Genomic DNA, 116,095 nt, shown 5'->3' with positions numbered 1-116,095 from the left:
GGAGTTTGCGACTGGCGTCATGTCAAACAAGACGGTTCAGACCGCGGCCGCCAACGCAGCCGCTAATGCTGCGACCAATGCTGCTCGCGGGGCCTTCAAGCCTCATCCATAAACGAAACACATTCAGGCCACACACGCTCACACATCTAACCAAACACACACAACAACAAGATGGAGATGCTCACCTCTGCTCCTGCTGCCTCTCAGATTCTACAGAATATATTTACGAATGTTTCCCCTGCACATTTATCTTCTAAAGTGTGAAGTTAAATAACAGACGAGTTACTGGAGTTGTTTATCTTCACCTAAAACCTAACATAAGTGAAGACATTACAAAATTCACCCGATCTGCTTTATGGACAGGCGACTGTCTCAAAGTGGGCTCTGTGTGTGGGGTGATGTCATTATGCACACTTACCCACTTCTCTGCTCTCCTCATCTTTCTGTCCCCTGATCCCAGATCAGGCAGAAGTCACATCTCTTGCATAGTTAGTGATGACCTCCGAACAGCTTCCTGCCTGATGAATTCAGTGTCGACTTAGAGTCTGTTTGCACATAGTTTAGTTTTTGCTTATTCTTATTTTTGGAATATCTGGACGTCAGTGCGATGCAGTGATACATTAATCGCTTTTCTTTCATCCATGTTTTGGACATTTAGGATTTAAAGGTACAGTTTACTTTGTCTTGTATCTGTGCTAAATGTAGCAAGATGATAACATTCTCATTGTGGAAAAATGAATTCATATTGTTGTAATAATTGAACAATCCCCCAGGTTTACATCTCAGTTCTGATCTGTGTGCTCTTTTGCTCGGGCTGATTCAGCAGCTTACGATTATCCAGCATGATAGCAACAAGCGTGCTTGGAACACACTACGCTTTCTTTAACTTCATTGCCTTTTTTCAGGCTTCACATGCTGCTGGTTGGGTGGGGAGTGACTCAAGTCCCAACTTTAACGGCCTGGTGTATTCAAAGTGTGGAAAAATGTAACAAAAACCCATGTTCCCTTTCATTTATGAATGGCATTAACTCATTTCCACACTGTGTGACTCTCTCTTGGTTGTTTTTGTAGCCGTTCTCACTTGTCGGAAAAACTAACGCTGCTATTAACCTCAGAGCCGCTTGATGTTGGGCTCTTGCTGTCCTGTTTCCTGTTCAAAAAGAATCAAAATACAACACGTGGAGAGAACTGAAATGCCTTTTCTCTCAGGAGATTTTGTTTTTTTGGGTTATTATTTTAGACTAACCTGCACATATGTTAAAAAGGAAAAAAAAAACAACAACCTTGAAACTGTGTACATGTACACTACATAGGTTAACAGTGGCTGTCATTTCAACTGGTTTTCCTCTGTCTGTAGGGAATTACTGGCTCCCAAACTAAATACTGAAGGAACAGGGGACTGAACTGGATGCACGCTCAGTGCCATCACCAACACACGTTAATTTATTCACACTAAAGTTGTACAGGCTACTGTCACTGAAGTGAAATATGGATGTTCGTTTGTTTCTTTTCTTTTTTTGTTGTGCCGAAGCACTTCACGTAGTGAACGTGATTGTCTGACGATGTGCATGATAAATGAATGATAACTGCTGTGCAAACATTAAATACTCCCAAAAGTAAATGTTTGAAAGTAAAGGATACTTCCTGAAATAATAAGCTTAAATCTTGGCAGTATTGCTTTTATTTGAAGTGGTTGGGTTTTTTTTTATGTTACATAAAACATTTCTTTTTCTTTTTTTTTTACATCAAAGTTAGTGAAAATCATGTTTTAATTTATTTAAGTTGTTTGCAATTTTTTGTCTGTGTGTGTTTTCTTTTTTGTAATGACATGGTTAACGCGTCAACTAAGCTGCAGAAGGTTTTGCAAACACGTGTGTGTGTGTGTGTGTGTTTTATGAGCGTGAGTGTAAATGATTTGGTATGGAAGAATTAAACTCCCTCAAGTGTTATTTTATGTCCTGAAAAGCTGTGAGAAACTACCAAATGTGCATAGAAATGTTTTTTCCAAATCTTGCTTTGTGATGTGCACCCTTCAGTTTTACCTTAAGTTATTACAATACTCTGCTGCATACACCCACACGATTACCATGTATTTATACTTTTAAAGTCGTTCTACGAAGCCTTGCCACAGTGGGTAGTTTTTTTGATGTATTTGGCGAGCTGGTTCTGCTGTACAGAACTGTGTGTTTTTTGAAGTCTACTGACACAAAACAGTGTTTTCTGGCCTGTGATAGTGTTATTCGACAGAATCAGAAGGGAAAAGGGACACCTGTATATTTTGTAAAGTTTAATCCTCAATATCAATCACGTGTAAAAAAGGAAAAAAAAGTTAATGCACTCCTGTCTGGCTTTTGTCGCATGTGAAATAGTTTCAGTTTTGTATATTTATGGTATTAACATTAAATAAAATTTGAAAGAAGTAATGTTTTGATTTCATTTTAGTGTGATATGATTTTATTAATGCTCACACACCTTGGAGTTTATCTTCTCCTTTTTTTTCCAGATCACATTTATTAGTTAATCATTTTTCCAAAATAATTGGTGTTTTTAGTCCCTCCTCTTTATTGTCCTGTGGTTTATTCCTCAAGCTACTTACAGATGTGAAAAGTTCCTCCTAGGATTTAACAGCCTGAACCCTGTAGAAATGCATTCAGTGAATGTATACTGATACTTGTGTGAATGCTTTAACAAGAAAACAGTTTCATAATCTGACATAAAACTGTCTGTAGTCTTGTAGTAATCATCTTCTGTCACTAGGTGTCCATGTTTTCTCAGAAAATTCTGAGTTGGAGACAAATTGCAGGTAATCCGCTTTCGATTTTTATTTTTGCAGAAGAAACAAAACGTAGACACAAACGATCATATTTTTGCAGTCTAAGCAAATGAAGATGAAAGAAGAAGCCAGAGATCAGGTATTGGAAAACCGAAAGACTTTCCTGTCTCAGAAGAGGCTCCGGCTCCAGCAGATCTTCATGGTGGAAGGACTTATTTTATATTTTCATTGAGCAGCTGGCCAGTTTTAACAGCAACAACTGGTGTGTTACCAACAGTAAGTGCTTCATAAACATGATTTGATTTAAACAATAACTGAACAGAATTGATTTCCCTTGTTAATCTAAAATTTCTCTTTCATACATTTTATTTGTTCATAGTTGATGCCAGCATCAACTGATCCTATGATATTTCTGACAGTCAGCAAGTTTGCTACAATTACCAAAACTGTAATTGTAGCAAATTGTAATCACACTACTAATATTTAAATATGTAATGCCAATATACTTAAAATACATTCTAAGTATATTCTTAATGTAATTCAATCACAAAAATAGTACACTCAAAATACATTAATCAAGCATGTTTTATTACATAAAAAGCAATATACTTAAGTACACCAAATTCAACTTAAGTGGTCCAAAAAAGTACATTGAAGTATGCTTAGTACACTAAGTTGTACTTTAATACAATATAAATACTACTAAAGTACACTAAGCACAAAATGAGTTGTTCCGAAATGTCACACATTAAGTTAACTAATCCTAAGTGAACCTGAAGTATACCCACGATTAGTCTGACTGAAAGATTGCTTAGATATGTTCAAATTTAACATACTTAGTACATTAATTTTTAACCAGGAAGATTAAGTGCAAAATGCAATAAAAGGTGCTATTTGATCCTCCAAAAGTACCAAGACATGAATGAGGCATCAACTCCAAGCAAAGGTGACTGAAAGTTGACCAAAATTATGCATTTATATATCAAAAGTTTAATCAATAGAAGTGAACATTTGGTAAGTGAAGCTTATTCTGCAAAAACTGTCAGTTGCCATTCTGCTAAGAATTCATACATTTGCTTTACAGAGGACGACACGTGTAAAGTAGAGCAAATGAACATATAAAACAAATGTGTTTTATATGTTCCTTACAAAAGTCTTACAAATTATTTGGCCAGCTGTTGTTAAGTATCGTTTTCCTAATAATCTAAAAAAATATTGCCTGGCAAAAGAGACAAAGGATATCAGTTAAACATCCCTGGTTAAGAAAAATAAAGTGAATAGTTTTTTTTAATTGCTAATAATAATCATAATCCTCTTGTGATTTGTCATTTAACGATATGAACATCCATAGTAGTTGCCTTTCGAGTAACACAACCATTCTTTAATTTTCTCCTTTTCCAATCTAGTGGTTTCTTGTAGGTAAGACTTTCTATAAAAATAAAAAAGTATTTTTGTAAAAATGTTCATCCGCTAACTCCTGCACTAGAATACTTTTAAAACTGTAACCTAACAATATAGAAAAATATAAATTTCCCCACTTTCCACAGGTTGTTTTCCCTTTTAACACTCTTTTATCTGGACCATCCAGAATGGAAAACCCCTCAGGGAAGTCCATGTCTTCCTTTTATTCATTTGTACAAGTGTGCACATCCGAAATATTCGACCAAGCAGGTGATTTCCTGTTTTCCCTGGAGTTTCCTTGAGGCTCACAACAGGCAGATAAGGCTTTTCCCCTCCTCGATTTCCTCCTGGACCTTATCGCTGGAAGTGGCGATCTCGGCCTGCGCGGACAGGACAGAGCACAGGAAAGTTCCCAGCGTTCCTCCTATCGCTGTGTAGAACGCCCAGCCAAGGGAGCAACTAGCCGGCCTGAAGGCCGAGGCCTCCGAGCCGCAGAAGGTCGTTACTTTCTCTGACCCCCAGCCTGTGGGATACAGCATCAGCCCCACTATTAGCAGCAGACCTGTGGGGACAAAGCCGGGACCAGGCAGTGAGATGATTGGCTTCGTTCATTGTTTAGATGAATGTCTAGTTGCATCTATTTCATGGCTGGCAAATGTTTGATTTGTGATAACAAAAGGTAAGTTTGATCCCACCTTTCATTGCAAATATTTTATATATTCAGCACAGGCAACTAAACACAAAGAGGTGTGAAGAGATTCTAATATTAGACTTCCCCAATCTGAGAAGTGCAATGCAACTGGATTGTGAAATCAAACGTTACAGCTTGCAGAGTTACAGTCGTGAAACTTCCTGCCAGTTTGATGCACAGAGTGCAACAGTGAGTCAACATGGTCTCTGTTGAAAAGTCACATTTGTGACATTTAATATTTCTGCTTCTTCCGTTTCTCTTTACAATCTTGAAACTTTGCATAGATGAATCCAGAACATATAAATCACTGAAAAGATTAAATGTTGGATATGTTTTTGAGTCTTGTTATTATTGAACAAAAGGTTATTTCACACAAAAGTGATATAGAAATAAATGATTTCATTTTCTATTTAAGCTACAATCAGACCTTTTTATGATCGTTATTATATAGTCACGCTTTATTTTTTAAAAATTACATTTGGAATTTTATACTAAAACAATTCAGCAACTTAAAGTAGCATTTGATAAATACCTGAACTGAATAACATTATAAGTAAACATTACAAAATGAAACCTGGCAGGGATTGTGGCTGTGCTTGTTTCCATGACACAAAAACTATTTTATTATTATTAAGAAATTGAGTTTTTGCTTTGCAGACTCCATTGGGAGTCATAAATCAACTAATTTCAGATTTTTATCAGAAGTCAAAGTTAATAACACTTTTCCTTCTCTTACCTGCAAAAATGATAAATGTGAATTTCTGTGAGTATTATTTCCATCAAAACCAGACTGCCTTTACTCTCATTAAATGAATGCTGTTTTAAAATTAAAGTAAAACAACTGACTACCTGAGCAGACAAGCTGATGAACAAACCCATTAATAGCAATCAGGCTCTCTGTTTTATTCCATAAAGAACAGAACAACAAAAATCAATAATATTCTTTAAAAAATTGCATTTGGAGACTACTACCAGGCAGATGAAACAGATATTATTTTTATTTATCTATTAAAACATAAATATATCTTCATAGAATACTGCAGTTGTGATAATCAATATTATGTAACATGAGCAGGTCAATTTCTTATTTGATTTTAGATTGTGATTTTCACTTTTGTTTTAAAACTTTGCATTAAACTGAAGTATTTTATTTAACCAGCATTTTCCATTTACATCTTACAATACGCTAAATACATCCAGGGCACAGTTTGTAGACAAATAGCTACATTTCCTCCATTTAAAAGAACCAAAACATCTTTACCTCCAATAGCCTGGAGCAGTCCACAGATGTTGAATATGCTCTTCTTCTTGATGCTCTGAAAGCACAGCGTGAAGACGGAGATGCAGGCCACACACCCGAGCACCAGCATCCCGGCTGCCAGAAACAACATGGCGCCCTGCCAGAATTTACTGGCCACTTCTCCGAATGTCCGTGCGTAAATCCCGCAGCTGATCTGGCCCTTGATTCGGTAGCAGCGGCTGTAGAGGCCAAGGGACTCCCGGTCATTCACTTTTGTCTGTGTCACACCGTTTTCAGGCAGAGGGGGTCTCAGAAGCCATTCAGGGCTCATGAAGGCCACCAGCTCCGCAAAGGCCACCACGATGCTGAGCAAGGTCCACAGCATGGAGCGGCATGTTACAATAACATGACACATGGCTTCAGGTCTGAGTCCAAAGTTGAAATAAGGTCTTTAGGTTTCCAAAGAATTCCTCTCCCTCTCCACAGAAAGAGGTTCCTGGTTTAGATCATGCAGATCTTATCCTCTCGGAGCAGATGCCGGTCCCCCCAGTCAGCACTACTTCTCCTTTTCAGTGTTTCCCTCCTCTCTGAAATGAGCTAACACACTGGTCATCCCCAAAAGCAACAAAGGTCGGACACAACTTCCTTTAGTCGGGGCTCTGGAAAATAAAGAAGCAGAGAAACATCGAAAGGTCACTCAGGATTCTCCCTCTCTATGAATCATCAAGTGTTTATTCATTGGTCCCAGGATGTCCGGTTCATCTCTCTGCCACCAGCTCAGACTCATCTTAGTTCAGATTCTGTCAGCCAGCTGTGAGCGTACCATGAGCATCACTCCCAGATGGTTCACAGTCATAATGAATCACACACACATAACTTCTGGAGACTGCAGAGTTTAAACTGTCATAATTTATTCTCAGACCTCTGTGTGCTGGATTTGTGCGAGCAGCTGTCAGCACCGATCAGCGCAGAGCTCTGCTACAACACGTTACATCTGACTGTAACAGAAAAACAGGCCTGATTCATCTTGCAAAGGCAGATCCAACTCAAGTAGAGCCCCGTGTTTAAGTCACACCTAATAAATGCTATAAATGATGAGTTTTAAACATGAGAGCCTTCCTGTGTGACAAGAGCTTGTGTTTATTTACAGATGGTTCGCTGGAACACAGAACGTACTTGTTCTGCTGCTATGATTTAGCTGCTGTGGCCGTACTGCCCTCACCACAGGCATCGTCTTGTGGGAGTCGAATAGTTTCTCTCATTTCACAGATTCATCATGATGACATCAGCATAAAAATATTTATTATCTGGTTTACGAACTGCCTGCTTGTCCTTGCCTAATTTCGCTGGTCGGGAGTCAGGAGACATCTCAGTAAATATCATCTTCTAAAGCTGCAGTTGGTCTGGATTACTAATCCTACATTATTTGTATATTAACTTATGGGCATAATGCATATCACCAAAAAATTTTTAAAGTTTAAGCTAGTTCAAAACCCTTTACTCTCTAAGAATAATATAAAGGTCAGATGAAAGTTTTCCGGCAACAAGAAAACAATCTGGACTTCTGGAACAAAAATCTTTGAACAGATGAATCTAAAACTGAATTATCTGAGCACCAGAACAGAGGACATGTTTGGCATAAACCTAATGTAGCCTTCAAGGAAATTAGCGTCATAGTATGGCTCTCAGAAGCAGGGATTAATTAGCTCAACATCATAGAATCCACCTTGACGTCTGCTGTGTATCAGAAGGAGATTGAGGAAAATGTAAGATCTGAAAGTTGAAGCAGAACTGGACCTTAACATGACAACATGACTCTTTCAAAGAGTCCAAAACTCTCCAAATAGAATGCAATCTTATCATTTAAAGTAGAATAATGTTATTAATGTAATTCTAATTCCTTACTTAATGTCTCATCCTTCTTTGGGTAAATGTTTCAGCAGAGAAACTTTCACCAGAATTTCTAAATCACTCCTTTTGCCTTGACTGAGGGACATAAATAAGGAGTTTGGTTTCAGATGACAACAACACAAGCAAAGTTCCAGTTTAAGATTGCAAATCTCTCAACCACAAGCACTAGGATTGAACAGCACTGCTTTATATTGTTTAATAAGGTTTGAGTCAGAGAATCCACCTCAGAAATGTCACGGCCACAAAATGATAGTGTTATCGCTTGTATGTTGAAAAGGAGACTTGATGATTCGTACAAACACAGGACTCACTAGAAAGCAAAAAAACAAAACAAAATGAGGTCACAATGGCAAAGTCAGACAGCATCTGAGATCAAGGTACGGAGCCTCAGATGTGGTTGCGGTTGCGATTCATATCATCAGTATTCGGTTTTGTCCACAGTTTGTCTTAAACCGAATATCACGGACTTCACGGCGCGTCACGTTTTCTTGATCCCATTCAACTTGTTTTCCCACTCCTAATTAGAGATTATATGAAACCCCAGGCAAAATACACTGTCTAGTGTCTACATATAATTACCCAGCCAGCTTGGCGATAAACAGCGGGAGTACATTTAAGCTAAGACCAGTTATAGCTACAGGATACATAAGAAGCAGCTTTGTCGTCGTACATCTTTTGCCATGACGGAAACATCAGAAATAAACAGGAAGCAACCAAGAAGCATCAGTGTGTCCCCCTTTGAGGACGATTTGACTCTTAAACATTCTTCTAATCTAAACCGTCACTCCTCAAGTCATCTCTACAATCTCTAAGGAGGATTCAACAAGGCATGCAGTTTTAGTCCACTATAAAAAGCTAGAGTGACAGTATAACCGGGCATCCGAGCTGTGTTTATGTGGTTCGGAACAATTTCGGGAGTGCTCCTTACTGTTGCTGTTTATTTTAGGCCTTTGAACACTCTGTGGCTGTTCTAATTCTTGTCCATTTTCCCCTTTACAATACTAGTTTCACACAACAGCAGAAACACAGTCCAGACTGGCAGTGAGCAATCGGTAAACATGCAGACATAGTTTTGTTCATGAACCTGAATTTCAGTGGGATTATGAGTTTACCTTGTGCAGTTTGAGTCTTTAGTTTGCTGCTGATTATAGTTTATTCAAACAGAGCTCAGGGCTCTCTGTTAAGTCTACAGTGCCCACAAATTAGCAGCTCTTTCACTTCAGACTACACGGATGGAGCCATAAAAGACAGTTTTGGAAGGCAATTAGCAGGACCCTTTTGTGTAGACCTCAGCTATTACAGGAAATTGTCTCATTCATATCCCATTGTGGCTCTCATTTAAAGAAAACATTCAAAGGTTAACAAAACCTTTGAGACACCTGAAAGGGCCATGACAAAGAAATATGTGTAAAAGTTTCTTCTGTGTTTTTGGTACAAGGATTGAGAGCAAAACCAGGTAGATTCATCTAAAACCTAAACTCGCTGTCGCACTTTGTTATTTTGTTGGGGTTTTTAAAAAGAGGGACACACTGATGCTTGTTTTTACAGGAAGAAATAAGGGCACCATCCTGTCCTGCATGACTTCAAAACATACATTTGCTGTTACATGTCCAGACGCCTCATTGACCTTTAGAAGAGTATTTTTTTCTTTGTGGCGTGGATTCAAAGTCTGGGATTTCCCTCTGTGCTTACATGATAAAAATTATACAGTGGCTGATGATTTGTTGGCTTAGCATTAACTATGTCATTTTTTTTCATCCCAACAAATCCCAAAGGTGTTGTATTGGAACAAGGTGTTTTTTGCACCTTTGTGTGGTTAGGAAGTGTATATTACTATTTGGAAGACGGACGTAAAACTTACACTGTTCTACGACAGATAAATCTAATGTTTCTTTTTTTTTTCTTCACTTAATGGTCACCTGACTGTTCAGATGAAAGATTTCTGCTCGTTACACAGACCATAAATTAATTATTAGTTTATTTTGAACATGTCCATTATCCTGAGCGTCAGATGCATCGATGCTGGAACCATGTTTATTTAAAGAGAAGAAAATAGTGAGCCAGAGTTACAAAATCCATAAAACCACTTGATGAACTGATCCATTTCAAAGCTTACTTAAAGTTGTGTACAAGATGTTACAGAGTTGTATGAGTAAAGTGCAGCAGTTTGTTAAAGTGTGCAGAAAACGTCAAGACAATGTCAGACAAATGTCAGACAAATGTCAGACAAATGAAAACTTCCCACTTGTTTGCCGGCTGTTGAGCAAACTTCTGGAGAAAGTGCGTAAGCAGCAGTTCACTGGTAAAGATTAGTTTCTCTTTGTGTTTACTGGAACACCAAAGAAGAAGAACTTCACACTACACAGTACATCAGACTCTTGAAGTTATGATCCATTTCAAACACACAGTTATGGTTGCATTCTGTGTCTGTATCCTCAACTGCTTGACCTTTTGTACTGGATGTGCTGTTTGCGTAGTGGATATGTATCACGTCAAACAGTGACAGGCTCTGGCGTCTTTCATGTATTGAATTAAATGATCCTCCGTGACGCTGAGTTTGGCTGATGTTACAGGAGATGGACTTCCAGGTAAAAGCTAGTCAGCGATGAAGCGGTTTTCCATCTGATATGGACCTGCTTCATCCCACACAGTCCTGCTGCCTTCAGACAGCAAGGCTGCCACGCAGAATAACATCCAAGCAGCACAAGACTGAAAACAACTTACAGTTTTCTCAAATGTCTGTTAGCAAACGGAAATAAACAACACACACAGACACAGCTCGATATACCAACAGCCAACCGTGTGGCCAGAAAGTTTGCTGTAAAAATTCCTTCAACTCAACCAAAACATCAGTTTTAGCAAAAGCCTGAGACGAAACAGCACATCTGAAGGCGTTTGTGTCAGTCAGTCGCCTGTTAGCTTGAGGAAGCAGCTGAAGAGTTAATCAGGAGTAATTGGTGTGAGACATCAGAAACCAGGCTGATAGCATGTTTAGGTGCTGAGGTAATGATAGGGGGCCACTTATTATGGATCCGAAAGTGAAGGACAACTTAAAGGCTGGTGGGTATAAAGCACTGCTGAGTCAGACTATTCAACGAAGAAGACATTCATGAGGAGCCGGAGAAAAACAACTCTATTCATGGACAAAAAATGTTTCCAGTTCACTTCGTCCGTTAGGACGCAGCGCCCTGCATCCCCTTGGACTCCTCCGTGCTTTTTCACTTTACAACAACAAACTTCAGTCTATTTATTAGGACCTGATATTATTGAAGTAAGAAAAAGCTTTAATTAAGATTTAAAATAAATCACACACACACACACACACACACACACACCCACACACGCACGCACGCACGCACGCACACACACACACACACACACACACACCCCCACACACACACACATATATATAAATAGAGAGAGAGAGAGCAAGAGTGTCTAGGTTTTGCATATCTACATCTGACTGAGTTGATTCTAGGGAAAACTGGTTTGTTCAGTCATAAAGGTCACTGACCTTTTATTTGTCCCAAAAAAACCCTAATAAAATATTTTGACGTTTGTGGTTGTAACATCACAAAATATCAAGAGTAATGTATTACAATAATAATGTCTTACAATTCCTGTTAAAGGAATTGTACCTTTTTCATCCAGATCTATAGATTTCCCATTTCCATTATATAATCTGAGATTGTGTCCTGTATTTTCCTCTTCAAGCTGCAGGTCCTGAACCAGAAACCTCAAACCAAAGCAATCTGTTCTCTGAGTTGCTGCACTGGATCTGCTCAACTACGGTCTGGTCAAGCATCTGGACCAGCCTTAAGAAAATCCCCTCAAACCAAAACTAACATAAAAAAGCTGTTCCTCCTTCTGCAACTCAAATGACATGTCGGGGGACAGTCAGCAAATCACAAGCCACTAATGAGGGCCTATCTTCATCATCTTTCCAAGAACCATAAAAGCGCCTCATGACATAACGCCAGTAGGACAGGATCAGACAGGACCGAGCATATTCCTCCCTCATGAAGGCATGCAAACAGCTGAGCTCCACGTGAAGTGAGGAAAACTAAAGAAACAGAACTCAATCAGCAGCCACACTTTGGGAACACCTAAACTTCTAGTCAAGATCTGAAGACAGGCTTCATTCCCATGATCTCATCAGGACTGTGTCCTGACAGAGCAGGAACACAACACCCAGAAGAACAGAGAGACTCGAGCCCTGCAGAGTGGACTAGTAGACATTCATCACATCTCTTACAGCTCTGGGAAAAATTAAGAGACCACTTAAAATGATCAGTTTCTCTCATTTTACTCTTTATAGGTATATGTTTGAGAAAAAATAAACATTGTTCTTTTATTCTAGGAAATACTGACAACATGTCTCAGAAGATTCAAGCAAAAATTTAGTATTTATTTGCAGAAAAATAATGAAAATAATGAAAAAGATGTAGTGCTTTCAGACTGCAAAAAATGCTAAGAAAACAAGTTTATGTTAATTTAGAAAGAACAATACTAAAGTTTTAACTCAGGAAGAGTTCAGAAATCAGTATTTGGTGGAATAACCACAAGGTTTTCAACGAGTTCAGTGCAGTGGTTTTTTTCAGAGCTGTATCAAACTCAACAAAATTTTTTTCAAAATACAGAGAAATCACACCCAGAGCTAACAAACGACACACTTAGTCATCTTCCCTCAAGGGAGTACTTACTTTTGGTTTTGATAACTTTGAACCTAAGAACAAATGTAAGGAACAATGCAAAAGCGTCACAGTAAAGCCGGACAATAAACAAAAACTTATTGTTTGTTGGTTGTGCCATACGCAGTGAAATTCAAGAAGAATCTCTTACAAACCATAACGAAAGTGAGTCGCCACTTTTGTTGCTTTTTATAAACATGAAATGAAAGAATTGCAACAGAAGATTTTCTCATGCATGGGCTTCTGCCACATGCTGCTTCTCAGAATGTCAGCCTGCAAATGATGAGCTTATTAAATAATTTTTCAGGGCTCCTGACATTAGATTTATTTTGCATGCCCTGATTAAACTTTGTGAAACAGCTCAGGCTGTGAATAGCCAATAAACATTATTCCCAGACTTCTAACAGGGAGTGAAGTAATCTCAGCTGCTCTGACTCTTACGAATAAAGAGCTGTGCTTGTTTATTGACGCCAAAAAGGACACACGTAAACAACAGAGCAAACTATAATGAGACAAATTTACAAACATAAACTGTGAAAGATCCCATGCATGCTAACCCATCCGACACAAGATTACATCCAAAGGCAAGACTTCCCCAGAGAAAACTGTCAGCCAGCCTCATTTATGTGTTTATTTGTGTGCATGTGCCAGTAAATCCCCGTTCATCTGCTGAGGAGGTCTTGGCCTATTTAAACTCTTTGAGATGTGCAACTGTTCACCCAGGATCCACGCCATCATTTCACATCCCAACCCTTCAGCTCCCACCCAAACTTTGTATCAATCCTACTACTTCTGAAATACCTTTGAAAGTTTTGCAACTTTTTCTAAAAAAAAAAAAAGTTAATACTTTCTGTTTATGCTTTATGAAATAAACTCTGTCATCCAAACACATGCTTGTTAGCAGGCAATGAATCAACTTGATGCAGATGTTTCATCTGCCATAAATCTTGAGCTGAAGCTGCCAGCTGGCAGAAAAATCCCATCACACATCATCGAGAAAAGGAAGAAATGAATTCTGAATTGTTGACCAATGCATTTTTGCAAACTTACCTCCCAATATCTCTTGTTGGTCTTTTGCCAGATTTTATTTTCAGCAATGTCCCCAGGAGGAATTGTGCTGTTCACATTTTAACCAGCCGACAACAGAGACACACGGTTAACATGCATCCTACGCGAGTTGATTAGTCAATTAGATGATGGATTAGATGATGTCACTAATCCAGAATCATTCTATCACAGAATTCAATGCTTGAGATTACACTGACAGTCTAAAATGATTCAGCCAAAAATAACATCATCAACAGAAATTACAATTTAACTCAGAAATACCACTCTTTTCAATGCAATGACATCAGGTGATCTGTAGTATTTTGTCCTGGATTTCTAAAGTCTTTATTGCTTCAAACATGAGATAAGTTGTTGTGTAACATTCTAAACAGATTATCAACCTATTTTTTAGATTAGACACACACAGCATCCCCCAATCCCAGCCAACTCTGTCATGTTGAAGTCATAATGATTGCAGTTTCCTCTTGAAATAGATCCGAGTTGGGTGAACTTTGACCCTCTTTTTTTTATGAGTATTTTCCAGATTGCAAATAAAAATAAAATCACAGTGACTATAATCCGGAGCTGTAGGTAAATTTGGGATGAAGGTTCATGAACATATTTTGAGCAAACTTCCACTGCTCTCACTTTCCAGCCACACACTTCTCAGAAAACAAAGACCTGTTGCTATGACACACGTCTGGAACATCTTTCCCCTACCTATCTTATCTTTAAAGGTGTTTTGACTGCAAAGGGAAAAATGACTACCAAGCAATCAGAGGAGCTTGAAAGACTCTCAAGAGCAAAAAGAGCCACATACTTTAAAATACAAACCTCATTTTTAAGCATATTTCATTTTTGACATTGCTGAGGTCCAGAAGAATATCCTGCTGACATGTTTCTAGAACTCTTATAATGTGTTAATGTCTATCTGAAGTTACTTCTAAACCCAGCTGCAGCACAATAGTTAGAAGTAGTTTCCTTTATTTTGTTGAACTTGTTCTGAGGTGCAGCCGAAGTGACGCACTTATAAGTTCCTGAAGCTCTTTTCTTAAAGTCTTGCTCTTCAATGCAGCTCCAGAACCTTTCAATCATTCTCAAAGTAAAAATTAGGATTAATCAGGATTAATACTTTAATATATTCATATTTTTACATCATTTTTAGAAAGCTTTGCACAGGCTTTCATTGTGTGGACTAGTCAGCTAACAGTTCCGGTTCTGCTCCTGTCAAAACTAATTTGGGAAAAAACTCGACATGTCAGGGCAGTCACTAAAGTAATTAACAACACTGCAACTTAAGACAAGTCCTGGAATCCACCGAGCACTGATGATGTACAGCTGTTAATGTACTTTTAAATATAGTTTAACTATTTGACCACCTCTGTCACTAAATGTGTCATCATTTTGCTCTTGTACAAACACTGCAGAGGTTTCTGGCTTTGTTTAGCTTGTGAAGTAGTACCATTTTCCTTCTCAGCCAGCGCAGAATGCACACAGCATGTTGGGTGGCTGCAGCATAGCTGGACCTCCTCCCTGCACTTCAAGGACATAAGGTTGTGGTTGCAAAGAGAGGGGCTGCTGTGTGGACATTTGCGGAGGACAGATTAAGAAGTAAAAACAGTCCAGTTGTTTTCCTTTGAGCCTACCGGCACGGTGAGGAGGCGTTTGACTGCTTCCACATGTTGTATCTAAAATAAGTGACAGCAGTCATCTGTACACACAGTTGCCTCACTTTTAACCACATTTTATTTCTTCTGCGACAATGCAACGTCATTCTTACTAAGGAAGGATGAAGTGAAGCATAAAGACTTTTGTGAACCTTGTTTCTGGAAATGAAAGCATGATTTGAATGAAGATAAAGTCTGAGATATAAGCTTCAGCTCCAGTTTCATTCATAAAAATCCACAGGATACTTCTGTGAGAGTTGAAATAGTTTCTTGTTGAATTTTTTTCTACTTACATGAATCCAGGACTCATTGGAGGCAAAAAGGAGTGCTAACGGTGTGGTTCTGTTTCCTGGAGGCGGCCCAGCGTTCTCAAACATTCATTCAGTGCCTCTCCTTTCTTCGGGACTGTTCTCTATCCTTCTCATTTTCAAAAAGCGATCCCACAGCTTTCTGACGTCGTTTTGTTACTCCCCTCCTTCCTCCTGTTACCTTCGCCCATCCCCCACCATGTCTGTCAGAGAAAAAGAAGAAGAAAAGTTTCTGTGCAGCTGCACATATATATAAAGGGGTTGGGAAAAAACTAGAACTGCAGAACTGAGGGTAAGATAGGAGTAAATTAAGTAAACTTTGGTTTCAGATCAAGCATGTAATACCAGCAAGAGTTTTGAATGTCTTTATGGGAACTCAACCTCAGAATACTCATAACTGTTTATGAGTATTCTTTTTCTTTGAAAGAGAAAAAAAATGTGCTAGAATTTAACAGAACAATTGTTTTACAATGCTTTCTAAAAAAAAAAATAAAAAAAATTCTAACAAAATTATTCAACATTCTAAAATAATTTCAGCTTGAAATCCTTATAACAGTGCAACATATTTTATTAACATTATATTTATACACTTAAGGGATTCTTATCAAAACTGATTTGTTGTTGGTAATGATGTGATTTAAATGACTTTTTTCAACATCATATGGCCTTTGAGGCTGACAAAATGCATTTATTTTAAGATATGTTGAAAACATCTGAGAGTGCAAGACCACTAGCATTGAAATATATTTCTTCTAGTAATAAGTATTTTTATAGAATTATGGCGACAAATAGTCACAAAAGTTAAATTTGTTTTGAGTATTATTACTTGAAGATTTAATATTATAATGATACTTTTATTGTACTAGTCGACATAAAAATCATAAATGAGGGATTATGACCCATAATCGTCTCCTGCTGGTGTAAAATATTTATTACAGTCACATAACGGCTTCATTTGGTGTCACAAGTGAAGGTCCCAGGTTTGTGTCCTGGCCTGTCGTCCTGCTGCATGGACTTTGCATGTACAAAGTCGGTATAGACAGTGGCTGGATGAAGTCACATAACTACATTTCCTTTAACTACACCATAAGTAGATTAAAGATAATTACTTCAAATGATTTTTTGTCCAAGCAGGTACAAAAGGCTTCCAAGGCAACAAAGAACAAGCGCATGGTTGGAATGTTATCCCCCATGGTAGATTAGCATCAATCCAGCTTTATGAGTTTTGGCAAAGGTGTCCTCTGTTCTTAGACTTCTTCTGCTTTCAATTTACCATTCTGACCAGCGGGATAAATTTCACCCTGCGCACATGCTGTTTTATTTTTGACATAAAAACTTTAGAACCATTTGTTGTTGAGCTTCAAACTCAGTTGTTTTTGATGTACTTTTAAGCCATAAAACACATGTAAGCACTTTCTTCTCCCTCCACTGGGGGGCATTTGATGATTGTGGCACAATGAGTCTTTCTCCAGACACTCATTTGATTCCTCAGTTCATGGGTGAGACAGTGATTGTCAGGAGGTCGAGTCTGAAGAACGGGATCAGTGATAGACATGACATGGTGTGTACAGAAGCTTCAACACCTATGATGCAAAGGACACAGTCTCACACATAGTAAACAAAAATATATACTGCAAGAGCAAAATATTTAGACTTTTAAGATGTAATTAGGAATAAAAAGAAAACAGAAAATATTCAAAATGTTTTTCTGTTAACCGGCATTTATCCGGCTATCTCATCTTTTATGTTCAAATGTTTCTAAAAAAAATAAACTATCACCTAAAGAAGGCTGATCAAATTTTAAAATTTGGGATAAGTAAAGTATCATTTATTTCAAACATCTGTAGCTCATTTCAGTTTAGTTCAGTTCAATTCAGTTCCAGATTAGTCTTTGCTACTCTGAAAAGACAAATGTAATTTTCAGTGCCTTGCTCAGCTTCTCTAAGCTTTCTGTGCGTTTCTCATTTTAATTATAATGCACTATTTCTTTTTTGCTCTCTCCACATTTTGGTTTGTGTTTGTGACTTTGCCACTGACACACAACCACACTGCCATTTGCTGCATTCCTGCCACACACTCTTTTCGTTAAAAAAAATGCCCAGTGGCTGCTCTTCCCAGTCTGTTCACACCAGCTCCCGTTTCCGGTTCCTGTGGGAGTTAATTTAAATACAGACCAACACACCAACCTGATGCATTCTTCCAGCATCAGAACCAACATCTCCCATCACTCAGATAATGCCTCAGTAGTGCGTTGCCTCTGTGGCGCTATGTCATTTAGCCCGCCTCATTTCCAGGACATCGTCTCTCCACACCGTCGCTGTCTCTGAGTGACTTCTTGGTGAGAACACTGTGGGAGGCAGCGCATTCTGTAAATAGTAAAGTGCGGTCATGGCAGCATTCTGCTCTCGAGAGACATGAAGATGCTCTCGGCTGCAGGGCAACTCCATGGGAAATGCAGCTAGAGTTTGTGAGACACCAGGAGAGACAACTGGGTTTGATGGTTAGTGACTGTGGGAGGAAGTCATCCCGATGCTTTTCCTGGAGTGTGAGTTAATGCAATTAGATGTGTGTGTGTGTGTGTGTGGAAATAAGGGCTGCTGTAACTGTTTTTTTATTTGTTTGTTTGTTTTGTTTTGTAGCTTCTCTGAATTGTAATTGTATTATTATAAAGTTTTAGAAAGGTTAAAGCTTCTGTCCAGCTCACAGAAGTGAAAGATTGAGGACTGCTGGGACTCTGCAAGAACAAGCTGGTACAAACAGTGGATGGATGTGTTTTGTCAAGGTCTATAAACAACTTTCTTTTTGCTTTGGCAGCTTTTTCACAAAGTTTCAGACCAGTTTATCAATCTTGTGCAGTTTCAAAAGAATCAGGCTTTGACCTGACACAAGACATGTGTAATGTAATAATCGATGGACAGGTATAATTTATTTTCTTTGTGCATACTCCTGGCACAGGCTTCATTACCAGGAATATGTTTAGGCTTTTCTATCTAAAAATAATGTCTTACATTTTGTTACTTGAATCTAAATGGCTGTAAGAGACAATAATGTGTCATTTTACTAATTTTGTTATTAGCTTTTGAAAAACATCAGAAGCTGACTTCTGATGTTTTTCAGAAGTTAGCTTACCAGATAGTAAGCACTTTCCCCTGGGGTTTAGCTGTAGGTGTGACTGACAATACAGCGGTAAGATTTTCCTGTTCAACAATTGCCGAGGAGTTTCAGAAACGATTTCCGAAACTTGAAAAATGCAAGATGTCGGCTGCTTTAGCACGTCAATAATATTGGTGGGCTTCAGCTTAACTGGGTGTTTAAATCACTCTGATTTGAAGTATATGTGCCTTTGTGAAGGAAAAAAAATCCACTCCTAATTCGTTTGGGAACATTTCCAACCACTTCACAACTCTGCACTGAAATGGGGTCAGAAATAAGGATGCAAAATAAGTATGACATAGAAGAATTTGATCTGAGTCTGACTCATAAAGTCTCTCATCTGAAAACATAAACTTACATTTATAGTTTTGAGGAGTATTTAAACATTCTGACATCTTGTACAACCTCTGCTCTATGACTCAACCTGCAGACATGAAGCATGACTTTAAACACCAGAAACGTTCTCATAACATCATGTTAGGCAGTCGGACGTGAGAGGCATCAGTAATGTCTTACTGCTGTTTGCTTTGCCAAAATATACACAACTTTTGGATGGAAGCAACTTCATGAGTCTTATTTGGAAAACGCACCCATGGTTGCTAACAAACAGAAGAAAAACTCATTCCCAGAAAGAAAAAAAAACATTAAGTCAGCAACACAGATTTTCATAATCATGCTCCAAAAGTTCATAATGTTATTTAAGGTGAACATTTATGCTTCTGATGCTAAAAACTGATTTACCATTTTTGGTTACTTTTAGTCAAAATTGGTCAAACACGAACTAAAACCTCTATTTCCAAGATAGTTTGACTTTGTTTGACTTTGGGGCAACTTTTCTTTTCTCTCAAAGATCCAGCTACAAAATGGATTTAGATTCCTGCATGTAAAATGTTCATCAGACTTGTTTATTTCATTTTGGTTTAAGGAAACAAAGTAGCAAAAATAAGAAATCTGACCAAGTATTTCTTGTCTTGTATCTAGTGCAACTATTTTACCACATTTGAAATAAGACAAAAGAAACTCATAAGTAGATTTTCAGCAAAATACAGGAGCTTGTTTTAAATAAAAAATGTCTTAATACTGATAAAAAACAAAGTATTAATTCCTCTGGTAGATTATTTTACATTTTGTTCCATGTTATCAGTGAGCTTAGTTATCTTTACACCTGGTAGTTTTTCTTTTGATGTTGATTTTAAGCTTTGTGATTTTTGCAAGAGTACAAAATAAAAAAGTATGTGCCACCTTGGAAGACGAGGAAAACTCCTAACAGCAAAAATGAGTCGGTTCTATTTAACCTTTAATTTTCCTGCAGATATTTCTGTATACATTCAAGTGATGACAGGCCATGTCAGTAAAGCCTTTTGCTGAGCCACACAGCTTAATGGTGAAATTAAAGGGAGGGCTTAAAGCATGTTTTGGCAAAACGCAGATTAAGTGTACATTTTACATCAATGGTGTCATTTCGCTATAGAAGGATGAGAAGCTGCACGGTTGCTTTGTTACAATTAAAAGCAACTTTTAGATTGTTTAACTGATGTTAAATATGCAGGTAAAATTAGATATTTAACACACTGTACAAAAAGATATAACATTCTTCCCTCTCAAAGACTGACATTAAGCCAAACTAAAGTTTTTTTTGCTGTAGGTCAGTTTAATAGCCAAAATTGTTTTAATTTAACAAACGCAAATATTTTACAAGCTGTACTTTACAAAAATTTGACATGGCACAACTTCACATTTTCCCCCGACAAACTTTTCAAATTCTAAGATTATCGGCTCGGTTGATAATAGTAACCGATCATCCTGCAGTGTGTGGTGTGTTATGTAGATCGTCGGCAGCACTCAGATCTAAAATCGGACATGCTGAACATGTTGGCGTGTGGGGATTTTACTGACTGGGAGCGAGAACTCGGCCTGTTGAGTGTTGAATGTGGTAGGTAACCAATCAGAAAACGCGGTGATGTAAGCATGGAGTTGAATCCTAAACAGCTGACAAGAGACCAAACAAGAGACCGGTGGACATGGGAGATGATATGTTGAAACTATCATGTGCTCAATAAACATGGATGTTTATTCAGTTAAAACTATGCAGGCTGGCCAACCCCTTATGCATCCTGGAGGGTCAGAGCTCTGGGAGGGGAAAAGGGGGCTCAGGGTTCCCCACATGGGACAGGCCCTGGCCAGACTGTGCAGGCCGGCCAACCCCGTGTGATTTAAAAATCAGACAACCACACTAGGCTATTCTTCAGTCTCTGGGCCAGCGGCCCCTATGTGTCTTTCCCCCGAAAAACGCATTGTTAAAGATTTTTATGGAAGTGTAAAAGCACCGGGGATTCCCCGGAGAACACGCCCAGAGACAGGCCACTGCCTGCAGCCTCAATCTGCTGCAGGATACCGGTATGCTTCCCCCTCCTGGAAGTCCAAATTGTTATTTTATGCCTGGCTTCTGGGAGTTATATCAATGTGATCGTGGCAATATTTGGAGCTGGATGAATGCACTCTCTTGTATGTCTGACTCAGAGAAAAAGGCATTTTTAAACCTTGCTCTAACCCCACACCTGGGAAGTTTGACAGTTAACAATTAACACAGAGACAGACAGGACATACAACCAAGCACACACAGACTCACACCTCGGGAGAGTTTGGAGTGACCAATTTACCTGACAGTCATGTTTTTGGACTGTGAGAGGAAGCCAGTATATCCAGAGAGAACCAATAAATTAGTCTCCATCAAAGCATATTAAAGTTTGGCGGAGAGTTCAGACCTAAATCCAGTTAAGAATCTATGATCAGTCCTGATTATTGATTTTCCCAGATGTACTCCATCCAAATGAATTGGGCATGAACTCCTAGGATTTTAGACAGAAAAAAATTATGAATGTAAATATTTTTGTCTGCTTAAGCAAAACTGCGAGACATACCTCAAATGACTTGTAGGTTCCAGTAAGTAAACCCAGGAGTTTGAATGCAAATACCGCACTAGTTTTCCCCCATGCGGCTCATAGCCTGGTGCGGCTTATATATGTTTGTTTCCAGGGTTTTTTGTTTTTTGGGAATTTTTTTGTAAGTGCAACTCATAGTAAGGTGTGCTCTATAGTCCACACTGCACTTTGAACATTTTCCTTCTTTCTTTTTTAACTATTTATAGTTTTTCTTCCACTTCACAATCATGCAGCACTTTGTCAAGTGATCCAAAATGTGAAAAGGTTCAATAAATGAATTTACTTTTGCATTGTGTGCGAAAAGGAAATGCTTTCTGGAAACATGTATAATTTTTTTTATTATTTTTTACATTTCTTATATTTATAAAGATTTAGCAAAGATATTTCTCTGAAGGCTGGAGTCAGTAATTTTACAATTTGACCTGGACGGCAGTGTTGATCCTCGTCTTTGTATGAAAGTGTATTGTGGGTCCCTCCTGTGTCCAAAGGTGGAATTGCATTTCAATATTTTCCACTTTTAATTTAATGAAAATGCTTTCTAACAACATTGGAGAAATATGACTCAGGTCTGAGTCACTACAGTGACTTCACCCTGTCATGTAGTGTTTTCATTCAGTGTTTGAACCTTATGTGTTTCTATGAGCTCTAACTGTTGTCCATAAATGTTACAATGTCAGTGGATGGAGTTTGAAAACTTGAGCCATGATTGGATCAGAGGATGAGGTGGAGTTTTAGAGAGAGGAGTTGTGCCTCTGGAGACCATGAGTTGGTTGTCACCGCTCTGTAGGACTCCAAACATTTTCATTTTATTTCTTGTACATTTTATTTAATTTCAGTCAAGAACAGAAAAAAATATGCAGGAAATAACTATGTCTAATTATTGGCTTATGTTATAGTTACAGTACCAAGATGTTCAATCATGAATCACACTGTAAAAAGGAGATCAAAGTTTACAATGTAACTTTTTTTTTTACCATTACAGTTATGTTGCCACCCCACCAGAGGAACATGCAATAAGTCCAACTCTGGATCAGTTCATGGGGAGTCAATAGTTAACTAAAATGATTTCCACTGCAACCTGCAAACAAGTTGCAAGTTGGAAGTTGCAACTTGTTTGTTCTCTTTTCGTTCTCTGTTTCGTTCTCTTTTATTCCAGCTTAATGCCACCCAAAGTGTGTTTTTTCCTCCAGCTACCCTCCTTCCCTTCTATCTTTCTTCACATCACAAGTCCTCCACTTGTTACTCAATGTCAGGATTTACTCCCCCAAGTAAATCACCTGTTGCTCTTCTTTTTTTTTTTCTCCCTCTCCTTCAGCCTTTGAACACAGAAATTACACCGATGGCCACAGTTCCAGTCTCAACCTGGAGCAGCTGGTTATAGCAACATGAAGAAAACGTAAGTCAGCACAGGCCAGTGCTGCAACAGCAGGAATAACTCAAAAAGAAATAGGATGTAGAAGACATGCACTCTGTACATACATTTCTGAGAACAGAGTTGAGGATACCCTGTAAAATACAGCTTCTGTACAATTTGTAACATAGGATGAGGGGAAGGAGCTCAGGGGCAGCTACGGGTTAATCAGTCCCATGAGGGGGAGAGAGAAAGCTCCGTCAATCTAAACTTTATCATATGTTGCATAAAGTCACTGGGACGTAATGTGAACATGGTGTCCACATTGTTATACCTGGAGCTGGGGTCTCTTCCACCATGGAGATAAATCTGCACCGAAGTAGCAACCTTTATTTAACCAGCATAAAAACTCCTTGAGATTAAAAATCACTTTTAGTAGAGTGTCCTTGACACATACACATGAACTATTTGTGCTCTTAAATACAATCACTAAGCCAGACAAACAGTCATTCAAAGTGAACTTGCTAAGCCTGGAGTTCGGAGAGTTTCTTTTAATGTTGTCTTTGCGTGTAAAAATACTACACCTTTCTGAAAACACGCCACTCCTTCATGAGTGAATTAATTAACTGGTTTATGGACAGCGCCTTGCAGAGGAGTTTACACATTTTATCATATTTAAGGACCCAAAATTCTAAGTATTTCATCAGGATTTTATGTCAGTCAGAAACAGTACAATTACTTTATGTTTTCAGAAATAGATTCTGAATTCAGCAGTCATCAGAAGAAGTCTGATCACTGCTGCAAATGAGAGTTGCTTTAAACTTTAACCTTACTAAACTTAATCCCTACAACTCTCTCCCTGACATGTCTGCTGTGTTCTTTGGTCACAATGATGTCACTTTTTTGAGAAATTAAAATAAAAGGGAACATAAAAACATTTTACTTTTACTACGCAGTGTGACTTTGTCTGGATTCGTCAAACAAAGTATCAATAAAATTCACTAAAACTTACTGCAAATGACAAAAAGTGGAAAACGGTCTAAAGGTCTGGACTGGACTGCTACATGAACATGCAGCTACAAACAATGGATGCTTACAGAGGTAGATAAAGCTGCACTACTTTAAAATATTTTATTCACATGAAAGTATTTGTCCAAAAAACTTCTCAACGAGAACTTAAATAGTAAATCGGAAAAGAGTAAAGTACTTCAGCAACGATATGCCTGGCTTATTGGATCTTCATGATATCCAAATGGAACTGCAAGTTTACCAGATGGAAAATGACATTGGGACAAAAGTTTGTGTTCAAACAACAAGTCTTGAATGCGTCTGGTGCATTTCATAAAATAGCTTATTCATTCAGTGAAGTTACTTGTCGTGGGCAGAGAAGCAAAAAAATCTAACTAGATCAGAGCAGTGATGCTTCATAATAATATTATTCAAGTAAAAGTAAAAAGCGTGGTGCAGTGAAACGTCTCCTAAACATATGACTGAGTGAATTTAATTTGTACCTCCCACCTCTAAATTAGATGGGTATAAATGCCTAAACACTGTCTATGCAGTGGATTTTAAATTCTACTTTCTTTTTCCATTGAGAAACATCTCCAAACAACAATGGCATATTTATCTCAATATTTTCAAATTAGTCCCGGAATCTGCCCCTACATTGCAAGACATTTCTGTCTTGCTGCACTGGTTCCACACTCCAACAAAAGTTTGCAGAAATTCTGCAATGAACTGCAGTTTAAAAGCAGTTTCCTGAACTTTGACTGTGTTGATAAACACATGAAGAAGGTCTGACTGTAACGTTCCCCCTGAAACTGGATAAACCCAGAACTGCACACACCAAACTGCTCCACCGAAGGTCATCGATCAGCCATATCTCAGTGTGTGTGTGTGTGTGTGTGTGTGTGTGTGTGTGTGTGTGTGTGTGTGTGTGTGTGTGTGTGTGTGTGGGGTGTGTGTGTGTGTGTGTGTGGTGTGTGTGTGTGGTTTGTGAGCTCCGTAAAGCAAATATGACAGGCATGAAATTCAGAGGCAAAAAAATAAGGTGTTAATGGTTAATCTGGAGAGATCCACATGCAGCTGAGGCTTTAAATCTGAAAAAAACCTAATTTGAGATCAGAGGTGCTTCTAGCAACTACAAAAAAGCAGACTATTTTAATATAATCCTCTAAATGTTTTTTATCCATGTGTTTACTTTGACTATAGTTGAAGTTTGCAGTTAAAAGGTTGGCTAATTTCTGCACAAATTAAAATACAAGTTAACAGTCATCACTTAACACCCCATTCAAAAAATGTGTATAGAGACAATGATGATTTTCAACATGCTTGTTTTTTTAAAGATTTTAATTAAAAAAAAAACAAGACAACCAATTCAAACGAAATAATGCAAAGGAATAAAAACAATAATAAACTATTTCTTCTTGGCAAATTGGGAGATGGAGGGGATCTATAATACATAAAAAATAAAATAAAAACACAAGTTTTTTGTTTTTCAGTGTTTTGCAGCACAGTGCACACACATTGCCAAACATTTCCAAAGGACTGCAGCTGAGAAGCAGTGCAACCTTGAAACAACACAGGGTGTACTTTCCCCAGGGAACATAGATGAAAGGAACCTGGTTTAATATTCTTGGGTTTTTTAATAGATTACAAACACATATGCAGGAGATTTTACATTAAGCTACTTTATTCTCTTAGCTTGTGTAAATGAGAATCATTAATACAGCTGGTTGCATAATAAGGATTTTATGTTCTGTTAAGCAGAACCTGGAACATCCTTTTATCCCTTACACATGAACACAGAATAACTTTTTGGGTTTTCGAAGCTCAGCTAGACTCAGTGGAAATCCTAAACAAGCAATACTGACCACTACGCAGGCTCACCTGTCTTTCTATTACTGATCCTTCCTGTGCTGAACTAACACAACCTATACTATCTCCAATGAGCAGTGGGCTTGGCCGCATTGCGTAACATTCAAACAGACATGTACACATTTGACGTAAGCTGAAATCCTCCCATTCATCCCGCTGCTATATAAAAGACGAGACGAGCAGCTTGTGGTACTCACCAGGTCAGCTGACGGGCTCGCTGTTACCAAGTGCTTTGTGCTGCGACTGAAACGGGACGAAGATGGCACCAACCAAGAAGGTAACACACACTCTGCAGAGGTTTTTCCAATGCACTGCATTGGAAATAGGTTAATGTAAAGACACTGCTGGAGGTGGATGTTCTTTCACCTGTGCTGAAGGTGTTTCTGCACCTTTTTTTAAATATTGAACTGTGTCCATGCGTTTAGTTGAAAATCCAGGCTATGTCAGTCCATGCTGATTTCTGGCAAAAAAAAACAAAACAGCCTTATCTTTGTACCTTTGTACCCCAGAGGCAAAGCTGGTTACATTTTTGTGATTGGGCAAAGATAGTTTGATCAATTCTTGACCAATTAATCCAAAGCCTCAATTTCTGTTTTTTCTGTTTTGCAAGAACATATTTTATTATTTTTTTAATTGTGTTTATTTATTTATTTATTTATTTATTTTACTGATATGTAAGAAAGAACCACAACACATTTTTTAAGTGTTAAACTCAGATTAAATAGATCTTTCTTCTCATGTAGGGCATCCTGGAGCGTCTGAATGCCGGAGAGATTGTGATCGGTGATGGAGGTTTTGTGTTTGCTCTGGAGAAACGGGGCTACGTGAAAGCTGGGCCATGGACTCCCGAGGCGACTGTCACTCACCCTGAAGCTGGTAGGACAGTTTTCATCTTACATTTAATTCAATCTCACATTTTCACATTAGGGTGACAGGATATGTTTTTTTTATCAGTGCGACAGCTGCACAGGGAGTTCCTCAGGGCAGGAGCCAACATCATGCAGGCCTTCACATTCTACGCCAGTGATGACAAACTGGAGAACAGGGGTCAGGCACTGAAAATCACTGTAGGTACCCAAAGACTGCACCTCAATGCTTCAAGCAGTAAAGGTGACAATCTGTTGTTTTGTTTGTTTGTTTTTTTCCAGGGAGCACAAATCAACGAGGCTGCTTGTGACCTGGCGAGGGAAGTTGCCAACGAAGGAGATGCACTGGTAGCTGGAGGAGTGTCCCAGACTCCGTCCTACCTGAGCTGCAAGAGCGAGACGGAAGTGAAAGCCATCTTTAAGAAACAGCTGGACGTGTTTGTCAAAAAGAATGTCGACTTCCTGATTGCTGAGGTGAATTCATGTAGCTCTTAACTCGATAACGTCAAATCTTTGATCTCTCCGGCTGTAGAATTAATGTTGTACTGAATACGTTCTATTTATTATTATTATTAAATTTTATTTTAAAACTGTTTGTAAAATGATAAACTGATAAATGCTAATAGATTTTGTCATGTGACTTTATAATTCCAATCTGAATTCAGTACAGATTTGGACTAGAGTTGGTCTTGCGGCCCTCAAATTAAATTTTGAAAGTTTTTTTACAACTTTAGGTTTTTCAAAGGCCCCGTCCACATTCAAAAGAATAAAAAGAGAGAAAAAAACTTGTAAGCACACCATTATTTCTACAAATAATTTGAGATCCAAAACATGCATGTGCCGATGCAAAGTAACTACAGATATGCACCAAAAACAAAAATGGAGCAGGACAGAGAATATGTGTTCATTTTGATTTATTTAAGTTTGAGGATTTGTTTTATGTTTGTGATATAATTTTCAAATAGTTTCACAGTATTTATTGCATACATTTAGCAACAGTATGGACTTTTAAGTTTTCTTTACAAAATCACACTTAAAAAATATTTGCAAAATCAGAAACCTCTGATTTTGACTTTTTTGTGACAGTCAAAATCACAAAAAAGTCAAAGGTATCAATTATGTTGCAGAGTGAACGAGAAAAAAAGAAATTGAACTTAAATTTTGCTTTGTCACACACCTCCATTTTTCATTTTTTTTCTTTTCGTATCAGGCTTCAGATGGCCAAATGTACTTAGTCTGAAAATGTCATTTAATTTTTTGTGTTGTGTTTCTGTGTTGGCAGTACTTTGAGCATGTTGAGGAAGCAGAGTGGGCTGTTCAGGTGCTGAAGACAAGCGGGAAGCCAGTGGCCGCCTCTTTGTGCATCGGACCAGAGGGAGACATGCACGGCATCTCGCCCGCAGAGTGTGCCGTCCGGCTGGTGAAAGCTGGTAGGCCCTGAAGAGTTGCAACATAAAACTTCTCAGATTTCTTCCTTATTTGAAAATACGCGGCTGTAATATTTTTGCTTTGAACTCCGAGGGGCCCAGATTGTGGGAGTCAACTGCCATTTTGACCCCCTGACCTGTGTGAAGACTGTTAAGATGATGAAGGAGGGAGTGGAGAAGGCCGGGCTGAAGGCTCACTACATGGTGCAGCCGCTGGCGTACCATACTCCCGACTGCAACTGTCAGGGATTCATCGATCTGCCTGAATTTCCCTTTGGTAACAACAACCTGCTTCCACATAGAAAAAGAGGAGAAAAAGGTGACTGTTGTAATTTAGCATCTTATGTTTTTCTGTCTGTGTTTTCTTGTTTCTTAGCCCTGGAGCCCAGAATCCTGACCCGCTGGGACATGCACCAATACGCCAGGGAGGCCTACAATGCTGGCATCCGCTACATTGGAGGCTGCTGTGGCTATGAGCCTTATCACATCAGGGCTGTGTCAGAGGAGCTGGCCCCAGAGAGGGGCTTCCTCCCTGCTGCATCAGAGAAACATGGAATGTGGGGTGCTGGTCTGGAGATGCACACCAAACCCTGGGTCAGAGCCAGGTAAAACATCTGCAAACATCAAGAGCTCTGCAATCCACCTCTTTGATGTTTTATTTTGTTGGGGTTTTTTTTGTGACAAACAAAAACAAAAAGTCATTTCTTTTGTGTCCATCTATAACAGGGCCCGACGCGAATACTGGGAAACCATCCGACCTGCATCTGGTCGTCCCAAGTGCCCGTCCTTGTCCACACCGGAGAGCTGGGGAGTGACCAAGGGCCACAGTGACCTGCTGCAGCACAAAGAGGCAACAAGCACCCAGGAAATGAAGCACGTGCTGGAGAAGCAGAAGAAGGCCAAATCTACTGCATGAACATCATGCAGTAAATAAATAGAAATGCATCTGTCTCTTACGTCAACATAACAGTTTTTCACTTTAGTCCAAAAGTTCATAGAAGCACTTGTAACAGCAACGCTCCAGTTGAGGAGTCTTAAAAAGTCAACTCCTGACACAATAAAATCTGAGTTTGTAACAAAATCTGAGACCTCTGGGTCTGTGTTTCAATGAGTGTTCATGGACCAGTGCAACAAATGCAAGTCATTTATTACTTCAAACATATTTCATACATTTACTGATTCAGAAATTGACACAATAACTTTCTAATACAAACTGAATTTATATTACCTTATAAAAACAATTTGTCACACTGCAGCTACAAATCTTAATGGTATTCTAATTAAAGTTTTTGTGAAACGGAGGTTTTGAAGGGGCCAAAAGAACAACTCCTTCAGTGCATTTTTTGCAGCAGCTATAACGTTGAAATTGACAGTGTGAAGTGCACAATTCAGAGACTGAGATCCAGACAAAAGTTAGGGAGCAAAAACAATCTTTAATACGTCTGCAGACGGAGAGCAAGAAATATACTGCATTAGGCACAAATTAGGATCCGCTCTGAGGAACCCAGAGTTGCATAGTTACTTTATTCATCTCTCTCTACTACCGAGGCGGAGACTCAATCTTCGAAGACCAAACAAAAGAAACAAAGGAAAACATACGAAACCTTGTATGCTCATTCACTGTAATGTTTACGGGAGGTGAAAACTAAACACTCTGTCTCCATGCAGGGAAGGCCACGGGAAAAACAGCGAGTTCCCAAATAACTGTCTGGGGAAGTTCAGCAACCCTGGAAACTTACTTCAGTAGACATATCTTGGTTCATTAGTTTGTACACCGTTTCCAGCTGCACAGAAAAACACCTTGACTGTGATTCAAAAAACATTACATTTATATGACACATAAAGGAACATCATTTAATACGAATAAAACCTCTTCACAATTTCACCCTTTTTTTTTTTTTTTTTTTTTTAGGGAGCAAAAAACAATCAAGTGAATGAAATCCATAAATGATAAAATGTCTTGAATGGTAAAATGAAGCAACTGATAAAATGATAAAATGAATTTAATATAAAATGAGTTTAAATTGTAATAATAATGGAGTAATGCAACAAAACAGGTTGAGAAACACAAAACATCAGGTCACCTTCGCCATCAAGTAATGGTTGCAAATATGAACATCATAGGAGTGTTTCAGCAAGTATTTTGACCTCTTGTGACATTAAGCAAAGCAAAAACCTGGAAGCAAAAATTTCACATTAAAGATAACAATCAAAAGAAAGTGTCAATTCACTTGTACTTGGGATAATGAGAAAATCTTGGTCGCTAGAGAAAACAAATTCAACCTCAACATCAGGCGAGTTAGGAGGCCCATGGAACTGGGCCACACTTGTAGTCAACAAAGCATTTGAGACAGAATCAGAAACGGACGACTGCACAGGATTATTATCCAACCGGGCATAAGTATGCACAGTTTTTTGCAAGGGGGTGTTGAGAATATAAGTCTAGTTAGCATAACTATAGAGATAGTTAACCTTTAGACGTATAAAATATTAGATATAGCATGAACATTTAGAGTAGATTCCAAGTTAGGGAAACTTAGATAAAGATCCAAACTAATATAACTGGTGTCTCTCGGAACTTACATAAATTTCTAGGGAGGGTTTTTTTGTTGTACGTTGCCAGTTAGATAAGAGAAACTGGAAACGGTCCAGACCATTAGTCGCATCTTTAACCTGCATCCTATAAATAGAAACTGGTAACAAGAGTGTTACGAGTGCACACAGACCAGCTGAGTTTTTTGGTAACCCATCAAATAATCTGTAATAATCACCACACCAAACATCGCTTCTGGAATTGGAAAATCTGCTGGCACCCGAATTATATTTGAACAATTTTGTGAATAGAGATTTCCTAATTTAAGAGTTCTGGTCATAATAATGCATGTGAAATTAGCTTCTGCTAGTTTTTGAAAACACCGGTTTTCTAAGATCAGTTTTAGTGAGAGGGTAAACACTGTCCCACTGGTTACAATGGGAAGATGGATTAGTTTTAGACATGACATCGAGAAAGAAAGAAGAAAAGAAAGAAGGGCCAGGATTATCCTAAGCACAGGACGTGGTCCCATGCAGACAACACAGATTAGTATTAGATACATTCGCAGCATTTTCAGCCAACAATAACCAATTATTTGTAGAAAATGATATACCTGTCGTTACTCTGAACCAGTCATCAGCCGTGAGTTTGTCTAAAACAGTAATACCTGTGGGAGAATATGGTGAGACAACAGTAACATCCCCCCTCACAAAGAACAAAAAGAAATTGTGGATCCTTTCCTGATGAATGAGTATAGATAAAACCTCCAACAGTTAGATAATATAGGCAAAGATGAGGGTGGTATGATTGAACCTTTCACTGTGTTTACCGTGATGTGTAGTCTTTGCGTCGTTTTACCCATCGTAAAAAGTTTCATATGTTGTCTGGCGTAGGGAGTTGTTCCCCATTTCGGCGTCCAGATGTTTCCCTCATCTGCTACGAGTGCAGACGTGATCCTAGCCTCATTCGTCATGTACCACTTACATTTTTTGTAGTTCTGTCCGTTACCTGATCCAGTATTGGTGTTCAAGGCTGACCAGGGAATCATGAGGCCAACTGAAGAATCAAAGGGCACACACACCTGAAGGCCCCCTTTTGAAGCCTGCTTTTGTCCACACAATTGTATCTCACGGTTGGTAGAGCGTCTGCTCCTGTTGAGTTCTGCTGGGCCTACTGGAACTGCATGCATGTGATCAGCATAGTATGGCATCCTTAATCCACGTCGGTGTTCTGTGACGCTGCCTCGGCCCATCCATGTTCTTAATGCTGCCTCAGCTAGGCGTGGTCCAACCTACTGAGTGAGCTGTGTTGGCAACTCTATTTTTTCAGAGGTGCTTGGTGGAGCCTCGTTCTCTGGGCTCTGGACTGGTCCCGCAGGATGTGACGATGGAACCCGCAGGATGTGAACTTCTTACAGTGGTTGGTGTGAACCCAGGTCGACCCCTCCGCGACCTTAAGAGTGGTGTGTGTCGTCAAAAGCACTTGAAACGGTTCCAGCCAGCTGTGGGAACGCCGGTTCTTCCTCCTGAAATTTTTAGTAAACAAAAAATCTCCAGGCTGGACATTATGTAATGGTTTGCTCGCTGGCCCAAGTCATCCTCCTTGGGCCTGTCGTCTTTAATCGATCTGTTAGAGAAATTCAGTAGTTAATCATGTTGTCATTACATGTTATTAAAACAATTCCAGGTTTCATCAGCGGTCCCATTCCGGTGTTTGAGAAATCCTGCAAATAAGATTGTGTTTTTATCTTCTTCGCATGCGCATATTAGTTCAATGTTTATTAAACACAGAACATGTAGACAAACATTACATGTAAACAAACATTCACTCCAACATGAAACAGACACAAACAAACGTTGGACGCCATCAGAAGTCAGTCAGTCCGTTTTGCATTACAGTCAAATACTTACAGTCAGTGCTCATTTTATGTACATATTTTCTTAAATTGAAATGGCCAAATTTACATGAAGCTTCAAATAGAAAAAAGTACTTTTAACAACATATATCAATGTTTAAATTCAACTCTAATGTACAGGATCCCGTTTTAAAATTCAGCTTTGTGTACACATACAGAAGAGATCTCAATATAATTTAGAATTGCAGTACCTAATTTATCCTGTTTCTGCTGAAGCGCTTCATTAATTAAAAAAAACTGTTTTGTTAGAACTGACAGTTCCTGGACAACGAAAGGTATTTTAATCTGTCTAAGTTCAAATTTATCACAGCTGTATGTTATAGGAATTACCTCTGGTCAATTGAAATGTAACCAAAATATAATATGGTATACCAACGCGTATATAATGCAGCCTATCTGACAGTAGATAGGTGGTCAAAATTAGTGCGACATCGTAGGAAGCGTACAAAATCAGATTAGAATACCACGATGTCTGGAGATGCCATAACAGCCCTTTCTGCACTTGCCACTGCGCGCAAACTTTGTAGCAATGCGGCTGCTACAGAATCTAATTTGGAAAATAGGTGACCAATTTCAATTTATCACCATGTTTTTGGAGCAAAACAAAAAACCCTCTTCTCATCTAACCATCTCTATAAAACATTCAGGAAAGATCGGGAAAAATCCCAGAGTTTGAGGTGTCTGCAGGTGTTTTTTCAGCGCTTTGAATGACGTCAAACCAACTTCAATTCACATTTTACTTCAATCCTATGTAAAATGTGTGAGCTCATTAATAATCCAAATCCCTTGTCATGACATACTTCTCTCAGAGGTTTCTCAATCTCAGCATAACCCGGTATGAAATGCCTACAATAGCCACAGAGTCCTAAAAAGGACATCAGTTGTTTCTTCGTTTGAGGGAGAGGTATGTTCACAATCGCTTCAATGCGGTTGCTGGAGATAGCTCTGCCTTCGGAGGAAATCACATGACCCAGAAGAGACACAGAAGGCTGCACAAACTGCAATTTGCTTCTTTTAACTTTATGACCATTTTGTGCTAGGAAATGAAGTAATTTCATGCTTTCAGAAACACAGATTTTGATTGGGAGCCGCCAATAATAAATCATCAACATACTGCAAAAGAGCTGTCTGTGGTGCGAGTGTCAAATGTGAAAGATTGTCATTTAATGCTTGGTGAAAAATGGTTGGACTCTCACAGTAGCCCTGACAAAGTCTTGTGAATGTGTAAAGTTTATCATTAAACTGAAAAGTGAACCAGAACTGGCTTTCTGGGTGAATTGGAACACTGAAAAAAGCATTTGCTAAATCAATGACTGTGAAAAACATGCTGCCTGTTGGAATTTGTGATAAAATAGTGTATGGATTTGGAACAATAGCTGCTCTGGCAATGACAGACCTGTTAACTTCTCTAAGATCTTGAACAAACCTCCACTCAACAGGTTGATCAGGAGCACTGAGTTTCTTCACAGCTTCTGGTTTGAAAGGGTATTGTTTTTGATTGGGATAGTAAGAATTTGATTTGGGCATTATGTGAAATTAGTTTTTCATTTTTTATTATTATTTTTTTATTATTAAGCCCACATCATATTTGTAAGAAGCAAATCATGGGGATGGCAAAAATAAATACTTTCTGAGTGACATATACAATCAGTTGTTTCATATGTTGCTTTTGCTAGAGGGCCAAAAGTTTTCCACCCGTCTCCTGGATGTTTTGCTAAAGAGACATAAGGAAATAAATTTTAAAAAAATCAGTCAGTGTGAAGAAGCTCAGTTGCTCAGGTGACAATCAGCAAAAAAAAAAAAAAAAAGCAGGTCTCAGCGGACCAGCATATTTGAGTTGCATGCAGCAAAGATGGGCGTGTCAGAAGGGAGGAGTCACCCAGCTCATCAGCTGGATCTATCTACATCACAGTGGAAGTGGGAGGGACTCTTTCACTAGCCATTTGCAAAATGGCCTCAGATTGTCGGTCTGTAATCAACCATTTAAAAATGTAGAGCAGACTTGGTGTTTTGAACAAATTAAATCAGTTGGAGTTTGTTTTGGACACGGAGCCCCGTGTCTGAACATTCAATAGACAGAAATAGTGAGCATGGGAAGGACTTTGTGTATTTCAGTTGTATATTTTACATATGTGTTGTGTGTGTTGGTACTTGCGATTTGCTGAACCAGAGGTTGCTCCAACGGCACCAGGTCTAGTTAGCTGGAATACCCTCCACGATGTCCTGTAAATCCACCTCTTAAAGGAAAAACTTGACCCATCTGGGGAAGCCTCTATGGTTGACATCAAATCTTCCTCCTCGGGTTCTGTGCAACCTCCTGGTTGTTTCTGAATTGTCTCTGGAAGCAGTCTCTGGCCCAATGTCCTTGTTGTCCATGGATTAAACAAACATCAGGCAGTGTGTTGCTTTGTGACTGCCCATACTGTCCTTACTGTGGCTGTGGATGTTCAGAGCAGCCTGATGAAGCATGGTGAGTTGGCAGAATTGTGTAGTTGGGTCTCTTCAACCTCACGGTCCATACATGGGACACTGAAGATCAGTCGAAGCACCTGGTGAAGGCTTAGGCTGGTGTTGTAGAGTTTCTTGCTGTTTCTTTCTCATCCAGGTGTTCTCAGCAACTGCAGTAAAAACAGTCTTTTCTTCTTCCCTCTCCAGGGGAGGCATAGTGTCTTCCTCCTCAGTCTTCGGGCCGTAGGGATAATGGTCATCAATGTCCAAAAAAAAAGTCTTTCCTCAGTGAGGCTGATGGTTGGTAAGGAGGAAGAGCTGGATAGCGTCTAGCGATGCCAGGTGGACCTGTTGGTGCCGCTGGAAGCAAGCTCATCGCAGCAGGTTTACATGTTAGGAAGAGAGAAAAACAATCATTAGCTTTCTCATTTTTCTGCTCTTGTTTGTTTTGTGATTCCTGTTTCCAAACTCTAAGTGTGTCCGTGTGTGCATACATTATTTGTAAATGGTCAAGTGAGATTTTTTTTTTTGTTTCTTTTTTTTTTTTTTTTGTTTCAGCAGCTGTTGTTTCTGTAGCACTAATTTTTCTTCCAATTCCATCAAATGCTCGGGTTCAAATGACCCATGTTTAGGAAATCCAAATTTAAGATGCCATTGTGGCAAATACTGAACACATGATTCCCCATGTTTTCTAATCATCTCTTCTACAATCGGCCCAAGAGGAACATAATTACTAAATCCATCACTAGGCTCTTTAGAAGAAAAGTCCCATTCTCTAATTTTACAAACCTCTTACAATTTAAAACGTTTATTTGAAACGTTGACTTCAATTCTCAGTCTAATTTGATAGACCTACAACTCAGTCTAATTTGATAGACCTACAACTCAGTCTAAATTAATAGACCTACAAACTCAGTCTAAATTAATAGACCTACAGAAATCAGTCTAAATTAATAGACCTAGGGGAACTCAGTCTGAATCGACAGACCTACAGGACTCGGTCTAAAATTGACAGACCTACAACTCAGTCTAAATAAATAGACCTACAAACCTTAAGATGTTTTGCAGCCCCTCTCAGCTCTGTTTTTATCCTGTCGTGGCTGATCCAACCCGGTGGAGCACCAGAAGAGTCCTCTTTTTCTCAGACAGACCTGCCAGCGGTTTGGAGGAAAACCAGTTTGAAGGTTTGGTGATCAGCCCTCTCCTGAGGTCCACCGACTTGGATGAACCAGCGAAGGTTCCCGGCCAATGCACCAAATTGTGAAGTGCACAATTCAGAGACTGAGATCCAGACAAAAGTTAGGGAGCAAAAACAATCTTTAATACGTCTGCAGACGGAGAGCAAGAAATATACTGCATTAGGCACAAATTAGGATCCGCTCTGAGGAACCCAGAGTTGCATAGTTACTTTATTCATCTCTCTCTACTACCGAGGCGGAGACTCAATCTTCGAAGACCAAACAAAAGAAACAAAGGAAAACATACGAAACCTTGTACGCTCATTCACTGTAATGTTTACGGGAGGTGAAAACTAAACACTCTGTCTCCATGCAGGGAAGGCCACGGGAAAAACAGCGAGTTCCCAAATAACTGTCTGGGGAAGTTCAGCAACCCTGGAAACTTACTTCAGTAGACATATCTTGGTTCATTAGTTTGTACACCGTTTCCAGCTGCACAGAAAAACACCTTGACTGTGATTCAAAAAACATTACATTTATATGACACATAAAGGAACATCATTTAATATGAATAAAACCTCTTCACAACAGAAAGTCATTAAATATCCCAATTCTTTTGCTATAACATTCAAATTGAAAATTTAGAATGAACCATGATGTAAAACACTTTCAGCAAAGGAAAATGTATCACTAAACATTACACTAAACACACCGTCCACGTGATAAAACATGACAGTGGCAGCTTTATGCTGTGGGAAATGACCTGCAGAGCAGTGATCTTTTCAGCTGAATCCTGAAAAGATCACCTTTCAACAGCACCAAGAACAAACAGCTGGAGTTACAAGAGAATAGTTTGACTCAATACATAATGGGTCAAAGTCCAGATTTAAATCTATAACTTCCTCCATCAAATATACATCATTCTTATAAGATTTGTATTTTGATCACAATGTACTGCTTTGCTTATCACATTAAACCCCAATATAAAACGTTATTTGTGACTGAAATAGGACAAACTGTATGTCAAAAAAAAAAAAAAAAAATCAAACAAACAGAAAACCACAAGTCAGCAGAGAAGTGCACAGAAAACATGGAGAACCAGAATTAATCAGGCTCTAACTAGATGCAAAAACGCATTGACAATGCTCTCATTCAGTTAAAAAGGGGAGGCATTGAGTTAGTTTGTCTTTTACCAAAAAATATGTTATTTCTGCATCTGGAATGATAAACTGCATGCCAAATTAAGATACTTTCTACAAAATGTTGAACTGTTACATTTTCTTCAGTTGGGATACAGGACAGGAATCTGATCAACAATGTACAATTTCATAAAACTTTTCAAACGTTGAAATTCTTAAAGAGAGAGAGAGAGAGAGAGAGAGAGAGAGCGATAGAGCTGGCGCACTAAACGAATGATTCAGTGATGCATCTTGTCCTATAAAGGATCTCTGATATGGTCCTTACTACTGATAGGATAGATCCTGGTCATATGACAACGTCATCTTTCCTCCAAAGGTAGGTTGAAATTAAAGATAGCTTTCTCGTACAGTGAGCTTGTCTTAACGTTTAACATAATAAACAGACTCAGTATTCTTTTTTTTTTTGTAAATCTTAGTGGCCTTACTGAAGCTTGTCCTGTTTCACCTCATTCTGGATGACGGTAGTCTGGGATATTCCTCCATAATTTGAAGGCTGCATTATTATGGGGTGGCTATTTGACCAGGCAGGACAGCCCCTGGCAACAACGGCTATCTAAACGGTACAAATGTAGCGAACGTTTATTTAAGGTATCTGGTTAAAATGTGATCATTTCTGACAAGCAGCCGTCCCGCATCATTGCCTCCTTAATCTTCATATATTCTTTGCTTTGAATAAATGATAGACGACTCGTTTTATTCAAAAAGTACGTTTTTCGGCAATAACAACAGTGCCCTCTTGTGGTGGGCTTTTGTTGCTACAGGAGACGTTTTTCATCCGGAAGTAAACCTTGAGGTCATCATGGGGAGCAAAGTCAGCTCCAAAATGGCAGCTCCCTCCGCTAGAGCAATTCAGGTAAAGTTGCTGAAGAAATTTGAATCGTTCTACCCCTCGTTTGTTTGTTGGCATTTTATTATATAGTTAAAGTACAAAAATGAATTCGGGATGTTTTTGACTCATTTTAGTGAGGGCTGTTGGCTGAAATGCCTCTCGTACCCTTGTTGATGTCCTTGTTAAACCGAACAACAAGCAGTCGTGTCCTGTGTTTTGCTCTGCTGCAACAAAATGTTTCTAGTAGTTAAAATGTGTTTCAGGTCACTTGACTATTTTCTTAGCAAAAACATCTGCAAAACCTAAAAAACTGATTCTATTTGCTTTATTTGATTCAAGACAACCAAGATAATTAGGCTCTCGTTACTGTCTGTGTTTTTAAAGTGTATATTGATTAACTTGAAGTGGTTGCAGGTTTATAGTACAGTAAGTAGACTATTTTTCTCACAAAACTGGGGACTGCCTGGTGTGGAAGGCACACTGTCTTACATTTTAACAAATGTTCCCTTGAGAAAATCTTAACGCATATTACTGACTGGAATGATTGATTCCTTATGGAATGACTCCTTATCTGTGTTTTTCTGTTTTTGGACAATTGTATTAGACATTTAATATTCCAAACTTCAGCATAATATCAATTACAGATGTATCCATCAAGCTTTTTCTGGCTTATTTTGTTTGCTGTCGTAGTTATTGCTTTTTCGCAGTGCCATAACACACATGAATGGGGAAAAAGGGATGAAATTTATCATTATTTTAGCTTTTAAAACCAATTCATTTAATGATATACTTCGTTTGAATTTATGCATCAAAAACAGCTAGCAAAACGGAAGAAATATCTTTATTTAAATTTTTAGCCCTGCCTTCTTTTAGCTTGGTACTAAAAGAAGCCATCAAAATGCTGTACCTTTTTTATGTTTTTTTTTTAAGAAATAAATGATTAGGGTTGTTATGTGTGTTTTTGCTTAGGCTATTCGGCCACATGCTCCTTTGATCAAGTTCCCAAACAGACAGGATATACCAAGGCCCAATGGTAAGTCTGTTTATAAAAAAATGTGTGAGGTTTAAACAGAATCAACCAACAAAGTATGTGCCAAAAGCTTATGTCTTTACTGATTAAAAACAGATCTGATTTATTTGAGTAGAATGAGTTTTTGTCAGATGCTGGAGAAAACACTTTTACTTTCCTGCAGCTGTTAAAATTAAGGATAGTTTTGCATGACGTTTTCTATTTATGCAGATAAAGAGAGAATGTGAAAGGATATGAAAATTCATGTGACAACAAAAACAGATTTCTATTTGTGGCTTTCTTTGAAAAAGTTTCAGCATAGGAGCAGATGCAAACAAAATCCAGCACTGCAGAAGATGCTCACCAACACCAGATGTCATACGTACTTTAAGAACAGATTTGTAACACTAAGGAGTCATTTTGGCTGTGAAGTTCAGACAAATGAAGAAGGTCTAGTTGTGTCAAAATTACATAGAACCAGCTCTAAAGTTGTTGGGAAGAGGCTTCCTTTCCTTCAGGTCACCTGTCCTTGACTTCAGACGCTAAACTATTATCTCGAGCAAAATCTACAGTAAAATGTTTAGTTCTTTGTTTAACCGCACCTTCTCTGATAAAAGGCTGATCCAGTTGTCACAATCTTGACCTTCGGCACACTCAACTTAAAAAAAACAAAACAAAACAGACATAACTCCAGATACACTTGTATTTGGTTCTGATGAAATATTTCCTGATAATTCTACATGCTCAGTATTATGCAAGCTCAGTATAGTCATTTACTGTAGCATTAAATGAAATGATGATTTGCTGCTGTACTCTGAGTGTCTTTCATCATTGTTTGTTTTAGCCCAAGAGGCATTGAAACTGCTCGGTCTTAACGTTCCACAACACAATGCCCCCAGTTCAGCCTCAACGTCGCCCAGACCTCAAACACCTTTGACTCCCACCCTGGGAACGCCGGACTCACTGGCCTCTGTTCAGCAGCTGCCCGCCAGGTACCGCAGGAGACCGTTATCTCTGGATGAAATGGAATACATCCAGGTGAGAGGTGCAACCTAACCTTAGAAGTATGGCCAATTATTTTTATTACTTAATTGGTTTAATAATTTTATTTGTGTGCTTTTAGACCAGAAGTAGAAAAGCTTTTCTTTAAGTTTGTACATTCATAGATATCACGTGAATGTTATTGTGTCCAAGGAGGTAATGCAGCACACTCCCAGTAGATGGGGTTACCAGCTGGGGAAATGCGCACACACCTCCAAATTTCACACAGACTGGTTGCAGTGAGCAGAAATCAGTCTCTCCTGCATCATCTCATGCTAACAAGTGGATGAAATATTGTTGGTGGTTCATCCTCGAGTGGTCAGTGGAGGTGCAGAAACCTCTCATTCATTGGAAAATACAGTATGAGGAAATAAACTAGTGACAATGTAATAGCTTTGAGCTAGCATGGCCAAAAATGAGAGGTAAAAATTGTGTTGAGTACTTGGACCATAAGTCTTCCTGCTTACTCTAGCTTCCAACCATAGTCCAAAAACATTCACACTATAATGCCAAAAGTATATATCCATTCTATCAAACTATTTAATTCAGTTTGAATTAAAAATTTCATACCCCTCTGGTGCTTTCTTGGCCAGAGGTGCTTCTACAAACATTTGGGAAAGACTGGATCGCTCTCTGGAGCTCAGTGACTTCCTACCATGGTGGGATCCTTCCTGTGAAATAATTTCTTCTCTGCTAAATATTCCACAACCAAAAGTTATTAAAGTTATTATTAGTTATTATGGAAGCAATGGAGAAAAAAATGGCAGTTCTGCAGCAAAAAGTCAGGGTGTTAAAAACTTTAGTGTGGCGTCAGTGTGCACAGAGTGTCCTAGGATGTAATTACAGTCCATGTGTGTGTAAAAGCAAATACCATAGTACACTTGGTAATTCAGTGTATGTTTAATTATTTAGCACATTTAAATTTGACAGTATGTGTGCTTGGATGTTTGTGTTGGCCCTGCAGTGAAGTCTGGTACCCTGTCCTCAGCTCCCCTGCAGCCCTGCACTGCAAAAACACAAAATCTTACCAAGCATTTTTGGTAACAGCAAGATATTGGAGGTTGTCTTAAGTAAATAATGCCTTAATGTTGATTTTTTTTAAAAGTACTAGTTCTACAGGTGAATTATTTCACTTATAACACATTTTTCCATGTTGTACAGGAATTGATATGCCAGTGGAACAAGCACCTTTTTATGAATATTAAGGAATTATGGGCTTTAAAAAGCTCCTCTATCTTTCTGAACAGTTAATTGTCTTATTTTAGGTGTACTAAGAAACTAGATCAAAAATACTTGGTGTGACTGTTTTTGAGGTGTGAGAAAGACTATGTGCTTAACGAAACGATTGGATATTAGGTGCCGTTTTTCTTCTTTTTAAACACTGAATTGTAATTTCTCTTTGCCTCAGCGCGGTGGACCAGAGTGATCCGAAACGATTCATTCTCTGCAGCCAAAGGAAGATGAATCCTTCTTCTCCTCATCAGCACAACCCTCATGCTGTGAGATTCAGAAGATATGACATAAATGCTGTTGCAATGTACATAATGTTTATTTTAAATAATTGCAATGTACGTTGAGTTCACACTGAAGGATGGTTTCATGGTAATGCACAAAAAAAGCCATAATTTTTCTTTCCTTCAATAAAATTCAACCATGACAGCAGTGGAGACAGCTTGGTTTTAAATGATCATTTAAATTTGATGGAGTTACACATGAACTGTAACTATCCTCAAATGCAAGTCAACAAAATATAATGACGTCTGGTTTTATTTTAAAGCAGGGAAAATGTCAAAAAAGTGGTTATTAAAATTCTTGAAACTGTTTTGTTGTGAGCGACTGGATTAAATTGATTATAATGATTTGGTTTATGAAATTTTTTTTTTTCAACAACAAGGGCATCCGAGAAATATTCGAAGCATTAGTTGAAAAAAGAGGCAACTGCTGTGGATCAGATTAACAATGTTTAATTTGCTCCTCAGATATTTTATTGTTGATACCATTGCTGGCATGCTTTAAATGGTAAAAACATTCACAACACTAATATTCCCATGTCAGTGCTTAACACTGGCCACCGTTAATGTTCTCCAAAATAGAGTCAGTCCATTGTTGTTCATTACCCAGATAAATGTTGGCACAATGAAGTACAGACATGACAGGTGAGAAGACACTCCGCCTACAGTCTCCACTTTATGTTCTGCCAGAGCTGCAAGTTTCACCTCGAAGTGTCACTCAGCCACAGATCAGAGGAAATTATTCTGCATTCACGAAACAATACCAGCTCCTAAACACATGAATTAAGACTAATTCATGGTTTTACAAAAATAACTTTGAATGTTCAAAACCCTAATATCAAATACTACCAATGGACTCGATTAACAAAATGCAGTATATCCATTAAACACAGCAACAATGAAACATTCAGTCACAAATGACCACAACACTAGAAGAAACACTGAGGAATGCACAGGTTAATATTTTCAGATATTCGTCCGAGATGTGCGTTGCTTTTGATACAAGCAGCGCTTTTTTCCCCCCTTCCCCTTCCTCCCATGAACTGGAACATTTTTGTGCAAACGTGAGACTCAACACTGCACTCGTAATGTCGCAAAAGCGATCTGTGCTGCCGACGAACTCGTTCGTCAATCGTTCTGCTCTTCTATTTCTTCAAAAGCTGGGAGGAAGTCGGCGATGGTGTCCACCACGTAGTCAGGCACGTAGCTGTGGTTGGTGGTCAGGTCACTGCTTCTGTATTCCTGGGCCTCCTCGATCTGAGACACGCCGGTGAGGGTGAGCATGGTGTCCAGGCCGCAGTTGGACCCGAACAGCATATCGGTCTCCAATCGGTCCCCGACCATCAGGCACTGGGCGGGATCCACGCCGCTGAACTGGCTGGAGATGCACTCGAACATGAAGCGGCTCGGCTTGCCGATCACAGTCGCTTTACGGCCCGACGCCACTTCCAGGGCGGCAGTGAGGGAACCAGAACCTACAGAGAGCAAAACATCAAGAACAGAAAGAGGCTCTAAGTGTTATGACATAGACTTACATCATATCACTGATGTTAAATGTGTCTTATGCATTTGTATTTACATTGATGCATCAAAAAAACTGCAAGAAATTCACATATAAAGTCAAGTAATTCATAAAGTTAATCTGTGTAATTTAAATAGTAAATGCCAGATACAATTGGACTTTTGACTCACAACCAAAACACTGATAGTAAATTAACACTGCATGTCAACTGGAACGCACTATTCCTGAGGTGGCAGCATCATGCTGCATCTGAGATTTATGGCTATCATTGGGTAAAAAAATGTAAGCCTGTCACATTAAGCAATAAATCAATTGCATGATAAATTAAAATGAGTGCCATAATTTCCATTTGGACAGCAGTCATTAAAGAGGGGTTTGGACTAATTTTTGTAAATACTGGGCAATCCTGGGAGCAAAACTTTTAAAAGCTATGAAAGACTTTAGGTTGGGACAGGCACTCACTGAGAGTATCTGTAATCAGAACTGTGACGATAATAATAATAAGGGAGGAACTGGGTTCCTTCCTAAGAAAGGAATTCAAATAATTCACCTTCCAGCAGCATACAGATGAATCTCAATGGAAAGGTGAAGATTGAAGCATCTGCATGGGAAGGGATGTCCAGAACTAAAACTAAAGGAGAATTTGTACTAAGACTTGAAAATGACGGTCAAAGGTCATTCTCTTGACCCTAAATATTCAACACAGGTGATCTTTGATGCTGCGAGAACAGTTAATAACTCAATAGAATCATTAGCTAGCCTGATTGTTTCCAGAGCAAAGGTGAGTTCCAATGATGCTCATCTGAGATTATGTAGTCAGTTCAAGTTCTATTCACACATTCATATTCTCTTCTGCATTGAAACAGAAACATCATCTTCACAAGGATGTGAGAAAATGAGACTTCAGAAAAACAATGAGCAGAGAACAGCAACAATAACATTTGTAGTATTTCAAACAAAAGGTGGAATGAATGAAAGACTCACACACAACTCCAAAGCTTTAGGTTTGATCAGAGATAAGATATTATATTAAACTGTCCGCCTGAACGAGCTGATTGTAACTGGGTCAAGCTTCATCATCATCATCATCATACCTGGCAGGATCCGTCCACCTGACAGTGGGTGCCACGGGTCGTTGTCGGTGGCCAGGAACAGACACTCAGGGTCCCTCAGGTAGCACGAAGCTTTGGCGAGTTTGAGAAAAGTCAGTTTGTCGTCGTGTCCCACCAGAACCGCTTTCACGTCCGGAGCCAGGGCGCAGTTGTAGATGGTGGCGTCCGGGTCGTCCGCCTCCTCCACGCAGGGGATCCCCGCCTCCAGCAGCTCCCTGCGGAGCCCCTCGCAGCCGATGACGAACACCTGGCCGCGGACCTTCACCACGTCCCTCAGGTAGAGGGCCGAGCAGTAGGAGGAGCTGAAGATCTGCTCCAGCATCACGTCGGTGAAGCCCAGGCGCGTGAACTTGTTCACGTAATTCTCCCGCGGCCTGGTGCTGTTGTTGGTGACGAACACCACGTTTTTCCCGCGGCGGATCAGCGCGTTCACCACCTTGGCGGCTCCCGTGATCGCATTCTCTCCGTGCCAGATGACCCCGTCGCAGTCGAAGAGGAAGAAGTCCTTCGCTTCGAGCAGAACCCTGATCTGCGCACCGCGAATTTTCTGGCAGCCTTTGAAGCCAAAGGCGCCTGCCATTCCGGCGGTTTCCTCCGTCTCTTCCGTCTTTCACCGGCTAGTGGGGCCCCATGCCAGAGGCTGCGACATAACGGGACGGAGAACGGCGAGCTTAAACCGGACAAGACGACAAATCAGCGTCAGGAAATCACATTGCGGAGACCTTGATGCTGTTGCACAAACCCGACAGAGGAGCTACATAAACATTGACGTCCAGCCACGCTCGCTTGTCCAGATCGACCAATCAAAACGCAGCGCCGCAGCCAATCACAGTTGAATGTGTCAGAAGGCCAAATCCTTGGAAAGTTAAATGGCTTCATATGAAGGATGTGAAAAATAAATAATGACAATAAATAACAAGTAGACATTTAAAAATGTAATATGCTCTTCAAACTTCACATATTAAATCTTACTTACGTTCCGACAGTAAGATGTGACATAAAGTAAAACATTAATTTGCGTTAAAGGTACAGTGACAATAATGATACATTTTAGACAGGTGAATAAAAACGTTATTTCTATTGTTATTTCTAACAATAGAAATAAAAATGAATGAAAGAAATACTACTTAAACTAAAAGCAACATTCCTAACTAGCATTATTTTCCCTATTTTATTCCTCACTGTTTTGTTTTTAGTGAATATTATTGATACAGGACAGCAGATGCATAACAATATGAGCTGAAAAGTTCAAGCAGCTCTTCTTAGGTATACAATTAATGATTGAACTAGTTAGTATATTAATGAGACACGAACTTGTATTTTTATTTGGCCACTAGATGGGGTTGTAACATTTTGTTTTTTTCCATAAATATTAATATCCCACAGAATATATAAATAAATAAAACACTTAAGTTTTATAAAAGTCAAAAACCGAAGAAATCTGTAAGGGATCACATAATTTTACATAGCTATGTTTTCACCAGCACAGAGCGGAGTTGCTGCTTTTGCAGGCATGTAAATGTAATGAAGCCATAAAGGCAATGACAAAAAAAAAAGATGAAAATAGAAGCAAAAATAAGCCGTTAAAATTATAGTGAATGTTTAAACAGGCGCACAGTGACTTGCTGATGTTTTATATCTGACACATAAAAGCATTATGTGAAATAAGTGTTAGAAAATAAGGTGAAACATTAAATCTCAAGCATGCAGTTTTCTTCTCAGTTGATTTAAACATAGAACTGCAGCAGTTCTGTGTTTAAAAAAGTTTAGAAGACTTTTTCAAATAGACACAAAATGCAGTCAAAAAGTTGACAAACATTCTTTACAACCTTCTTAAAAAACACAAAGTCCTTCTCCTTGGGAATCAACCATGAACAAATAGGTAAATGTCATACAAACCAATAAGGAGTTCTGCAGAATGAACCCTGATAGGAGTTTAATGTGCGTTGGCCGTCTGTAGTCAGTGAAGCTTGACATGCAGGTTATCCTGGACAATGCTCTCATTGTAAGCACAAATGATGCTGCTTGTGTTAAGCAGGCCATTAGAAAAGCAAGTCACTCAGAAAAACTGCAGGAGTGCGTTGAGAAAAGGCAAGTTAAGGAGGTCGTTCCTGCCATCACTGAGGTGATTGTTGTTTCAAACATAATGTAATCCCCAATTTCAGTTCAGTTTAAACCACTTCAGTCAGTGCAGGTATGGTTTCACTTTCTATTTATTTAACAACAAAGAAAACATTAAACAAAAACGGTTTAAATTCCTTTTCATCCTGGTGGGACAGTAGAATTCGGAATATTCTGAAGGAAAGACAGTTAACATATTAGTATTGGTATTATTGGTTGAAATAACAATTTGCAAATAAGGTGGGGGCAAGATAAATACATATAATGCTGAATTATGCAACTAAATGTTGGGTAAGATGTCTAGGAATAAAAAGATAAATGAACATACTTAAAAATGGGTAAAAACTTACAATGAGCTGGAAGTTTGTTGAAGTCTCCATCAGCATTTGGGTGTATGGATGCTTAGAAATAACAGAGAATGGGACTGATTCATTGCACGCGTATCCCAGCTCAATGTACACACTCTCAAGATTCTGAACAGACAGCAGAGACAAAAAGATTAATTAGCAGGTCAGGAAACTTCAGTAATAAAAATAAAGACAAACAATTCCTAGTGACCATTTTTGCATTGAAAACTTTACAAAATGGACCATAAGAGGCTCCAAACTAATCAGTATCTTCTCAATGTGTCTGATTCTAACCAAAAATCCAAACCTATTGGGTGAACATTTTATTGGATAAGGAAATAGAATTGGAGAATCCCTGAAATTTAACCTTTTATTTCTGCTTTTCCCACACAGAATTCAAGAAATTGTTGTTGAAGCCAGCCTGTAGAGACTCAGTGATATCATGCTGCAGGGCAATGCGTTTTTATGTTTTAGATTGATGACAAACCTACTAAAACAGCCTGGCACAAAAGACCTGCCTGCTTCATTAAAAATTCATTCTCTCTCCGTTGTCACCTTCTAAATTAGGACTAGGCTAAATCCTTTACATATTAATTTGATAACCACAATATTTATATTTAGTCATTAAATCTAATATGGTGTTATGTGTGTGAGCTTTGGTTAAATGAAGCTTAAATATAACGAGATGCTAAACAAGGTCTATTGTTGCTCTCTGGGTAATTCGTCATTATTATAGATTTAACAGAATGTAACATGAATTGTGATCAAAATTCACACTATAGTGGAACACATTTTCTTCCAAACCTAAATATTAGTAATTTGCTGAACTGAAATTCCTAAATACCTGTCTGTGTTGTTCGTAAGTCATGCTCCCTTGAGGAAGGGTAATGCCCCACATCTTGGTGAGTTTGTGGCAGATGACGCTAAGCAGAGCAGAAATGGGAACTTCCTCGTCCTTAAAAAAACTGCAAGATGAAAACAGAACATCCTCCTCTTTGTAGTCTTCAGTGAACTTGAAGGATGTGGGCTCCGTGGTTTCTTCCGTGCCAGGTAGAGACTGTATTGAAAAATCCTTTATGTCAATTTAAGAAATGAGCGTGGCTTATATAAAATAATCTAACAAATACAGAAATATAGCACAACATCTGGGTTTGATTTGACTCACTTTGCTTTTTATATACTCACATTTACGAGAAGGCTCAGTAATGGCTGCTGGAGATGTTTCCCCAACACTACACTAAGTGCTCTTATAAAACCCTGTTTGGGGATTGGGTTGGCTGCAAAGTACTGCAGCATGGACACATAATCCAGCAGAGGAGGAGAGGAGGAATGGTCTGCAAACAAGTGGAAAAAGAACTACAACAGAAACAAATTGATACAAGTATCAATTAATAATTATTTCAGTGTTTTGCAGGTGTGTTGATTTGAAATGTAAGACAAAACAAAAGTTCCACCATCTTTTGAAATCACCAACAGTGGAATGTAAAAACTGCAAAGGTTTAATTACTTAGACTTCTTTGCAAATGTATCCATACCCTTAGAACATTTTCACATTCTCATAGATACTGGATGGAGAACGCCTGTGAAAAATCTCAGTATCTACTCATAATGATACTGCCACCACCATGGCCACATTTCTACTATAGATTATGTTTGGCTAAAAGGTTTTCTTCCAGTTTCATTCGACCTGTTTTCTGTGTCCTCTGACATGGTGTGTGATAAACAGTAAAGAGCTAATTGTTTGGCTTTTATTCAACAAACATTTGGAAACATTTACCAATCTTTTACAAATGAAGTGAGATCACACACAGGTGAAATATATCTACCAATTGAGTAACTTCTGAGGGAAATCAGCTATACTGGATTTTTTGTGACACACTTTTGATAATGTAATTTTAAATTAGAACCACTCATTATGTTTTTTCCCTTTCACAATGATGGCTTGGTCTGTCACGTAAAATTCAACTGAAAAAACATTCAAGTTTATGGTGTGGACAAATCAAATTTCTTTTTGGATTAGAAGTAAAGAAGTTAAACTCTAGCCTGTTACCTTCTGCAGGTTTGCTGAACGGTCATAGGGGAGAGGCTCTAAAGGATCCTCAGGAACTTTCTGGACACTCTGACCAGAAAACCACAACTCTACCTGTTCAGAAGAAAAAAGAAAAGCTGATCAACCAATCCATGAAACTAATTTCTGTGACAGCTTCTATTTACACATTATAGGTTTATTTTTCTCACAAACAAACAGAACGGGGTTGGACATGTTATAAGTCATGCACACCCACCCACACAAATAGTTCAAATTAATGTGAAATCTGGGTTCAGGATAGATGCTAACCTTTAGGTACTGTTCCTCGTTTATAAATCCGGTGTCTTTAGAATCTGCTTCCTTAAATTGTTTCAACAAATACAGCAGCTGTGACAGAGAGGGAAGCGGCCACGGGAGAGTAGCGCTGAGCATAAAGCGTCGCCAGTCTACCAGCTCATATTCATCAGTTAGCAAAGAATTAATCTCTAACAGCTGAAAGCAAAAGACAGGACATGGCATTTACTGCTCATTCAAAATAAAATTTCCGCTGTATTCACTGCTACACCTGAAAAAAATAAAACATTACAAATGAACAGATATCAGAAGCAGAGAATTCAAGGAGAAAGACCACCTCTCCTCTGGTCACTGAGAGCCTCAAACCTGCTGAATACCTGAATTTCAATCATATCTGTCCAGGCCTCGGGCACAATGCTCCTGCCTGTGCTGTTAGAGACCAAATCTTGGAAAAAGTAAAAGAAGTCAGAACTGGACATAAAGCCTAAAAGACAGAAAGGGAAAAACAATTATGGGTTGATGAGTGGGAAGAATAATAAACTTAGTAACAGTCCAATTAGTCTCTGGTGTACACATGAACCTGATGGAGCTATGTTGATCAGATGATTGAAGAGTGATTCCAACTGAGCAACCGTCAGTATGGACCGATTTGATTTCTCCACGGAAGGGGGACGCGGTGGGAGAACCACACCCGAAACCAACAGACAATCTCCATTCAAATAGAACTCACGGTCTTCCTAAAGTACAGAACAAAAAAACTGGTCTCAGTTTTTTATAATAAAAGCACACGAGTAGACTAAAAAGACTCAATGAAAGGCTCTACAAACCATCACCAGCTCGTACTGCAGCTTACTCGAAGCCTCTATGTGGTAGCGAACCACTTCTCCAAGTTGATCGATACTGGAAACAGAAAAATTAAAACATTCTGTACGCAATACATGTTTAAAATACTTTGTCGCATTTAAGACCCCTAAATATTTTCACATTTTATCACAACCATAATATGCATTGCACTTTAATGGGATTTTATGAAATAGACAAGCACAAAGTAGTGAATAGTGGTGTGCATTCATGCTCACTCAGAATTGCAGCAGGTCTTTTGAGTATATTTCTACCTGCTGCTCTGAAGAGGTTGAGCATTACATCTTTTGCTCATCTTCCATTGATAGTTAAGGCTGAGTCAGACTGAATGGAGACCATCTCTGAATATCAATTTTCAAATCAAGCCATATACCACACTTTAGTGTATTTAGGTCAGGACTCTGAGTGGACCATATCTGAGTCAGGTTTTATCTATATCTACAGCGCCCCCACATGGACAAAATAATAAAAAAAAGTATGGTTTTGAAAATGGTCAACAAACAATACGGTTTCTATTAAAATAAATGGATTTAACCAAAATTATTTTCTACATTTCCATAAATTAATGACAGACATTTGCTAAGTATTGTGGGGCATTATGAGTTACATCAAACAGCTAAAAAACACTATAGTTTCTCCAACAAGTCAAATACAGAAGTTCAAACTCCCTTTACACTAAGAATACAAATATGTTTCAGTACAACCAAAAATATTCAAATCCGGTTTATGCTACTCACTATAATCTACTATGCTATTAAAGTTTGTGGTAGTAGTGTAACAAAATAGGGAGAATTTCTAGAGGTATGAATGCATTTGTAAACCACACGATGTAAAGGGCTGCTGTACATACACAAATATGGTCAAACCACATCAAACCATAAGGTGAACTGATGTTTAAATATTCATACCACTTCATTTCGGACAGATAGCATGATTCAAACTGCTTCTCCAGTTTGCCAAAAGTCTCATGCACTATGCTTTCCAGGTTGTTGAGCATTGTCAGGCCACAATCTTTGACCAGCTCAAGACGAATCTTTATTGAATTTTCTACAAAAGACACAGAAACAGGACAAATACCCAATAAAGTACTAAATACAATGTTATCTCTGTGCATAAAAGTAACTACATACAGGAACAAACATTAAAACAACCCACTGCATGATCATATAAATACTTGACTACATGTTAGTGGGGCAGATGGTGTCGTTGTACATACCCTCATGACTCACAGCAGCTGCAAATTCTTTACATATTTTCTCTCTAAGTTCTTGTTCTTGAGTTTTTTCTGGAGGTTTTGGGGTTGGAATCTCCACTACTGGTGGAGGTAATGCTGTGGAAAGTAAAAGATTATAAAGGAGGGCGGATTTAAAAAAGGAAATTAAACAATTACAGTACATATACTTTCTAAAGGTTGTTAAGTATCATGCCTGCTTGCTTTTTTTGCTTTTCCTTTTTAGAACTTTTTGGACTTGTCTTCTTTGTTACGATCTCTTTTTCTTCTACAATCTCTTCTGGCACTTCTGCCTCTTTCAGCTGGGATTCTATTGACACCTACACAATTTGAAAGACCAGCAAGAGTCATTACAGCAAAAAGGTAGGTAGTATAATGGGTAGAGAACATTTAAAATACTCTTCAAGCTAACAAAAAATAACATTACCAAATCCTTGATAGTTTGAATTGCTTGAAGAGCCTCTTCGTAGTCACTTATAAGTTTCCCCTTAAATAACTAGAAGAAACAACAAAAAGAATCAGTATCTGCTGTGCTTATTGATCAGAATAAAGTATAACACTAAAAGTGACATTTACATTGTCTAATATCTTAGAGGAAGACTTCGTGGACTCAGGGGGTCTAACAAAAGTAGAGAACAATCAGGTGTACATAATGTGTTATCACAATATATATGTTAAAGTGTATAGCATCAACAGGCTTTTCAGAGGACAACTGATGTACTTCTACTTACAGTTTTTTATCACTTGTCTGGTCCTTCACAATACTGCTCAATGGCTCCGTACTAACAAAACACATTTTTAAGTAATTTTCATTAGCCTGTAGTAACGTTCCATCACATTTATTAATTTATGCTCATTTCAATAAGTAATCAATGTAGTACAAAAGTATTTATATTCTTTAAACGTTTTTTAGACTGTGTTGTGACAGCTTCATTATTCAATGCATTTTAATTACATTTTATGGGGCAGTTCAGGAAAAAACACATATAATAATGAGGTGGATGAAAAATCGTTTTTCTTTGAACAGAGAGTGTCTGTGAAAAGCAATTTTGGTCTCACCACAGATTTTTGATAACATTTAGGTGTAGGGATATGTGATATTGAATTAAAATCATATTTATTGTGATGGATGGCAGTAACAATATATATCATGATATTTTTGGTATAAAACTTACAATTGACATGAAAACAATTTCAAGAAATTAAACAATCACATTTTTGTGATTTTTGCCTTTAAATACATTCTACCCAGAACTCCTGAGTTTAAGCCTCACTTCATGTAAATATAAATATATATTTATGTTCTGTTTTATGCTGCCTCCTATTATTGCCAGGTCTCCCTTAAAATAAGATTCTTAATCTAAATGACAATGACTACCAAGCTAAATCAAGGTTAAATAAATAAGATATATCTCTATGGAGAAACACAATAACTTTAATATAAAGGATGTCTGTGTCAAATTCTGCTTTTTCTTCCAGCGCAGTGACTGGAACTTGGAAGTTGTAAGCATTGCTGCTACTAAAGCTAATAAATGCTTTTGTGAGGTACTGTATATTTAAGGTTCTTACATAACTTGATCACTGTCCTGATTTTCAGTTCCAGTTTCTTTCATCAGTCTGATTCTGAAATCTTTGGGAGATGTCCTAAGCGGTATTTGTTTCTGCATGCCCCAGTAGTAGACCGCCAAGGTATAGAGAGTTTCACGGAAACGGTTCATTTCTGTCTGTAGGACACAACCAAGGAAATGCTGGGATTTCAAAATTTCTGTAACATCAAACCATAAACAGTTGCATATAGTTAGCAAGTTACCTGTATTATCATAGAGTAGTGGTTGATGAGCAACCCTGATTGCTCCTCCACCCATCCATCATACATGAAGGCCGCCCTCTCCTGCTCGTCTTCTTCTTTACGCTTGTCGGTAATGTCCCACAGGCGTTCCTGCAGCTCCTGAATATACATCGGATCCACTCAGGGTTTTTTTTATTCCTTTTTAAATGACGGGCACATAATCTGTTTGCTCCTTTTGCATCAGAGTACAGCATATTCTAATGTAGTCTTACATCCAGCCTCAGATGAAGCTCTGCTTTGGTCTCCTCATCTTCTCTCATGTCATCTGGTACGCTGTTGAACACCTTCTGCCACTGAGAAACTAACTCCTGCTTCAAGTCAGGGCAAGTCAAAAAGTGGTTGTATCTTTCTCTGAAAAAGTGTCAGTTTTACAATAAAATTAGAAAGATTTACATTAACTGCAAAATACTATAGAGAAAAACTATAAACACTTCTAAACCCCTTTTCTGAGCACCCACATTAGAACAAATAACATTTATGCCTATTCTGACATGAAACAACCAGGAGAACATGTGCAAAACAAAATCTAGAAACAAAAAAATTGATCATGATGAATTGATTATTGTAAAAATTATCACCCAATTTAACAATCAATTAGTTGTTAACTAATGTATAGTCTTGAAAAAGGGTCATTTGCTGAAAGAATTTACTCAGCGCAGTACATAAGCCAAAACTGTAGTGAAATATATAGGTATGCATTTAAGATTATAGAAGGAAACATTTTTGTCTGTAAATCCATTCTACCCAAAACTACTGAACTGGTGGTTTTAGCTTCACATGGTTCAAATTATTCAATTATCCAATTCAAAATCTCCTTTTGCTCGAGCGCCTTTTGCTGTCCAATGATTGATTGGTTAATCAAAAATTATTAAGCATATTAGCCCTACACTGTATAGATGTTAGTCAAGCAGAAAGGCCTGAGATTTTTACATGTTGATGTTAGAAGTGTTTTTTATCTGCATCCTTTGCTCCCAATGATCAAATTTGCATCTATTAATGTATTTTTAATAATGGCTTTGAAGAGAAATGCAGAATGTGTCATTTTGTTATCCCAATAATCAATTGATCATGAGAATAATCAACAGATTAATTAATAGCTAAAATAATCATAAGTTGCATTTCTAAAAAGAATCAAATATGCTATAAACTGTTGGTGGCTGAATGTGGATCTGAATATGTTTGGTTTAACTGAACAATCAATTCTTGTTAGCTTGTAAACTGGAAAATTTCACACAAAGGGCAGTTGGTGCTTCAATTTGAAACATAGAAACCAAAAGACTGAACATGATACCTGATATTGAAAAGGTGGCGATCAATAAGAGTGAGCTGTAAACGCAGCTGCTGCATTATATGCCTTATGCTGTTTACATAAGACTGACAGACATCTTTCCAGTGTGAACACAGGTATTCAGGTACTTGCTGGAGAAAGATAATAAGGGGAAAATATGAACTAATCAACAGCAGAGAAGGAGGATAGTAATAGCAAAATAAGGAAAAGATGAATATCAGTTATCTCTGACAGATAGGAGACTAGAAGTCTAGCAAAGAAATCAATAAAATACACTTTTGTGGCTGTAACAAGACAAAACGTCTATAAAGAGCTTTGCAAGGTACTATAAATGTTACAAGGTGGCTAAAATGAATACATTTTTGTAATATATGCAAGAGTTACAACTAAATGTTGGAGATAATAAACAAATAAAGCATGTCAATAAAAACAATATATCTTACTGGAGCCAGAGCTTCGTTTACGTAGAGCGGATTTGTTGCGAATGATCCTGGTGGTTGGATATTGTCATTGAGTGGGTCAACAGACCCAGTGGACGTTACCACAGTGTCAGAAAATCCTTTTTATCACACAAAAATGTACAAGTTAACTTTAAAACAAGGTATGATTCAAAAGCAGCTGATCAAATCATGTCTTAATGAATGTTTGTAGATCAAGAGTACAATCTGACTTGTGTCTTTTGCCTTCTTGAGGCTGGAGGCGGGCCTTATAGAAGTCCTTTTTTCCTGAGGTTTGGAGCCCTCCGACAACACTTCTTCAGCAAGAAGATCAACGGCAACTAATTAGGGAATTAATTGCAACGACTTAGTTAGTGTTGTATTTATGCTCAGTAAAAATGTTTGACAAATATAAATTCACTTTAAAATAACTGCAGCTGATCAAATGTCTTAAATATTTTTATATCAAGAGTAAAATCTCATTTGAATCTCTTCCCCTCTTTCTATCCATATTCACACAAAAATCTAAACTAAATAAATCTCTGTGGAGTTCCTAGAGGTTCCACTTGGGGTCCTCTCCTCAACATAATTTTATCTTTTGAAATTTTGCAGAATAATCATGTAGAGCATCATAATTATGCTGATGAAACACAACTATATTTATGCCTATTGCCAGGAGACTTTAGTCAGGTGCGTGTACTTCATAAATGCATTAAACAAATTAACATTTGGATGAGTCTAAATTTTCTTCAGAAAAGGCATAGGTTGAAAATTAATGCCCATCTCCTTTCAATTGGTTTAACATGTTCAACAGGACTCTGAAAAATTAATAATTAATGCTTTTGTTTTTAGCAGACTTGATTATTATAATGTTATTTTGCTCGGACTTCCAAAAAAATCAATAACATCAAGAGTCCCCCTTGATCCTATTGAACAAGCTTCTTCAGAAGCTGAAGAGTCTTCACAGCGAGAGTCTCCTCTAATACAGAGTCCAACATCTTAGTCCGGTCTTTACATCGGTTTTCTGTTGCTCAAAGAATAGAGTTCAAAATTTCACTGATGGTTTACAAAGGACGTTATGGTAAAAGCCTGGACTACATCTCTGGTCTGTTCATTGCTATTAGGGGTGCACCAATTGCAGTTTTCTGGCTGATCACCTGACCTGCCGATTCTGATTTTGGCCGATACCAATTGGTTTGTTTCATGGTAAATTGTAGCAAAAAAGCTGCTGAGTTGGCAACAGCGGGATGATTATTCTTAAGTGTGAATGCGCAGACATGATCAGCCGGCGAATCATATCCTCTATTGCTCACAGCAAAGCGATAGAGGAATGTGATTTTTAGATCTTTGTTGAGATCAGTGGTTAATATCAGCTTCCTATTTACGCATTGATGACCGATCTTCAAAACATAAGGAAATCGGGGCCGATTTATTGGTGCATCTCTAATTGCTATGAACCATCAAAACTTCTGAACTAAACCTAATAACTATTCCATGAGTTCCAACAAAGCATCCTGAAGCAGCTTTTAGTTATTATGCACTTATTATGCACAAGGCACTTAACCCCAAATTGCCTACCAATCTGCGTATTGGTGTATGAATGTGTGTGCGAATGGGTGAATGTGACTCTTATGCATTTGAGTGGTCAAAATGACTGGAAAAGCGCTATATAAGTTCAGTCCATTTACTAAAAATCAAATCTAGAATAAACTTCCTGTTCAATGAAGGAATGCTCACATGTTGTTTTTTTTTAAACTAGTTTTAAAATATATCCTATTCGCTCATGCCTACTCTTAACCCAATTTTCTTACTTTATCTTTTTGATTTGATGTGTTGTACTAGATTTTTGATTTTATATTAGCATTTTGAATTCCTTTTGGCTGACAGGTCCTATATATAAATAAAGCTGACTTGCCTTGCTTTGCCTTAACGATGGAGCTGGACCTCCTCCTTGGTATGTAATCTAACATACCATCTTCACCATGAAGCCCAGCAACTAATAAAGGAGTCAATTGCAAGATTTGAGTAAACATTGTATTCCTGCATAATAGAACATGTTGACAAACACAAATGAACTTTAAAATAACTGCATGAGGTGATCAAATCATGTCTTAAGAGTGAAATCTCACCGGAGTCTCTTCCCCTCCTACCGGCTTTAGAACCCCTTCTTGTTTCCACACCTTTTGGGATTTCCTCTTCGACAGGAATTTCTGAGGGAATTAATTGCAAGATTTCAGTAAATACTATATGTGTGGCTCACTAAAACATGTTGACAGATTCATATACAAAAGTCTCTGTTCTTAAGCAGTGGAAATTTTAGTATTTGAAAGCAAGGAGGTTTCTTTGAATTAAAGTATTTTAATCATTTAATTATTTGGAATAATTGACAAATTACCTGACTAGTTGAGCTAAACATCAACACTAAAATGGTAAAATAAATAAATAAATCACCTTCATATTGCTCTCTCAGAACCTCACACAGGGCAGACTCCACTTTGATATAAAGTTCCCCCTCTTCTACATCAGCGGCGACTTTAACCAAAATGTTTTGCTTTTCACCATACCACTTTTCTAGCTTTGGCCAGGTTTCCCGAAAAGCGGCAAGCCTTCCAGAAAAAAATCAAGAGTCATGCAGGAGAAGAATTCGATCCAGCAGTATCACGTTGTGCTACGTGTGTGTAATGCTGCACTACCTGTGTATAATGTGTGGAGAACACCTGGTGGTATCTGCTGGTTGGGAGGGTGTTACGGCAACAGCAGTATCAGCAGCATAAGCAACATCAACAGCAAAAGAAGCATCAGCAGCATCAGCATCTGTAGATACTTTGCCATAAAAATGACCACATGAGCACCAAAAAATATTGACCTTGTTCTTTTTCATAACACAGAGCAAAAAGTCCCAATCGCATCATCATACCTTTATCTTTGGTTGCCCTTTTAACCACAGACTCATCAGGTATATCCAGTAGCACAGCCAAGTCCATCACAGGAGGAATAGATATTGGTGGTTTGAGCTGCTCTGGATTAGGAACAAGTTCAAATGTGTTGAGTTCGGGGCCATGTTCTTCTTCCACAAACCCACCCAAAGCTTTCTCCAGCAATTGAGCTTGAGTGATGTTACTTGGAAAGCCATCCAGGATCCAACCTGAGTGAGCTGGAACCTGACTAATGGGAGGAAATCAGCTATTTTAGAGTTTGTTGTTAACCTGCGTCAATAGAAACCAACCATTTAGTTCAATACAACAAATGACCAATTGATAAAATATGGTACAATAAAATCATTTTCAAGTATAAAGCTCAAAATGCTTTATATCGGAGCCACTTTCATCCATATATATGCAGATTGGGAAGTGCCTGGCCCGGAGGCACATGTAACAAGAGAAAGCTGGAACTGAAAAGCTGTCAATTGCATGACAACTACCCACTCAAACACAGTCAACCTACTGAGGACAGCTGGCCTGCCTAAACCATGCAATAGTATGTCATAGTTCATGTAACATCATTATTACCTGATTGCTTCAACTAAACTATCCACTATCAGCTCATTTGGAATGGCATTTCCTTTCCTCAGCTCCCTTTCTACTGACGCTGCAATGGAGGCCATCTGCATAAACACATAACAGAAACACATCACACATAACAGAAAGTTACATCTATTTCATTACAAACAGACGTTAGGTCTGGAATAATTATGCATAAAATGTATTCATTTGAATATTAGGTTTCTCAGAGTCTCTTTGTTATGTTACTAGTTGAAAAATTCTGTTACTAGGAATACAAAATTAAGCCAGTGTATTAAAATTTCATTATGAGCACTTTGAACACTCACTTTGTTACTACAATCTTTTTTTTCTTCTGGTTTGCTTTCTGAGAAAGAAAGAAGGAAGTAAGGAATGAAAGAAAGAAACAAAGAAAGAAGCAGATGTTAGGTCTGTTTCAAAATAAAGGTAAATAAGCAGCTTCAATAAAAATAATATAAATTTTACTTGGTCTCAGGGAAAAGCATTTTTAAACATCTTTAACTTTTTTACTTGAAGGAGAGCAGGCATAGGACAGAGTAAAAATGAACTTCCTTCCACTTCAAAATTATGCTCTACTTTATAGTGGCCTATCACATAAATGCCAATGAGATGCATTAAAATTTGAATTTGTAGCATGCCAAAATTGTGAAACTGTCCCAGGGGTGTGAACAGTTTTCCAAGAAACCGTACAGAAAAAAACAGCTTCAATAAACCACCTGGCTGAACCTGTGTGGGGGATTTAGGAAGCTGCTCGCTCTCCTTCTCTTCCGGCTGATCTGTAGCCTATATTGTTGGTTAAAAAGAAAAAAAAATCTACTTTAAACTTTGAACTAAGATCAACAACTAAGATAAATGGTAAATCAGTTTACAAGGTTACAAAGCCTTGAGACAGAAGTTCCAGCACTATAATTTACCTTCTCTGCTTCTCTAACAGACCTCAGCGCCTCTTCAATCAGTGTTTCAGGCGACAACACAGTGACGCCATGTGCTGGGTAGGAAACATTAACTTTATTTAATTTATGTCAACTCTTTTAGCAAAGTAGAAATTACAGGGGCTAAACACTTTTAATGTGTGAACTTTAAAAGGTACACATTTTTAATAAAATTTTATACCTTCAGCAAACTTGGCCAGAGATGTGGTCTTGCCTGCAGTAGCCTTGCCCATGACGCATGCCTTGATACGAAAATCTTTTTTCTTTAAAGATTTTAAACCTTCAGCAATCTTGGCCAGGCATTTGCTCTTGCACTGGCAAACCTTGTCCTGGATGCAGGACTTAATAGAAAATAGAGGAACGGCCGTGGCCGGTTCCCCAACAGTTGGATGAGCAATATTTTTAATTCGATGGATAGCATATGCGAGAATGTCGTTGGTGCTCGGTGGTAACTTTATTTCTTCTTTATCCTTTGACCACGTCCACACACCAACCATATTCTTAAAAATAAGACAGAATTTTTAAAATAGCTCTCTTTTATTAAAAAACAAAAAGCCATGTGTTACCTTCGGCAAAGCACTCTGACTGAATTTATAAGCAGTGAAGTAAAGTTTCATACTCACAGTGTATTCATCATAATCCAGGTTGTTGAGTACCTCCTCTTTCTTAAGCTCTGGGGGGCTTAATGCTGCCAAGAATGCAATCTCTGGCTCAATTTCTTTTTGTGACTCGTAGAAGGGAACACCCCGAATGAACAGTTCCTTCCACTCTTTATACTTCTTCTCTGGAACAAGACTGAAAATGACAGCATGAAAAATGTCAAGAAGCAAATTGTATCCACATTTTGACCACAGATCTGAAAAATGGCTTCAGGGTCATAAAGCACTGAACAATATTGAAACATAATTTAAGTGTTGTTTCATAAACAAATTTATTTGTTAAACAGTTTAAAAATATTTTTAATTATATGTTAACACAAAGTACCTTGCAGCAGGTAACGTGAGCTGGCCACTACGAGACTCTCATACAATAATCAGCTACTATATGACTTACATCAAAACTCAAAACACAAATTATAAAATGATCAAATTTCCCTTATTACAAAACAGATGAACTACTTAACTGCTGATAAAATAACACAACATAATTATCATTGCTGTCATAATCATGTTAGCTCTGAATATTGTTTTTAATATACATTTGGATCCAAATACAAAATACACCTACTACATTTAGTAGCAGTTTTTGGCCTGACAAGCTTATTGCACAGAATATTATTGCATTTTGCTGTTCCAGAAGTATTTCCAAAAACCTGAATTAGACTTTTTTGTAAACGGGGAATAAGGTGAGTAAGCTTTTTTCGGCCTGCTGACCAATAGTGTACAGCAACAGATGCATTACTCTAACAGACTATTGTTAATTTTCGAAACATGTTGTATTTTATGAAATGAACAAACACCACAATAATATCATGGTTTGACTGACAGCCTGATCCACCAGGATATGTCTGTATGTTCAAAATTCACAATAGTGACTCTCCTGTTGCCAGCTCAACAACAAAAAAATTGGTATTGGCCAAAATCGGAATCTGCAAGTTAGGTTTTTTTAAAGATCGATGACCTCCGGTCAGCCAGAAAGCTGCAATTATTACACCCTGCTTTGTTTCTTGCATATTTTTAAAAGCAAGTATGTTACGTACTTCTCTGTGATTTGGCGATATTCTCCAACTGTGGTTGCCATGTCCACTATCTGTCCCAAAGTGTCTGAGCAGAGGCCATAGTGTTTTACGTGTCTTTCGTGAGCACGCTCTGCAGCTACCATCTTGCAAAATTCAATCTCCTTTTCGATCTCTTCTGCTCGAGCCAATCTGGCATGCTCAGCCAGAACCTGCAACAGGACCAGACAGAAGCAAGGATTTAGTAGAGACAACATGGCAAAATCTTTATGTTGCTGTTATTAAGGCAATAATAAATTCTTACTTAAATATTGAAATCTGTCAATGCCTTTCTTTACTTTAATAATTATTACTTTCCCACACACGTAAAGATATCTGTTTAACAAATTATTTTGTTCATAACACCAAACAACACAACCACACATTAACTCAAAGCAACCAAAACCATACATTTCCTTGAAATCCCCACTGCAAAAACACAAAATCTCACTTATATTTTGTTGGGTTTTGAGTGCAAATATCTTTGTACACTTGAAAAAATGAAGCTAACTTACAAATCCCTTTCTTCTGAGCAAGATACAAACCTTGTTTAAAGCTAATAACTTGCTAACGTTATCGACAAAGTACTTGTTCCACTGGCAGATTATTTCACTTATAGTGACACATTTTTCTCATGTAATAAGGGAAATAATCTATCAGTGAAACTACAGTACTTTTTAATCTATGGTCAAGAAGTATTTACTCCATATATCTTGATCAAAACTTACTTTTAAGTTAGCTTTGTCTTTTTTTAAAGTGCATACAAATATTTGCTCTAGAAAACATAGAAAAGTACTTGGTAAGATTTTGTTTTTGCAATGATCACCCATAGAATGATTGAATATGCTTCTCACCGCCTCCTTGTCCAGAGCTTCTTTAAAATCCTTTTCTCTCTGACGCTTGTACTGCTGCTCTCTGAACAGGCGATTCTCCAAAATCACTTCTTTCTGCCTCCGTATCTGCATCAGTTGTTCAGCCAAACGCTGCTCCTGCTGCGTCTGACGAGTCAGACGACGCACCATTTGTTCTTCAAGCTGCGCCTCCTGAAACAGAGGTTTAAAATCATAGTACAGCACAATGTGATTGAGGATATTCGTGAATATGCAAAATTCCAGAAAAAAAACAAATGCCACTGTGAGTATTTGTTCCTGTTGGGAATATAAAACTTCACAAAGTTTTACCTGCTGAGATTCACGCTCTTTAAACTGCTCCATTAGAAATCTGTCAACTCTTTTTTGTCTCTCCTCTCGAGCCACAGCATTCTCCTTCATCTGCTGCCGGATTCCTTGTATATACTTGGTATTGGATTGTAATGTCACTTTGTCTGGTTTATCTGAAGGGACTTCGGTGTCCTCTATGACGGGACCAAGGAAAGAGTCCACAGGAATGGATTGGTCACTGGGGCTGAAAATAATGAATATAGAGGATAAGTATACACCTTTACAAACAGAACCATTTAAATAAAGTAGTATCTTATAAGTATCTTATGTTAACTTTACCATTTTCTCTTACCTTGACATAGCCACATAACTCGAGCTGGAAAGTTTGTGCTGTTTCTCCTCAAACTTGGCTATTTCAGCCTGGACCATCTGCACAAGCAAAGCAGTTGAAAAAGCAGAACAATTATCCTAGAAACCTATTCTCAAAAACAAAAAAAACTTCCTTCTGCAAAATGAAAAAAATCACATAAATGTTTGTATCTTGATCAAACCTTGACTTCTTTTTGTTTAAGTTCCTCCTGCTTCCTCCTTTTCCTGAGATCTAAACTGGAGTGCAGTGGCTTTAGCAGCTTCGTATTGGTCACAATCAAGTCACTGAACTTCTGATGACCAACCTGCAATTCACAAATTTCCCCACATAACGATAAATGCAATGCCAAGCGTCTAAGGACCACATGTATGTTTTCAACAAACTCAGGCATATTTAGGATAAACTGACTAGAAGAGTACACATTTTGTATTTTGTTCTCCATATTTTTTTACCTTTTCGATCTTTTCCAGTTTTCTCTCATCTTGGATTTTGGGTAGCTTCTTTTGCTGAATGGGTAGGCTCGCCTTCGACAAATCATTCAGTTGGTGGTCTTTACATTCATTATCCTGAGTAATTTCCGGAAGACCCTGAGGACGTTGCTGTATAAAAGGAAAGATACTTTTTACATTTTTTTGTGACTATATCAATTATTAATCTACTAATTTCGAATTCAAGAGGAAAGGTAAAAGTCAGCTGAGTATTGATAAAGAGCATATCATCCACAGATACTAGCCTCTAACCACTGGAACTGCAAAATACCTTACATATTTATTCAATGTTCTTACATAGGACTTTACTTCAGACTCCTTTTTCTGCAGGGAGGGCAGCTTCAACACTTGGTTGGTTCCTGGAGGCTTGTTCTCTTCTAATGCGACGTAGAGCTGGTAAAGAAGGTTTATGGCGACACCGTGCTTCTCCTGGATCAGATCTTGGGCTGTGCTCTTATTGAAGCTGACCCCCAGAAGCTTAAAAGTTGGCTCAAGCCGTGAAAAGTTATTGGTTTTGGCGTCGAAGGTACTAAAATAAAAAATATGATTTAATGATTGTTGAACACTTTAAATTAGTTGGCAAACAGTATAACATTGAATTCATTATTTGATTAGAAAACTTGAGTTCAGTACTGGGGTGAAGGCTTATTTCATTTTGAAGAATCTGGACTTCATTTTATCACCTACTTTAAAATATGCCATGGTCAAGCTGAGGCTGAATGATTCCACATCAAACTGTGTTGTGATTTTATGTGATGTACAAACACAAAACAGCACAAAGTTGTGAAGTTACTCTTTTAAACAACAAAGAGTAAAGTTTGGTGTTCTTCTATGTTCCTCCCCATTTACTTTAATGTTCTTAAATAAAATCAACAAACTCTTTTTTTTTTTTCAGAAGTTGCCTGATAAAGTAAATAAGAGCACACCTGTACATAATTTTATCTCAGTATAAATCCGGTTGCTCTATGAAGGCTTCAGAGGTTTAGTTAATGAATAAATGGCATCATTAAGACCAAGGAGCCCAACAGTCAAGTCTGTGCGAAACTAATGGAGGAATTCACAGCAGGGTTAGGTTATAAAACAATCTCATAAGTTTGACCATCTCACAAAGTGCACTTTCATCCATCATCTTCGAAATGGAAAGAGTAGGACAGAGTATGATATGATATGAAACTGCCTTTATGTGAACATAAAGGCAGTTTTATCTATCCGACATAAAACTGCCTTTATTTCAACATAAAGGCAGTTTTATCTAACTTTATGTTGCAGATAAAACTGCCATAAAGCCAGCTCAGAGGATTGTTGCCCCCCCCTCTGATGTGCATTTACATTCATTACAGAGGTCAGCTGTATGTTGAAACTAGCTGTATGTTTGACCTGCTGCCCTCAGGGAGGCGCTACAGGTGCATCAGCACAAAAACAAGTTCTTAAAATTCTTAATACTCAAAGCTATGTGCTGATCATATGGTGGTTATATGTACATGTATGTAGGTATGTCTGTAATACCACCATATTTATGTTGATATTTTATATCTTCCACTGTTTGCACTGTTTTTGGAGTTGGTTTTAATCTCATTGCACATGTGTACAAAAACTAAAACAACAAATTATAAACTGTAATTCTAATAAGCATATGAGTTGGCCTACCACATAGGTAAAGGTTACATTGAACTTTTGAAAGGTGCTATACAATCACTAGTTTCACAATATGGAACTTACTCGCTTTTCAGAAACATATTGAAATCCTCCTGCTTCTGATATTTATTAAGTATCTCTCCCAACAGGTAGCCATTAGCGAAATCCTTGGAAAAGTTCCTCGGGTCTAAGAGCAGACAGCAATGATGGTGTCACAAACTCTGATTAAATTATAACGTTCACAAAGTTCTGTGCTCAGATATTCACAATTCAAATCTAAGACATCAAAACCAAAGGCGCAGTTGTGCCAGGCCTTTAAAACTTAATGTCAAACTGTTTAACAAAATGCTAAAAAAAAAAAAAAAATGTAAAAAGCACTTTTTTTTCACAACTGCCTCGAGCTATTTATTGTGTTAGCGTTAGCCTAATGAAGCTAGCTCTGGGAGGATTGTTTGAATTTACACTTACCGACGGTTTCAGAGAGCCTTAGTTGACGGTTCAGCCACGAGCATAAAATATCTGACATTGCCTCTGATGAATAGATGTCACCTCATAAGCAATTCCGAGAGAAGTATCTCCTTTTTAGAAACTACAATCGTTGTTAAAATAATCAACACCGAAGAAAACTTCAGTTTTCCCCTGTTGCCATGGTGATATGTAAACAACGCTGCCATGAGGTCGCTGATGACGACCCCGATTAAATATATCGAACAAGTGTGGAAAAGTTCAAGGGGTATTAATACTTTCGGAATGTAATGCATACGTAAATTAATTTTACTTTCTCATTTCTAGGTTTTGTGGGAAATTCTGCTGCCCTGTAGAAATGTGTTCCCCCTTGTGTCGGGAGCGCGCACTGCAGCCAGGCAGGAGGTTCTGTGCCAAAACATGTCGAATGAATTTGAGTGAATTATTGAAAATGTTCCCCGTCTTCACGAACAGAAATACGACTGTCTTGATCTAAAATGACGTAATAGAAAAATAAAACTAAAGTTGAGCCAATCTACATGTACAAATGAAGAAATTGAATACAGCAAAAATATTTGTCATTTAGAAAAAGACAATCATATTGCATAGATTAGTTATACTCAAATCGAAATACTTCCAGCTTTTATTTCTTGTTATTTTGATGATATTGGTTTATTGAAAGTTTTTGGTAAAGTTAACCATTTATATCACTTCCACCTCTTCTTCTTGTTCTGGCAATTAAGAGTTCGTCGCACTGCTGGTGTGAAGTCAGCTTTAATGAAACTCTTTAAAGTTGTTCTTATTACAGCTTCAGTTTCCCTGACACCAACACCACCATCGAACTCGCTGGCTAACCCTTCCTTTTGAGGTAGAAATGAGGTCATTCAGTAAATTCTTACACTTAAATCATGTTTCTTCATCTGCTTGCCAACGCGATGCTGTTATATCGCAAGCGTCTCTGGTAACCTGGTAACCAGACGCTTCTACATCTACTTCCTACCTTAAACCTTCAAAATAAGAGTCTTAACAAAAACTATAAATAATACAAAATAAAACCTGTAAATTAAAACTTTGGCAGTAAAAATTTACATAAAGCTTTACAGCAGAAGAAACAAAGGAATGCTCTAAAATTTCCAACCAAATGAGTGTGGACTTCAATAAACACAGTGGACCTGCACCAGCTGGTCCCCAAATCTTCATTAAGTTTGAAACTTACACTGGATTCTTCATAAAGTGAATTCTGTGCATCTCCACTCTTCCTTTAGATTGTTATACTTTGAAAAGCAGTCTTTACTTTCATCTGAAAGTCAACCACACTTTTTCCTTCCACCTAACTTCCGGTAAATAAGCTTTAACAACCAGATCTTTAGCAATAACCTTTTGTATTGACTGTCCTCTGGACACTTGTCCCCTCAGCAGTATATTGGTCCAGCCTGAGACCATCAGAGGCTCAGGGAACCTTTGCAAATGTTTTGAGTTAATTAGCTAAATGGGGTGTGTCACATACATATATTCATACATACTTTCAGATTAAAATGTTATACTCAACACTGATAAAGTAAGTAGTAAACTCTCTGAAGTGTAAATTAACTCACCTAGCACAGAAATGAAATCAACTGACAAAGTGGCAAGTGTTCAGACAAAAAGCAATTTATTGCATTTAAACAAGAATGATAGCAATCTGTGGTATTGATTCTTACATTTGCACACTCATTCAGAAGCAATTCCTACACTATATAGGTCATTAATAAAATATTCTGCAATAAACTCTCTACATTTTACAGAAATCCAGGGGGGGTAAAAATGTGTTCAACAGATAACATTTAAGTCACGTTATCATGCAATGTGTTAGACAGTGCTTCAAGCCAAAGATGACAAAAAGGTAACAATTTTAAAAGGTTCACAAAGCCACTGTTTTGTATTTAGTTTATGTAGCATGCATCAAGTTCACAAAACTACTGAGCTAATATTGAGATGTTAGACAGCAAGTGGACCCTGCATGTCTTTTTCCCCAGACATGGCAATTTCTAGCAAACAAAAAAAGTATGCTTGAAAGAAAAATAATATGCACACATCGGTGATAACTTTTCTGGTCACATCTACACTGATTACAAATTTGTTTGTAATATGATAAAGAGAAAGTTCAGCTACACAGTATTAAGTTGGTTTACAATATTAAAACAAACAAAACAAAACGAAAAAAAAAAACATTACATGAAAAAAAGATTTCAATGAAACTAAAATATATCTGATAAAGTATAACATTTTGTCATAACAAGGAAAGAAATCTTACTTCCATATTATTTTTTTAAGGTGCAAATTTAAATTAAATTCTGTAACAATCAACAATGACACTTTAAGGTAATCCACCATTTTTGCACACTCATATGCAATCTTTTTAATCAGTTTTACAACCTAAAGAAAAAGCTTGCAAGTGTCAAAAAAAAAAAAAAAAAAAACTGGGCTGATTGCCCCTCACTAGCATCTCAACTGTAAAAACATCCTGCAATAGTGTTTTCATGTCACAGTCATTTTCATTAAAGCTTGTTGGCTGGAGGCACTAAAGTAAATAACTGTCAGCCGAAGAGAATCCATTTCAACTTGGGGGGAGGGGAAAAAAAACATACAATAGGGAAATCCAGCAAATCTGAGAAGTATTGTCCAAAGGATAAACATTCCCTACAGATACTTTAGCAAAACCTCACCACTGGTGATGCAGACTCTTTAAAGGGCAAATATATTTTTGAGCCAGGAAACCTAAAATCCCAATAGCCTTGAATAGAAAACTTGATAAGACTTCCAGTTGTTCTAAGCAGATAACTTTTAAAATGCACTACCTGAAACTGAAAGTCTTTAAAAAAACAAAAAAAAACAAAACGAAAAAAAAAAACATGGAGGCACTTTCATATGTACAACAATGTTTTCATTGAAACCATTGTGAAGCCTGTCATGTAAACAAAAAAGATTTGCCTTGCAAATACAAAAATACTTAAAAAAAAAAAAAAAAAGACAGTTATCTGAAATATCCTGACCATATTTGTGAACGGAAAAGAATGGCCATTATTATTGTCTTTTAGTGCCAAACAATTCTTGGCCCAGGATTATTTAACCATTGAACATTTTAAATTTAAGTAAAATGTCAACACAAACTTGAGGGAAAAGACCCAACTGTTCTTGTTTACAGCAAGCCCATCAAGATAAATGCAGGTGCAGTTTGCTAGGAAAATAATTGCTTTTGCTAAAATTTTAGTTTTATGTTTTTTGCATAAGTACAAACACCTGGAGATCAAACTAAAACAACAACACTTTCTCTATATGTCTAACCAGAAAAACTAAACTAAGCATTTTATCTTTGTATTTGAGCCAAATGAAGAATAGATTATTTAGTTACAGCTGCTGTTTGGGTATTTTATCTTTTCCATTTCCTACTTGAGGTGACGTTTGCTGCCAAACAATCGGGGGGGGAGAAACTAATTACTATGACAGAGTGGTTGAAGTGACACATGGTGTCCAAATAATGTTTTGACCGCAATATAATTGCAGTGGAGTTTTACCCCAACATTTAAAACATGTAGAAAAAAATTGAGATTTGCATAACTTCTTCTTGGATTGCTAAGCATTCTATTTATCCACATCCTATTTATTTGGATAAATAGGATTGACGACTGTTTGGGCATCAAAGTAACAATGCTGGTCAGAAATCGCATAGATTCAAAGTCTTGTCAAAAGCTATCAAAGCTGCTTTTGACTCATAGCAGAAGCGTAGCTGGTTTGTTAAGTTTTCAAGCGACTCAAGACATTTCTCATCACATTTCTGGCATCTTATGAAGTCATCATATTAATATTCAAATTCATAAACTCAAGTTTGAACCTGCAAATTTAGTGTCTGTCGTCCTGAATAGTCACTTAAACTGATAGACACGTCTGAGTTAGTTTCCAAACTACTATCACTTTCAGTTGCCTTGTGTACACTGGTCTTCCAGTTAAACATTTTTACTTTCATTTCTGAAAATACAAATTACACAACTACCTGTAGCTACAAGTCAGAACAAAACTAAAAAGAGATGACTGAAAAAAAAAAAAAAATCTATATTTGCCCTTTAATTTAGAGCTCATGTACAAACAAATTTTTCCAACCATTTAGTTTTGATAAACAAGAGTTTAGGCCCTGACTATATACAATGTAGTTCCCCCAACCATAAAAAAATAGAAAGTGGCTGTATGCATTTAAAAAGCAATGTAAAATGTAGTGTTATTCACATAAAAAATTGTAAAATAAAAAGATAAAATAAAATTGTTTACATTAACACTCCAGTTGGATTTATAACTCCACACAGTGCATTTTGGATCAGTTGTAAATTGTATACCTGCAGAACATTTTAAATACTTCAGGGTAAGGCAGTGAAAGGTGAAACGGTGCAAATTCTTGGAAGCATAACAGCTTTGAAGACAATTTACGCACTGTACACAGAAAGGATCATTTAATACCCATAGTAATCTCAATAATGCTCAGCATAGCTTTAAAAGAAGACACTGGCCTGAAGTTAAATGTGTTCAACAAAATAAACTTCACTGGAAATGGAAGACAAAACAAAATTCTCTATAGTAACAGTTTGCGTAGTGACATAAATGTATAATATTCTAGCTTATTGTAGTGTATATCCTAAAAGTTCAACCCCTCACACATGTACAGACCTCATTGGAAAGCACCACTTCTTTATAAGTGCATCTTTCAAAACAGTATTTTTTTTTTATCAATAAAAAAAAAGAAAAAGAAAAAAAGGAAGCTACTTTTGTACTACTTTTTTCCTTGTTAAAGAAACTTGACATTGTCTTTCAGTAACTCATCAGTTGACAGCAGAAAAGACGGCAGCTTTGCTTCTGTCAGACTGCCACAGGGCAACAGTGGCTACAGTGTAGTAACTTGCCACTATCAGTGTGTGAATGTAGTGTTAAGCGCCTTGGGTTCCTCTGGAGTTGATAAAGCGCTGTACAAGTAAGCTTTTAAAATAATTTTCAGGCTTCCCAGGGGGGACATTAACTATTGTATGAGGAGAGACATAACTGCAAATCTGTAGATATCTGTTGACAAAATGCATTTTCTCATGTACATTTGATGTACATCCCACCAAAAACAAAGAGGAAAAAAACCTTTTATATTTGTTGAATGTTTTAGTAAAGACACCTTGAATGGCATTAACTCAGTCAAGATGCAGGTTTCGACAACACAGTGCTACAGTGAGAGGATTCTTCCTTGTGTGTAGATATGAGACAATGATGACAGAAAAGACGAGCGGTTCACCCAACTAACAGCCAAAATGAGATGATGTTACGGTTTTGCAGATGACAGCAGGTTGGTGAACCAGCTTGCTGCTGCTGATGGTTGTTGCCTCTTTTCTTCGTTTTTTTCTCTATCAGGAAGGAGGAACTGAGTAGACGCTACAGAGGTGGGTGAGCCCAGCGAGGGGGCCGGGCTATTTTCATCTCCCTCAGTAGGAGAGTCTAAAAGCCAGGAGTTCTGAGGCTTGTAGCCTCCAGAACCAACAGCATGAGGCTCCACAATGGGCTCAGGAGAAGCTAGGTTTCCATCCGGGGCTACAGAGTGCAACTGTGGTTTGTAACCCTCTCCTCTATCCCCGCTGCTTAAAGAGAGACCACCTTGTGGTTGGAAGCCCTCAGAGAATCCCTGAGAGTCTGAAGGGAAGACCAAAGAAGAGTGGGATGTCTGGATACCTGTGTACGTCACGTCAGTGTTGGCTGAATCTACAGAAGATGAGGAGGAAATTGAGGAGTCTGGAAACCGCGGCCTAATGGGGCGCTCATCCACCACCTGGTTGTAGTAACGCAACAGCTGAGGCTCATCTGTGTCTACCGGCTCATCTCCATTTCCCTCTCCCTCATAATCCTCTTCCTCAGGAACGATAACGAGAGCGTCCTTACTAAAATCCCGCTTGGGTTTTTCTATGATGTGGACTATACTGTGGGAAAACGGCTTCACGTCCAAAGGTCCCTGAAAGGCACAAATTAGAGACTACAGTCAGTTTCATATGGATGGTGATTGGTCATTTGTAGATGCGAGTACAGAAGAGTTGGACTCCTTTAAGGTGGTACTGTACCTGTGTCCTGGACCAATCACCAGGCAGCTTGGGCTCAGGGATGTCCGGGTAAAATGCCTTTTTTACCCTGAAACAATTAAACATCACTTGTTAAACTGTGTGACATTTATAGTCATAGATTTAACAGTGCAGAACACAGTAAGAGACTGAGAAATGTCAATTTGCACAGTCAATATATTCTTTTCAAAAACACAAAGAACCATCAAAAACATTCTTACCATGTTCTTTTCTTGAAGCAAAAGCAACTAACAGTGGTCAGTAGCAGAGTCACAATTCCCAAAGCAGTCAAAATCTCCAGAATCAGTCCATCTGCTGTTAGGAAAAAAAGCAAACAAACAAAAAACCACAAAATTAGTCACAAAGAACTATATCAAAACATCTTTGTTTCGGGACGCATGTTTTCTTTCATTTCTGGAGGAGCAGGAATTGTGCCGAACTAAGCAGAATGCCTGAAGCCACAGCTGCCCTAACAGGAGGACATCAAAGACTAATGGTCAAAGTTTATGACTCGGAAAACCAACTGTGGGATAACTTCATTGTATCTAGAGACTTGTGACTGTTTTGGCAGCTGTGTTTCCATTAGCCCCTCCTATTTCTAGAGAATAGCTGAAAGTCATTGTAAACTAAGAACAGCCTTGATGTGAATAAATAACACGACTGAGGTTGGGTGCATCAGAGTGTGAGCAACATTCTTCCTTTGTCAGAATGTTAGGTGATAAAAGTAACATATTTTTTTCAAGAACATACACATGTGTGGTTGGTAACCCTCTCCTCTCTCCCTGCTGCTTAATGAGAGACCAGTGTGTGGTTGGAAGACCTCAGAGAATCCCTGAGAATCTGAAGGGAAGACCAAAAAAAGAGTGGGATGTCTGTTGTTTTTGTATTTGTTATTAAAGAAACAAATTGGAAAAAAAAACATTTGATAGGTAATTTCTGTTTACCTAAATGAAAAGAACCACAGACAATGTTAATTTCAATCAATTATTCTGCAAAAGGAGAAGACATAAAAAAGCTGCTTCTTCCAGCAGCTCTCCCATGTGTTCTGCCCTTTGTTTTCACAACTGGTCTTTTAATCTAAAGAAAGAAAGGGGTGCTCTCCTGATAAGGGAAAAGGGGGAGCACAGAAAGTAAACAGACAGTTTTACAACTTAAAGAGCATCTCGGCCTAAAGAGAATTTATCTGGTAAAACATGTTTAAGGTTGAAGAATGGTTACACACTTTAGCAAATTTCTTTTCTCACTGGGCTGAGAGAAAACTAAACTAACCTTTAAATGAAAAACAAACTGGTAACTACTTATGGAAGACTGAAAACAAAACATAATTATTCTAACATCTATCTAGCTACATATGTCCATTTTATTTGAACATACATTAGCTCAATTTTATTTGTAATTCACGCACCACATTGCTTCAGCGTGATGGCAGCAGTGCCGCCTGTGTCCTCTCCTGCAGATGTGTACGCCTTGACAGTGAATTTGTAGGTCCTGTGAGAGAGGCCGTCCACAGTGAAAGTCCTCATTCCAGGGGTCAGATTGGCTACAAAAATGGCAGGTTGGAAAAGATGCAGAAAAGAAAAGGAAGAAACAAATATGTTGGAGTAAAATTAACATCTTCACCCACCAGACTTGTTGACTTAAATGGCAAAAATAAGAGAGAAAAGAAATGTTTTATACATTTTTTCCCCTTTATAAAACACTTTACTATGACAGTAAACTGATAAATTTACCGAGTAGTGTGAAATCGGAGAAGTTATTGACTTTGTAAACTTTGTAGCCTTGAAGGAAGCCTCTTATGCCAACCAGTGGAATCTCCTCCCAGCGAAGAACAGCGTCACAGTCCTGCTGATTGATCTCCAGATTGACAGAAATGGATGGGGCTGCAGAGGTAACAGCAGACAGATGTAAATGAAACAAAACAGTACATAAAATCACCAAAGTAGATTTCATTTTCTGGATATTGCACAATCCTTACACAGCTCCTGAATATATCCTTGCCAGCGCTGCAACAGTACTGGGGAAACTGATGGGCACTCATAGAGGGAAAAGTTGTATCTCACACCTGGCTGGAATTTAACTGATGACCAAACAAATAAATAAAAAGATATACATTCAATATTATACATTTTGCAGAATATTATATAATAAAATGTGAAATATTTTCCCTAAATGTACAAAAAAAAATCCAAACAATGGCTTTTAAATTTGACTTAGAAGAGTTATTCATAAGTCAGACTACCGATAGAATCTTTAATGGAGACATGAGTGCTTCCAGTGTCCAGTCTGATCCAGTCCACAGCGCAGTCTGACGTGCACACAGCCTCACACCACTCAACCAAATAACTGCATGTACTGTTGTCATTGTACGGCCAGCTCAAATTGAAACCACTGCTGGTATAAATCGTCCGAGTCAAAGGAGTGGACTTGTCATCTGAAAATGAGAAGGAACGCTTTTAGTAAAGCAGTAGACATCTCTTCTTTTCCTGTATGTGGTATTGACCTCATTCCTTTGTTTTCACGGTCCACAAAACACAGGCTTATTAAAACACACAGGCATGTTTGGCGAAACATCCCACAAGTTCACCCTCTCTCCACACATACCTATTAAACCTAACATTATGCTGGAAGGTGGAGACATCCCCTTCACATTCTTTGCCTTCACTGATACAATGGCTTTCTTTTCACTGGTGATTGATGCCCATTGAGTGAGGTTCAAAGAATTATCTTTTGGCGATAAATTATGGGTTTGTTTTTCATTTTCTTCAACGTTCCAGAGAGTAACTTCATATCCTGTGAGCACACCGTGGCTCTGCCATTGTGTCAGAGGCTAAAAGAAACGAGAGCAGAAAGTAGAAAGATTATTTTCATGTTAAAGTTTCAAAATAAGAAACTTCTTCATGTGAAAAAAGACTAATGTAGAGAGTTAGGGTCATGCTCGTTACCCAGATGTAAATGCTGCATATTCTAAGAAGAAAAAAGAAAGATTTTGAAGAAAAGGACGTCACCTTCCATATAACCCTCACAGAGTTGTCCCTGTTCACCCACATCCACACATCAGGGGCTTCAGGAGCTAAAAACAAAAACAACAAAAAAAGGTAAATAATTACACTATACCTGAAATTGAAATTTCTGCCAAAAAAAAATGAATGGAACAGAACCCTGTAAAAACAACAACAACGGTCTTGATGTCTTTATAAAGACCCTTAAATAAATACATAAACTATAATCAAATCAGGTGCCTTCCCTTATGATTACATTATTCACAAACTCTTACCATATGATTTGGTTGTGAAGTTAAATTCTTCGCTCCAGTTGCCCCACCTCAAAAAGTGATTCTGGGATCCACAGCGGACTCGAACTCTGTAGTTGGTGTGAGGGTGGAGGTGAGGCAGGAAAACAGAACGGACACCCACACCTGAGAAATTTCTAAGCTACAGGAAATACAAAAAAAAAAAAAAAAAGATGATCAAAACTACATTTTATTAGTCAAGAAAAATTATTTTAATGAGGTTTTCTATTTATGAGCTTACGCTAGTTCAGAACCCTACCATCTTGCCCACTGCCACTCAAGTGCACTAAGATAATATTAACCATAAATATTTTTGTAATGAGCTTTTCAGTGGAAAATCAATACTTTGAATCGTAGTGATGCTTTGGCAGGAAAACATTAAACATTTCCAATTGTTTTGAACGATTTAGAGATAAAAGTAATGTTGGAAATGCAAATCCACTTTATGAGTGATGGGTATTTATTCAAATTTTGCATTAAAAAAAAAAAACTTTTAGAAATTACTTACCAATATATTGTGGCTGGCTAGTCGTACCTGGCAGACAAGAGCCAGGGTGGAATAGCTACTGTATGGCCACTCCCACTGCACAGAGGCATTCCAGGCCTGGGCAGTGCCAGACATCTTTTCTGGTGCTACTGGCACCACTGTAGGCAACAGAGAAACAATACATGAGCCGATGAGTAGCAAAAGTTCTTATGAAAAATACAGATTATGTCTTCACCAATCTCACTGCGGGAACTAGATCAACGGAAGTGTATACCAGACGGTTTGGTGAAGAGTAAGGTCGAGTCACCTACCTCTGTGAAGAAGCTCAGCTGAGTAAGTCAGACTGTACTGGCCAAGGGGATTAACAGCCACCAGAGTCCAGTTACCGTCCCACTGAGGCAGCACACACTTCCTGTCAGGACATTTGCTACAGAGATAATGACACAGCAATAACAGTATTTAATTAAAAGCAGATCAGACAAGATTTCTATAAATGTTTAAAAATCCATTATTTCACCAGACTTTTAGATTTTTTTTTGTAACATTCAGAAAACAATTTACTTGGGATTTACCATTTTGGCATCTAAACCAACTTGTACACCATTTCAAAATTCATAACACTTAAACTTGTGAGACCTGGGCAGGATTCTCATTTTAGTTTGTTTGCAAATATTCATTAACAAAATAGCAGACAGAATGTTTACACATCTAAACCAAATGTGGTTTAAGATCCAGTTTAAAATCCTGATCTGGTCCATGGACCAAAAAACTGTAACGAAATAATCTTTTTGTTTTGTGTTGTTTTTTTAAGCACTGTGCATTCATCTACAGGTTCTCCATAAGCAGTTCAGAAAGAAAAATAAGCAAAGACTTAAGAAGTGATGTGGTCGATCAAAAATAAAGGACATGTTGGCCAGCTTTCAAAAGATTTCTGCAAAATGTCTGGATGAGAGCCAACCCATTAGGCAGACATGGGGTAGTAAGTTGTTACTTAGCCTAAGTGCTTTATAGTTTTTAGCTCCATTTTTCTGTTATTTTGTTTTGAGAGAAAAATATTTTTTGGGAGAAGATTCAACTATTAACATCTCATAATCATTATCCCAAATGGTAAGCGACAGAATAAAAAAAAAAAAAACGCTGCCAGGAAAGCATCATTAATGACTTACTGACATAGTGAAATATCAATCAGTCAGCATTAATGTCTTTTGCAAAAACTGATGCTGGAGCCTAAATTGTTTTGCTCTTTTAGCTCTTTTCAATGTTTATTCCATGAAGGCAAGCACTTAATGGCCGTTATTTCTGAACTGATAGGTGATCTGTAAATTGATGTTGAATCTTTTTCAAATCAGTAGCTGGTAAATGTTCATCCATTTAAATCCTTTCTTGCTGACAGACTTTATTGTTCTTTTATACATTTCAGACAAATGCTGATTTTCAATCTTGATTTTTTTTTAATCCACCTTTGCACTCATTCTAAGAAAATAAAAATTCCTTCTAAGTACAATTATTACCATAACTCTAAAAAGAGGTAAATATCTCATCCTTCAGATTGTTTTGTAGATTATGATTGATTGTGAGATTCACATATTTATGTAATTTAAGCATAGGCTCCTTTATAAAGGCTGAAGCAATGCTCTCCAAATTATTCTTGCCACGTTGAGCAGGAATTATGTGGAATTTTGCCACTGGGTAAGTTTCCGTTTGGTAAATGGTGAAAGTTTCAACCTCTAAGTGTGTGCAGCTGTGCTGCGCAGTAGTTTATGGCCACGTGGAAATCTTTTTGCAAGTATTTACTTTGCTATGGTGACTACATACCTCTTATTTATGGAGTAGCTGTTTTCCATTTTGCCGTACAGGTAGGTGGCTCGTCCTTTATCCCAGTAACACACAGCTGAGGTCAAGTCATGAGTTATGCACTCAAAGCTGGTGAGTAGAGGTGGATCTGGAAATAGGGACAGTATTAAAATGGAGATGCTGTATTACACTAATTATAAGCATCATTATTATGCATGCATCATTAGGACCACTGTAAAGGTTTCTTATAAAAAACAAATTGAACAGACATATGAAATCTCCATAAATACTAGAGGTTCTATTAAAGGTGCATAAAAAGAAATCACTGAAATCAATTGTTTTAGTTGCAGTAACACACATTAAAAATTACTTTTAGAGTGAAAAATGGTCATAGGCATTTTCAGATTTATGAAGATTAACACTGATCTAAATCACATACTAATTGAGTGCAATGCATATGCATGAGTACAATTTTTAGGTCTTTTTGTGGATGCTATTTGTATGTTTGTACATGTTTTGTTTTATCCTGCTGCCCATCATCCCCAGGTCTCCCTTCAAATGAGACTCTTAATGTGCGTCAAATCCTGCTTTGTCTTCCAGTGTTGACTGGAACTTGTAGACAGCTGCATTGATTGGCATTGCTGGTATTAAAGCATATGCTTTGTTTTAAGGTAGTAAAACAAACTGCCTGTATTTCCTCCACCCCACATATTTGCAGATTACATTTTTCCTGCTCCTGGTCTGACTGTTCAACCTTCCCAGTCTTAAGAGTCGGGGTCGCACTGACCCACCTTGTGCTTTTACAAGTTTTTTTTATTTGCTTGTGATCTCAGGAACTGACTGGCTGACGGGAACAACTCCACCTCCACCCAGCCGACAGCGACATCACTGCGACGCTTGGTCTTCCCGAGCGTCGCACCAGAACCATTGGATGTTAAAAACAGACCAGGTAATTGACATTTTTGATCCTGTCTTTTCAACGAGCTTCACCCGCTCTCAGCCATGCTTCTTCGCACTTGTTCTATGTTTCAATGCCAGTCAATTAGGTCACCAACAAATATTATCACGGTTACCTGATAGAACACATATCTCTGTCTATCATTTATGCCATGTACTGTATATATTGCACGTTCTGCTTTTCCACTTTTTAGAGTAGATAAGGGAAATCATCCAATGTCTCATGTCATATTTATATATTCAGTCCAAGAAAATAAGATTTCTGGCCTTCCCCACTTAGTAAATCTAATTAAAGTTTAGACTGTTTTTGATTTTTAAGTGTGAGATTATACTCTTGTAGAAAAAGATTCAATTTTAGGACTTTTTACAAGTTGTGTCATTGAATGTGAACAGCTACATATCCCACAACTTTCCACCAAAGAGAGACTATAGCATAAATTTAGGGTCCACTTCCCACCATCCTCCCAAATAATCCCATTTTCCAACTATTTATGCAATAAGATAAATTATTCATCAACCATTCACCCACACATCTTACATCCGACAAAGATGACCGATCCTGCCAGTTCATTCTTGTCCTTTAAACGACAAAAAACATTTGTTCCAGTTCTTCTAGATGAGCGCTGGTTAACAGCAGTGGCGGCATAACTTCGTCGACTCAAACGTGTAACGTTCATTTCCGTCAAGCCGTAGAGAAGTTTTCTAAACTCCTTTCCCTCCCCCACAACACAACAGAAAGTTGTGTTGGCCCCTACAGGCACGACTCTGTCTTGAGGATACATCTGAGAAGCGCTGTTGCTCGGGACATCCCTTCCTGCAAAGAGATGAAGAAATGACAACAATGGATTAGGACAAAAGAGAAGATTGAGTTGTTGCCAAATTTATGGTAAAATTGAACAACCAGATAAGAAGCAGTCTAAAAGGTTCTCCAATAAGAAATTATATTGAGAAAAATTCATTTCCAACTGACCTTCCAGGATCTGAGGTTCACTCCATTCACTTTTTGTTATTCCATCTCTTGAGCGGATTTTGACTGATAATGATGTGCACTCCAGAGGTTCAACAGAAGTCCAGGTCCATTGGTGGCGACCACCATCCTGGTTCACTTCTACTGGGACTGTGTTCTACAAAAAACACAGAGAAAGCAGAGTGAATAAGGTGACATCCTGGAAATGGTGTGTGATTCCAGGCAAACGTTGCAGCTCTAGCAGAAATTAAGAAAACTGAAATATTGCTCATGCGTCCTAAAAAATTTCCATTTAAAGATTTGCTATTTTTCTAAACTGAAAATTGCAAGATATTTTTCTGTAGTTTGTACACAAGTTGAGACAGTTAGACACAAATATAATTAAATGCTTAGATTTTATACTCAACATTGACAAAGTTAGATTCTAATTCATCAAGGAAAAGAAAATAAGGTCTGTGCATATTATTTAGCATTTCTTTTGTCAGGTTCATTTACATCTAGACTTATTGACTAGAAGTCTACATATAATCGATTATGTTTAGGTTTAAAAAATAAGTTTTGGTCCATGAATTTAAAGAAAGAAATATCCTTACATAAAAGACAGTTTCGTTGAATTCGGTTCTCAAAATGATAAGGTCAAAGGTCGTGGCCTCTCCTCCAAACCAGGAAATAGTTAGTTGTTGAGTGAAAAAGTTGGCTGAAAGGCTCACTTGCTGGGGTACAGTTAAGACTGGGAAAGAAAATAAAACAAAACATAATTAAAACAAGTATTTCCCATTTCGTTTGTTTTTTTTTCCTGAAGAAAGACACATTAACAAGAACTTAGAAGCTCCAAGTAGAGATCTATACTTACCAATTTTAGCTTGAGTATTTAGAGCTGAGATGCCAAGCAGAACAAAGGCGACCCAGACAGGGCCACAGTTAGGCTTTGAGGTGAGGATGTTGAGTAAGCGCGGCATAATTATCCACCGTCTGTTGATGCTGATGTGATGTCCTTTGCACTATGGTGACAACAAGCTAAACATCCTCAGACGGAAGAGAGAGACGGGGGCAATCTAGGAGAGGAAAACAGAGAGACAGTGTTAATGCAATCCTTAGAGAAAAAAAATGTTACCCAAAGAGTGCATAATTATGAAAAGATGGTGAGAAAGTAGTTGTTTTTTTTTTTTGTTCAGAATGTTTTTTTTTTTAGTCTGAGAAAAAGTGCGGTGTTGTTTTTGATTACAGCCAAGAGATGTGGGCTCTAGTTGCAAACTGGTTGTTTTTACTCAGGGCGTCTGAATAAAGGAGCAGAATACAAATGCATGCCAGACTGATCAGATCTTCATTTGCAAAATAATTTTAATACCGTGTGTCTGTTTCTTTTCACTGCATAGATTTGCATTTCTTTGCGTTGCCGTATTGCGGTTAAAATAAATAAACTAGTTTTCTTTTTGCCAACAGGAAAGACATAAAAAGTGTAAAAAAAAAAAAAGAACAAAAAAGATAAATAAATGCTTTTGCCACTGTTGAAGTCATCATTTAAAGTGTAAAGTGGTGGAAGAGGCAGAGTTACTGGCTTTAACAAGCAAAAGCAGTACTTGGATAACCTGATTAAAACGAGTATGTACAAAGAAAATCCCACTTCTGTCCCTAAGAAATGTTCTTACACATACAGGTTACACAGGTTTGATTCTTCTTAGATTTAATTTAGGGAGTAGGCTGCAGTCTATTCAACCGCTTTCCATTCCCTCCAAAGCTTTGCCTGGATTCATGCCAAACCCCCACGCTTGTCTGCCAGGAAAAGGTTTCAATCAGACACGGGAAAAAAAAGAAACGAAAAACAATCACTGGCAGTTGACAGAGAAAATGATGAAACACACAAGTCTAAGAATACCATTTAAAATGTTTTTAAAAATTCCTCTTTTATAGAAAGAAAACAACAGAAGGAGTTGTTAAAAACTAAATTTGTTGTTTAAAGAGAGTCCTGCAATGCATGAATACAAGGCTGTTGGACTTCCTTTCTTTGTTCATGCAGTCTTTTGACCGATGGGAAGCTATTAGCTACCGACTGTACATGTTGAGACATTTGGCCAACCTCATCGAGTAAGTTCCCTCTTTATCCGGTCAACATGTGAGAAGCTTCATGAACATCCTTACAGCCATGAACGCCTCTTGAGAAAAACTTGAACTCATCTCTGTTGGAAGAGCAGCGTTCTAAATCAAGTCTTTTGCTTCATGAATCTTTCATTCCTTTATCAGCACAAACACTGCTAAAGGTCTGTTCTAAAAGTTTTCTGCAATTCTTTGGGGTCTGAGAACAAATTGGATGAGTTTTTTTGTTTTTTTTCATAACAATGAACAGCAAATTCTTTGTTAGATTTGGCCATTTTGAATCCAACTGAATCAATTGAATTTATCTCTATTATGCCTCCCTAACCTTTATCTGATTTTTAATCCAAGTCAAATAGGAATTCAATAGGATAAATAATATTTCCCAGATTACTGTTCTGTGATGGTTAGGTGATATTTATTTTTATATAACTGCTTCTGGTTTAGATCACTATAACGTATTTTTTACTTGTGATGCAGAAAACCGTTCCTTATTGGCTCCACATGGTAAAAACATATGCAGCAAGACTCCTGACTGGACCCAACAAACAAACACACATCTTCTATAATATTTTGGTAGAGGATTATTTTTAGGTTTCATCTTAAAGCCATCTTGTGATTACATCCGACTTGCTAAAGATTTAATTATCTTTATTTCCCCAACATCAAACAGTATTTGATGCCAATTAACTCTAATTTTGATTAAACAGTATAATAATAAACCTAACCGAGAATAAAACGTAGAGCAGATCAGTCCCCCTCATCTTTGAAATGCTTTCAGTAATAAAAAAAAAAAATCTAAACTGTTTCAAGATGAATGCTATATTATTTTACCAAAAACTTTCACATGGTTTGCCTTCATGCTCTTGAGAATGAGCAAAGCTTTGCACCAATGATAAATCAGCTGTCCTTAGTAACATAAATTGATTATATTTGTCACTAAAAAAAACATTTACAATCACAAACAAATGTTTGTTCTAATGAAAACTCATTATAGAGGTTGGAGGCAATGCAATAGTGTTATAATGCATAATTCACAACAACACAACCAATGATCCCAGCTGTAGAACATCTCCCCTTTAGTTTGTGCAGACATCCGTCTTTATTTTGGCTCACTGAGCAGCATGGCCGACCTCAACAATGTAGTCAAAATAGAAAAACAATCTGAAAAGCTTCCATCCGAAGGCCTTGGTGCATAACTGTTATCATATTGAGGAAGCATCATCAGTCATGGCCTAGAGGGAACGCATGCTCTGGGATTTCACTCTGGTAAACTGAGAGCTTGCAATATGAGAAAGCACTGAAATTGTGCTGGTAACACAATCTGCAGAGAGGCATGCCGTAAACCAGGACTTGAGAGCTTGAAATAAAATTGAAAACGGGCATGAAAAGCCATCATTCTCCTCACAGCAGCTCCCAGATGATTTCCCAGGGAACGCCCACCTTCTGGCACCAACAGAAATGCTGTGCATTAGCCTTTAACCCTGTCTTCCTTAAGCCAGAACCTACAAAGATGAACGTGAAAAGACAAAGGAAAGATTTGCTAATTAATTCACAAGTAACACACTCACCAGATACTTTTAGGTACAACAACGAAATAGTTTCTAACCACAAACAGCCAATTAGTCAATTGCATAACAATAATTTATGGTGGAGACAAATGGGCGCCAGCAATCATTCGTCAGGGTATTTTTGAAACTGCTGATTTGTTGAGATTTTCTCAAACTTCAGCTTCACCAGACCCACAGTCACCAGATGTAATCGAATAAAGCACCTGAGGATTTAGTGAAACATGAGAATCGTAACACTGATCTGTGACCAGCGAATCTGCAGCAGTTGACTGATGTCATCAAATCTCTGCAGGACGATTCCAACACCTTCATGAATCTGTGCCAAAGAACTGAGGCCGTTATGAAAGAAAAACGAGGTCCAACATAATGCTAGCAAGGTACCCTTGAAATTTAAACCGTCTTTGTCTTAAGCTTCTGCACAGTAATTTGATAACACAAAAGTTCATCCAAACTGAACCACTGAATGTCTTCAATTACAAAAATGTGGAGCCCACGTGAATCATCTGCAGTCAAACCATGTTCTTTTTTTTGGTTTAAATGCTGCTTGCTACTTAGTCTCAGCACAAAGAGTCCTTTAAAGTCCTGAAAATGGAACGTTTCCCAGTATTGAAAGATACATTTCATATCACAGATGGAGGGACAGGAATCCAGTTTGACGTCAACAGCCCCGTTCCCGCACCTGGCGGCAAAGCAAAAGCTACATTATCTCAGCTTGCCCAGTGCAGCAGCTGATATAATAATAAAAATGATGATTATGATAAATTATAAATGTTCAGCGTTTCCAGGAAACAAAGCAAAATGTTGAGATTACATTTAATCAGGCGTGAACAAGTATTTGAAAAGCAGAATTTTTCTCTACTGTAAATTGTTAGAGTAAACAATCAATGAATATTTAACAAGTTTGAAATACAATTTCTTTCAGAAAGTAGTATGATATAAAATTGAAACATGTAAACATCTAGAAGCAAAAGCTGTGTAAAGAGGACCAAAAAAGAAAACAAATGGTGCATGTCAACTCTATCAGGTAGAAGCTCTAAGGAACAAACAGATAGTGCTCGGCAGCACAACACAATCTTTTGCGGGAACAGCACATGAACACATTTGTTTGTAGGATTCTTTGTTTTCTTTTTATTGGCAGCTGGTTTTCTCCTCAAACAAGCTGTGGCAGGCCTCAGACATTTCTGCACAACATAAAAGACGACCAAGCCCGTTACAGTAACAGTACAAACTGAACACTCTTCCTACCGACAGAGCCTGTTTTACTGAAGTCTGGACAAATACATTGTTAATACTGTCTTCTGCAGTACTTGTGAGGCATTTAATTGGTTCATTGCTGGATGACAGAACAGAAATCCCCAATTTATGTTTGCAGCAGTGATAAATTTAGTCTTATTTTTGTTAAAGGACAAAGTCAGTAGGATTCATTTCTCAATGCAAAAATAATAATTGCTGTGGGTAACAGATATGGCAGGGAGGCTACACAAATAAAATGGAGAAAAAGTACTTCTGCAGTCTAACATTTCCAATTTTATTGACCTAAATTTAAAACATCAGAGTACAAAACCTGATAGGCTAAATCTTTTTCTATAGCAGCTTTTTAAAAAAAAAAGAGAGAGAAAAAGGCAGACTGAAAACGCTTCTCCTCGTAGTGCATCTCATCTGTTGAGGTCTACGATAGGCTCCAATTCCAACAAATCCTGAACTCTTGTAAAAATGTCTCCCTCTTAAATGATTTTCCAGCAGCTAAATCTGTGTCACGTCTTCAAGTGCAGCTTTTTTCCAGTGATGAATTCACTATAGATCCGCTTAAAAACAACCCAACCAGGTGTTTATCATCTAAAAGCTGAGCCATGAGACACTGAAGAGCCTCATTGCAGCAGTTATTTATGCAGCTGAACAGAACAGCTAACCAGATTATCTTAATGTGATTTCTTCATTTCTACACACTTGGCAACAGAAAGTCTTATTTTAAGTCAGCTTTATGCTTCTGAGTTATTCCACACTTTATTTAATATCTAGAGACTTTTGGAAGTTCCACGCCCACCCTAAAAAAAACATTTCTTTCTGCAGAAATTCAGAAGCAAAGCTCAGCATAAACAGAGCTGTTTGCGAAGCGTCTTTCTGCAAATCTGGGCCAAAACCAAAAAGAAAAAACACCCTGCAGGCCCTACACAAAGTCACACTTGTGTTTTAGTATGTCTGCATCCCAAAAATGGTTTCATTGTCAACTTTGGTACCAAACTAAAATACTTCAGAACCCACAATACAGATTCTACATATAGCCTTCAACTCCAGAGGGAAGCAGTAAAGAGTTAAAAAAAAAAAAAAGCAGATTCTGGGAAATCTTATCAAGGAACTGATAGCTCCACACAAATCAATAACTCTCCATTGGTTAACAGTCCCTTTTCCCGCAGCAATAATATATGTGACCGCAAAATACTCAAACCACAGAGATAATATTATTTAAAAACCAAACAAAATCTCAGTGTCTGGATTAATCCTATTTAGAAAGATCAGAATTCTTTAAAAACAGAATAGAAAGAAAGAAAGCAGCACCGTAACCCCTGATATTACCCATCTGTAAAATATATTTCAGATGCATTTCTACATAAGAAACACATTTTTTTTAAGTCCAGCATGCAGGACGGACCAAAAATGGGATGGAATTTATGAAATAACGTCAGCAAAAGTTGGTAACCTTGAATTAAATCACTGACTGAATCTGTAAAGAGGGGCAACACTCTTCAGAAATTGACAAAGAACACAAATATGAAAATACAGTTTCAGATTTATGCAAAGATAAATATTTGCAATGAGTGCAATTACTTCAGCACACACTGAGCTCAGCTGTTCAGCTATCAATTAAATCACATTATGTTTTTAATGTCACTTGAAATTTTAAGTAACATTTTGAGTAACACTGTTTGACAAGCTGCAATTACCACAGTAGCGCTTAAGGCTCAGCAAGACTTAATAAACTCCTGATTAATAGCTAGCTTACTTATTAATCAGTCTGTTGCGCAAATAGAAATCCAAGAGAATTAACAGACAAAAGATAATATTGCAAAAGAATAAAATGACAAAACTGCTTGTATTTCAGCCACTGTTTACTCTGACTAACATGAGGAGTGGCCCTCCTTTAGTTTCCACTCCACAGCTGCCTGTCTTTTATGGGTGGGAATATTTAACTGTTAATTGTTTTCTGTCAAGTATGGGAAAGTGTTCCAGCTCACTTCCAGTTTCAATATTCCAGTTATTTCATAAAATGATGAAAAATTTTAGCAAGTTCAAATTTGAAGACCTTACAATACCTTGATACTGGTAATGATAAGCATGTCTTTTTACTAAAAATAAAAGTGTTAAATGTATTTGAAACAAACATAGTGATTAATGAAAATTACAATATAATCACTCATTTAATTTAATGTTTGGATGTTGCAGCAGTTCAAATATTGATATTAGTTGTCTATTTATATAATCAGAAACCTTCTTGACAAGCTTAATTTACCTTTAGAAACCAGGGCTGGAGCTTAATACTTATGACATAGCCATTTCATATCAGTAATATTTGTTTTTGCTTCCAATATCTGAAATACTACCAAAATCATGGCATGACTTTTCCTAGCCATGCTGCAGTGGAAGTTATTCAACAGATTGTTGTTCGGCAACAAATAACTAAGTGAGTTAGATGATTCTCACCTTGCTTATATTAGCTCTCTGTGAGAGTTTGAGCAGCAAAAGCCTTTTCTCTGCCTACATTTCCTAGAATGCTGTTTGGTTCTGGATTGGAGTTCAGTGAATATTCTGTCAGATACATTATGATATTTTGATTTTTCTTTGTCCAGCCCTATCAAAACCACTCATTTCATCAACAATCACAATCTTTTATTTTCTTCAGCCAAACACAGAAAGGCTTCAAATCAGTTCTCCGCCTTCGCTCAGAAACTCTATCATTACACCGTCATACCAGAACCACGACAACCAGATAAGCGCACAGTGAGGCTGGTGTACTATAAAAGAGAGACTATAACTGAAAGTCACAACTACTTAAGCTTGACTCTGTAAAGAAGTGGGAAAAAGACGGGAAGTTGTTTTTCACTGAAAGCGTCAGTGAAAAACAGGGAGAGTGTCCATGTCAAATGCCGGCGCACTGACCTCAGTGGAAAAAGGACATTCAGTCTTCTTTGTGGAGCTTTTGGAGCTGATCCAAACAGCGTTTCCTTCCTTCCTACTCTCAAATTTCCTGTACTCATTTATGAATGCAATTTTTTGGAAGCAACAGGAAATGCAAAAAAAACAACAAAAAAAACTCACAAAAGTAATAGACAATTTATTTTTAATCTAGGCAGAACAAACCTGTTATGGTGACTCATTGAAACAAAACAGAAAAACAACAACAAAAAAGAAAGAATAAGGCAGAATGGACTAGGTTGAACATTATTGTACTGCAAGTAGGGAGTTTATTTTTATCCAACACTATGGTGATAAATACCAGGTATTATGAAAAGACAACCTAATGTCACATGTTCTGTCTCAAAAAAAAAAAATCTGATCACTAATTTGACTCAGCTGTCTGTTTTCTCCCCCCATTTTCAAATTACCACTAAAATAAATATGTGATCTATAAAAGATGTTGTAATAGAAGGCAGTACAACACCCCAGAGGATACTTAATTGTATAAGAAGCATTTTAAGACAGTTGCAGGTGGTAAGGTGTACAATTAAATGACCAGAAAAATGTCCTAATGAAACTGGGTTTACCTAAAAATGAAGTGAAAAGAAAATTACACGTATTGACAAGCTTTGGAGCAGAATAATTGGTTAGAGTTAGAGTCCTATGGATTCCATTTTATTTATTTATTTTTTATCTTCATTTATATACAGTCTTCTCTCAATATTTTACAACTTAAATTCCATTTTAGGAGGCAACTTTCAGTTAAATTATACTAAGCTGAAATGGCTGTTTACATTCAGTAAAGACATATTTCCAGACACCAACTCTTTTAATGACATAACATGTATTTAGACACAATATGCTAAGCCAATTAACAATTTGAAATATTTGGAACGTTAATCTTAGACAGTAACAGGTTTCTTCATTTTTCAGAAAAGAGATAAAGTCCAAATAGAATATTGTATCCAATTGCAGTCCACAATTTGTTTATAAAACTGTTATGTCAATGCAGGTTTTGACTGATTCTGATTTAAGAGGACATGAGAACAGCACACTTTGCAGTGTTCCAACCCAGCATGGTTAATAATTATTCAGATGAAATCTTACAATAAAGTTCAGAGGCAATATCACTCTGCATGTGTGAGATAATTGGGTTTGCTAAGGTTTTAAGTCAAAATTATAACAATATTTTGATTCTGATCCATCTTTTGAAACATACAAATTCTTTTGAAATTTGTTACCCCTCCCTTATTCCTCTGCCTTCGTTTTTAAACACCTAATTGATTCTGAGAATTGATCACTTCCAGTAGTGTTCATTTTGTAGCAGGGTCGACTTTGAAACAAGTTTCAACACCGTTTGGTAGCGTTTATACAAGATCTGTTTACTGACGGGAATTTTGAGTTTCTGACCCAACAGTTCCCGGTCAGGGAAGATTTGTTTAATATATTGCTCAAAGTGATGTGTGGATAATTTTTCAGATGACTATGTAGATAGCGAGTCTATCAGAGATGGACAAGAAGGTGAGTGGAAAAATAAAATAATATTATCTTGAATTTGAAGAAAACAAAAGATATTACAGGTTTAAAAGAAAACAAGTGTTAGGTCTAACCATATTTCTATAATGAGAGAAGTGGAGGAATACAAATAATTCAGAGTTCAGACTTAACTGTAGACTCATCAGAGAAGTCGTCAACAAGAGACAGAGCAGACTGTATTTCTTGAGGAAGCTTATATCTCTCACTGTTTGCAGATTCTATATATGTTTTGTAAGTGTGTTGAGGAAAATGTAATATCTTTTGCCATCATCTGTTGGGTTAACAACATCAGAGTCAGGGATTTAAAGAGACTCAACAACCTGATGCCAAAGATTGGTTCTGTTCTGGAGACAACTTTGAGACATCCGGAGAGCTTGGCACAAACAAGAGTTCTTCATGAAATCAATAAAATTATTGTGAAATCTAAGCACCCGTTTCAAGAAATTGTTATAAAACAACAGTGTCTTCAGTAAAAGGCTTCTCCTCTACCGCTGTAATACAGACTGCTACAGGCGATCCTTCCTGTCCACAGCCAACAACATAAAGAAACATGGATAATACGAGTTTCATTTCATTTATCACAGAGATGAAAAAAAAACGTAATTTTTTTTAAATTCTTCAACCACGCAATACTTTGAATAAATTATAACGATGGAGAAAAAAATTATATTAAAGCTGTTCTGTCCCATTCCAGTCGCCTTAGTTGTCCCACCGAGGGGTCCCAACAACAGAAAAATAAACCAACAACAGAAAAATAAATAAATAAATAAATAAAAGGCTTTAAAATATTTCACATCTTACTCTGTGCCCAGATAATGTTGTGTGAACTATTTCAGTAATTCAAACTATACCTTTCACAAATAAATGGTTGTTTACGGCAGATAAGTGTGAAGTACATCATCCCAGGACGCTTTTACTAGCATTAGCAGCAGGAGAGCGTGACATAATCAGCGAACAAGAACACAACAAACACCAACTGTAAACTATCCACCATTACAAATGTCCATTTTTAACAGTCACAGACTGGGTAAAAAAATGGCCTGAACTGATTTTAAGTGACTTCAAAGGTAGTCGTCCACGCAAACGAAGGCCAGTGATATGTTTGGAAAAACACCGCCGCTGCTAGCCAGAGCATCGGGGCCACGCCACTGACCACGGAGTCCGGACGGTTTAGCTAACCTGTTACGTTAAATTAGGTAGAAAATAAAAATAAATGACATCGTAATTACCTTTTAGATGGAAGGAAATCCGTGACAAATCCCTTCGTAGGTTAAATTTAGTACGTATAGCTTCTTACAGACGCTGTGTTCCCACCCTCGCGGTTCGCCTGTACGGTTTGACTTTTCCCGATGTCTGTCCAGACAGCGGGCTGCTGGTATTTCTGGAAAACAGCGGAGCACCGGAATGATTGACGTCCTTCACCAGCCAATCAGCTTCGAGGTAGACGTTTTTCTCCCCTCCCCTTCGACACCATAGGAAGAAGATGCAGCACAACGTCACGATGAAAGAACGGGGCTCTCACAGGGCGGACTGGAAGGGATTTTAACTTGATCAGTCATCAGTCAATTTGATTTGTATAGCAGATTTCAGGAACAAACATCTTCACATCATTAAAACATAAAAATACAAAGTCAGAAGGCACTTTACAGTCCACAATTGTCAACCAAAATTAGATTTTGATGAGTGCAATCATCACAATCATCAATACACATCAAATATGTCAGTCATGTTTAGGGTTAAAAATGTTTATGGTTAAAAAGCAACTCTAAAAATGTGGTTGTCAGTAAGAATGTAAAGTAACTCAGTGTTTCAGCTGTTTTGCAGTTTTCTGGAAGTTTGTTCTAGATTTTTGGTGCATGGAAGCTGAATGCTGCTTTTCCATGTTTGGTTCTGATTCTGTGGATGCAGATCAGACCAGAAGCAGAAGTATTGAATGAATGGTCTGAAAGGTTGATACAACAACAACAACAACAACAACAACAACAACAACATATCTTTAATATATTATAGTGAAAAGTCATTCAGTGATGTATGTAACAATAATATTTAAACAAGAATAACAATACAATAACTAGGTACTACAACTGTCAAATCACGGGCAATAATTTTTTTCAACAGAAACCTCTTTGTGAAGAAAAAGGTCTTATGCTCAAGTTACAAAAAACCATCTTAAGAGCTGTTTTCAATGTTTGTATTGTTTCTATCTAATTAATCTCCATCAACCTAACTGTAATTATTCCAGCAGTTCCTGACCTGAGAATGTGTCTGCTACAAGAAAAGATTTTGTCAGGGTTTGTAAGGGCTGGAAATGGTGCTGTTTGCTCATCAAAGCGTAAGTTGTTAAATGATGCCTAACCAGCAATTGTGAAATTGTTTTGGGAGAGATAAAACAATGGGTGGGCAACAACACTTGTGTCTAAGTGCCTCATCCCACAGATTTTTCATGTCCAAATGAGTAAATGACATGAATCCTTAATTTCATTAATTCTTAATTTCAGAAAAATAAAAAACATAATTGCACAAATATTGATTGAAATTGTTAGTATTGGAGTTAGTAATTAGATACTACAAAGATGTTTTGGAGGAATCTTTAGATTTTAAACACTATTGCATGATTAAAAACTCCCCAGGTCAAATTGAACATTATTGCTGTACCCCACAAATGAACATAACAGGAGGGTTAAACAGTTGAACTGGTAAAAAACAAAATTATGGTTCTTTATCATATTTGTTTCACGTTTTAAAACCCAATGCATTAGCCGGTTTCAGGCAAACACTACAGTAGTAAATAAAGCTTTTCTTCTGAATCGTCTGAGCTTCATCTGCGTCGATAGGTGGCAGCACCTGCTGACTGGAGACAGTCACAAAGAAGAAGAAGTGGGCGCTGACAGAACTACAGCGCCACTTTTGAGCTCGTTATTAACCGTTATAAACACACCGTAGAGATGGTAAAGAAACCAGCCTAAACACAACGCGAGAGTTATGTCTTTTCGATAGAGTCTCCAGAAATACAAATAAGGTATGTTTAATTTTTTACTAGTACTTTATATGACTTGCAAATACATAAAATTCGGGAGTTTTATGGACTTGTCAACAATAGAGATGGTTGCCAGGAGCTCAGTTTAGCTAACCGATGGCATAATTGAAGCTTTTTTTTTTTTACAGACTTTTAAAGAGTTGCAAAACCTGAAAATAATGTATATGTATACTTTTTAACGTGACAAAATGAAACCTTCAAGTTAAACTCTCGGTCTATTTATCTTGAGTTAATCTAAGTGAAGTCTTTTAATCCGAAATTTGTCTTTAAAAGATTAGCATTTTGGTGTCAGTTCATATGTTAATACCCATCATGGCAGTTTTCTTTCGGGAAATACCAACCATTTTCTTACGGCTGTTCACACACATGGTCTTTTCCAGTGTAGAATAAAAACAAAAATCTCATGTCTTTTTAAACCTTTATTTATTTTGTTTTCTAGATCAAAGATGGTTCAAAACAGTGCTCAGATTCGACAGCAGGGTCCTCATGACTTCATGGCATACTATGAGTTTTTATGTGCGAAGCAGGACTCAGTTCCTCTTCGTGATATAAAGACAAACTTAGAAAAAGGAATGCTGGACTTTAATGGAGACAAGCTGAAATTAGAGGACTGGCCACCTATTCTCAGCTCCATATCCATCAACAAGCACCTGCATCATATTGCAATAAGTAGCACATTTCAGGCAGGTCTAGCTTTTGCAGATTCAGGTAAGAAATGCCAATGAAAAATGGATTGGGCACATTCATCCAGGCTTTAAAGCAATGAACGTTGTACATTAAATGTTTTGCCTATTTACTTCAATCACTAATCATTTCAGATATAATTTACGGTAAGTATGGCAGCAGGAGGAAGATCCCACCCATTTGCTCCAAGGACATGACATTTAAACTGTGTAAGGCTCTGAGAGAGTGTCTCACTGTCTCTCCCTGCCTCAAGACTCTGCATCTTCATGGACTCCCATTGAGAGAGAGAGACCTTATCACTTTAACAAAGGTAAACACAGCCTGCAACAGGAATTTAATTGTCTGTTAAGTCACTTTTTGATATTGTAGAAATTAGGATAATCTTCCAAATTTTTACTTTTGACATGAACCCTGCTCCAGATTTCTGTCCCCAGAACAATCTAAAGAAAAAGAAAACATTTTATCTGCTTGAAAAAACATTTAGAAAAAAGATAAACACCTGTTTTATGTAAGAGTAGAAATATTACGGGTTTTTTTGTCTGTGATTCCAGGGTTTGGCACAAAGCTCTTCTGTGGAAAACCTTTCTCTGGCTAACTGTCTCATTGCTGATGAGGGCTTAGAAAGTATGTGCTATATATTCTTACCTGTAGCACATAGACATGATTTTCTTTCAATTTATTCTACACATAAATATGTTGTATCTTGTTTCAGTCATTTGCCAAAGTGTGAAATATTCTACAAGCATTAGATCGGTGGATTTTACTGGATGCAATCTAACCTGGACAGGAGCGGAGCATATGGCCAATATCATCAAGGTGTAAAATCTGACTTCTAGCTACTACAATTGTAATGAATTAGCATTTTAGCTAAGATAAATGTAGCTACATATTATTGTAGAGCCAGACTCCATGTGAGAAATATTTGCTCTGAAAAAAGGACATTATATTTGTTTTAGCACCAGGCGATGCAGAGACACAGTGCTGCGTGGGCAGAATCCCTGAGGTATCGACTGCCTCAGTTCGATGTAATGAGCGGCCTCCGGCGTGTCACTTTAAATGGAAACTCTTTGATCGGGGATCACGGTGCTGCTGCTCTGGCACACGAGCTGACTGAGGACCTGTGGGTTAAAGGTTAGGTTTATATATGTAGATTACAGGAGAAGAAGAAGAAAAACACAGTACTTGGAAATTTGTTTGATTTTCTGTTTATTAGATTTTGCTGAAAGGTTTTTGGTTTTTGTCCCTTGAACAGCAGTGGATCTACAGAAGTGTGGTCTGTCCAATGAAGGAGCTCGTCGTTTGTTAGAAGCTCTGAAAACCAATTCCTCTCTGTGTGTGTTGGATATCCGCAATAACCCTTTAGTTGGTAAGACTGTCCATAATTACGAATCCTGCAAAAATCTTCATATCCAACGTTCACTTAAATGTTTGCCACTTTACAACGTTCTATGTAATTTATTTAGATTTTATTTAAAAGAATGTATTAAGAAATATGTCGTGAAAGGTAAATGCCTTTGTATTAAGGCATTTTAGTAGAAATCAATGTTTCAAGCTTTTAAAGATTTTATGACATGTTGTTTTGCCCTTCATCTGTAGATGCAGAACTGTTTTTCTGATACAGAAACAACTGAGCATCCGCCCAACTTTTTTTTCTTTACAGACAAAGTTTTAATAAAAACTGTGATCGAGAAAGTACTAATGATCGCTAAGGGACAATCATCGGAGGTAACACTTTGTGGTATTAGCCTTCACAGTGCTTTAAAGTATGAATTACTATTTTAAGTTGATAATTTATTTTCTCCTGTAGTACTGCTGGATAAAACCAACTAGCACAGAGTTACACAAAGCGTCTGGACTGAAAAGAGGAGTCATACCTGTTACAGTAAGACGAAGATCAACATATAGGAAAGGTATATGTGTATGCATATTTTGAAAAATCTGGTTGTATTCACCGTGGAACAATACATGCTTGTGAGAACAGGAAACACCAGAATGATATCTTGTACTTTAAATGGTTGAAGTTACCAATTCATAAAGGCCTGATTTTAGCTTTTATCGATCTGTCATGTTAAATAAGAGAAATAGTTCTGTTTTGTGTGATCCACATAGATTGTTCATTATTCTTAAAAGCTTTCTGAACTGAATTTCTTCTTGGTTAGTTTTATTTCCCCTATTTCCAGGTGTAAAATTACACTTGATAATTTTCTGCTTCATGACCTTCTCGATACAGCGTCTTGGTTCATTCCTGTGCTTAAGTTAATTGGTAAAATTATCCACTGATAAAAAAAACCATTTGATTCCTGATGACCAAAATAGATGACATCTTGGGTATTTAGGGTCTTTCACAGTTACAGTCCACAAAATAGTTTTATGAGGGATTTGTGCTTTTTAGTGCATTTGGTGACATAAATAAAGTATTAAGCCCTTGTTTAAGTTTTTGATGTGGTTCTTTTGCTCCTATAACTTCTCATAAAGGAACCTCTATAGGTCAGAGTTCAGCTGTTTCTCAACCCAAGAAGCTATCTTCTCGCTCCAATATGATTCCATGGCGTGCGGCTGCACGAGCTGGACGCCAAAGGTGCGTCGATGTGAGGAAATCTGTCTTTCTTTTTTTGGTTGCACAGTTTTTGGTTTTAGATGTAGTGGAAATTTTGAACAGCAGAATAAATCCTACAATACTTTTTAAGGATTAGATGGATATTTTTATTTGTCTTTGATGGTTTTCTTTCAGAGGTCTTCCTCCTGGCATTACCGTCACAAACCAGAGCTTCGAGGTGAGGTTCCCTTTGATTATGGACGGTTAAAAGAATTGTTCAAACTCCTTTCAGTAATCCAGCGTTAAGGATTAATCTGATCCACTGTAAAACATGCTTTATGTTTGCTCCTATAGGGAGCAGCGGCGGTCGAAGTCACAGTGGAGTCAAACTCAGAGGATGAGGACAGTGAAAATGAAGTGGTGGTGAAAGTGGGGCAGACATCATCTTCTCTTGGAGCCTCGGACAGAATAACTGGACAACAGTATGATCGCATTCAGGTCAGCAACCATAACTGTTCAGAGAAATACAAGAATCTGGAGCTTTTATTCCACATGATTTTGTAACCTATTTGTCTTACTGAGAGTCTCTGCAGGTTGAATGTGTTCATATCTTTGCCCTGCAGATGGAGCTACAGGAGTGCCGTCTAAGTTTGGCAGCGGAGCGCAGGGCTCGACTAAGAGCAGAGTCCAGACTCCAGGAGGTGGTTAGATGTTTAGATCAAGACTTCAGTTACTTCTGCTTTGACTTTATTTTCAATAATGTTTTGGTTTAAAAATGCTTTACAGTCTTTGAAATGCAGAATTTTCTTGCATTACTTTACCAGTTTTTCTAAAAAATGCAGGCATATTTTATTTCTTCTCAGTGCGAGTTGGAGAATGGCTATCTTCGTGATGCCAACCGTTCGCTGACTGAAGCTCTAAAAGCTCCTGGCTCTGGATCAGCACTTCGGACTTTCAGCTCTCTTGAAGACGAGACAGTCCTGGAGAGCATCGAGAACTCATTCAATAAGTTCCACGCCTTCCTGGATCTCCTCAAGGATGCAGGGTGGGTTTTTCTTTGATAATATAAAACACACAGTTATGTTTCTTTTTATGAGGAATTATCAAAGTGTCACTAATACAATAAAGTATCACTAATAAAATAAAATCACATACAAATTTGTGGGATTTTGACCATTACTGGTTTTGAAAATCTAAAACACTTTGAAGTCAGTTCTAACACACAGGTGTCCAGGGAGTGGTCTTTGAGATGATTAGCTTTGTTTTACAGAGAACAGATAGGAAAGTATTATAGTACTTTTTTCTCCTGGTTATAAAAGCATCTGTTGAAATCTTAAGGATCTACCGATCTCTTTGTTTATGTTTAGCCTTGGTCAGCTGGCATCAATGGCCGGGATCCACACCGCCGATTTCCAGCCTCTTGGAAAGCCTCAGCTGTCCTCTACAGTGGGACCACAGCAGGAACAGGCCGCTTTAACGACCGCTGGCCCGTTTAGGGATGTTCAAGCACAGTCTCAGAACGCTTCTTTGGTGAGGATCTAGGAACATTATGTTTTCATTGCCAGCAATAGTTACTGAGTGGTGCTTGTCTTAAAACTGTTGAATGTTATTTTAAAATGAGGCACATTCCTTTTATATTAGAAACAGGTGAAAAGCACTGCGAGAACCTTTGTGTTATTTAGTTATTCTGTTTGCAACATGTTAAAATTATATATAATATCACGTTAAAATGCTTTTTAAATATGCAACCTGGAATGTTCTTATTTATGGACTTAAATTCCCCAACCCGTTTAGGTTCACCATTCCTCCAACTGTTGTGTGTTTTCACACCATGCCATCCAAAACGGGGCTGGTTCTGAAAGTGCCTCCTACTGCAGGAGTGTTGCTGCCCCAGAGTCCAGTTTGAAATTAAAAACCAGAAAATCAGACAATAAAATGTCAATATCAGATTGTTTTATATCAGTTAAAAGCTAATTGTTATTACAATAAAAAATCACATGACAAATGTGATTTTTACTTTTTATTACCTATTAACAAATTACACATAAGTTGACTAAATCATTACATAAATGGGATCTGATAAGAATGTATTTAATTGAATTCAAACCTGTTTATATTTTTGGAAGCATTTCATCTTATTTCTGTTTATAAATTGGATCTGTTGCTGTTGTGACGTTCCTTAGGATGAATTTTGTGGTGAACTGGCCCAGTTGAAACTGTGGACGGATCTGAATTCTTACATGGTGCTGTTTTGTTACCATGGTGATATCTTCATTAGGTTTAAACTTTCGTTGTTTGTTTTATTTCAGGCAGGTGGAGTGACACCTTTTTCTCCTGGTGCAACAGCCTTCTATCCCACTTGTCGGTCTCCTTCCTTGTATAAAGACAGATTAGTGGATGTGACCTTTAATCACACTGGATTAGACGCAGCAGCCCCGGCGCCGCCCGGGGAGGAGGAGCCGCATCAATATTTTCGGCCTGACGCGCAGCCCGACTTCAGCTCTGAGCACAGCCAGAAGTCCTCAGACCATTTTCCTTTTACTAAAACCTTCCAGTCTCAACCAAGCAGGCAGGGGACGGAAAGCAGCTCCAACAGAAGCAGCAGCTACCAGGGAAACGGCTTAAGCAACAACTCCTTGTACAGTGGAGAGTCTCGGAACAACAGCATCCACAGTGGCTTCCCTGAGAGTGTCAGCGAGATTATGAGTGACAAGGGAGAGTCTCTGGGGTCAGTGGGGTCAGAGATCAGTGGGAATAGGAGGCTGATGTTTGGTCAGCTGGGGTCAGAGGGATCAGAGGGTTCGGAGAGAGGAGCTTACTCTCTTGGAGGTCAGTCAGTAGACAAGTTCTTTTGATGTTACATGAAAATGTAATTATCCTACTTTGTCAGACTTTTCAATAGCTTATCTTTTTTTGTACTGATTGAAACATTAGTATGGAAACTGGTGGTCTTTTCAATTTTTTGTACGACAATATCAGGAGTGTTGCTTTTTTTAAGAGATTGACGTGAACCAGAGAAGCAATGGCTCTTGCTTTTTAGTGTGTGACTGGAAATATTTAGCAAAGTTAGAGTAGATCTCTGGGCTTCTGAATCAACTCTACCTCAGTAGAGTGTTCATATCTGTACTGTTCCAGTAATCTAATAAAATTGCCTTATTTTCTCTGTTGACCTAATTATTTTCACTTCTTGGAATTAAATAATTTAGTTGCACCTGTTTAAGATATCTGGTCATTGGGATATGGATCTTGTGTTGTACAATTTAATAAACATTTTTGGTTCAAATATTTGGTTTTTGTGTTTTTAAAGTTATTTTGAAACAAAATTTTTTTGATAATGCATTTCTAGAAGAGGTTGTCCGTTTATGTGACCAATACTGTGAGCCGTACGGAAATTAAATATTAAAAAATTGACGCTGCTAGTATCTTCCATTTAATAGATTGTTAAACTTGTGTTTGAATTTTACGCTTTGTGACTGTATCATGAGGACACATCCTCCTTAAAATGCTGAAAAATATCCATGTTCCTTGTTAAATATCTGGCATTTTAGAGGAAAAAGTGCAATGACACAACAGATGTTGTTGGGTAGAGTCGAACGTGGTGTTCTTTTGGATCGAGAATGATTCATTACTATGACCACACAACACAAGTAGAGTCCAGAAAAATAATTCCTGCACAAGAAACAAAGAGCACAAACAGTTTTTCTCTCCAACTTCTGTCCTCAAGATAGATTGTTTTGGTCTTTGCGAATCTGATTGGTGCAAGTGGTGGTGCAGTTGTTGCCTTGCAGTTGTAATTCTGCAAAGTTTTGAAAATTATAAATTACTTTATGTTGGCCTAATAAATAAAATCACAACAAAACAAACTTTTTCTTGTAATGTGACAAAACAGGAGAATGTTTTCTCACATTTATAATGAATAATAAATTACACCCACAACAAAGCTTTTGGTGGGAGTTCACAATTTTCCTTATTTCAACAAAAAAAAAATTCTCTTACAAATAAAAAGCTATTGTTTGTATTGCATTTGCAAATATACAATATAGTTTTTTTCAAATCACAGACATAATATACAGCCAACACTGCTAATTTTTGTTCTGATCCCAGATTAGGTTTCTCACAAATATTGGGTTTCAGACTCTATTATAAACTGAGTGAAAATGAAACATTAAGGACACAAGTACTGGCATTATTTGTTTATCCAGTTTTGCTTGAAGGTGAGAGTTTATTGAGTTTAATGTTGTTAAAATGCAAAAGTACACTTCAAGACTTTTATTATGTGTGATAAAAAAAAGAAAACATGCCAGTGCTTCAGCTTTTGAACAATTTGCTGAATGGATGACAGTTCCATTATCAATGTACTGAGGCCACTTTGATAAAGCAAATTATCAAAGCTCTTCGGCTTCTTATGGTTCTACAACACTGGCTCATTGTTACTATCAGTACAACTGTCTACTTTGCACTTTCAGTCTCTGCATCGTCTGGATTACGTCACAAGTTACAGTAGGAAAAGAATAAAATAATCATGTTTTATAGTGTCTGCCTTAACTGCCCCCACAAGTGGAGACTGTCCATGAGCTGTAAGCAGCAATAACACAAGTAAGATGGAAAGGAAATTTCCACCAAAACATTTAATGTCACACTAAATATTTAAACAAACCTTTATCTCTACTAAACTTTGTTTAGGGATCAGGATTGATATCTATCAAGGTCAGCATGTTGCAGTTATTCTGCAGTGGGGTTTTTCCATGCACAGAAAGAGTAAATAAACAATAGAGATCTGGATCAAAAGTCAAACTCTTGGAATGTTTTCATCTGAATCTCAGATACCTAAATATTTGAGTGTTTTTTTTGGGGTGGCGTTGTTGCCAGTTGCTATGGCAATGAGTCTGCGGTTTGCCTAGCAGAGGTTTTGACTTTCCTTTTGCTGCAAAGCTAAGCTAGAAATTAATAACATCTGAATTTCCAAGTTTTATTGAGCTAACAGAATTGTTCACTTTTTGACTCTTTTCAAAATGTCGTCACGCATGAGAATATACACATTTTTCAGAAAAGACTTTGCCAATTTTAGACAACTTACAATAAAAATAATATATATATTGTTATTAACTTTTTTTTAAAAAATGATGCTTTATGTTTTGAAATAGTGCACAAATACTTAGAAATGTTTTTGTTATATTACATTTAAATTGTGTTAAAATGTGTATCTTATTTGATACTGCAGGTATTTAAGGTGCTTTATCATTGAACATTAATATATTTTATATTTAATCTTAATATTTTTAATATTAATACTTTTATAAAGTAATCAATATCATACAATTCAGTCACAAACCTTTGTTTGCTCAATAATTATAATTAAATGTCATTAAAAAAATTTTTTTTTACAATAGTAGTTATTCCAAAGCAATAATCTTTATGGTGTATCGACTATTTATTTATATATATTTTAGATTTTAAAAAAGAGTAGAGGAAGAAGAGAGAGAAAGAAAATATTTTGAATAGTCATCAATATGATAATGTGTGACAATTCAGGTGACAGGTGCATTAATAAGTAGATGTCATCATGACGAATAGACTTTGGTGGATATTTAACAACTTCTCAAGACATCACACAAAAAGCTAAAACATGGGCAGAAATTCATCTTCCAATTGGACAATAATAATGTATGGATGATAATAATGTACACCACCAAATCAAAAAGAAATTGCTTCAGGACAACAAAGTCAATGTTTTGGACCAAGCATCAGAGAAACCTTAGCTCTCAGAGTAATTTATGAAAAAACTGACTTGATTACATCAGGATAAATGTGCCACAATACCAGAAAAGAAAGTTTCAGAGGCATACCAAAAACTTTTGTCATGCATACAGTTTAAAAGGCAATTTTGTCAAATACTATCAAAGTGTGAATGAGATTCTGAATTTGAAGAACAAAAAAATAAAACATGTCTTTCTCATTTATCCAACAGAAATATTTGTGTATATCCCAACTGACGTAAAAGAAATGTTTAGTCCTTTCTACAGTCAAATGGTGAGAAAAAGAGTCATCTGTCTTCAACTTGTAAGCAAATATCTGGCATCAATTGAATCTGCAAAATATTAAAGCTTGATTTTATACCAGCAGCTCAGCAAATCTTTGCTAATAGTGACTCGTCACCGACCAATGTCGACACTTTACTGTTGTTTTATCGATGTATTAATCTTTTGAAAAGCCGCACGTGGTCAATAAATCAACTGGTTAAACATCAAATTGTGTCGTCAGATGAAGATAAGGGCCCTGTGGATAAGACTGCATTCAGTCTGGCTGGTGGACATGCCTGAGTAATCAAGACTGTCACTTAAGAGTTGCATAACTCCGGCTGTAGTCCACGCCATGGTTGACCTGGTAAAAAGAAAGATCTGGGCAAAATCACTTCTTGGTGATGTTGTGAAACGTTGCAAAAATAACATATATGTTTAACCAAATATTTGATTTTTGGTTGACTTTCTATAAGCTTATAAACAAACGGACAATTAGAGAAAAGGCACAAAGAGATGCTGCACATTAGAGTAATAAAAGAAAAAAAATTTTCTAATAGCACATTGATTTACAGTTCAGGTCAAAAGGTCACATACTCTCATCTGGCTCATATCTAAATGGTTCTTTTCCAGGGCACAATGATTAAAAAAAAGACATTTCCAATGAATTTGAATTATTGTAATATGGTGGAGAGGTTTGACAACTCCAATGAGTAAAGCGTGTTGTTTCCTCTCCAGCAGCAGTGATCAAATGGTGTCAAGTTTTGTTGTCTTTGAGGATTCCTGAAACAGATGACAGGTAGGAGGTGACAAAACAAATCAAGGCTTCTGTGGCTGCAGAAGCAAAAACTCAGGTGTGGGAGGAACGTGGTGATGCTGCTGTTATATAGCAAGCCATAAATGCCACAAATCACATGATGGAGCTCAGTGACGTGTGACAGCATTCAATAACTTAGAACTGGGAAAATTTGGCCATTTATTTGTTAGTCTTACACAGCATTTTAAAGAAGCAGCATTTTGACAGGGTTTATGCCATATTTATGCAAGCCTAAGTCATATATCCTGATTTTTTGTGTGAATTTTTAAACAGATTTGTGGTAAAAGTAGTGATTTGTGGCACTAACTGGTTGCCAAAATTTGCAGGTTCAGAACCTGTTAAAGCCTCTCCCATAGAGAAGCGGTCAGAGCCTCTATATGGGAGAGGCTGGTGACTGGACTAAACCTTAGATATGTTGAAAAGCTCCATCATCCAGGGTAAGAATATTTCAGCAGCTTGAATATAGTTATTCAAAGTGAGATTCAGGTGTCTGATCAGGATGCCTCCTGGTAGCTCCCTCTGGAGGAACTTCATACGTTATAGTGATCCCAAACACACATCAAATATAAAACAAGCTGAGATTAAGCTTCTAGAAAAGCTTTCAAAATCCTGACTGCAATCATAATGAAATGATCAAGGACTGGTGTCATGCAGCCAGTGAATTTAATTGTGCCAAAAAAACAAAAAAAACAACAAAAAAAAATCCATCCAGAAACAAACTAAAAGTTTTAATAACCACAAAAACTGCATTGGGTTGAGGTGCAACCGAACAGTGAAGTGGCAGTAATTCCTTAGTGAACAACAGAACCAAATAAAATGCTATTAAATATAAAGGATGAAGATGTTTTTGGATCATGCAGTGTGAATAAACACTCACTGACAGAACTAGTGCAACCAGATATGACTAACACAATGACACAGCTTCATGGAAAAATGAATCTGTGCACATAGGCACTTCTTGGTAGCATCTTATCTTTGTAATTTTGTTGCTAATACATTCACAGTGTGACAGTCACCTTATATTCTGACCGGTGTGATTTTAACTGTCTGTAGACACTGATGTCTGTTATTCAAATACAGTTATCTAGGCAGTCTCATCATCTCTTTATTGGTCAAGGTAACGGTCGATCAATAATTTCCCTCAAACTAAACTGTGACTTGATGGGGGTGTTCAAAAGTTTGTATGCCAAAGTTAGAGCTCTACATGTTATCTCCTCATAAACTGTGATATTAGAGTTCACAGTTAAAGTCTCGTTAGCATAATCATTTTGATAAGTGTTTTAATATTTAATGGTGGTGCCATCTTTGTTGTTGTGCTCACAGAGCTGCATGTTCTTATTGTTCAGCAGTTTGATACACTACTTAATGTTGAAAAATAAAGATAGGCTGAAGATGTGGGAAAATGAGATACCGTTTATTCTTCTATAGTGATGGAAGTATGCAATAGCCAGCGCTGTGAAAGATTACACACTATAGAAATACAGGAAAAATAAAAATCCTGAGTCTTTAGATAAACATTTTATCATCTAATAATACAAAATAATAGTGTTTCCACATTGCTCTATTGGCAGGAACACATTTAAAAGCTTGCCGATTTAAAAACTCTTTCAGAGTACAGGATACTCTGCAAATAAATTACAAGCATCACATGTTTAAAAACAACAAAACTCTAAAGCTTTACATTTCTTACTCCCAACGCAAACAGAACAAACTTTTTGCAGGTGAACTGTACAGGTCACAATCCTCAACTTTCTACAGATTTAAGACAATTTTGAGTGGCATGAATCAGCAGCGAGTACAGCTATAAAAGAATGATAGAGAACGAAGCTGTTCATTACAAGGCAGATGCTTTTTTTGCCCCTTTGTGGAAACAAGAGAATTTCTAAAAACAGCAATATTTCCTCTCTTTGAAAATATTGAAGAGCAAACGTTTGACTACGAGTGAACTTTCACAAAAGCGTGGTTACACAGGTAGTGGACAGACAGGAATGTTGTTATTGTAGGAAAAAGGCTCTCTTCAGGCCAAGCAAACAAAAGACAGATTCAATCCACGTCCAAGCCTATTCATGCATTCGTCCTGTGCTCATCAGAATTTGCCAAGTTCACACTGGGCAGCAATAAAGCATTTCCAATTAGCGGATTGTCCATTTTGAACCGGTCCACTCCTGATTTTCAAATGGGAAGCATGGCCATTTGTGGGTCCACCTTTTTCTGGTTTTCTGGAATTCATTTCATGCAGTTGTCATTCTAAATGAAAATGTCTTCATCTGCTGGAGGCCCTTTACGTGACATCTAGTTGTTCTCTTGTGAAATTGTGGTCTAAGAAAGAGAAAAAAAGAGGTGAATGCATTCATTGAAAAAAATGCAAGTCCTGTAAAAAGTGTCATTTACCCTTACAGGTCACTTACTGTACATGTCTCTGAGCAAACACATTTTAATTAAAATTAATCCGACTAAATAAAAAAGATGTTTTCAAATGACTTGATTTATTAAGGGAACAACCAGTCCCTGTGTAAAAAAAAAATGTTAGTGCTCCAGGGTTGTTTATGATGAACAGCCCTGAATCATTTAGTTCTGGGGAAGAAAATAATATAATTTTATTAGCTTTGTCTCTGACGAAGTGGGTATCCACATAAGATTTTTATGATCTTATCAATCTACATTAAAAAAATTCCCTTCTCACCCACCGCGGGTGGTTCTTATCCTCTGAGCTCGGGTCCTCTACCAGAGGCCTGGGAGCTTGAGGGTTCTGCGCAGTATCTTGGCTGTGCCAAGGACTGCACATTTCTGGACTGAGATGTCTGATGTTGTTCCTGGGATCTGTTGTAGCCACTGCTCCAGTTTGGGGGTTACTGCCCCGAGGGCCCCGATGACCACAGGCACCACTGTGGTCATCACCTTCCAGGCCCTCTCCAGTTCCTCCCTGAGGCCCTGGTATTTCTCCAGTTTCTCGTGCTCCTTTTTCCTGATGTTGCAATCACTTGGTATTGCTACATCTACCACAACGGCTTTCCTCTGATGTTTATCCACTACGACAATGTCTGGTTGGTTCGCCATTATCATTTTGTCTGTCTGGATCTGGAAGTCCCACAGGATCTTAGCTCTGGCGTTCTCCACCACCTTTGGGGTGTTTCCCACTTTGATCTTGGGGTTTCCAGTCCATATTCTGCACAGATGTTTCTGTACACTATGCCTGCCACTTGGTTATGTCGTTCCATGTACGCTTTCCCTGCAAGTATCTTGCACCCTGCTGTGATGTGCTGGACTGTCTCAGGGGCCTCCTTGCACAACCTACACCTTGGGTCTTGTCTGGTGTGGTAGATCTGGGCCTCTATTGCTATGGTGTTTAGGGCCTGTTCCTGGGCTGCCAGGATGAGGGCCTCTGTGCTGTCCTTGAGTCCAGCTTTTTCCAGCCATTGGTAGGATTTACTGATATCAGCCACTTGGGTTATTTGCTGGTGGTACATCCCATGTAGGGGTTTGTCCTCCCATGATGGTATCTCTGGCACCTCAACCTCCGTTCCCTGTTGTCTGAGACATTCACTGAGCACATTGTCTGTTGAGGCTTTGTCTCTGATGTATTTATGGATCTTAGTTGTTTCGTCCTGGACAGTGGTTCTCACACTCACTAGTCCTCTGCCTCCTTCCTTGCGGCTCGTGTACAGTCTCAGGGTGCTGGATTTGGGATGGAACCCTCCATGCATTGTTAGTAGCTTTCTGGTCTTAATATCTGTGGCTTTTATCTCCTCCTTTGGCCAGCTAATTATTCCAGCAGGGTATCTGATTACTGGCAAGGCATAGCTGTTTATCGCACGGATTTTGTTCTTGCCATTGAGCTGGCTTCTCAGGACTTGCCTTATTCGTTGGAGGTATTTAGCTGTGGCTCCTTTCCTTGTGACCTCATCGAGGTTGCCATTTGCTTGTGGTATACCTAGGTACTTGTAACTGTCCTCTATGTCTGCTATTGTTCCTTCTGGGAGTGAGACCCCTTCTGTGTGGATGACCTTCCCCCTCTTTGTGACCAGCCGACCACATTTCTCTAGTCCGAATGACATCCCAATGTCAGTGCTGTAGATCCTGGTGGTGTGGATCAGTGAGTCGATGTCTCGCTCACACTTGGCGTACAGCTTGATGTCATCCATGTAGAGTAGGTGACTGATATTGGCCCATTTTTGAGTCTGTATCCGTAGCCAGTCTTGTTGATAACTTGGCTGAGGGGGTTCAGGCCTATGCAGAACAGTAGCGGGGACAGAGCATCTCCTTGGTATATGCCACATTTGATGGACACTTGTGCAAGTGGTTTGCAGTTGGCTTCAAGGGTGGTTTTCCACAGCCTCATCGAGTTTGCAATGAAGGCTCTCAGAGTCCTGTTGATGTTATACATCTCTAAGCATTCAATGATCCAAGTATGCGGCATTGAGTCATAGGCTTTCTTGTAATCGATCCAAGCCATGCACAGGTTGGTGTGTCGGGTTTTGCAGTCTCGGGCAACTGTGCGGTCTACGAGGAGTTGGTGTTTGGCTCCTCTGGTATTTACACCGATACCCTTCTGTGCCGTGCTCATGTGTTTATCCATGTGTTTGCTTATCTTGGCCGCTATGATGCCTGACATGAGCTTCCAGGTTGTGGAGAGGCAGGTTATTGGTCGGTAGTTGGGTGGGACTGGACCCTTTGATGGATCCTTCTGGATTAGGATTGTCCGCCCTTCAGTTAACCATTCAGGGTGAGTCCCACTTTGTAGCAGCTGGTTCATTTGGGCTGCCATTCGCTCATGGAGAGCAGTGAGTTTCTTTAGCCAGTAGGCATGGATCATGTCAGGCCCTGGTGCTGTCCAGTTTTTCATACCTGAGACTCTTTCTTGGACATCTGTCACAGTGATGGTTACCGGGGCTTGCTCAGGGAGGTTGCTGTGGTCCTCTCGTAGAGAGATCAGCCACTGTGCATTGCTGTTGTGGGACGCCTCCCTTTCCCATATGCCTTTCCAGTATTGTTCCGTCTCCAGCCTTGGTGGGTTTGCTCTGTTGTTATTGTTACCCTGCCATTGAGAGTACACCTTAGCTGGTTGAGTGGAGAAGAGCCGGTTAATCCTTCTGGATTCATTCTCCCTTGTGTATCTCTTTAGGCGGCTGGCCAAGGCTTGGAGCCTCTGTTTGGCAGTCTCGAGTGCTTCAGGTATGGGCATCTGCCTGTACTCTCTGGGTACTGGTCTTTTCATTGCACCCTTGTGGAGCTCTGACAGTTGGCTCACTTCCCTCCTTGTTACCTTGATTTTAGCCTCTAACCGTCTTTTCCATGGTGGGTATTGGGTCTCATGGTTGCTCTTATAGCCAAGTATCTCAAGGATCACTGATGCTGAGTTGTAGATCAGCTCATTGGTTTCTGTTATGGTGTTGGTAGGGATCGTTCTCAATGCTGCATTCACATTCTCAATGAGACTTTCAGATGGTACTTCACTCAGCCGTTGTAATTGGCGCCGGGGAGGCCTGGTTGTCATTCGGGTCATGATTCTCTCTCTCAGGTCAGCAGCTGTCTCGTTCAGCTCTGTTTCGCTCACTGGGGCCGTGTATCCCCTCACTGGGTGGGGACTTGTAGTTAAGTCCCCACAGTCCTGACATCCGGGTTCCTCCCTTTTGCCGTAGCATTTGTGTTGTATCTCGTCAATCTCAAGTTGTGATAGCAGTTGCCGTTTGCGGATGTTGGAACACTGAGCTACTAGTTGTTTAGCGCTTAGTGTTGACTGGGGATGTCGAAGTAACCATTCCTTCCCCAGTCTTTGCATGTAACCTCTCTCACTAGGGTTACTTGAGTAGTAGCATTCCAACAGATCCACATTTTCATCTCTCGCCCATTTCCGTCTTGTTCCAGTAGCCCATTTGTCATCAAGGTGCTCTGGTTCCCCAACACCTGACGCAGACCTTGTTTGGCCGGGCGACGTCTGAGCCGGCATGTTACGCAACTTAGTATCTCTCATGGTATGAGGTAGGCGGTAGCTTGAAGGGTCTTGCCTAAGGACCCAGACTGGATTCGAACCCTGCCCTCTCGGGTGATATACTGATGCCTTATGTATTGAGCTATCCAGTCAGCTGACATTATATATATATAGCTGTACTCCCTACCAACACCATAACAGAAACCAATGAGCTGATCTACAAGAGCAACCATGAGACCCAATACCCACCATGGAAAAGACGGTTAGAGGCTAAAATCAAGGTAACAAGGAGGGAAGTGAGCCAACTGTCAGAGCTCCACAAGGGTACAATGAAAAAAAGACCAGTACCCAGAAAGTACAGGCAGATGCCCATACTTGAAGCACTTGAAACTGCCAAACAGAGGCTTCAAGCCTTGGCCAGATACACAAGGGAGAATGAATCCAGAAGGATTAACCGGCTCTTCTCCACTCAACCAGCTAAGGTGTACTCTCAATGGCAGGGTAATAACAACAGAGCAGACCCACCAAGGCTGGAGACTGAACAATACTGGAAAGGCATATGGGAAAGGGAGGCGTCTCACAGTGGCTGATCTCTCTACGAGAGGACCACAGCAACCTCCCTGAGCAAGCCCCGGTAACCATCACTGTGACAGATGTTCAAGAAAGAGTCTCAGGTATGAAAAACTGGACAGCACCAGGGCCTGACATTATCCATGCCTACTGGCTAAAGAAACTCACTGCTCTACATGAGCGACTGGCAGCCCAAATGAACCAACTGCTACAAAGTGGGACTCACCCTGAATGTTTAACTGAAGGGCGGACAATCCTAATCCAGAAGGATCCATCAAAGGGTCCAGTCCCACCCAACTACCGACCAATGACCTGCCTCTCCACAACCTGGAAGCTCATGTCAGGCATCATAGCGGCCAAGATAAGCAAACACATGGATAAACACATGAGCACGGCACAGAAGGGTATCGGTGTAAATACCAGAGGAGCCAAACACCAACTCCTCATAGACCGCACAGTTGCCAGAGACTGCAAAACCCGACACACCAACCTGTGCATGGCTTGGATTGATTACAAGAAAGCCTATGATTCAATGCCGCATACTTGGATCATTGAATGCCTAGAGATGTATAACATCAACAGGATTCTGAGAGCCTTCAATGCAAACTCAATGAAGCTGTGGAAAACCATCCTTGAAGCCAACTGCAAACCACTTGCACAAGTGTCCATCAAATGTGGCATATACCAAGGAGATGCTCTGTCCCCGCTACTGTTCTGCATAGGCCTGAACCCCCTCAGCCAAATTATCAACAAGACTGGCTACGGATACCGACTCAAAAATGGGGCCAACATCAGTCACCTCCTCTACATGGATGACATCAAGCTGTATGCCAAGAGTGAGCGAGACATCGACTCACTGATCCACACCACCAGGATCTACAGCACTGACATTGGGATGTCATTCGGACTAGAGAAGTGTGGTCGGCTGATCACAAAGAGGGGGAAGGTGATCCACACAGAAGGAGTCTCACTCCCACAAGGAACAATAGCAGACATAGAGGACAGTTACAAGTACCTAGGTATACCACAAGCAAATGGCAACCTCGATGAGGTCACAAGGAAAGGAGCCACAGCTAAATACCTCCAACGAATAAGGCAAGTCCTGAGAAGCCAGCTCAATGGCAAGAACAAAATCCGTGCGATAAACAGCTATGCCCTGCCAGTAATCAGATACCCTGCTGGAATAATCAGCTGGCCAAAGGAGGAGATAAAAGCCACAGATATTAAGACTAGAAAGCTACTAACCATGCATGGAGGGTTCCATCCCAAATCCAGCACCCTGAGACTGTACACGAGCCGCAAGGACGGAGGCAGAGGACTAGTGAGTGTGAGAACCACTGTCCAGGACGAAACAACTAAGATCCATAAATACATCAGGGACAAAGCCTCAACAGACAATGTGCTCAGTGAATGTCTCAGACAACAGGGAACGGAGGTTGAGGTGCCAGAGATACCATCATGGGAGGACAAGCCCCTACATGGGATGTACCACCAGCAAATAACCCAAGTGGCTGATATCAGCAAATCCTACCAATGGCTGGAAAAAGCTGGACTCAAGGACAGCACAGAGGCCCTCATCCTGGCCGCCCAGGAACAGGCCCTAAACACCAGAGCAATAGAGGCCCAGATCTACCACACCAGACAAGACCCAAGGTGTAGGTTGTGCAAGGAGGCCCCTGAGACAGTACAGCACATCACAGCAGGGTGCAAGATACTGGCAGGGAAAGCGTACATGGAGCGACATAACCAAGTGGCAGGCATAGTGTACAGAAACATCTGTGCAGAATATGGACTGGAAACCCCGAGATCAAAGTGGGAAACACCCCAAAGGTGGTGGAGAACGCCAGAGCTGAGATCCTGTGGGACTTCCAGATCCAGACAGACAAAATGGTAATGGCGAACCAACCAGACATTGTCGTAGTGGATAAAAATCAGAGGAAAGCCGTTGTGGTAGATGTAGCAATACCAAGTGATTGCAACATCAGGAAAAAGGAGCACGAGAAACTGGAGAAATACCAGGGCCTCAGGGAGGAACTGGAGAGGGCCTGGAAGGTGAAGACCACAGTGGTTCCTGTGGTCATCGGGGCCCTCGGGGCAGTAACCCCCAAACTGGAGCAGTGGCTACAACAGATCCCAGGAACAACATCAGACATCTCAGTCCAGAAATGTGCAGTCCTTGGCACAGCCAAGATACTGCAGGACCCTCAAGCTCCCAGGCCTCTGGTAGAGGACCCGAGCTCAGAGGATAAGAACCACCCGCGGTGGGTGAGAAGGGAATTTTTATTTATATATATATATATATATATTTTTTTTTTTTTTCTTCTTTTTTTTTTTACATATCTTAGTAATCCATTTTATTTAGGTAAATTAAATGATGTTTGGTTATTTTAAGGAGTCTCTTTGCTAAAGTGGAATCTTGAACATTAGGAAAAAGATAGTTTTAACAAATATTCCTAAATAGTTGTTAAAACTTGTCACTATCTTGTGAAAGCATAGTGTGAAGCAGATAATCTGAAAAATAAACAAATAAATCAAGCTCCTCTGCTTTCTCCTAGTTCTATCTGCAGAAATGCACAACTCCATCAGAAACAACCAATGAGAGCAAAGAGGAGGGTCTTAGTGCTGTCAATCAAGCTGCTCCTCTGCCTTGCTTCTTCCTAACAGCAAAACTCAGACTAGTAGCCACTGTTGACAATGGATAAAGAGTTTTTCTGTAATGATAAGTAGTTTCTCTGCCATTAACACATAAAGTAACTATTTCCAGAAACTGTCATCTAATCTTGATTTTTCTTTAGTTAGGGGGATGATGTGTTGGGTTTTTTGGGATCTTTTCTTGCCAGTTTGTTAATTCTTTGAGTATCTTAATTCCAGATTAAGTCTGACATTAATCTGGCTTGGTAGTTGGTAGAGAAACTGAACTAAACTTTTCAAAAAATGTGTTTCATAACAATTAGTGATTTAACAAGAGGAGCAATTACAGTTTTAAATAAATAAAACATAATTTGAAAATAGTTTTTTGCATTTATTTGTCTATCTCTGTCTAATATAAGAATTGTTTGGTGATCTGAAACATTTCATTGTTAATTTCATTAGCAAAAACAGAAGAGATCTGTGTGGGGGTGAATTCTTTTTGAGCATACTGTCCAAATCATAAAAAAACAAAACAAAAAAAGAAAACTCAGACGTCAACTGCTGCTCAGAGCGTTGGGTGTATGTTGGGTTAAGTTCATTGTGTGCTCATGCTCATTTACTTATCTTATCTGTCCTGTTTTGTGTTGCAATCTATTGAAACAACTTGAAAGTTTTATGGTTAAGGTATGCTTATACAACGTCCAGATTACAGATAAGGCCGATGTCAAAGGCAGCATGGCCAAAAACAAGCAGACAACATTCTAAAATTTTATATTTTCATGATTTGACTGTATAATCCAACTCCCAAATTAGAAATAAACACGCCTTGAAGTTAAAGTTACATTCATTTTAGCTCAAAGCTCAAATAAGATGAAATGGAAATGCTTTATGTAAGGTATGTACAGCAAAAGTAAGTGGAAATGTGTCAGACATTTGGTCAGATTAATTAAAGGGAATGCTGTCTGAAGTTCTTTTGGGCTGCATCTAATAAGTGTAGCAAGAAACCATAAAAACCTCCCATTTCCCTCTCTAGGGACATCGTTTATGGGGGAAGGAAAGTCTGGGTTCAGCTAACAGTCTGCACTTTTTTTTTTATAACATCCTCTCTGTCTATCGGGCAAAAACGTATCACCAAATGATCAAGTTTGTTTTTTCTTAAAATTATCATGTCACATCAGTCCTTGTTTCAGTTGATGAAAAAAAATCAATGTTTTAATAATTCACTGCTAAAAGCGTCACTTTTTTTTAAATACATATAGTCTGAAAAAATATGGCAAATTTGAAAAAAAAAGAAAGCCTTCTTTTTCAGTTGTTTTACCTAATACTCGATAGACATTTTCATTCATGTAATTACATTTGGATATATATTTTACATTCATTAATTATTTTTAAAACATGCAAAAATCCATTTAGAAACAGGTCCTTGAGGTATGTGCCAAATTAAGAAAGAGGAAGTCTCAAACATACTTTTATGAGAAATTAACATCCAACTTTGTAGATGTTTAATTAATTTTATAGATGCATCAATACATTTACTTGAAATCAGATTCAGACAAGCTACTCACATATGGAGTCCTTTCTCCATACTTGCTCCAAAAGGTCATTTTGACGGTGTTCTTGTGGCCCGTTCGCTGGTCAAAGGTCTGACAGGTCTCGAACGGAGGACTGTACAGGTGCAAACTCGCGGCGCACTCTGTGTGGCTGACGTTTTCCACACGATGCAGACCAATGGAATCTGAAACACAGACACTTTTAGAGATGGCGACTCTGGAAAGGTGCGAGTCTGACACCAAACATCACACTCAGGCTCCATTTGCTGCACATGGTGGACTTGGAGCGGAGAACTAAATGGCGTTCATTGTGCATATACAACTAACTGGGAAGTAGTGATGGACCTATTTAACATCTCATTTTCCAGTGTGCATGTGTTGAAGTTCAAATATCATGTGGTAATGTTTGCTTTATTGAGATGTATCTCTTACACAAGAGTCAAAGTAGGACATGATTGGTCAATAGGACATACCTATGCTGTAGGTCAACGCAAAAACAATAGAATATTGAAAGGTGAAAGGCTGCAGTATGAACCCAAAAAATAAAAAAATAAAAGAACCAGTTTTCTTTCTTACCGTTGATGTAAGCGACCTTATTCTCCTGGAGGATCCTCTGAGATTTCTGCACCATGTCTCCATGTGATTTGTGGTCCGGCCAGTCGAACAGCGTTTCCTTCAGCTGTCCCTGCAGCAGCTTCAGGAAGCAGTGAGAGTCTGTGTGGTCGTGGATACTACTGCAAAGTGTCAAAGAACACACAAGCCTTCGGCATCAGGATGTGCAAGAGATACGTCAAGTTTTCTGCCTATAGAATACCTACAGAGATTCAATCTGAAAATAAATGTGTGATCTTCAGTGTTTGTGATAAGACCTCACCACAACCTCTTGTGCAAAATTATATATACATTATATAATGTTTGAATTTGTTCACAAGGCAACAAATGTAACTAATGAAACACTGAAACATCTGACCTGCAGTATTTAAACCAAGAAGAATCATGCCATGATGATGAATTAAAACTGGTGGAAATGTGCCGAATAAAAGATAAAAAATCTTTTGTGATTCATGAAAACTCACCTGCCATGTCCTTCACCCCAGCAAAGAATCATGAGATTGAACTTCCCATTACCCTCATCAACCAAGTTCCTCGTGTACCTGCAGAAAACAACAGACTCACTGAATTAGAAGAGAAAAAATGGCTTTAACATCAACTTTGGTGTTAGCTTGACAAAAAAAAAAAAAAACTGTTTCAAGAGACTCACTGTTTGAACATAAGATTTTGATTACATAAACTAGTTTCAAAAAATATATATATATTGTACAGTGACAAGTGTTTTTATTATTAATTTTCACATATAATATTTAATTACTTTGGAATTAAATATTAGCATTTAAGAATTTAACAATTTGCATGGCATTATACAGAGGTCATTTTGGAGAATACATTATTTTGCTTAAAGAAAACAATAAAAATGTCTCAAGATCTGAATGCCATCCTAATTATGAAAAATAATTTAATGTCTAACATACCACAAAAAATAATAATGGGACTAAAACCATAAATTGTTATTTTTTAAATGATAATTTCCGGTAGACGGATACAAATGCTTAAAATATAAATTTTATCATCAAAACCTAAAACTTAATTGCCCTTTGAAGGTATTGCTTTGATTTGTCTCATAAAAATACCATGTTTAAACCCCCAGCTTTAAACAGCCAGTGTGCGTCGTTTGCGTGTTTTTCCAGTGGAAACATCGTGTTATTCTATTTTTGCGCACCTCCATCTTGCGTGTCACGGCAACAGTGAGCGGGTGTGTACCTGTCCTGTGTGTTGATTGGATCCCCCCCACCACCCGCCTTTCATCGAGCCCAAACGAACCCAAACTTTCTGCAGGACAAACTTCAGTTTTTCTCTCTGAAAGAACAGCGCTCTTTATTTTAGAGGACTACATTTATTGTATCAAGGACTGAGCTCCTAATACTCTTGAAAACTGCTCGTGTGTGTTTTGGAAATAAACCTAAATCCGAATAAATTATGCAAATAGGTTCTTTTTTTATTTAAATAAGGTGTGCTGGAAGCTGTCGCACTAGATGGAGACAACAAGTAGCTCCTTTCAGTCAAAGTTTTCTTCATTTGAAGAGAGCAAACTTTAACAACAGCGTTTACTTGGCCTATTTTAAAAACACATTTCCTTTTTTCTACATAAAAAATAAAAGCCGACTTAAATATACTTCCGACATCTAGAAAACAAAGCGTAAAAATGCAACCGCTATCTGCAAATGAATCCCTGTGCAAATGCAGATTTTTTTTCTTGTATTACCTGTATTGGTCAAACTTTGCATACTTCATCCATTCGTGAGGCTTGCTCTCGTATGATTCCATGATATTTTGAACCTCCTCCACATTGACGGTTTCTCTCTCGAAGACCTTGTGCAGAATTGCGATCAGCTCGTCCAAAGTTTCGGGCTTCACCACCTCGGTCTGCTCCATGTCTGCGCTGCACAGGAGGATTGAAATATGTATATATTTTTTTCACCTGCTTGTTTCACGTCGGATGAAAACTTCTGATTTATCTGCTCCTGCTGGAAGTTTTATAGGCTGGCGCAGCAATTTGGGAACGCGCTGGTGATGGACTGTACCACTATGGAAGAGAAGGTGAACGCCCATAGCTTACTAAATGAAATTCTCCATTAGTGCATTTCAGATTATTTTTGAAAGTAACCGAGCGCACCTTTTTGTAGGAATTTCTTATTGTAAAAATAAGCTCTGATTTTTTAAAAAACAGCATAATACTTTTTTCTTACATTGCCAGCTTGCACTAATCCATGAGTCCAATTCCACCACGTTGTCACAAACACACCCTCCACCCCTCTTTTATCTCTCTTTCTCTCTCTTGCTCTCACCCAGGCATTCCTCCAACAATAGGCTATGCACCCTGTGTTTGTGTACCCTCTCATCACACAATCAACAAACTCACTGTCCAAGGTGGTTTTAGAGAACAAGCTCACAAACAAGAGGGGGAGGAGGAGATAAACGTGGGAGAAAAAAAAAAGGCTGAGAAGTAACAAAATAGGTGTTGCATGACATTCTCTACAGAATGAGGCCTGAGGTTTTTTCACCTTGCAGCCACAAGCTTGAATTTATGTTAATGTGATTTTCTGTGAAACATAGTAGTTGTGACATGATGCTGTGGGGATTCTTTTTCTGCATCAGGGACAGCTCAGCTGGCCCAACATACCAGCTAATAGCCTACTGAAGAAAAACCCATTGGAGTTTGAACCAAAATGACCCTAAAATGTCCCAAATAGAGGGATTTTGAAAATGTTTAAATCTGACATCATGTTCTTTTGTTAGAATGGCACGGTCAAAGTCAAAACTGCTTGTAGTGCGATAAAATGTTAAAAAATATCTCAATGGGTGTAGGATATGCTGGAAATTGCTAATTATTTTCTCATGAGGAGAAACAAAATCAAATAATTCAAAAAGCCTCAGTGACTCATTTGGATGCGTTTGGTTATGGGTTGACTTCTCACACATTCCACAAAAAGCATCAAGTCACAGACATTTTCTGCATCCAGGTTCTTCTGCAGCTCAACTGTCTCTTTCGTGTTTTAACTTGTCCAGCTGTGTTCACATTGTCCTGCAAGTAGTTTTTTTCCATCATGTTTGCCATGCTTTCGGAGCTGCCTGAGCTTATGTAACTTCATCATAAAATTTGTTTTACAGGTCGAATCATCTCTTTCCTTCTCCTGCCAAAAAAAAAAAAAAAAGAATAAAAAGAAGTGGATAGTTATGGTTGTTGTGTGGTGAAGACAAAATGTAAACTATTTGCTTTCTGCTTGTTGCTGTGCACTCGTTCCCAGGAAATGCAGAATATCACATCAATAATAATTTGAAAGCAATTCTAAGTTTTTCCCCCCTAAAACCTATTCAAACAGTTCACTCAAATATTTTTTATTTTT

The 116,095-nt window shown here is 38.2% G+C and overlaps 9 protein-coding genes across 16 annotated transcripts in view; 4 read left to right on the top strand and 5 right to left on the bottom strand.

Annotated features, from left to right (window-relative positions):
* LOC129365811 (secretory carrier-associated membrane protein 1-like) overlaps positions 1-2,436 on the top strand; it is an 8,686-nt gene extending 6,250 nt beyond the window's left edge. For all 4 annotated transcript variants that reach the window (XM_055039306.1, XM_055039305.1, XM_055039304.1 and 1 more), the window contains one exon: positions 1-2,436. This exon is cut by the window's left edge and continues 50 nt beyond it. In XM_055039306.1, the coding sequence (XP_054895281.1) occupies positions 1-112 (112 nt within the window). In that variant the 3' untranslated portion in view covers positions 113-2,436.
* Positions 2,437-3,340: 904 nt separating this feature from the next.
* LOC129365814 (LHFPL tetraspan subfamily member 2 protein-like) lies at positions 3,341-15,850 on the bottom strand. The gene is made up of 3 exons (XM_055039311.1): positions 15,715-15,850; positions 6,127-6,764; positions 3,341-4,736 (listed from the first exon to the last, which is right to left on the bottom strand). Exons 2-3 carry the CDS (start codon positions 6,518-6,520, stop codon positions 4,480-4,482), a joined length of 651 nt encoding a protein of 216 aa, XP_054895286.1. The 5' UTR covers positions 6,521-6,764; positions 15,715-15,850; the 3' UTR covers positions 3,341-4,479.
* Positions 15,851-26,214: 10,364 nt separating this feature from the next.
* LOC129365809 (betaine--homocysteine S-methyltransferase 1-like) lies at positions 26,215-29,426 on the top strand. The gene is made up of 8 exons (XM_055039302.1): positions 26,215-26,329; positions 26,796-26,928; positions 27,007-27,119; positions 27,201-27,392; positions 28,201-28,348; positions 28,440-28,622; positions 28,722-28,950; positions 29,072-29,426. The coding sequence occupies exons 1-8, from the start codon at positions 26,312-26,314 to the stop codon at positions 29,259-29,261; spliced, it is 1,206 nt and encodes a 401-aa protein (XP_054895277.1). The 5' UTR covers positions 26,215-26,311; the 3' UTR covers positions 29,262-29,426.
* An 8,414-nt stretch (positions 29,427-37,840) lies between these two features.
* On the top strand, positions 37,841-42,356 carry mrps36 (mitochondrial ribosomal protein S36). The gene is made up of 6 exons (XM_055039316.1): positions 37,841-37,934; positions 38,035-38,178; positions 38,380-38,471; positions 39,417-39,480; positions 40,301-40,494; positions 41,906-42,356. Exons 3-6 carry the CDS (start codon positions 38,418-38,420, stop codon positions 41,921-41,923), a joined length of 330 nt encoding a protein of 109 aa, XP_054895291.1. The 5' UTR covers positions 37,841-37,934; positions 38,035-38,178; positions 38,380-38,417; the 3' UTR covers positions 41,924-42,356.
* An 89-nt stretch (positions 42,357-42,445) lies between these two features.
* On the bottom strand, positions 42,446-45,451 carry pdxp (pyridoxal (pyridoxine, vitamin B6) phosphatase). The gene is made up of 2 exons (XM_055039310.1): positions 44,625-45,451; positions 42,446-43,483 (listed from the first exon to the last, which is right to left on the bottom strand). Exons 1-2 carry the CDS (start codon positions 45,220-45,222, stop codon positions 43,137-43,139), a joined length of 945 nt encoding a protein of 314 aa, XP_054895285.1. The 5' UTR covers positions 45,223-45,451; the 3' UTR covers positions 42,446-43,136.
* A 1,386-nt stretch (positions 45,452-46,837) lies between these two features.
* On the bottom strand, positions 46,838-65,576 carry spef2 (sperm flagellar 2). 2 transcript variants are annotated; one of them, XM_055039296.1, is made up of 41 exons: positions 65,388-65,576; positions 65,004-65,106; positions 63,582-63,813; positions 63,249-63,395; positions 62,978-63,100; positions 62,779-62,855; positions 62,448-62,670; positions 62,121-62,309; positions 61,252-61,439; positions 60,176-60,347; positions 59,734-60,052; positions 59,535-59,608; positions 59,337-59,403; positions 58,929-58,966; positions 58,609-58,703; positions 58,017-58,264; positions 57,793-57,922; positions 57,551-57,705; positions 57,229-57,309; positions 57,015-57,095; positions 55,333-55,440; positions 55,106-55,221; positions 54,666-54,793; positions 53,587-53,725; positions 53,336-53,473; positions 53,095-53,249; positions 52,257-52,307; positions 52,102-52,144; positions 51,953-52,021; positions 51,722-51,845; positions 51,511-51,624; positions 51,203-51,341; positions 50,261-50,333; positions 50,014-50,170; positions 49,811-49,917; positions 49,449-49,631; positions 49,161-49,253; positions 48,296-48,466; positions 47,955-48,167; positions 47,114-47,236; positions 46,838-46,937 (listed from the first exon to the last, which is right to left on the bottom strand). In XM_055039296.1, exons 1-41 carry the CDS (start codon positions 65,443-65,445, stop codon positions 46,905-46,907), a joined length of 5,277 nt encoding a protein of 1,758 aa, XP_054895271.1. In that variant the 5' UTR covers positions 65,446-65,576; the 3' UTR covers positions 46,838-46,904. The 2 variants fall into 2 exon arrangements, 1 of the variants encoding a protein (XP_054895271.1); XR_008606556.1 differs by lacking the exons at positions 46,838-46,937; positions 47,114-47,236 and having other exon boundaries at positions 48,052-48,167; positions 48,296-48,444.
* Positions 65,577-67,013: 1,437 nt separating this feature from the next.
* Positions 67,014-89,726, bottom strand: lifra (LIF receptor subunit alpha a). Of its 2 annotated transcripts, XM_055039297.1 has the most exons (19): positions 89,592-89,726; positions 79,845-80,046; positions 79,585-79,721; positions 78,995-79,148; positions 78,563-78,838; positions 77,089-77,215; positions 75,585-75,700; positions 75,295-75,431; positions 74,772-74,928; positions 74,503-74,567; positions 74,099-74,324; positions 73,737-73,928; positions 73,473-73,574; positions 73,228-73,377; positions 72,903-73,037; positions 72,248-72,337; positions 71,719-71,812; positions 71,501-71,567; positions 67,014-71,394 (listed from the first exon to the last, which is right to left on the bottom strand). In XM_055039297.1, the coding sequence occupies exons 2-19, from the start codon at positions 79,948-79,950 to the stop codon at positions 70,714-70,716; spliced, it is 3,012 nt and encodes a 1,003-aa protein (XP_054895272.1). In that variant the 5' UTR covers positions 79,951-80,046; positions 89,592-89,726; the 3' UTR covers positions 67,014-70,713. The 2 variants fall into 2 exon arrangements, with proteins under 2 accessions (XP_054895272.1, XP_054895273.1); XM_055039298.1 differs by lacking the exon at positions 72,248-72,337.
* A 1,526-nt stretch (positions 89,727-91,252) lies between these two features.
* Positions 91,253-97,782, top strand: cep78 (centrosomal protein 78). 3 transcript variants are annotated; one of them, XM_055039300.1, is made up of 16 exons: positions 91,253-91,381; positions 91,839-92,107; positions 92,218-92,393; positions 92,635-92,707; positions 92,796-92,899; positions 93,040-93,214; positions 93,339-93,449; positions 93,744-93,808; positions 93,891-93,993; positions 94,559-94,661; positions 94,815-94,857; positions 94,974-95,117; positions 95,243-95,320; positions 95,483-95,664; positions 95,987-96,149; positions 96,929-97,782. In XM_055039300.1, the coding sequence occupies exons 2-16, from the start codon at positions 91,846-91,848 to the stop codon at positions 97,472-97,474; spliced, it is 2,328 nt and encodes a 775-aa protein (XP_054895275.1). In that variant the 5' UTR covers positions 91,253-91,381; positions 91,839-91,845; the 3' UTR covers positions 97,475-97,782. The 3 variants fall into 3 exon arrangements, with proteins under 3 accessions (XP_054895275.1, XP_054895276.1, XP_054895274.1); XM_055039301.1 differs by having other exon boundaries at positions 93,336-93,449; positions 94,571-94,661; XM_055039299.1 differs by having other exon boundaries at positions 93,336-93,449.
* A 5,064-nt stretch (positions 97,783-102,846) lies between these two features.
* On the bottom strand, positions 102,847-114,719 carry cdo1 (cysteine dioxygenase, type I). Its single transcript, XM_055039312.1, has 5 exons — positions 114,454-114,719; positions 113,210-113,287; positions 112,710-112,867; positions 112,149-112,318; positions 102,847-103,772 (listed from the first exon to the last, which is right to left on the bottom strand). Exons 1-5 carry the CDS (start codon positions 114,621-114,623, stop codon positions 103,746-103,748), a joined length of 603 nt encoding a protein of 200 aa, XP_054895287.1. The 5' UTR covers positions 114,624-114,719; the 3' UTR covers positions 102,847-103,745.
* Positions 114,720-116,095: the final 1,376 nt, after the last annotated feature.

Source organism: Poeciliopsis prolifica, unplaced genomic scaffold, assembly GCF_027474105.1.
Source record: "Poeciliopsis prolifica strain line A6 unplaced genomic scaffold, Auburn_PproV2 SCAFFOLD014, whole genome shotgun sequence".
NCBI lineage: Eukaryota > Metazoa > Chordata > Actinopteri > Cyprinodontiformes > Poeciliidae > Poeciliopsis > Poeciliopsis prolifica.
Note: the sequence above shows the minus strand (reverse complement) of the source record. Positions and strands in the feature narration are given on the sequence as shown.

Coding starts and splice junctions, on each gene's coding strand:
- LOC129365814 (XM_055039311.1), bottom strand. CDS start 6,520: ATGTGTCATGTTATTGTAACATGCCGCTCCATGCTGTGGACCTTGCTC. Junction 4,737..6,126: donor ACTGCTCCAGGCTATTGGAG/GTAAAGATGTTT, acceptor TTGTCCCCACAG/GTCTGCTGCTAATAGTGGGG.
- LOC129365809 (XM_055039302.1), top strand. Junction 27,393..28,200: donor TCGACTTCCTGATTGCTGAG/GTGAATTCATGT, acceptor CTGTGTTGGCAG/TACTTTGAGCATGTTGAGGA. Junction 28,349..28,439: donor CGTCCGGCTGGTGAAAGCTG/GTAGGCCCTGAA, acceptor TTGAACTCCGAG/GGGCCCAGATTGTGGGAGTC.
- mrps36 (XM_055039316.1), top strand. CDS start 38,418: ATGGGGAGCAAAGTCAGCTCCAAAATGGCAGCTCCCTCCGCTAGAGCA. Junction 38,472..39,416: donor CCTCCGCTAGAGCAATTCAG/GTAAAGTTGCTG, acceptor GTTTTTGCTTAG/GCTATTCGGCCACATGCTCC. Junction 39,481..40,300: donor GGATATACCAAGGCCCAATG/GTAAGTCTGTTT, acceptor TGTTTGTTTTAG/CCCAAGAGGCATTGAAACTG.
- pdxp (XM_055039310.1), bottom strand. CDS start 45,222: ATGGCAGGCGCCTTTGGCTTCAAAGGCTGCCAGAAAATTCGCGGTGCG. Junction 43,484..44,624: donor AGGTGGACGGATCCTGCCAG/GTATGATGATGA, acceptor TGCTCTCTGTAG/GTTCTGGTTCCCTCACTGCC.
- spef2 (XM_055039296.1), bottom strand. CDS start 65,445: ATGTCAGATATTTTATGCTCGTGGCTGAACCGTCAACTAAGGCTCTCT. Junction 52,022..52,101: donor CCTCTAAGATATTAGACAAT/GTAAATGTCACT, acceptor TGTTTCTTCTAG/TTATTTAAGGGGAAACTTAT. Junction 49,918..50,013: donor GATCAACATAGCTCCATCAG/GTTCATGTGTAC, acceptor TCTGTCTTTTAG/GCTTTATGTCCAGTTCTGAC.
- lifra (XM_055039297.1), bottom strand. CDS start 79,950: ATGCCGCGCTTACTCAACATCCTCACCTCAAAGCCTAACTGTGGCCCT. Junction 73,038..73,227: donor CTCCGATTTCACACTACTCG/GTAAATTTATCA, acceptor CCATTTTTGTAG/CCAATCTGACCCCTGGAATG. Junction 71,568..71,718: donor TGCTTCAAGAAAAGAACATG/GTAAGAATGTTT, acceptor TAATTGTTTCAG/GGTAAAAAAGGCATTTTACC.
- cep78 (XM_055039299.1), top strand. CDS start 91,846: ATGGTTCAAAACAGTGCTCAGATTCGACAGCAGGGTCCTCATGACTTC. Junction 92,108..92,217: donor TCTAGCTTTTGCAGATTCAG/GTAAGAAATGCC, acceptor TAATCATTTCAG/ATATAATTTACGGTAAGTAT. Junction 93,450..93,743: donor CCGCAATAACCCTTTAGTTG/GTAAGACTGTCC, acceptor TTTTCTTTACAG/ACAAAGTTTTAATAAAAACT.
- cdo1 (XM_055039312.1), bottom strand. CDS start 114,623: ATGGAGCAGACCGAGGTGGTGAAGCCCGAAACTTTGGACGAGCTGATC. Junction 112,319..112,709: donor TAAGGTCGCTTACATCAACG/GTAAGAAAGAAA, acceptor TCTGTGTTTCAG/ATTCCATTGGTCTGCATCGT. Junction 103,773..112,148: donor ATGGAGAAAGGACTCCATAT/GTGAGTAGCTTG, acceptor TCTCTTTCTTAG/ACCACAATTTCACAAGAGAA.